Source organism: Salvia miltiorrhiza, chromosome 5 (assembly GCF_028751815.1).
Source record: "Salvia miltiorrhiza cultivar Shanhuang (shh) chromosome 5, IMPLAD_Smil_shh, whole genome shotgun sequence".
In the NCBI taxonomy this organism is placed as follows: domain Eukaryota; kingdom Viridiplantae; phylum Streptophyta; class Magnoliopsida; order Lamiales; family Lamiaceae; genus Salvia; species Salvia miltiorrhiza.
This window is the reverse complement of record NC_080391.1, coordinates 17,651,642-17,789,458: the sequence shown is the minus strand read 5'-3', so window position 1 is coordinate 17,789,458 and position 137,817 is coordinate 17,651,642. Positions and strand designations below refer to the sequence as shown.

At 37.4% G+C, this 137,817-nt stretch overlaps 8 protein-coding genes, 1 non-coding gene and 2 pseudogenes across 14 annotated transcripts; 4 read left to right on the top strand and 7 right to left on the bottom strand.

The window, feature by feature from the left end:
- Positions 1 to 40,257: 40,257 nt before the first annotated feature.
- Positions 40,258 to 44,528, top strand: LOC130986461 (uncharacterized). Its single transcript, XM_057909876.1, has 9 exons — positions 40,258 to 40,782; positions 41,380 to 41,561; positions 41,918 to 42,096; positions 42,705 to 42,989; positions 43,076 to 43,134; positions 43,226 to 43,262; positions 43,360 to 43,431; positions 43,518 to 43,842; positions 43,948 to 44,528. Exons 1-9 carry the CDS (start codon positions 40,671 to 40,673, stop codon positions 44,356 to 44,358), a joined length of 1,662 nt encoding a protein of 553 aa, XP_057765859.1. The 5' UTR covers positions 40,258 to 40,670; the 3' UTR covers positions 44,359 to 44,528.
- Positions 44,529 to 45,199: 671 nt separating this feature from the next.
- Positions 45,200 to 50,253, top strand: LOC130986462 (sulfhydryl oxidase 2-like). Of its 2 annotated transcripts, XM_057909878.1 has the most exons (12): positions 45,200 to 45,783; positions 46,949 to 46,973; positions 47,048 to 47,140; positions 47,332 to 47,513; positions 47,748 to 47,817; positions 47,918 to 47,986; positions 48,073 to 48,146; positions 48,238 to 48,376; positions 48,694 to 48,734; positions 49,127 to 49,273; positions 49,351 to 49,797; positions 49,932 to 50,253. In XM_057909878.1, exons 1-12 carry the CDS (start codon positions 45,536 to 45,538, stop codon positions 49,951 to 49,953), a joined length of 1,557 nt encoding a protein of 518 aa, XP_057765861.1. In that variant the 5' UTR covers positions 45,200 to 45,535; the 3' UTR covers positions 49,954 to 50,253. The 2 variants fall into 2 exon arrangements, with proteins under 2 accessions (XP_057765861.1, XP_057765860.1); XM_057909877.1 differs by having other exon boundaries at positions 45,251 to 45,783; positions 49,351 to 50,253.
- A 5,496-nt stretch (positions 50,254 to 55,749) lies between these two features.
- Positions 55,750 to 56,277, bottom strand: LOC131025593 (probable membrane-associated kinase regulator 2). Its single transcript, XM_057955392.1, has one exon. It carries the CDS (start codon positions 56,275 to 56,277, stop codon positions 55,750 to 55,752), a length of 528 nt encoding a protein of 175 aa, XP_057811375.1.
- Positions 56,278 to 69,813: 13,536 nt separating this feature from the next.
- Positions 69,814 to 73,756, top strand: LOC130986469 (uncharacterized). Of its 2 annotated transcripts, none has more exons than XM_057909900.1 (11): positions 69,814 to 70,096; positions 70,858 to 70,927; positions 71,062 to 71,132; positions 71,220 to 71,269; positions 71,594 to 71,667; positions 71,744 to 71,806; positions 72,151 to 72,238; positions 72,884 to 72,946; positions 73,056 to 73,138; positions 73,226 to 73,297; positions 73,383 to 73,756. In XM_057909900.1, the coding sequence occupies exons 2-11, from the start codon at positions 70,896 to 70,898 to the stop codon at positions 73,462 to 73,464; spliced, it is 678 nt and encodes a 225-aa protein (XP_057765883.1). In that variant the 5' UTR covers positions 69,814 to 70,096; positions 70,858 to 70,895; the 3' UTR covers positions 73,465 to 73,756. The 2 variants fall into 2 exon arrangements, with proteins under 2 accessions (XP_057765883.1, XP_057765884.1); XM_057909901.1 differs by having other exon boundaries at positions 69,824 to 70,096; positions 70,863 to 70,927.
- Positions 73,757 to 73,831: 75 nt separating this feature from the next.
- LOC130986455 (wall-associated receptor kinase-like 6) lies at positions 73,832 to 123,803 on the bottom strand. 3 transcript variants are annotated; one of them, XM_057909870.1, is made up of 2 exons: positions 123,691 to 123,803; positions 73,832 to 76,416 (listed from the first exon to the last, which is right to left on the bottom strand). In XM_057909870.1, exon 2 carries the CDS (start codon positions 76,389 to 76,391, stop codon positions 74,031 to 74,033), a length of 2,361 nt encoding a protein of 786 aa, XP_057765853.1. In that variant the 5' UTR covers positions 76,392 to 76,416; positions 123,691 to 123,803; the 3' UTR covers positions 73,832 to 74,030. The 3 variants fall into 3 exon arrangements, with proteins under 3 accessions (XP_057765853.1, XP_057765851.1, XP_057765852.1); XM_057909868.1 differs by lacking the exon at positions 123,691 to 123,803 and adding an exon at positions 123,179 to 123,654; XM_057909869.1 differs by lacking the exon at positions 123,691 to 123,803 and adding an exon at positions 76,680 to 76,819.
- Positions 74,186 to 79,595, bottom strand: LOC130986460 (wall-associated receptor kinase-like 10). 2 transcript variants are annotated; one of them, XM_057909873.1, is made up of 3 exons: positions 79,056 to 79,595; positions 76,855 to 78,682; positions 74,186 to 74,459 (listed from the first exon to the last, which is right to left on the bottom strand). In XM_057909873.1, exons 2-3 carry the CDS (start codon positions 78,663 to 78,665, stop codon positions 74,414 to 74,416), a joined length of 1,857 nt encoding a protein of 618 aa, XP_057765856.1. In that variant the 5' UTR covers positions 78,666 to 78,682; positions 79,056 to 79,595; the 3' UTR covers positions 74,186 to 74,413. The 2 variants fall into 2 exon arrangements, with proteins under 2 accessions (XP_057765856.1, XP_057765858.1); XM_057909875.1 differs by having other exon boundaries at positions 79,411 to 79,585.
- LOC130986456 (wall-associated receptor kinase-like 1) lies at positions 89,321 to 92,293 on the bottom strand. Its single transcript, XM_057909871.1, has 2 exons — positions 92,104 to 92,293; positions 89,321 to 91,811 (listed from the first exon to the last, which is right to left on the bottom strand). The coding sequence occupies exon 2, from the start codon at positions 91,807 to 91,809 to the stop codon at positions 89,620 to 89,622; it is 2,190 nt and encodes a 729-aa protein (XP_057765854.1). The 5' UTR covers positions 91,810 to 91,811; positions 92,104 to 92,293; the 3' UTR covers positions 89,321 to 89,619.
- LOC130986458 (wall-associated receptor kinase-like 2) lies at positions 96,216 to 98,585 on the bottom strand (annotated as a pseudogene).
- Positions 109,203 to 112,242, bottom strand: LOC130986470 (wall-associated receptor kinase-like 22; annotated as a pseudogene).
- Positions 123,804 to 129,547: 5,744 nt separating the features above from the next.
- Positions 129,548 to 129,886, bottom strand: LOC131025592 (uncharacterized). Its single transcript, XM_057955390.1, has one exon. It carries the CDS (start codon positions 129,884 to 129,886, stop codon positions 129,548 to 129,550), a length of 339 nt encoding a protein of 112 aa, XP_057811373.1.
- Positions 129,887 to 136,532: 6,646 nt separating this feature from the next.
- On the top strand, positions 136,533 to 136,639 carry LOC130987299 (small nucleolar RNA R71). The gene has a single exon (XR_009089688.1). It is a non-coding gene; the product is annotated as a small nucleolar RNA R71 (small nucleolar RNA).
- The last annotated feature ends 1,178 nt before the right edge of the window (positions 136,640 to 137,817 follow it).

Genomic DNA, 137,817 nt, shown 5'->3' with positions numbered 1-137,817 from the left:
GCCTTTTTCAAACGGTAGTTTATCAAGCAGTAGTTGAAACCGAGAGACGGTGACTGGTTTAGTTAGCATATCTGCAAGCTGATTGTGTGAAGAAATATGTTGTACGTCGAGTTCCTTTTTTATCACTTTATCCCTGACGAAGTGAACATCAATTTCGATGTGTTTCGTTCGAGCGTGAAAAACTGGATTAGAAGCCATAGCTGACGCACTTTTATTATCACACCAAATGGTAGGAGTCTGAGATAGAGATAATCCTAGCTCTTGAAGTAATGTCTTAATCCAGACAAGTTCCATCGAAGCATCAGCGAGCGAGCGATACTCAGCCTCAGTTGAACTACGAGATACAAGCCCTTGTTTCTTAGAGCTCCAAGATAAGAGGTTTGGTCCCAAAAAAACCATGTAACCACCTGTGGATTTGCGATCATCCAAAGAGCCTGCCCAATCCGCATCAGCAAAGGCATTAAGAGTAAGGTAAGGCGATGCAGAAAATCGAAGAGAGTGCTGGAGAGTTCCTTTCAAATACCGAAGAAGACGTTTGCATGCCTTCCATTGGAGTTCAGTCGGCTCTTGGAGGAACTGGCTGAGCTTATTCACCATAAATGAGATGTCGGGGCGTGTGATAGTGAGATATTGGAGCGCACCAATGGTGCTCCTATAGAGAGTAGGATTGGAGAAGAGCTCGCTATCATTCTTCTGAAGCTTAGATCCAGAATCATAAGGTGAAGGCTGTGATTTACTATTAAGAAGATTAGTCTTACTAAGAAGATCCCTGATATACTTTGTTTGAGATAGCTGAAAACCATGGCCTTTCCTGGATACCTCCACTCCAAGAAAAAACTTAACACTACCAAGAGTTTTAAGAGCAAACTCAAGAGATAGCGACTGAATAAACTGATGAACTAGTTGAGGATCTTCCCCAGTAATTAAAATATCATCCACATATACAAGAACCAAGAGCAAGCTGCCAGATTTTCTCATGTAGAAAAATGAATGATCAGATGTTGAGTGTTGAAAACCATACCTGAGCAGATAAGTTTTTAATCTCTCATACCAGGCTCGTGGTGCCTGCTTCAGGCCATACAGTGACTTTTTGAGTTTGCAGATCCAATTGGGATGAGATGGATCTTCAAACCCGGGGGGTTGCTTCATGTAAACAGGACGATCAAGATTGCCATTCAAAAAAGCATTATTAATGTCAATGTGTTGAATATCCCAATGGAATGAAGCAGCTAGAGAGAAGAGCAATCTCACTGAAACAGGCTTGATAACCGGGCTAAAGGTTTCAAGAAAGTCCAGACCTGCAAGTTGTTGAAAACCTTTGGCAACTAGTCTAGCTTTGAGCTTATCAAGACTGTCATCTGGATGTAGTTTAACCCTGTAAACCCACTTACAATCAATAGGTTTGAGACCAGGAGCAGGTGGAACAATATCCCAGGTTTCTTTTTGTTGAATAGCTTCAATCTCAGTCTCCATAGCCTTGTACCACAGTGGATCAGCAATAGCAGCCAAGTCAGAGGAAGGTTCAGTATATTTAACAGCTGTGGTGATGTGAGCCTCTGGAAAACCAGAAGAAGAGGAGAAAAGTATGGAGGGAGATAGGGAAGAAGTAGCTATGTATACTCGAGGTTTGAATATTCCACATTTTGATCTAGTTGCCATAGGGTGTTGATTTAAAAGAAGATGATCTAGGGAAGGAGCAGGTGGGGATGGAGGAGAATGTTGATTTGAGGACTGAGTGTTTTGTGGTGGAGATGGAGGATGATGAGGTGGACTATTATTTCTAGATTGAGTAGGGGAACTGCTGTTACTGGATGAAGATGCTGGAGTATCTGCTTCTGAACTGGATGTGGGAGCATTGTGTTGTAGGAGAGGAAGAGGAATTGGTAAAGGAAATGGTGGAGTAGTATTTAGAGACTGTGAACAAGAATTTGATTGAGTGGTGGAGTTTGAGGTGTTGGTAAATATGAGAGGATATGGATATTCTTTTTCATTAAACACAACAGTTCTTGCTATGTATAATCTTCCTGATGGGTGAAGACACCTATAACCTTTGTGTTCAGGGCTATAGCCTAGGAAAAGACACTTAGAAGACCTATATTGGAGTTTGGAAGTGTTGTAGGGTCTGAGATAGGGAAAACAACTACAACCAAAAACTTTGAGGAATGAGTAATCTGGTATTTTGTGGAATAGTGTTTGATAAGGTGATAAGTCTTGCAGAGATGGTGTGGGTAACCTATTTATGAGATAAACAGAAGTAGTAAATGCATCCCACCAAAAAGTTTGAGGTAGAGAAGCAGTAGCTAGTAAAGTAAGTCCAAGCTCAACAATGTGTCTATGCTTTCGTTCAGATTTTCCATTTTGAGGATGAGTGTGTGGACAAGGGTGCCTAAATTGAATTCCTAGGCTTTCAAGAAAAGGTTTTAGAGACCTGTATTCCCCTCCCCAATCGGACTGAACAGCCTTAAGTTTGAATTGAAAATGTCTTTCAAGAAAAGCATAAAACCTTTTAAAAACAGGTAAGACTTCAGATTTGGTAGTGAGTGGAAATATCCATGTGAAACGTGTAAAATCATCTATAAAGTGAACATAATACCTATAACCATCTCTAGAAATAGTGGGACTGGGCCCCCAGACATCAGTATGTAATAATTGCAGGGGAGCAGTTGTTTGAACAGAAACAGAGGGAAAGTGAATGGCATGAATTTTACCTAATGCACACGAGTCACAAAAGGTAGGTGATTTCATAGTAAAATTCATGGCCTTAAAGGCAGATTTTAGTACATTATTACATGGGTGTCCTAGTCTAGCATGCCACATGTTTACATCTAGAGAAGAAGAAACACTACATTGCAAAGACTTAGGTTTATTTACAGTAGAAAGTGAAATTGAGTCAGCAGTAGGTGATGAGTTGAAGACTGGAGCTGGATGAAGGTTTAGGTGATACAATCCATCTTTAAGAGTGCCCTCCAGTAAAGTGTGTTGTGTGGTTTTGTCCTTAACAAAACAGAAATCCGAGTGAAATTCAATAAACACATTGTTGTCAGCTGTGAACTTAGAAATACTCAGCAGGCTTTTAGTTATATGAGGAACAAACAAAATGTTACTAAGATGAAGCTTATGAGATGAAGTAGAGCTAGGTAAAGAAGCATAACCAATATGAGTTATAGGAATTTGAGAGCCATTACCTACTGTAAGAGATTCAGATCCATGATAGGGAGTTTGAGTTTGCATGTTTCCCACATCAGCAGTTACATGAGCAGACGCTCCAGAATCTAAGTACCGGTCAGAGGTTGATGATGGAGTAGATTTTGTGGTGTTGGTGTATGCTGCAGGAGGAAACTGAGAAGATGAATTAGTAGATGAAGCAGTGGTATTATAGGAATGAGAAGAGTTAGAGGAAGGATCAATATTTGTGAGATGAGCCTGAGCAGGTGATGTGGTTTCTGGACCGGTAAAACTGACATCGAACCGTTTGAAGCATTTGTATGCTACATGGTTTGTTTTGCCACAGAGTTGGCATATTGGTTTGTTACCATTGGGATACCTTCCTCCTCCTCGGCCACGATTGCTAGATCCTCTGCCATACCTGCCACCACGACCACGATTGTTGCTATTGTTTTGATTCTGTGTGTAAGCTGCATTGGCCTGAGGTTGAAAACTCAGATTTGCCATAGATGAAGTTACAGCAGCCTGATTTTGAAGTCGCAGCTCATGTGTTTGCAGAGCAAACTGAACCTCGTGGAGCGACATATCATCACACTTTGAGGATAGAAATACACTGATGCTTTCAAATTCAGCACCAAGACCTTGCAGAATATAGGAGATGAGATCTGACTCGGAGATCGGTTGCCCTATATTGAACAATTGATCTGAAATTTCACGAAATTTCAGTATGTAATCATCAATTGTCGTTTCACCTTTCTTCATAACTTGGAGTTGGCTGCGAAGCTGCATAGCTCGAGCTTTTGACTGAGAGTGGAAAAGAGTTTCAAATGCCGTCCAGATCTGTGCAGCTGTGGTGCACCGGCCGATGTATCCTAACATCTGAGGTGTAATCGATGCAAGGATCCAGCTAAAATTGAATTGATCTCTGCGCAGCCAGGTGAGATAATCTGGATTTGCGGAGGAGTTGCCGTCATCAGACGTGAGAGATTGGGCAGGAACATCAGTTTGAAGAAGAATATCTTCAAAGCCATAAGCTCGTGCAGTAGCATGAACTTGAACTTTCCAAAAATTGTAATTAGTGCGATCCAATTTCAGAGATATTGGATACATAGTAGGCAAATTTGTGAGATTAGGTGAAGTTTGAGATGATTCTGCAGCCATGGCTGCAGATCGGAAGCTAGAGTTTAGATGTGAGCGTAGAAGTGGAAGCACAGAAGAAAGAAAATAACCGTCGCGGATCAAAAATATGATAGGCTCGATACCATGTTAGATAGAACCCAAAGCTATAATATGGAGAAGAGATGCGAAGGAAAACTAACTTTATTCATTGTGTATCTTACAATATATATAAGCGTGAGATACAAAAGGAATAGATAAACCAACTAACAACTTTTCCTAACCTCACTTTACACGTCAGCTTTCTGTTTTAACTAAGTGCTATAATGCTAACTGCTGTTATTTCTAATAGCTTGTGTTGACTTGTCAAAATCAGACAAATGGTTATGAGTCATTCAAGTACAAGAAAATTGAGAGTATGTCTGCAAACGAGTTCTTTGATATCTCTAAATCAAATTATAGGTGTTGGTGTTTGGATTAGCTGCAAGTATGCAACTGATCACTAATTTTTTAGCAACAAAATACTGCAATTAACACGGTGCAATTGTAGCAAAATAACGAAATAACTTTATCTATTTCCTAAACAAAATAACACAATAGGCAGGCAATCGGAAAAAGGAGAGTATATTAAATTAAAACTAAAATTCCAAACAAAAGTAAATACAACGCAGGTAAATAAATCAGATAATAAAAACAACTGATCCTAGGGTTGTAAGTTCATCAACTAAATCCACATAATCAATCTATTAATCATAATTACCAATTTAATCCAGTTATGATGAGAGATCACAATTATAATCAATTACTCTCGTCAGAGCAGCAAAGATCGTAGATTAATAAATTATCTATCTCCGTCAGGTCTCAAGATAATCTACTAACTCCAAATAGCTCCTAAGAATAGCTCTCTATGATCCATCTATCTCCGTCAGGTCTCAAGGTTAAAATCATATCATACATTCCTAAATCCGCTAAACAGTTATCTCCGTCAGGTCTCAAACCGAATAGCTATACACGAAAACTATTGATCAGATAATTCACAAGAAATAACCCACCAAGAATTACGAATCATAAACTGGAAGGCAAAAATGTATTAACAAATTAAACACATGAATTTAGTAAACTATTTACAAACCCTAGAATCAGCTAAAGAAAACTAGCCAGACATAGCAAAATAAAACATAAACATAATTAAAAAGAATGCAATTGTAAAAACTGAATTATATAAAACCGTAACAAACGAATGTAACAGCTTGAATCTTTAATCTCGTAGAAATTCAATCCAAGCCTTAGAAACTGGAAAGCAATAAAAACTAAAGCTATAGAACTGAAAATTTAAAGTTGGGAATCCTAAATAGGTCACAATAGGACCTATATATAGGGTCAGGGTAAAATACAGAGTTTGAGCTCGAAAATAACACTGAAAACGCATAAAAATACGAAATCTCGGACATGCGGCGACCCAGCCGGCGGTCACTGCGTCCTTCACAAAATTCTTTCATGATGCGGCGGGCGAGCAACGGTCACCGCCAGGTCGCCGCCGTCGCCGAAATCTCGGCGGTTGCTGCCAGGTTGCTGCCGTCTTCACAAAATTTTCTCTACAGGCGGCGGTCCACTGGGGAGCCCCGAGGTCGCCGCCGTTTTGCTATTGTGCGCGACTTTCTTGTTATGATCATAACTTTCTCCTTCAAACTTCGATTTGTGATCTGTTTGCGCTCACGAACTCGTATTGAGACGAACTACAACTTCTATTTCAGACAAGTTTTCCAAAATCGAACTCAATAATCCTATAAATTCCTTTAAAGTTTGAGCAAGAATCATGTTTCACAAGATAAAGCAATATAAGCACCAAGCAATCATCAAACACTCAATTTCCTATAAAATTAACATCATATGAACATTAAAAACTATGGAAACATGAGTGTTATCAGCAACTCCGCCAAATGCGGTGATTAATCAGCCTATTTTGTATCTCATTTTGATTTCTTCGAATCGAAAAATTGAAAGGGATGTGCTGCGTTGGGAGATTTTGATTTTTATTGTGAAATTGGAACATTTTGATTAATGTTCTTGAATTCACGATTAGATCTATTAATTCACAACTTAATGTTCTTGAATTCACAACCAGGTGTATGAATTCACAATTAAAACTAGAATACATAACTGAATCGTTAGTGTTGATTGTGAATTCGAATTTAAAAATTTGAATTCACAACTAGTTGTTTTGGTTGTGAATTCGAGTTTTAAAATTAGTTATCACAACTAGATTGATGAATTTACAACTGAATTGCTAGTGCTAGTAGTTGTGAATTCGAGTTTTAAAGTTTGAATTCACAACCAACTCTATTGCTAGTTGTGAATTCAAATTTTAAAGTTTGAAATCACAACTAGAAATAGTAGTAGTCTTGAATTTGAGTTTTAAAGTTTGAATTCACTAGAAATAATGCTAGTCGTGAATTTGAGTTTTAAACCTTGAATTCACGACTAACAATGTTTCTAGTTGTGAATTCAAACTTTAAAACTCGAATTCACAAACAACACTAGCTATTCAATTGTGAATTCGAGTTTTAAAGCTTGAATTCATAACTAAAATTAGTGCTAGTTGTGAATTCGTGGATAATTTTTAAGTTTTTTTATGTAAGGGGTAAAATGGTAAGTATGACCAATTTTTAATTTTTTTTTATCTAAATGGACAATTTTTAAATTGACTATTCCAAAGTGGTTATTTTCAAAATTCAATCTAAAATTATTGTGTTTATGCTAAAATGAACAGAGTTATTTGCAATCCAAAGAGAAATTCGTCGTTTTTTCTTCTTTATTTTCACTTCAAATATCATCCCTCTAAAAATGGAGGGATGATATTATCCATCCTTGAATTGAAAATAAGGAAGAAAAAATGATGAATTTATCTTTTGTATAAAATGTGGAAAAAAAATGAGGCATTTAAAGACATAAATTTAAATTTTTATTATTCATCTTTTTACTATGATAAATTTATAAAGTAAATACACCTTTAATATAAGAGTAATTTTATTCATAGCCTCAGTTTTACTCAGTATAGCCTCCAATTAAAATAATATTAATATATAAATAATAAATTTACTATTTCAACCTATAGCCCATAATCCCCAAACTAAATATTTCTCCACCACCGGTTTCCTTACTAGTCTTCGAGTCTCCTTCCTTGAAAGGAAGCACTCCTCCCCGGTATCCTCAGCCAACAGGCTAAATATAGCCTTGGCCTCGTCGACACCCCCAAGATCATAAATTTCTCTCATTTCCTTGTACACGGAACATTTCGTCATTCCCCTCTTTTCCCACCCACGCGTGTCTCTCTAGTTGGAAACTTTATCACAATAATATATTCTATCAATATCACAAACTGGTAACTTAGCATAATAATCATACCCATTTGTAATTGGTCGCCTGTAACAAGACCATTGGATTAAAGAGGATTGCTTCAGTTCATATAAATTATACTCATAATTGGGGCAAATGGGCACTGTATCAGTATATGATGAAGTACAATATCAAGAATAACAAGGCTTCGGCGATGAATAGGCAAAAGGGCTTCGTCCATTTGAGAAATGTGAGTAGTCAGTCGTGGTGAATGCAAGGGATCCTCTATTTCTTAGTGAGATTGCTGAAGCTATACCAGTGTTGAGACTTGAGCGCACAAATTTGTAGAGAGAGAAGAAACTGAGAAAGAGAAAGAAGTACGGGGGCTATGGGTTATAGGGTGAAATAGTAAATTTATTTTTATTTTTAATTATTATTTTAACTAGGGGCGAGTAAAATCGGGGCTATAAATAAAATTACCCTTAATATAATCTCTATGTGGAAATTGCTATATTTGAAGGAGCAAATTAACAAGCCCAATCCAATATCATCCAACATCTCTTTCTTCTAAGGGAAGTTATCAGTTGATATTGGGCTTTTACATTCGCTTTTAACCCTCCACCCCCAAACCCAAAGAGAAATGCGAAAAATTAACAAAAAAAGTTGGGTTTTTGATGTGTTGTAAAAAAGGCAAACATATTAAACAAACAAGATTGACTTATTACACAACAATGTTGACTTTTACTCAACACCTTACCATCACCCTATCCTCGTCAGGCTTCAGTCGACATCAGTCTTCGATTAATTACTTTAATATGTGTGTGTGTGTGTGTGTGTGTGAGAAAAGGAATAGAAGGTAGCCGACCTAACTTTAATGAATCGAAGGCTAACATCTTAATTTGACAAAATTGAAGACGTAGAAGGAATCGAATGCATGTTCAATTAATGGTTGCGTAATGGATAGGGATCCATAAATTATGAACAACCAACCACCACTTCTTAGTTCTTACGCACAATTTTTATTTTTGGCCTAAATTCGGAAAAGTAAAAGTTAATTGGGTAAATATTGTAATTTCAATGAAACTCCGCTAATCTAATGCCTATATTTCCAACTTACAAATTAAAAGAGACGTATAAAAAAGATATATCTCTCTCGCCAACCAATTCAGGACAACAAATTAAATTTTGATTTAATTGTATACTCATTAAATGACACGAATAATACCTCTAATGAAAAAGGGCAAAAAAAGAAAAAAAGAAAAGGAGAATTGTCACCACGTATATTCTAATAATCTGTTATTTCATGTAATAATAATGCATCCGTTGAAGAAAAAATGAAATATCAATCTAAAATATACTAGGATTTAATCAAGAAAAAGGCGTATGCGTGTTAATCATATAAACTACTCCACTAATTTATGCCTTGGGTGATATGGAAGAAACGGACATAGATTATAAGCTTTTGATTCAATTATCTTTTGCATGTTCGTCCAATTTGTTCGTGTGCTTGTGCAAGTGACATACTTTTTCTTCCTCATAAATAAACATGCATTTTCCTTCGAAACAAACACAACATAAAAGGTAGAAAAATAAAGACGCATAAACCGAAATTAAAGGCGAAAGTAAAGTAAAAAAGTGGCATGAATAAATAAAGCAGGTAATTACTTTCGGACTTGACAAGACTGAAGGCACTGAAAGCGGCTTCAATCATTCCCTGTGTCTGTGTGACGAGTCTTTGAGTTTCTGTTGCATGTTAAAAAAACGCATTATTATTAATTTTTGTCACGTTCGTGGGGAAATTAATCAGGCTGTTCAATATTATTTGATGAACTTCACCGCGTCGTCTGATGATATAATGATTTGGAAATCAAATTTTCTAGCTTGATTTTCTAATTTGCTATTCACGATTTAATATAATCCTTCTGTTTTCCCCAATATATATATATATATATATATAGCGGCGCGCTCCATTGAGACCCTCTATTTTTCGTGTAACATGAGGACAATGAATAAAACATATAATACTAATGAACAAAACATATATTTAACGAACAAGATGTATATACTGATGAAAAATAAAATTTAAAAAATTGGTAATGAATAAGACATATATACTGATGAACAAGACATTATATACTGATGAACAATGCAGTATATACTGATGAATAACAAAAGTTAAAATATTCTGCTCCCTCCAGAATTCGAACCATGTGAAAAAAAATCTCACTCCAAATACAATATCAGCCATAGGATTGATAAAATAAACGCATCATATCGTGCCTCATATTACACGAAAATTAGGGGGTCTCATTGGAGCGGGCCCATATATATATAGAAAGAGAGAAAGGTTAAACAGAGAATGCTAAATATTTAGAGAATAGAGAATTCGTGAAAGAAAAACGAACAGATCTACAATTTTTACGAACAAATCAAAGTACCGCATGAACAGCAATTTGCCCCGGGTTCGAATCCTGCTGGTGGCGAGTTTTTCTATTTTTTTTACTAAATACGTCTGTTCGTTTGTTATGTTGATCTGTTCATAATATGTATAGACTTGTTCAAAATGAAATATATAATAATTCTCTATTTTAATTTGATTATTCTTTGAAATTAAAATAATAGGAATATTAATTATATGTATATCAAATTTATAAAAATACACACTTTTAAAATAACAATAAACGTTTTCATAATTAATATTAGTCTAAAGACTCTAAACCTAGTTTGTATCATGTTCATTCTATGCCAGTATAAGACAATGCTTCCTTCCCATTTTCGTTTATCTTATTGTGATCTTATCTTATGCGTGCAAATCGTAATCTAGTCTTATTTTTTATATTATCAGATAGTAATAATTTTAGAGTAAAAACATTACCTGGATTTGGACTTACGTAGGCCTGCTTACAAAAGTGAAAAACGAGTTTACGCATCGGATGTGACCTTAAAACAACTCCATCAATAGAAACGGTCAAGTTAAGTTTAATCATAAAAGAACAACAGTAACGTACGCATGGATTTCGCCGTCTTCTTCATCCCTTTAATACTTGAGCATATCTCAAATTTATATGATATGTCAATATAATTTATAATTTATAGGATTATTATCGCATAAATACAGGAACTTTGACTCATTTTATTTTTCTCCACGAATTTTAAAAGTTATCAAAAAATGCACGAATTGTGATTCAATTTTTTTATGAACTTTGAGAATTGTCAAAAAATACACAAACTTTGGCTCAATTTATTTTTTCCACGAAATATATTGTTATAAAAAAATGATCCAAATAATTCTTTTATAATTAACAATAAAATACCGTTTTATTTGAGATTAGGCATTGGAAAAAATTTCAATCAAATAATCATGTGATGAATATTTTACGCCATTAATTGGATCGAAAAATGCTAATCTCAAGTGAAGCGGTATTAATGACGTGAAATATTTATCACATTATGTGATTGAGAAACTTTCCAATGCCTAATCTCAAGTGAAGCGACATTTATTAATAATTATAAAAGAATTATTTTGATCATTTTTTATAATAATTTATTTTGTGGGGAAAAACAAAATGAGCTAAAGTTCGTGTATTTTTTGACAACTCTCAAACTTCGTGAAAAAAAATAAAACGAGTCAAAGTTCATGTATTTTTTTGACAATTTTCAGAGTTCGTGGAAAAAATCAAAATGAGCACAAAGTTCATGTATTTAGGCCCCAATAATCATAATTTATATATAAATGATCTTGAATAAATATACAAATTAAGTTTAATGTAATAATTTATTCATAAATTTATTAAAAATATAATATGAAATTAAGAATACACAAATTAAAATTTTAGAAAATATGAACGAAATAGTACATAAACTATCTTGAATAAATTCACAGATTACGTCTAATTTAATAATTTATTCATAAAATTATAAATAACGTAATATGGAATTAAGAAGACATAAATTTAGAATTTAAAAAAGAAATAAAGAAATATAATAAGGAATTAAAAGACATAAATTAAGAATTTAGAAAAAGAAAAAAGAATGATTAGTATAAAAAATATCCATAATGTTACATTGAAAATCAAATATATCCCTAACGTTTACAAATTGGGGCAAATAGGCCACTAGTGTTCACATTCGTTAGACAGACAAATTAATTTATTTACTCAAATTTGGAAACGTTTGGGACCTATTTGTCCCAAATTGTAAATGTTAGGAATCTAATTGTTTTTTTTTATAAGGGAAAAAGCTTTATTAAAAAGAAGGTACAGGAAGTACCAGAAACAGATCAGACAGCAGGAAACAAAAGGAGAAAAGGAGGAAAAAACATGGGAATCCAAGACACCACAGAACAAGTCTCAACCATGTAAACAGACCGCTGCATTCCATCTGCAGAAATCTGAGGTGTTCAGTTTCAGATTGAAAGCCAAGCTCCAACCCCAAATTCTTGTCTTGATTTCAGAAACCATTCTCTCCTTAATCCAAGAGCCTTGATTGAAAATGCATTCGTTTCTCTTCTTCCAAACGCACCAAACAACACAGATCCAAACAGCTGTTAAGAACATGACGTCTTCTTTGTGCCCGAGGTTAACAAAAACGTTGAAGTGGGGCTTCGCCTTATGATGAAAGACAGCTTGCTTGCCCATCCACTGTATCAACTCCTTCCAAACTTCCTCAGATTTCGAACAAGAGAAAAAAAGATGATCGATGGACTCTTCTTTCTCCTTACAGAGCACGCAAAAATTCGGAGGCTGGATAGGCACCTGCCGGCGAATGAGATTGTCGAAGGTTGGTAATCTACCTTTGAGTACCTTCCACGCCGTAAGAATGACTTTTGCAGGGGCTTTGGTTTTCCGGATCTGCGTCAGTTCACCTTCTTTTCTTTGCTCGTTCAGCTGTCGTCTCTCCCAGCTAATTGCCTCATAAGCCGACTTGACGGAGAAGGCTCCATTGGATGACGCTTTCCAACTCCAACCATCCCGCTTATTTGTCCTCAACACACAACAGTCAATGAAAGAGATAAGGGACTGGATTTGATCATGTTCTCGACCCCTCGGCTCTCGGCTCCACTCGAGGTTCCACCTCCATGCTCCTTCTTCCCAAAACCCCATACTCTTAATGTTACCGTCTTTGTTGTTGGAAATCCGAAAAAGTCTAGGAAATTTCTCAGCGAGTTTGCACTCCCCGATCCACCAATCATGCCAAAACCTCAAGGAATCTCCCTCTCCCAGCACCACCTCAATATTATCACGCAACCACTTGCCATCGTCCCCCCTACAAATTCCCAAAACTTTCTTCCACCATCCTGTTAGGAATCTAATTGTACAGAACATAACGTTAGAAACATATTTATTTTTCTGCTATAAATATTAAAAGTGTGTTTATTACTTAATCATAAACTACTGATTTTAATATAATTTTCGATACTAAAAAATAAGCAGGAAGGTTTTACATTAGCAATAAAAAACCGTTCCCATATCCATGATCAAGCTACCTGGGAATCCAAGAACCCTACTCAACTTTTAGATGCAAGATAATTTGTCAGAAAATATATTTGCTTAGTTTCTCGCATTTTATGTATTAGTTGATCAAATTGAATCTGTAATTTACAATAGAATTTTAAAATTGTGCTAATCTAAGATCTAATTGACTATTTAGCCTATATACACTTGCAAGTTGCAAGTAATGGCCGAATGTATATTCTTCGTTTAATGAAGACCAAACTTATTTGTGGAAGTCATGATTCATGAATCTTGATGGGATATATAATAAGACTATATTCGGGAAGAATTTAGCAATTCATGAAGGGGGCATTTTGGGAACAATAATATAGTATGGTTTCTCCATAAAATTGGGGCCACCATACATTTTGGCTTTTTACCGTAATGAGATAAAGTCCAATTTTTTATTCTTTTTAGAAAATGATAAAATCCAAATTAAGTGAATATGATGAGTCCATAAGATACGGTGATGATGACAACATAAACTAATATGACATCGACCAAAACTTTTATCTCTTTCTTTCATTTTTAACTTTTCTTTATTCGTCCTTTCATTATCACCCTTCCGATTAAAAAAAAAAAATTAAAATTATCACCCTTCATAATATTTCATTTGATTGGTATATTTACATAACATTTATTCTTAATAAGTTGATTAAAAGAACAAATTATTAACGTAATTTTCACATTATTTTATTTAATGAAATTTTAGACCTAAAATCTAAACATGTTAGAAGTGTAAAGTAGTAGGAACCGATAGGCCACAAGTCAAACTTTTAGTGCAAAAAGGTCAGCACTTACAGCTCTGATTTTGACCTTTAACATTTGCTCCTGTTTTGAGCCGGAATAAATAAATAAATACTCCCTCTATTCATGAAATAAACTCTCATTTGATGATGGACACGGAAAATAAAAAAACGGATAAAAATGTTGTGAATGAAATATAAGAATAGTTGACTAAAATGATAAAGGTATTGTGAGGTGGGCCCATGAGTGGTAAATGGTAGTAGTAAATATAGAATATAAAAATGATAAAAAAATAATAAATATGAATATAAAAATGATAAATGTGTTGTGGGGTGGGTCCATGAGTGGTAAATGATAATAAATATAGGAAATAAAGGATGGCATAATTGTTCAAAAAGCAGAATAGGAGTTTGTTTGGTGGACAAAAATTTAAGGGCAAATGAGAGTTTATTTCGTGGACGGAGGGAGTAGAATTTATAAATAATACTACTATTTAAAATTGAAAGTAGCACCGCCTATTATTAAATACAACTAATATACTCCCTCCGTCCCCAAAAAATAATCTTAAAATAGGACGGAAGGAATTTAAATAAAAATAATTAAATTTATTATGAACGAAGAAAAGGTCTTACTTAAAGGTAGTGTAAATAATGATAATTAATTATATTGTGAGTGGAGAAAATGATCTACCAGAGTAATAGATAGTTTTCAAAAATAGAAAGAGATATTTTTGTGGACATCCCAAAATGACAAAAAAGACTACTCCCTCCGTCCCCAAAATAAGTTCCTCTTTGGGGACGACACAGGTTTTAAGGAAAAATGGTAAAGTGTATTGATAGTGGAGAAAAATATGTTATAATTAGTATTGGGAGTGGTGAATATAACGCCCCAATTTTCATAAACTTTTCAAACTAAAATTTTTAAGAACTAATAGATAAAATAGAACTTCTTGACTATTAAAATTTAAACTAATTTAAAAAATCAATTTGCCAAGTAGTAACATAAATGAAATAAAAATAAAACGATAAACTAAGACTTAACAAGTTCAACTAAAAAGTTCAATGCAAAATCTCTATCCCTAGTCATTCTCCACTTCCATGGCCACCTCAACTCTAGAACTGCAAAACTGAAAAGATAAGGGGTGAACATATTGAAAATATACTCAGTGAGGAACATAACAAAATATTCATATATGTTACATATATAATCAAATCAAGTTATCATACTTGGAAACATACGCCAACACTACAAGAAAAGGCGGCGTTAACGACCGAATTTTCGGTCGTTAAGACCTGAAATTCGGTCGTTAAATTGGTTAACGACCGAATTTACGACCGTACAAGGACGTCGCAGCTTCGATCGTCGCGCGGCTTTTAACGACCGAAAGCAAACGGTCGTTGTTTCTAACGACCGAAATTTCGGTCTTAACGACCGGAAATTCGGTCGTAAATATCGTTGAGCATACGACCAAAGTTCGTAATTCAACGACCGTTTTTTCGGTCGTTGGTTAACGACCGAAAATTTCGGTCGTTGGTATTCCGGCAGTCTTACCGGTCTTTCCCCCACCGGCACTATTAACGACCGAAATTTCGGTCGTTAATCAACGACCGAAAAACGGTCGTTGAATACTGTTTATACAGTTATGAGACCTTGCTTTGACCCGACCGAAAGATTCTTTCTACGACCGAATTTCGGTCGTTATTTTATATATATATATATATATATTCAGATTATTAGTATACTATTATTATTATTTTCCATAACATAGCAATATATAAATGATTCATAATAATCGTAGTCCCAAATCATGAAAATACTAAAAACAAATAATCATCCCATAACAAAGTAGAAAATCCTAAAAAATATCAACAAAAATAGAAATTCAGTATTCAAAGCATAAAAAAGTACATCAAAACATAGTCAGCATAATCAAAGGTCTGGGTGAGTCTCATTAGAAGGGGTGGATGGTCGAAATCCTCGCATGAGCAACGCGATCTGGGACTGCATCTCCTGTATAGTCCTAGCCTGCTCCTCCTCTCTCTGTCTCCTGACCTCTATCTCCTGCACTGCTGTGGTCAGAGCCCTCGCTGTGGTGTCAAGATCCTCCCTCAAAGTGGTAAACTCAGCCTTTGAAGGAGCATCGAAGTGTGAGGTGCTGGTGGAGGTGCTCGACTCGCCGCCGCCTGAAGTAAGCGCCTTCGACATCATCATACCTAATCCCATGATGCGCCCCTTCGGATCAGGAGTGACTACCTCTCGGAAGATGCGATCCACGTCGGCGGGTGTGACCTCTCCCTGTATCTCACGCAGCTCTGCCACTCGTCTCTCGACCTCCAACTACAATATAAAAAATGTTAGAACAGTTGTAAAATAGATTATTATAACAAAACAAATTAAACATTTGCAATTAACGTCATACCCGTGCTGCGCAGGTCGTCCGGCGGTATACTGTCCATTCTTAAAATGGATACGTCGAAAGGTAGCCCAAGACGTCGCGTCAAAAGGGATATTGCTCTCCCGAGCCTTCAAAAATACGTTAAAGTAAAGTAACGATTTAATAGACATAAATCCATTGAAATAAAATTTAGAATGTAAAGTTACCAGATGCTCAGCATGATCCAGAGCGCTACGCGACCCCCCATGATGGATAGCCATCCCTGTACCAACACCGCAAGGCTCAGAACGGCGATTCTTAGACGCCTGTGCAGACCTTGCCTGAGTTTCAGGCAATGCCCAATAAGCCCTCCAAGCAGCCTCAACAATAGGATTGAGATAATCAATCTTCTTCTTGTGTAGTAGGAGGGTTTTCTTGCATGCAGAAATGTAATCCTTATATGCTACTCGAGCCTCTGAGATCCACGCCTTCTTAATTTGGTGTCTGGTATATTTATCTTGTTGCCAACAAAATGCTTTCTGTTGAAAGTTATTGAAAATAACAGTAAAATTAGTATTTGTGAGTGTTCATTTAGAATAAGACATAATTATATATATTACATGATTATACCACAAATTCATCGAAGTACACGTCCTTCATCTCCTCAGTCAAATTCTTCCAATTCGTGCCACTTGCATCTGGCATACCTTGGAAGCTATCAGTAGCCCTAGCCCGAATAGGTCCACTCGGCCTCAAAACACTTAGAAATTTGAAACTTAGATTAGAATTAATGTTTATTTACTTTGGAAGTAAATTGATATATATTATTAAACAGACCTGCCATGAAGATGCACCCATATGCGCCCATCAGTAGCAACACCAGTCGGTATAGCCCCCGTGGGCGGCGTCACGGACACATCCGCATCGTCGGTCGAATGCGTAGATCCGGATCGGCCAGAAGTAGACATCTATATGATAATTTGAAGTGATTAATTCATTAGTTCCAATAAGGATTGTAGACTACATTAAATACATAAGTTGACAAATATATTTACTCAATCAGAATCAGAATTTGAAGACTCGGGTGAGTCTAAAGGAATGTCTTCATTGTTAATTTCATCATCTTCATCGTCATCTATCTCCACCTCGCCTCCAAGTGGGTGAATAATTGTTGGGATGTCATCTATAGTCGTTGGAGATATTCTGCCTATGACTTCCTCTTGAAACGGCAAAGATGTTGTTGGAATTTCAGTTGTGGCAACTTCAACAACTGGCCTTGCTTTCACTTTACAAGCAGCCAACCAATTCCTTCTATTGTTATTTTTACTAGGAAAAGAGGAATAATAAACTTGTATAGCTTGATCGGCAAGGATAAAGGGTTCATATTTGGAATAAAGACGATTTTTGTTGACTGAAACCAAATTGAAGTTACGGTCAACTTCAGTTCCACTTCCAATCTCAGGGTCGAACCACTCACATTTGAACAATGTTGTTGTTTTCTTTGGCAGCCCATCATATTCTAAAACAACAACCTCTGACAAACGACCATAGTAATCCATTGATCCCTTAACGCACAATCCACTATTATCCGTTGATTTCTTAGAGCCATAAGCAACTGTATGAAATTTGAAGCCATTGACAAAATATCCTTGGTATGTAGAAACTCTTTGCAAAGGTCCCAATGACAAATGATGCAAAAAAGAATTGAGTATTCGATTTCTTGGATTCGAGGCCTATTATTGAGACAAAAAATTTAGTCAACAACAATTCAAGGAGGATTTTGAACCCTATTAACAAAGAGATAACTTACGTAAGATTTGAACCATGATGGAAATTCATTCTCAAGCATCATTTGAAATTGGTTGGATGAAAGATGTGGATAGTTGGCTTTCATTTCATCCTCGAACAACCTATATATTAAGAGTTTTCATATTAGTTAAAATTTAAGTTTAATGAGTATTTAAGTTTATGCAATAAAATAATAAGAATATACCCTATGTAGGTTTCTGTGACCTCTGGGCAATTATTTAGCACGTACAAATGAGCAGCAGTGTGCTCCTTAGGATCCAGAAATCTAGTTGTCATCTTTCCAAATGGTCTCCCACCATATTTGAAAACAGACAACATATCAGGATGCATAGCAACACCACTAGATGGCCCACTACCTTCAAAGTTTCGAGGTACATTTCGTTGCTTTGTCTTAACATGATCTTCAAAGTAATAAGAACAAAATGCTGTAGCTTCTTCCACAAGGTAAGCATTTGTAATTGATCCTTCAACTTTGGCTTTGTTTTTAACCGTTTTCTTCAACTTTCCCAAATACCTCTCAAATGGATACATCCATCTATACTGCACAGGGCCTGTCATCAATGCCTCATCGGCGAGATGAATTGGTAGATGTTCCATAGAGTCAAAGAAACTTGGAGGGAAGATTCTTTCTAACTTACAAAGAATAACAGAAATGTTTTGTTGCATCAGAAGAAGATTGTCCACTTGAATAGAAGGTGATGTCAAATCTTTGAAAAATAGACAAAGATCTGTGATTGCTTTCCACACATTGATTGGAAGAAGTTCTTTTAATGCGACCGGCAACACTCGTTGCATCATCACGTGGCAATCATGACTCTTCAAAATTTGATCGAAGCATCGCTCTGACATATTATTCTCAGATTTTAAACTCATCAATCGAGCTACAAGAGATAGTTGAGTATGAGTTTTACAGCCAGGCCACAACTCTCTATCTGTCGCCTTTAATATATCATATAAATGTTGGGCTGTTGGGTTTGGAGTTTCTTCAATTAAATCATCAACATTGTGAAATTGAGCAGTTGCTACATCCATTACCATCGTCTCATAACGATTTACTTCTGTATCTTGTTCATTGGTTACAAATCGCCTAGCAACATCAGGGACTTGCACTAATGCTTCACCGTGCATCGTCCATATATGATATCTAGGGATGAAGCCATTCTTTGCCAAATGAATCCTCACAGTATTTGGAGTATCAAATTTTTTGTTCTTACATTTCGTGCACGGGCATTTGATTTTATTTCCAAATCATTAATTCTGGTCGAGAAGATGCATAATGGATAAATACTTCTAATCCATCCATGAACTCCTCAGTAAGACTACCTTCAGCATAACGCCTATACATCCACCCCCGATCTAAACTCATAATTATACTTCCTGCATTCATATATTATTAAGAATTAAATTAGTTTAAACATAAGATTTCATTGTGATGTTCGAAGGATGGTTCAACATTAAGTTGATGAATTAATGATTTCGATTAAGATTAAGGTTAAGAATAAAATTTAGAATAAGAGTGAATATTAATATCCGATAAATGATGACAATTAAGAATTAATGAAAGATGATTGTAGTTTAGAATTAAAGAAGGATGACGATTATGATAATGGTGTTGAAGAAGGAATATTCGACTTTAGAATTAAAGAAGGATGACGATTATGATTTGAAGAGAAGAAGGATGATTGAGGATTGTATTTCAACACAACAAAACCAGGGCGGTAGTCATTGCTACCGCCTCCGCCTCTCCCCCACCGGCGGCCCAAACTCCAATAATCACAATCATAAATAATCAAAACAGGCTATTCGCCTCTCCCCCACCGGCGAAACAATCATGCAATAGTTATAATTAAAACATGCTCAACACAAATAATCATATAATCATAACACGTTATTCGCCTCTCCCCCACCGGCGACACAATAAACAAATTCAAATTTATAATTATAAATAAATTTATATACCTACCTATATATATACGATTAAGACCTAAAAGATGATATATTAACTAAGATTTTAACTAAGTTCATCACTAAGTTCTTCACTAAGTTCAAAGATGATATATTGTCACTACTAATTAAGAATATCACTAAATTATTGAAACTAACTTACTTCTATCCTAAGATAAATTTAACTAAGTTCTAAAAACAAAGAGCATCTAATTAACTAAGTTCTACTAATCAAGACCATACTACACTATCAAAAATAACAAAAATAAATCATTAACAATGCATAATCAATATAGTAATCCACATAAACTCATGCTTAACCTAAACTAATCATCTTAAATCATACCAAATTTCACATAAACTAACATAAATTCATATAAATTCACATAAACCTACAACAATTTCACATAAATTCATAAAGTATAATTATGAAAAACCTAACCTATATAAATTCACAATTTATTCAATAACATGCAAATATATTAACCAAAATTAAAATTTATAACCTACATTACATAAGTTAGCATTACTAACCGAAAATAGAGGATTCCGGTAAGGGAAAGGACGGTCCGGCGACAGAGAGAGGTTTCCGGCGAGGCAGCGGGGCGGTCCGGCGAGGGCAGTGGCTGGGATTCAAAATAAACAACAACCCAAACACACACCACAACCACTTACCTACGGCGGCGAGGGCGAAAAGCAGCGGCAGCGGCGAGGGCGACGCGATTCCGGCGACGGGCGAAAAGCAGCGGCAGCGGCAGGGGCGCACCGGGCGGACAGCAGCGGGCACGGCGTCGGGGTCGGTGGAGGTGGCCGTTCGTCGGACGGCAAGAATCGACGGCGACGGGGAAATCGGTGGGGAGGGAGGCGGAAATCGTAAAAAAAATCGGCTAAGGAAAAATTGGGGAAAGGAAAAGCAAACCCTAAGTAAATCCGTTCAGCAACGACCGATTTTAATATTAACGACCGAACTTCGGTCGTTGCCATATTTATTATTTTTTTTTAAATTCAGGTTACCAACGACCGAAAATCGGTCGTTGGAAATAATTTAAAAATATTTATAAACTGCCTACGACCGAATTTCGGTCGTTGAATCCAAGGCACCAATTTACGACCGATTATTTCGGTCGTTATATTGCAAAAATAAATTAAATAAAAAACAAAATTAATATCGGTCGTTGACATTAAAAATTCGGTCGTTAAGCCCGCTTTTTTAAAGACCGATTTTTTCGGTCGTTAAACTTGGTCGTTATACCCTTCTTTTCTTGTAGTGCAAGAGACCGGAGCCCCTTGACAAACATAATCATAATTTGAGTCGATGGCTTAAGTCCCATGACCAAACACATACATAGATCAATGGCTTAGGTCCCATGATCAACTTATCAACATAGATCAATGGCTTAGGTCCCATGATCGCACATAACATCATAGATCAATGGCTTAGGTCCTATGATCGCACATAACATCATAGATCAATGGCTTAGGTCCCATGATCACACATAACAACATAGATCAATGGCTTAGGTCCCATGATCACACATAACAACATAGTCATAAGATGCACGTAAACAAGTAATCAAACGCGATAATAAAAATATATATAACCATATGAATAAGCGTAAAATCCAGCACCTTAAAATCGAAGCTTATAATCAAAAATTGGAAAAGAGTCTTAGGGGGTGTATTCGTTCAGGATTTTTATAGATTTCTGCAGACTTTTAAAGTCTGGGTGTATTAGTTCAAGACTTTTAAAAGTCTTTTAAAGTCTGGGTGTATTCGTTCAATACTTTTAAAAGTCTATGAAAATCTGGGTGTATTCGTTAATCTATGGACTTTAAAGTTGGAATGACTTTCATTGATTTCGTTCAAAAAATAGGCATCAACAAATCCGACGACACACCACGAGAATTCACAAATCTGGCAAAATCACCGCGCTCGCTGGGTTCCAGCGCCCGCGGCCAAGAAGCCAGCGGCCGCTGAACCCAGCGCTCGAGTCTGATGAAGCCAGCGCTCGCTGTTCTGCCACGCTCGTTGGGCTTCTCTCAAGAAGCTGCAATGGCTGGCTTAGTCGGTGCTCATCGAGAAGAGCTTAAGGGTGACATAGATTTTAGGTTTGTTATTTTATGCTCAGGTTTTTGTGTTAATATGGGAAGATACGTAGAGGGATCAATCAACTGTCCATCACTTCATATTTTCGGCCACAAAGAGGGCAAGGACAGACAGATAGATTGCGAAGCCAGTATGCAGCTTGCTTCCTTGTTTGAGAATGGATGCTCGGTCATTATTGAACACGACTTTGGTCATATAATCCCCACAAAATCTCCTTACATTGGTGAGATCAAAGATTTTCTTAAACGCTTTCAGTAATGCTAGAATTGATTTGCAGAATCCTCTAATGTTTCTCGTATGCTTTTGCAATTGTGTATCACATTTCTTTATCATATTATCGTTTTTCAGTTTCTCGACTCTTTTGTTCCCTTCTTTCTTTTGGGCTTAGGTTGTGATCGTCTCGATAGCGTCAAGTGGAAGGATATTTGGGTTTGTCCTTGTACCATACTCCCTCAGCCCAGGCCACTCGCATATATATGTATATATGACATGTCCAGCGCTCGCTGGAACCTAGCGCTCGCTGGGTATCCAGCGATCATGGGCTCCCAGCGGGCGCTGGGTTCCTCTCTACCGCCCGTTGAATCCCAGCGCTCGCTGGATTTGTGGATTTCAAATCCGAAAAAATCACGTCAAATTCTTGGTAATTCATTAAAAATTCGGGCAGGAATTCATTTAAAATCATGAAGAATCTGTGAGAATTCTATAGACCTTTAAAATCCACGGACTTTTAAAATCTACATAAATCCTGAACGAATACACCCCCCTTAATCGCACCGCACCTAATTAAATAGATAAAATATTTCAATATGAATCCTAACTATAACTTAAACTAGAATCTTAAAAAAAAAATTATATAATCGTGTATCTATATATATATATATAAGCATGCGAAAAATACAAAAAAAATTGAAATTAAATAAACACGATCTGGAAACTTTTAAAGAATTAAACTGTCTTTTATAAAATAAAATAAAATAAACAGCTTATAGAGTTTAACATATTACTAAGAAAAAACAAAACTTAGTTAACTAAATAAAAATTAGCCGCCATTATTGATGTGATTTGGAAAAGTATATATATAAAAAAAAGTGAGAATTGACATTTGTAGCCTAAAGCACATAGTTTATGACTTTTTTAGCCACCCCTTTTAAAGAATGACTTTTCTAGCCAAAATCCTCTTAAAAGACAACTGCGCCCCTAGGTCAACTGTGCACGTTAATAATCAACTGTGTACAATCAATGGAAAAAGAGCTTAATTATAGTGCTGATCCCCCGCTTCTCAAAATGGTATCAGAGCGGGTTTTTATAGAGGAATTATGTAATTTTTAATTTATTTTTATGATTAACCCATGTGGGAGGAGACTCCATTTAAAGTTTATGGATCCGGACGAGTGTCCGAGATGTGTACACTACAGGAACTCTCTCCAAAATCTGGAGATAGAAACCAGTCGCCTATTAGGCGATCTCAAATGGAGATATCGAGCTTATTCGCGAAATTATTGCGAGTATCCAGTTCTACCACGAGAACCTCATGAGAATGGCCGCAGCAAGAGCGACCATTGAACAAAACATGGAGGAGGCCCATTGGTCACACGACTGATGGAACCAAAAGACAAGGCGGGAGTAGCTTTTCCAGGCTACCAAAAGATCGAGCCAAGCTTTTCCGACAACGTCAACTTGCGGGAGATCCAAAAGACGGTGGAATATTATGGCGTCAAGCTGTACGATCTACCGATAGAGCTGAGCAGAATATCACTCAAACAAGAGGAAATATTAACCCTCTTGCGTGATATCCAGAAAAGAATGGAGGAGATCGAAAGGCGAAAACCATGTTCCGGAAAAATTCGGAATCAATGGTCCAAAGACCCGACGTCTACCTCTCTATTTGATGCAGCACCCAAAGAGTTGCAGCCGGAGGACATAATCCGAATCATGAAAGGCAAATATCATGGATAGCCTCGATAGAATCGGATTAGAAGATCTACAAGAGTTAGCAGAATCTTTTGCTAACCTCAAAGTGGTTGATCTAAAGATGAACCAAGGAGATGAGGTTCCCAAAACTGAGCCTCATGAAGGAGAACCGTCGAAAAAGGGATCAGCTCAAGACGATGCGAGCCAGTTCCAACGAACCAGACGACGGAGGCCTCAGATGCAGGATACTCCTGTAGGAAAGGTCACTTTGGAACCAGTCCATCCATATGGATTGATTCTCAACCTTGACGAAGCCAGTTTCAAAGAATGGGAAGGTCTCATCGACGAATGGGCTTCATCATTAAAGGTCGTGATTGCCACAATCGATTACGACAAAACAGAATTTGCCAGAGTCTTTGAAGCTAGTTTGGCGGGCATGGCAAAACAATACTGGGATAAGATTGAGGTTCCAGAAAAGGAAAAAATGTTTAGCAGTACCTCCATGTATGATATCATTAAGGAGACTACTAAACAAATAAAAATCCATTTCTTGGGAATGGGTTTTTTCGAAGGATCCGCAGAGGAAAAACGCAAGAAATATCAACAAGCACTGCACAATTTGAGATTGATGGTGCTAGAGCCAAAAGCTCTCGATGAATTTCTGCGCCTGTACACCCTATATGTCCATATGGGGGAAGTTGATGATCAGAAAGCCATAGACCTCTTTTTCCCAAAGTTTCCGAGTCCATGGAGGGAAATGCTCATCAACGAGTATGTATCACCAGGAGGATATCCACTTGATAGTGCTTCAAGGAGGATGTCTTATGTCCACAAGAAGCTGTCCGAATGGTGCTAGAAGGCAGCGGACCAGAGGAATCTCAAAAGATTGAGAAGACTCAACAAGAAATCTCCATTGATGTGCAACAACCTTGATCTTCCAACAGAGATTGGAGCTGAGTTGCTGTATCAAAGGAGAAGCCGAAAAAAACATAGGTATCAACCCTATGAAAGGAAGTCCAGAAAGAATTCTGGAAGGCCAAGAACGACGTGGACCAGACAGAAGGCACGCTCCTATAAATCAGGCCAACGGAGCGGACCATCAAGAAACCGATTCTCTTCTCAAAAGAGAATCCCGGCGAGAAAAACTTTCAGGCGTACTCAAGCCAAAACAAATGAAAGTTTTAAAGATTGCAACTGCTGGACATGCGGTGCAAAAGGGCATATATCTACCAATTGCCCAGACAACGAGAAAAAGATGATAAGGAGATTCGAATCCACACCGGATATCGAAGACGCCATCTATCATCAGGAATTGATACCCGTGTATCAGTTCGAAGATATATCCTCTGATGAGAGTATATATGAACAGGAAGAAGTATTTAGTTCTGAGGATTCGGAGATGACCGATGGATCAACCGGAGACGAGTCAGACTAAAGAAGAGCACGAGGTTCATCACACCCAGAAGGAGGATCAGAATGGATTCACTAGCCATTTTCTGATTCCACAGGAAGAAGTGGTGAAAAAACTCGTGAAGAAACTCAATAGGGAAACTGGAGAGGTACAAACATACCAAGGGTTTTCCAATGGGAGATTGAATCGAGTTTTTAATAGCTTGATTCCATCCAAGAGGAAGCATCATGTCTATTTTGGTGTCACAAACCGAGAAATGGCGCTTCCAATGGAGATTACAAGTAATCAGGTGGAGATCCAGCTGGTTCCTGCTGAAGATATTAGGCAGGATCTTAAGAAAATGAAGCCAGAAGTCGCAAGCACGATGAAATGGATTCATATTGGAGCAATTCAGTTGGTAATCAAATCATCCCTCTCCCCAGGGACAGACCAACCAATTGATGTCGCACTTTGCGACAAAAGAATCAGAGATACTAGAGCATCAGTTCTGGGAGCCTTTTCGGGCAATCTCTATGCCAAGAGGATTATAACCGAGTTCTATCCACAGATCGCTTATAATCTACAGGATTCATCCTTCAGCCGAGCCCTGACCCTCTATCAGGACTACAAAAAGAAGGAGCTTATGACAGAAGGGAATAGGCCATACTCACTGACTTATCAAGTCTCGTATGCCTTATCAAATTCCCATCACACAGAATTATTTCTGGGAAAAGAGTTCATTGAAATTCCAGAAATATTCAAGGAGGTAGCCAAGGCAGTCAAACCAAACCGAGTGGAGATTCCCCAGATCGGAGAAATCGACATCGATATTGGAGACAAGACGGTGCTTAGCCATACTCAAAGTCTCAGACTTGGAGCACCGAGGCTATCATTCCAAGGAAATAGGCTAACTTCAGGGCCTATTACAAGGAGTTTCTCTCAATCATATGAGAGAATGGCGATCCAGGAAACACCAGCTCCAGACATGAGGGTTAAACTCAAATGTCCCGAAGGATGGAGACAAGTTTCCACAAGATTTGATACAACAAGCAGGGAGAACCAATTTCCTTGTAGTTCGTTGTATTATTTGGCAAATCCAGGAGACAACCGATACATCGGAACCCTGGAGGTTGGAGGTTTTGAAATCCAAACCGAAGGCCAAGCCGGACAGGAAGCAGATGTCCTGATCTTAGGACGAGATTTCCTTGACAAATATAAGCCATGGTCATGGAAATCAGGAAGAATGGAGATCACCATTGGACGCCAAAGAATAATGATCCAATGACAAGTCCATTCTCAATATACATCTCTGTGGGGATGTTATATGAGAAATACAAAGCAGAATATTTTGCTGCTTATGTGGATTCGGGAGCAGGAATCTGTACAGCAAAACGAGGAGTTTTTCCAGCAGAAGTGGAAGAAGATCTACCTCGAATTGCAGGAAGGGATTTCTCCAAAAAGATTTTGCTTCTATCAAAGGGAGTAAAACAAACGGAAATATTGATCGGCGGAGCAGGTCAGACACCTTGGTACAAGGTCAAGACTCCACCAATTTATTTCCATGATACCAGAGCAGATATATTATTCGGAAATAATTTTCTGCAAAGTTTCAAGAGGTACATACAGGACAATGAAGCCAGGAGGCTAGTGTTCACAACTAATTGTGATCACAAAATCATTGTGCAAAGGCTCAATGGAGCTTTTCATCGATCGATGCCAATCAAATTTCGCAGCAAGCGTGGTGATGATGGCAGACTCCGGAGACCTCAGATGAAGGATCAAAGGAGATTCGGAGAAGTTTTGCTCAAATGCAGAACTGAGGGATTCCCAAATCTCTCTGAGGAAGAAACTCAAATCCTCAAGGTATCCCTGATATCACACAAAGATATCAAGGAAAATGAACAGGTGTCCATTGCCGACGTCAAAAGGAGGATTCAGAAGTGTTACCATGAGAATCCTTTGGCATGGTGGGACAAGAACCAGCTCAGAGCAACCTTGAAAGTTAAAACTGGAAAGGAGCATGAGTTCGTAAGGTTCAGACCTATCCTGATGAACCCTCGAGATCAACAGGATATGATGAGTATAATCAAGGAACATCTTGATTTAAAGCTGATCGAAGAAGGAAGATCACCCTACAGCAGTCCAGGATTTCTAGTGAGAAATCATGGGGAGATCAAGCGAGGAAAACCAAGACTGGTCATTAATTACAAAGGGATTAATGATATTCTTGAGTTTGACGGATATTTCATCCCGAGCAGAGAACACCTCATCAACTGCATCAGAAGTGCAAGGGTATTCTCAAAGTTCGATTGCAAATCGGGTTTCTACCAGATTCGCATGGAGGAAGGGAGTAAGAAGTTCACAGCCTTCTCAACTCCACAAGGACATTATGTCTGGAATGTCATGCCAATGGGGTTAGCCAACGCGCCTCAGATATTCCAAAGGAAAATGGATAATCTCTTCAAAGATTATTCATCGTTTATGTTTGTTTATATTGATGACATTCTTATTGCATCAAAGAACATTCATGAACATGTCAGGCATCTGGAGATCTTTGCGGATGTTTGTCAACAAGAAGGACTTGTGCTGTCTGAAAAGAAGGCAGTCATAGCCACCCAGAAGATGGAGTTTCTGGGGATTGAGATCGATGAGTCTGGAATCATTCTACAAGATCATATTGTGGAGAAGGTCCAGAATTTTCCGGAGGATCTCAAGGAGAAGAAGCAGCTCCAAAGTTTTCTCGGGGTTGTCAATTTTGCAGGGATGTTCATCAAAAACCTTGCAGAACACAGAAAGGTCTTCAGTCCACTACTGAAGAAAAATGTTCCATTCATATGGAAGGAGGAACATCGAGAGGGTATGAAGAAGTTGAAAGAGATTTGCAAAAATCTCCCGAAACTTTTAATACCACAAGACGAGGATGATTTGGTCCTCTACACCGACGCGAGTGATTCATGGTGGGCAGCAGTACTCACAAAGATCACCCCTTATGGAGAAGAACCTTGCAGATACTGTAGCGGTCTTTTCTCCAACGACGAAGCTGTGCGATGGCACATCAACGAGAAAGAGTTTTTTGCAGTCAGGAAGGCGTTCAAAAAATGGCCGCTATTCTTACTTGCTAAAAAATTTGTTTTGAAAGTAGATAACACTAACGTTAAAGCTTTCTTAACTAAAAAGATTGAATCTAAACCTGAAAAGGCTAGATTGATTAGATGGCAAGCAGAATGCCAATATTATGATTATGATATTGTCGTTTTGAAATCTGATCAGAATGTTCTTGCAGATTTCCTGACAAGGGATGGAGCTCCCTGAAGTGGAGGCCATCGAGGCGATACAAGGGCAGCTCTTTGAAAGTTTAGAGCTGCTACAACAAGAGTGGCACAAGTGTGTGCTGCATACCAAACAAGCAGGAAAGATACAAGCGGCTGACGAAGCCAAAGTATCTAGCCAAATCGATGTCTGCTTTATGAAGATGTTCAATCTTCAGGAAGCAACCAACAAGCCGCTCTTGCGCGCTGTCCGTGAAAATCGGACTAAAGCAATGCTTTCCGTACAGGGCGGATTACCTGTAGCAGGGGATTCAAGTACCCCTAGCACAAGTCCTGAGACGACGGTTTTACAGCCAAACTCTCGAGGAAAAAATGTTGTTAAGGGGTCACACCCTGACTCAACATGTCAACCCTCCGCCTCTGGGGTAAAAGAGGAAGAGATCAATCTTAGGCCCATGACAGGCCAAGTTAAGATTGATACTGACTTTATTGAAATTTCTCCTTCTTGGCAGATGTACCAGGACAGGTGGGAGAAACTTCTCACGAGGAAGGGCATTAATCCGGGAAATTGCCGGGTTGATGTTGCCGGAAAATATCCAAGGGTTTGGACGACTCCAGGAGCCAATCCAAACGATGTCAAGGAATGGTATGAGTTTGGGGCTTTGGCCTCAGTTTATACCACCGCCCCAGCCTTCACCGAAATCAAGGGTCTACCAAAATGGATCCAGAAAACGGTGTTCGACACATGGGAGAACAACGAGTCCCTCAAAAGGGGAGATGTTCTGGAATTGTACTGTTTCAGTGCAGCGCCAGAGCCAGTTGGAAAAGGAATCCGGGAAGCTTTCCACTTCATTAAGCTTCGGAGACCTGATACGGGAGCCCTTAACAGGATCAAAGTTCCCGACTTCCAGGCCGCAATCGTCTCAACATTCACGGAGGATCAAATCTCCACTAGACGAGCATGGGGTCTATGGGTCTGTCTTACAGAGATGGACAAAATGAAGTCCAGATTCAAGTTCTATCAAAGCTCGGATCTGGGAACGTTCCTAGTTAATACAATGACAGGAACAACCACTCCTTTTGCCGAAGAATCCTTCGAGAAGAAACGGCAAATGATTTGGAAGAACAGGATTGCGGGGAGCCAGGAGACTCGTCGCAAGTTTTGCAATATGGCTCATCTGGGCCAATGGAGCGATAAAATCTGCGATCAATGCTCATCGTAGAAGGAGCCAGAGTTCGGCAAAGGATTCTTTCCAAAGCCGGATAAAAGGAGGTTCCGGTCTGATGAACATGATAAGCATCAGACTCCAAAGGGAAGGACACCTCGGGCACCAAAAAAGGAAGGTGGCCGACAAAGCTAAGTGAATCATGTGATTCACAACAAGGATCGCACCCACAAAAGAAACGACAAAAGTGGGTGGAAGAACAGGAGGACCACTCACCAAATACTCCAGGACAAAGGTGAGTGGAAAGAAAAGCAGCCGGCCCCTACCAGCATTATCACAAGAAGATAAAGCAAGGGTCCAGCACCATGTGATGCCACTAACCAGTGTCGGCAATCAAGGCCGACAAAAGAAGGTGGATGTCATATTCAAGCAAGCTGGCCACGAAGATGGAATCCGAGGCCAACAACCGAGCTATTATAGAGGGGTTCAAACCTCTATATAAACCCAAGTGCTGGAGAGAAGAAGGATCATCCGAAAATTCACAACATTTTTCACAACACCACTTCCTCTCTCTAGAATTATCTTTGTAATTTTTAATTCTTGTTTTCAAAGTTTTCCGTTTTTAGTTTTTGTTTCTTTTTTATGTACACAAGGATTAGCTACCAATGAGTAGCTAAACAAGTTAGTCTCCTCCCTTGGGGAGTATTTTATGAAATAAATTAATTATTATATAATTCCTCTATAAACACTTAGTTTTTGTCCAACTATTCCGGGTTGAGTAAAAATATTTTCTTTTCATTTTTCAACAAAAATATTTGACGTCGAAAACACAGTGAAAGAGAGAAACTAATTCCTGAAGGTGACCATTCGGCGAAAGCCGGAACACAGTGAAGGGAGAAGGTTGCAACCATCACTTGCGAGTGTGTGGTTGGACGAAGGCCGAGGAGGCAAGAAGTCCGTAAAACGCGATAAAAGCTCCTGAAGGTGACCAGTCGACGAAAGGTATACTGTTGATTTATGATTTGAATTATTTTGAAGTGTTACGGAAGCATGTTGGGCCTGATTAAATGTTAAACTGTTAAAATGATTTGCTAAATGAGCTTGAATGGTATATCGGCTGGAAACTTTCCTCGTGCCCGATAGATTACTTTGTGATCTGGGTCTGGACTGTGAGACAACGCCACGTACCTTTAAGCAAAAACAGTTTAATAAAATTTGGTTTAATCGTGGTTTGCATGTATTAATTAAGCATGATTGTAGACGAAGGGCGGTTTGGTCATTTGATTGGCTTTTTGCTACTAAAGTCTTACTTTAAACCTTGTGGCTATTTAAGTCTCTAACTATGTGAGTTTGGCTAAAAGTGTCTTTTCCTCTAAAAAAAACTAATGTTAACTAACCATTTAGATTACGTCATTTATTTAATACTCCTACAACTTTAAACACAATAAAACTTAAATAATTTTTAAACAAAAAAGTATTCTGTACTCATCATCATTAGCAATTGCGAAAAAATAAAACTAGGCTTTGTGACTCTTCTTATTTTGTTTGTTTATAGTAAAAGGAAATAAAATACTACAAGTTGTTAAAAGAAATTAAGGCTTACCGGCTTCTAGGATAGAAACGTTCTCTGACGACTAAGAGGAAAATATTTAGAGCTATGTATGCGTGTGTTTCTAGGGTAAATAATTGTGCCTCTATTTATACTAGTCTTGAAAGAATTTGATAAGTGTAAAGATGATATTCTATGTATATCTCCTAATAGTATAAGGAATAAAGATGATAAAAGAGTTCTAATATTAATAGGAATCGAAATAATAATAATAATAACAATAATAATAATAATAATAATAATAATAATAATAATCATCATAATCTAGATAAAATTAATGATGCATATTTGTATATAGATAATAGGATCCACACATCTTCACTGACATTTAAAGTGGGACACTCACTTCTTCTCTAACAATTTTTCTCATATTTTATTAAAACTCGTGTCATCCAAAATGTGACAAATATTTTGTGGACGAAAGAAGTAATATTTAGTGTGGTAGGTGAAAATGTAAAAAGTGAACAAAAAAAAAAAATTATCATATAAAGAAACGTAACAAGTTTCGTGGGACGGCCTAAAAAAATACGATTCATGTTTCGTGGGACGGAGGGAGTAATGTTATTTTAGTTGAACGTCTTTTTTTTGGAATTAAAAGAGGTATCTATTATTTAACTAAATACTTTGCATGCAGATGAGACCTCTACACCATATAAAGATAAAAAAATTATCCGCAAAGACTACTACCTACATAAAAGTGAAAAAATTATTCGTATCTAAAACTTTTCAAAACAAAGAGTATTTAGATATATCAGTATAATTAATTTAACTTATTAATTTGGGACAGAGAAAATAATACATATAATTGCATAGCACGAGGACTGCACATCAGTGTTAATGTATATGAGACTTATTAATCCTACGTGCTTTAGTTATATTTTCAAATTTATTGGTTGTTCGGCTGTAATCCATGAACCCCGCCACATACAACAAACGCAATAATACCCATAAGTCCGTGGTTGTTCGACTGAGCTCGTAAATTCTTTAAAATAGCTACAAGTATTCAAGAGTTCATAAATTTTATTTAAATATTTAACAAAATAAATTCATAAATTAGCTATAAATTATAAAAATAAGCTTCAAGAGCTTATAAGATCTCTAAAAAATAAATTTATCTTCCGAAACTTTTTTTTTTTTTTCATAATCTTATATGCAGCAATTATTTTTTTTATTATTAAATTATAATTTATTATTTTTATCATATACTATTTCAAGTTCATCTATATTCGATTTTGTCTCTCTAACAAATACTCCCTCCATCCACAAATAATATGTGGTGGAGTGGAAGGCACGAGTTTAAAATAAAATGGTTGAAATATGTGATTTTAGTATTGAAAGAGTTCCACAAAGGATAGTATTTAGGAGTTAGACCCACCAAATTGTAAAGTGAATATTTTGTAATTATTGAGTATGGATGGAGTTTAAAATATAAGGAGGAGTTTCTAAAAAACGAAAACATGCACTCTTTATAAACGGACGAAAATAGTAATAAATACACATTCTTTGTGAACAGAGGGAGTATTTTCTTTGCAAAAAATTCTCTCTCAAACATTTATTTTGTTTCCTTAGCAAAACAATATCTTTCTAGCTTATAAGCTCAATTATATCTAAACACTTTGACAATTTATAAGTTTTTGAAATATTTTATAAGCTCTTTAAAATAAGTTTAGTCAAACACCCTCTAAATTTTATTTGTGAATAATTTTATTTTTTACATTAATTAACAACTCGTAAAGTTAGGAATACACTATTGGAGAGTTTGATTCAACGAATGAGATAGATAAGATTGATAAAATTGAAGAATGATTAAATAATCAACTTAACTTTGAAGTGATAAATAATCATCCAATTACATGATTAAAGTATCGACCGAGTTATTAATCACATACTCAATCATACAAGTCAAACACTTTATTAAATTAAATTATTTTATTAATCACAATTTATCACTCAACCAAACAAACTAAAGACCCCATTAAATTATCGATATAACCTCTGAATCTCTGATTACCGGCCGCTCGTGTTGTCACTCAATTTCGAGCGGTGCCTACTCCAATTTCCTCTACTTCGAGAAGAAAGCCTAACTTATATTTTCGTTAAATTAAACCTAGAATACAACTCGTTATTTATAAGCATTAAAATACCTAGACGCACCCCTAATGGGTTCACATTCGACTACGAGCAATAAACATTGCAGTATTAAGCTACTTAATTGAAATACTAAAAATAACAATACTAATATAATACCAATATATGGTCGTATCAATTATCAATTTTCATTTAAAATTATTAGAAGAAATAAAAATGATTTTTATGTTAAACTTTCATTAGTTACGATATTGTTAAAATTTGCTAATTGAACTATGTTAATTTAAAATATTTTGTATTATTTTTATGGGGTAATTATCTGTGAATCCATAACGTTTACACGGAATTGGTTTTTGCTCATATTTTAAAAAATGTGGCTCTAAAATACATAACCTTTCATTTTGTCTCGTTTTTGTCCGGTCACCGATTTTTTCTTACGCCGGCGCTGAAAATTACACGGTGGCAGCCGGAATTGACACCTAAGCATATTCTTATGACATGTGGAATAAATTTTTTTTTTAAAAAAAAAAACAAAAAAACAAAAAACAAAATCCCCCCCCCCAACGCCATCGTCTTTTTCCCCCTTCCCCCTTTCCCCCCACTCGCCGCCTCCACCACATGCCGGCGAGGACGTGCCCGGCCGAGGGCGCCGCCCCTCTCGTTCGTTCTACTCTCTCGCGAGCTCCGTTGGCGAAGGGTATTTTTGAGTAGCATAGTAAGCGAAAGGGTACTTCGCTGTCAATTTGTGAAAATCAGTAGAGGGAGAGGCGGCTGCTCCTCGCTGGAACTCCAGCAGCGGTGGAAGACGTTGCCTTAGAAGGAAGGGTGTGTGAGACGAGGGTGGAGACCGGATTTGGGAATTTAGGGCTTCGAGTTGCAGCGGCCCTTTTTGCCTTTTCCCCTCCCATCGCAAGTACCCCAAAATCGAAGTCCTCGTCAAGTTCTCCTCCGCCCTGGGGAAGAGCTCCAGCGGCGATCCGCCGGGAGGAGGCAGCGTAATGTCCTTGTGCGGGATGTTATAGACGGAAACGACGGCACCGTATAATTTTCGATGCCAGCGTAAGAAAAAAATCGATGACCGGACAAAATCAAGACAAAAGAAAAGGTTATGTATTTTAGAGCCACATTTTTTAAAATAGAAACAAAAACCAATTCCGTGTAAACGTTATGGATTTACAGGCAATTCCCCTATTTTTATTTATGTATGAGTTCGGCCAACAAATTAACAAGTGGCACATAATTCTTAGATTAAATGTTATCCAATATGAAATTTATTGATACAATTTACCAATTAATTAAAAAAAAGGAGCTGGATTGAATTTTTTAGTTATGCTCCTGCCTACTTATTATTAAATGAGATTTTATTAAAAGAAAAAAGAAAAAACCCTTGAGAGCACAAAGAGCAAACTAAGGGTCGAGCCTCATTAAAACCCCTCTAAGGCAAACCCGCGAGGGAAAAATCCTTAAAGGAGAAAAAGAGTACTCGTTAAAGCGCAAACGTGAAAAAGGAAGCGGGGTTAAGACAACTTCAAAGGTTCCGGCCTAACCATCACCCCTAAGCTGCTCGGCTTCCCATCACAAAAACGACGAACAAAAGACACTAAGCAAACACAAAAACAAAGCAGAACGAATCTAAGAAAATCGACAAGACACTGCTTGTCAAACAAACAAAACGAAGAAGGAGATAAAACTCCGAGACTCAGCTCATCAATGACGGCATCGACTGAATCCCACCAAAACTCGACCCCGAGAAAGGGAGTCGAAAACCAAGGAAGTCCGACCAGCTTCGCCCCCGAGCCGAGCTCACCCGGACACGGAAAGGCTCCACTGCCACTCCAACCCCAACAATTCCAGCCCACATCCGACCCGCTACTATCAACATGCTGCGCACGTAGCCAACTCACGGCATCAAACCAGTCGACCTTATGTTATGCCGAACAAGATTATTGTTGTTATGCTCATGCCTATTTATGTTATGCCAAACAAGATTATATACACTATACAATATGATAAATATCATATGGAGTAGTGATTGCTCGATTGCATTTGGTTATGATAATGCACCCATCTACAATATAGCAATGCATACACTATTTGTAAATGAAAAAACAAAAAGACAAACAAGAAAAAATACCTAATCGCATGTGGTAGTGCATATGACATGATATGCTATAGATGTTAATGGCTTTATACAATCATATTGCCGTTCGATTGAATAATGATAATCTCAAAATTGTTTATTGAAGATTTCTAGCTCTTACGTACGAACATGTCACATGAATTACATGACATATTTTAATTATAATGTAACTATAAAGGGTTGGGATGGGTGTGCGTGTGTTGACCAGGCGGTAAGGCGTTAATGCCAGATCAAAGGTCTTGAGTTCGAATCCCTATAATACGGTCTTTAAATTTCTTTATTTTATATGATTAATTTATATATAAAAAAGGATTGGGATGGGTCAAAATGAAAATGAGTAAACCCCCCAAAAATTGATTTGTATTTATTTTGTAATTGATTTAGGTTCCAAAAGAAATCAAGAATATTCATCCGTAGCAGATAAATGTAGTATAAATTAACCAATATTGAAATATTATTAATGCATAGCATCTCCATCAATAAACTACGTGTTCTATCTCAACATTCACATTTTTTAAATGTGCAGTTGAGCGATCATTAGCGACTGAAATTTTAGGGGACATTAATCAAAACCAGATTCCATCAAAACCGTTACAAAACACTAAACGCATTTTATTAGGGTCCCACTAACGAGCTATCTTTGACCGTTATTGTGCACCTAATCTCAGTTGATTCCTTGCTCTCGCTAAGCTTAGCCTAATGCAGCTAATTAAATTAATGAAAGCTTAAATAATTAAATCTAATTTAGCATTTGTGATTCTAAACTATTTCAGTAGAACTAGGGCTGTCTAAATGGTTATCGGGTTTTGGGTATCCAATTAACCGAACCGAAATTCCCGGGTTTGGGTATCCAATAACCGAAAATTTCGGGTAATGGATCGGTTTCGGTTATTGATTTTTTGGAAATTTCGGTTATCGGTTAACCCGAAAAACCGATCGGGTTAACCGAATAACCGAAAATTATTTTATTAATTATTTAATATATATATTATCAATATATCATATATAATATATTATATATTTGTAAATTAATATATAAATATATTTGTAAATTATTTAATATATATATATATTGTAAATTATTATATATATATTACATCTATAATATATTTGTAAATTATATATGTAAATTTACATATATATTATTATATTTGTAAATTTACATCTATATTACTATATTTACAAATATATTATACTTTGTAACCTTTATAATATATTGGTCAATTTCCACACTATATTATATATATAATCTATATTATATATTTACAAATATATTATATATTCGTAAATATATATATATTTGTAAATATATATTATATATTTTTAAATTTACATATATATATTATATATTTGTAAATTATTTAATATATATATATATAATATATTTGTAATTTCTTTTAGAGTAGATAGAGCAAAAATTATTTGAATTTTATTTTTTAAATGGGTATTTCGGATACCCAAATAACCCAATTGGTTAACCGAAGCGGGTATTGGGTAACCGAACTTCTAAAACGGTTCGGGAACGGTTATTGAAATTTGGCAATTTCGGGTTCGGGTAACCGAAAATTCGGGTACGGGTAACCGAACCCGAACCGATCGACAGCCCTAAGTAGAACCATTACAGCATGCTTCTCTTTTCCCCCAGCATTGTGATTAAAGAAGCATTTCTTTTTTCTTTGTGGGGACCTTGAAAAAGTGTGAAATCCTAAAAGCCACCAATCGAATTTATTTATTGTGCTATTATGTCAAATCGGGTTTATACTAGCTAACATGATATGTAGTGTATGCGGATCTAAAATATCATATACGACTTAATAAATTTAAAGATAATTGCATGTAATATCACAAACTTTGAAGAAAATTCATTCTCCCCACAAATTTTAAAAAATTCATAAATTATCAAATACTTTTAAGATTATTTAAACTCCCCATATCAATTTTCATGATAATTACAAATCTACCCTGCATTCATACAAATTATAGAAAAACCCCCACATAAGTTCAAACTCCTTTTAAAAAAAACCCCAACATGATATCATTTAAGGCAAAATTACCCTTAATTATAAAGTAATTAAAAAATAAGGGCCCAACATGCTTCCGTATCACTTCAAAATTAATCTGAACATAAACCAACTTTATACCTTTAGTCGAATGGTCTTCTTCAAGAATCAATTCCTATTGCGTTTTACGGATCGTCTACCCCCAAGGCTCCGTCCAACCATGCGCTTGCAAAGGATGTTGCAACCTTCCTCCTTCACTAAGTTCCGATGTAAAATATTTGTTGGAAAATAAAAGAATTTTTTTTACTAAACCGGAAAGTGGAACAAAATAAAGCGTTTAAAGAGGAATTATAAAATATTTAATTTATTTCATAAAATCTCCCTAAGGGAGGAGTCAAACTTGTTTAGCTACTCATTAGTAGCTAATACTAATATACATAAAATAAAAGAAATTAAAACTAGAACTGAAAAACTTTGAAAACAGAAAATTAAAAAAATTACAAAGATAAATTCTAGAGAGAGAGTGTGTTGGGTGAAGGTGTTGTGAATTTTCGGATGCCTCTTCTCTCCAGAGCTTGGGGTTTTATAGAGGCCTGATGATAATTGCTTGGTAGTTGATCTCAGCGATTCCTACCGGTCGTTCTTGGTAGAACTGAATACTCGTGATAATATCACGAATAATTTCTCCATCTTCTCCTCGACGAATATTCGTTACGAGGGCTCGATTGTTCCAGTTGAGGTCGTCTAGTAGACTAGTAATTTCTCTCTCTAAATTTTGAAGCGAATGATCCTGTATACAATACATCTCGGACACTCGTCCGGATCCATAAATTTTTAATAGAGTCTCCTCCCACATAGGTTAATTACAAAATAAATTAAATATAATATAATTTCTCAATAAAAACCCGCTCTGATACCATTTTAGGCGAGGCGTGGGCATGCATATTTTATAATTAGGGAATTTTGATAAAAAGTTCAAAAGTTGGGGTTGTTGTGTAATTTATTTTGTGATGGGGTCAATTCTTAATATTCAAGATTAAATGGGGTATATTTTAAAATAATCAAAAATTAAATCATGTGCAATTTGAACATATATCAAAGTATTTGATATAATTTGAATTTTCTAAAGTTCTTGAAGAAAATAGATTATGAACAAAATTGATAATATTATATGCAATTAACCCATAAATTTAACATGCTAGTGAAGAGAAAGATATTTTTATACTCCCTCCGTCCCAATATTGTTGGCCACATTTGGTTTCGGCACGGGAATTAAGGAGTTGTAGATTAGTATTTTAAGTGTGTGGGTAATATAGTATAAAATGATAAAGTAGGAGAGAGAATGTGATAAAGTAGGAGAGAGAATGATAAAGTAGGAGAGAGAATGTGATAAAGTAGGAGAGAGAATGATAAAGTAGGAGAGAGAATGTAATAAAGTAAGAGATTGAATGTGATAAATATTTCCATTTTAGGAAAGTGGCCAACAATAGTGGGACAAACTAAAAAGGAAATGTGGCCAACAATATTGGGACGAAGGGAGTACCAAATATCGTGACATCTCAAATAAACTAAGATTCAAGATTAGGTATTTATGCCTTTTATTTTGTACATCAAGTTGTATGTATGAATGGTTTTCGTTAGGGGTGTAAACAAACCAAGTCGCTCGCGAACTATTCGGAGTTCTGCTCGAAAAAAGCTCGTTCAAGTTCGTTTAGAGAAGCTCGATAAATAAACAAATCAAACTTGAGCTTAGTAGTATTCGGCTCGTTAGCTCGTGAACATGTTCGTCAAGTGATTCAGCTTGAAAAATATAAATTATTAGTATATACAATTTATATTTATCCACTAAAATTAATAATAATTGTATTAAATCTCTAATTAATTTTATTTATCATAAGAAAATAATTAATATATTTATTTTTTTAAATAAAATAATTTATTTTTAAAATAAAATAATCAATATTTTGAATATAAATATAAATATAGAAAGTTCGCATAAGCTAGATTAGGCTCGTGAGCCGCTCGCGAGCCTCAAAGTATTCGGTAAGTAAAGTTCGGGATTCGATTCGATACTAAACAAACTAAACTTGAGCACATTACTATTCGGTTCGGTTCGGCTCGGTTCGATTACACCTCTAGTTTTCGCTCTTCTTTAGACAAAAAAGAAACAGAATATAGAAAGTTTCGTATTTCAAGGGGAAAATGGAAATATATTAAGTGACCATATTTTTGAGGTCGGTAACCATAATAATGCTTTAAATAACTTCACTGCCCATTTCATGAAGGCTCTTGAATTTATTTCCTCAAAAAAAAAAAAAAAAAGTTTATCTCTCCATTTTACGAAGGCTCTTGAATTTAGTACTCCTTCCGTCCATCAAAAATATGTCATAATTTTCTTTTTCGTTCGTCCACAAAAAATATGCCACATCTATTTTTAGTAATAGGGTCCACACTATTCCACTGAAATTTAAAATGGGACCCTTACTCCACTACCAAATTCACTCACATTTTATTAAAATCCGTGTCGAAAGTAAAGTGACATATCTTTGATGGACGGAGGAGAGTATTATATTTCAATTAAAAGAAAACTGAACAAGACAAGAAGCGTAAAGCAACTGGAGTGTGCAGTCATTCATATCATCCTCTTTCATTTGCATCTGCCCCCCATGTGACCCCCCACCCCCTCGTCCCGCCACCGCCTCCGACCCCCCCTCGGGGGGCTATATATACACATATATGTAGATTCATGATGCTGTCTCTGAGAGGAGATCTCTGATAATCCGGGCCTCACTAGCGACTAAGATTTTTTCACTTCCATTAATCAAGAACAGCTAAAAAAACAGAAAAAAGAAAAAACAACGATAATGAAATGGGCTTCTCATTTGTTTGTCATGAGCGAGAATAAAGAACTACGCGGATGATATGATCTTTGATCAGGATTATTGTCTCCTAATTCTGCAGTGGCTTTATCTGCAGTTCTTGCAGTGAGATTTGCTGCTGCGGAGAAGATGGGGAAGAGGGCTTCTTTGTATTTTGCTGTTTCTCTCGTTGCTGTCTCCATCTTGTTGAACTCAAGTTTTGTGCTTTGCCACCCCAGAGATCCTTTCAAGTCCATCTTAGGTTGGTTTTAATTGATCCGTTTGCATATTCTTGAGAATTTTAGTGTTGTGATGCCGTTTTCGCAGCTGACATTCTTGATGCTTTGCTTCAATTATTTTTCTTGGTGATTTAATTGCCTATTTTTTGATCAAATGTTTGGATTTTGGTGGTGGGCATTGATTCTGTTAATTTTTCTGATTGTTCCCTTTTAGGTTCTTATACCTGTCATTTTTAAAAACAATTTATATTACTTTATTCAGGCTAATCAGGTTTCTTGAAAATGGGACAGTGTAACAGATTTCTGAATATTGAAGTTCATCATTCTAAAATCTCGGTTCTTCATCAGATGGAATGTTTTTAGCATTTTTCTCTGTAAATAATAGAGATGTGACTTAATTATGTAATTTAACTATTGATTATTATGTCACCAAATGATCTTGCTTCTTGTCTTGAGAGTCTGAGGTTTCGTTTTACTGACTACGGTGATTATGTGGAACTTTTGGATCCTATTGGTTTCTGGTTTTATCATGTCGTGTCGTGTCGTGTCTTCTCTACTTGCAGCTTCTATTTGATGATTTCATCTTTGTTAGTATGACTCCAAGTATTGAATATATGTAGGTGAAGAAAATATGGGGTCATGGAAGGATCAAATGTTGAGTTCTAATGGCGAAGCTCCGGGGCCTGCCAATGATGTGAGCACACTTGTATTGGCGGCGAACAGGACAAAGAGGCCTGACATTCTGTCCAAGTTCCATAAATACAGAGGTGGATGGGATATTGCCAACAAACATTACTGGGCTGTAAGTTCTGTTTCTCACTATTTGCTGAATTTTGCCAACAAACATTATCCGTGAGGCGTTGCCAAAAAACACTTTATAGATGCAAGCGTTTGATTATCCTCTTTTGACGTGTTCTATATCAGAAAGAGACAACCGTATGTGATCTGCTAGTGGAAAAATCTGTTAATTGCAGGAAATATGTTAGTTTTGTTTGGTTTAACTTGGTTTTGTTGCTAGTGGTGAACAGAGTTTTACTTCTAAACAGATTCTACCAAAACTCTTCAACTATATCTTGTTATCTAATCTTGCACGTCTTAAGTTCATTTGACTGAGGATGTGACTTAAGTGTATCATGTTTTTGACCCTTGTTTCTTCAGTCTGTTGGATTTACAGGCGCAGCAGCTTTTAGTCTTGCTATTTTATGGTTTATTTCTTTCGGAGTGGCTCTTCTGGTGCACTACTCGTGCGGATGGAAGATAAACATCACCGGCAATGAAGCAAGCTGGTCTCTGAGGATATGCCTTTTACTTCTTATTCTCTTTACCTCTGCTGCAGCGTAATATTCTTAACTTGAACCTTCGGTTATTGATCATCTTTAGATTTCCATTATCTATCAATGTTTTATTGGATGTATAGATACTATAAAGGGGGCGTTTACTTTGCATGATTGATAAGATGCATGATTGAGTATTTTTATCCTCAAGGGATTAGCCTTACTATTTTTATCTATCAAGGCTAATCCTCCAAAGTAAACGTTCCCTCACAGTTTATTTCACCCCAGTCCCTCTTTTTTCCGTGAGACGTGTTCTTTATTCAGTTGCTTGCTCTGCTGGTTCCACTCTCTCTATTTTGTTGATTAGAGATGTGAAAGTAAAGCAAATTATAATGTCAGTAGTAGTTGATTATTTGATAAAACTTGGTTTTTGGCCTTTTACAATCAGCTTAGCATAATTAACTACCACTCGTCTTTCTAAATACTTTTCAGTTAACCATTGTTTTACATAATTCCAGTAATCTTCTTCTCTCCAATCTTCTTCTTTGTCAAGTAATGTGAGATTATAGTTAACTGTATAACGTCATAGACTCATAGGGTCGTTCTTCTCGATCGACTTGGATTAAACGGTTGGTTCCTTTACTCACTTGATCTACATTCTCTCTTACCAGCATTGGGTGTATTCTGCTTTCTGTGGGGCAAGTTGACTTTCATGGGGAAGCAATGCGTACTCTTAATTACGTTGTAAATCAATCAGAGTACACCGTGGAGACACTTAGAAACGTCACTGAATACTTATCACTGGCAAAAACTGTCAGTGTGGCCCAGATATTCCTTCCATCAGATGTCGAGAGTGATATTGATCGATTGAATGTAGACTTAAATTCTGCAGCAAATACATTGGAGCTGAAGACTAATGAAAACTCAAGCAAAATACGTTCAGTCTTCAGCAAAGTGTATGTTTTCTGCTACAATAGTAATTTGGGTTGTAATAAAATTTTCCTGCATACTTTAGTATTAATTATCCTATTGCTTATTGTAGGAAGTCTGCGCTGATCACCATTGCGGCAGTGATGCTTATTGTATCTATTTTAGGTCTTGGTATGTATTGGTGGAAGGAACACTTTGTGCTCATTCTTTCGACTTCTTGCCCTCATTATTTATCTAATTGCCACATTTTCTCATGCTGCAGTATTGTCTATCTTCGGCCATCAGCACGTGATACACATGTGCGTCTCGTTTCTTTTTTCAGATGGTGGATGAATTTTCATCTTTAATCTGTTTCTGCAGTGGATGATTATTTTTGTTACAACTATAATTGTGCAGATTCATTATCAGTGGATGGCTACTTGTTGCTGTTACTTTCATCCTCTGTGGGGTTTTCATTATTCTGGACAAGTAAGACAACCTAGTTCATCCTCCTTTCTTTGTTGCATACACTTGCATAGTTATTGTTGCCTTAAATCTGCGTTTGTGCTCTTCAGCGCGATTGCTGACACGTGTTTGGCCATGGGAGAATGGGTCGAGAATCCTCATGCAGAAACTGCCCTCAGCAACATCTTGCCTTGCGTGGACCAGAGAACCACAAATCAAACCCTTTACAAGAGCAAACAAGTTATCAATGATATTTCAAATATGGTGAATGGATTCGTGGGCTCGGTTGCCAACTCGAACCCTTCTCCCCAGGCTGGTTCGAGTTACTACAACCAATCTGGTCCAGTCATACCTCCTCTGTGCTACCCCTACGACGCCCAGCTACAGGAACGGATATGTTCAGCCGGAGAACTCTCCGTGGAAAATGCTTCCTTGGTAAGCAGGCCTCGTTTACTTTGCCAAACTCCTATCTAAGATATCACCCAAGTAAACACAAGGGCATATCCATATTCATAGCTTCGTGCTTCTTGATGTTTGTAGGTCTGGCAGAACTACACTTGCACGGTATCTTCGTTCGGCCTCTGCACCAGTGTCGGGAGGCTGACTCCAGCCATGTACACGGAGGTGGTGGCCGCAGTGAACGTGAGCTACGCCCTTGAGCACTATGCTCCGCTTCTGCTGAATCTTCAAAACTGCAACTTTGTGCGCGACGCCTTTCGCAACATCACCTCGAGCTACTGCCCCCCTCTCGAGCACTATCTCCGTGTTGTGAATGCGGGGCTGGGGCTGATCTCAGTCGGCGTGATGCTCAGCCTCGCTCTGTGGATACTCTACGCGAACCGCCCCCAAAGGGAGGAGGTGTTTGCCAAGTTATCTTCACGAATACGGCGTGGCTGCAGAAGCGGGAATGGCGTAAATTCTGCCGGCACGACGCCGCGGCGTGGAGTTTAAATATTTTATAGTAAAAGTTGGGATATAGAACTAGTGTTGTTGTGTTAGGCCGAATTTGGAATGGGGCGAAGCGCCATTTCAGGATTTCGTGCTGATAGCTGTGTTGTACCACTACATATGTGAATTTTATTCATTTACTGAAATCAATACATATATATATTTTTATACTAGTATGTTTTAATAACGAGACTCGGTTTAGAATGTGTTGATATGATTTATACATAATTTATGTACTAGCCCTTTTGTTTCAAAGATGTAGTTGCTGCTTATACACACGATGATGCTTTAACGAGTAAATTTCAGTAAGATTTTCCCACCACTCTGATATATTCACTCAAAGAGAAGGATTGTTAATTAGAAAATATACATTAACTATGTGTGTAGCAATGAAAATGAAATCTTTAATGCACATATTGAAAGGAATAAGGGACTACAGTTTTGAGAGGAGAGAAGAGTAAAAACGGAACATTGAATAGAGTTGTTGACAATAATACCTTTTAACTTACCTAAATAAGAATACAAGTAACAAACCGGCATAAAATAAGGCAATTAGATTCTGAAAATCTTATTCAGTTAAGGCAAATAACCAATTTCAACGGTTACATACTATTTCGTGCTAATAAATATCATGCCTGGGCAAAATTTTCTAAATAAAATAATTCAAAAAATAAAATTGTAGTAATATAATATTTTGATTATTGTACTAATCCATAAACAAGGAAGTCCACTATTTGATTAAAAAAAACTAATTTAAGATAATCACTTGTAGAAAATAGTAAAAATTGGTCGCACCGAGCAGTTATCAAGGCGATTAAATAAAAAAGTCCACTAATAACGAAACAGTATTGTTTTTAAAGCCATAATTAATTGTGTGAAATAACTAATACTAGCATTAATTGTCATATATCTAATTAAACGTACAACCATTAAAGCCCAGGGCACCACGAGAAACATCATAAAGCAGAAAGCTGGTGTACCAATGGAGTCAGTGACGTTCCTCTTTGAAGTCCCAAAATTTTCAACTCGGTAGGTGCAGTGCGCACCCTTCCCTTCGCCTTCGCCATCGCCAAAGCGGCGATCGCCGGCTATCCAAACGGCACCGTAACGCCCCCAATCTCGTGAACCTCTGCGAAATATATACATACACATTTGTATCTATATACATCGGCATTGATCCATGTCTTCTGTAGCCACTATCACTCTGTTAATCCAAACGCTGTTTTTATATACCAACGTAGCGTCTCTGCCGCCGGCGATTTCGGTTCCAGCGCCGTTTGCAGCTGGATCTCGTTCGCTGCTGCGATCTATCGACGGCGATAAATCTGAAAAACCTGATTACGCGGTGGAATTGAACGCCACGAACTTCGATTCCGTGCTCAGCGAAACCCCCGCTACTTATGCTATTGTAGAATTTTTCGCTCACTGGTTCGTTGCTCAATTACTTTTCTTTTCTACAAGTTTCGGTCTTTCTCTTCTTCTTTTCGGTTTTCGCGGAAAGATGCTTTCTTTATTGTGTGAATTACTTTTGTGTTTATTGGGATTGAATGTTTAAGTTGACGATTGGGTTCGGTGAAGTTTATGGCGATTGAGATAACTGTGATTTGTGGAGGGAAATAAATTTAATTTTGAAGTGTCACTGTGCTGACAGAATCAAACAAGGGTAATCAATTTTGAAGGTTTAGGTGGAGAACAAAGATGTTTTTTTTTCAGCTAAATAGTTACTGACATGGTTGGATCACACGTATTTATGAATATAAATACAGCTAAGAAACCAGAGAACACCGGAGCATCGATATTGCTAGAAATTCTGCCTTCATATGCTTAACAAATTTGAAAAGATTTTTTGCTTTCCTTTGCTTTTAACTTATAACAGCTTTGGGTACGGAACTGTTTTAGGGAGTTGGATTTTGCTTATTTTTCATAACGACCAACTGTCTGAATAGCAAGTCAGCAGTACAGGCCAGTTGATAGAATGCCATTTTTGTATGGTCATTGAAGTTTCTATCTCATTATAGTGCTCCCAGGTGATGCAATGCTTCCTGCGAAAATTAAGTTCTAGTTATTCCGAAAAGGCCTGTTTTTCAAGCTGCTAAATAAGAAAATAGTACTTGCAGTTTATAGAATGTCATTTTTGTACGGACAATGAAGTTTGTGCCTCATTTACAGTAATATTCTTCTAGTTATCTTGAAAAACCTGTTTTCAAGTTGTGAGAGAGGCATTGCTCTAGTTAACTCTAAAGTTTAGTATGGAAGACGTTTTTGCTGTATTTGTCTGATGGAGCTTGTAATATTCATCAGGTTATAAATCTATAAGTTTAAAGAAAGAAAAATGCACATGGCTGCCTTTTCTTGTTCTTCTTGTGAAGCTGTGCTTGACTGAGAATACTGATTACCAAATTTGAATTTGTGAAATTTCTGTTGTGAATAATAAAGAAGTATGGTGTGTTTATGTTTGTTTTTACGAACACATGTATCTGCTGCATGGTGTGTGTGTGGTACATGTTTGTGAAGGTATTCATTTAAATCATTGAAAAGAAGAGTTTACATAAGTTTACAATCATAATGTGCTTACTGCCTATCTGTTTTGCAGGTGCCCAGCTTGTAGAAATTACAAGGTATGTTGGGCTTTGGATGTGTTGTTCTTTAACATGCTAGTAGTGGTTGGTAACATAATTTAGAATTTGTGCAGCCCCAGTATGAGAAGGTTGCAAAGATTTTTAATGGAGCAGATGCTGCCCACCCGGGAATCATATTGTTGACCCGAGTCGATTGTGCCCAAAAGGTTCTAATGCTGTGCTTCTCAACGTTTTCATGAATTAAGAGCTCAGATGTTTGTGAAACAGTTTAGAAATAAAGAAATAGGTTTAGCTTTTGATTTTGTTTGGTTGACACTCGACACACTAATGTTGAGCAGATATTTGTCAGATTATATGTTCTTGATTGTTTCTCCAATTTACTTGCTTGGCAGTACAGATAAATACCAATCTTTGTGATAAGTTCTCTGTTGCGCACTACCCTACACTTCTTTGGGGACCACCTTCTAAGTTTGTGCATGGAAGCTTTGACCCAAACCAAGGGAAGGGTGAAATTCTCTCTATTTTAGATGGACGAACAGCTGAGCGCCTGCTAAGTTGGATTAATAAGCAATTGAGCAGGTATAAAACCTCTCTTCATGTTAACGAGTAACTTTTTGAATCGAGTGGTACCCATTTATTTGTTTGTTAAGTACTGGTGTTTGAAACTTTGGATCATGAAATATGCTTGGGTAGTCAAACAATGCACATATGTTGAATCTGGTTCCTTTTCACTGCTAGAAAGACTTGTATGAACTTTCCTGTATTTGACAATAAGGGCATCTATTAGGGGCCTAATATATGTTTACGTTACAGCTTATATCAATTGGATGACCAGAAATATGAGAATGATCAACTTCAGAAAAATTCTTCAGACACTGGACAGGTGCTTTTAGAACATCTCCTGAACGCTTAACTATATTGATAAAAAGTTATTTCCAACTTTATGGTTGTTTCTGACTTACTTTATGTTCTTTTGGAGAAAGATTGCACGTGCTATTTATGATATTGAGGAGGCAACGTCAACTGCTTTTAACATCATTTTAGACCACAAGGTGATAACCTATGGTGTGCATTCATTTTATCTTATCATTTTATTTTTTATTTTCAGTTCTAGTGTTTAACAAAAATCATGTATTAGATGATCAAGTCAGAGAATCGAGTATCGCTTGTGATGTTCTTTCAACTTTTGGTGGTCCATCACCCATCTAGAAGGTCAGCATCTATCCCTTTGTTTTCTTATGTCTTTACCTTTGTTGATAATGTGCTTCTTTGTTTCTAACATAGTGTTGAATATTCTTGCTAGATGCCGGAAGGGAACTGCCGAAATACTTGTTGATTTTGATAATATATCGGTCCACAAGAAGGAAACAGAAAGTGGTGTCAATAAGGGAGAACCCAGGCGTTATGACATATGTGGAAAAGATGTACCTCGTGGATACTGGGTAGGTTTTGTTTTGAAAAAAATGTTGTTCATTAGCTATCTGGTCTTAAGCTGAACATAGATTTTTAACATTTTCACCCTGCTTTGAAGCAAAAATCACTTCCGATGTTTGGTTTAAGCATAGTTAAGTAGGCGGATTCCAACTTAAGTATTATTGATGTCTTGGGAAGGCATTTATAAACCTACACGAAGGATGCCATATTCCGAGATATTGTAGTCCAGAACTCCATTTTGGTTCTCTGTAAAACATAAATTTCCTTATCATCTTTCCATTTATCATTTAGTAATTTTCTGAATGTGGCAATTAATTATCTGTAGATGTTTTGTCGGGGAAGCAAGAATGAGACCAGAGGTTTTAGGTAAGCCCATTCATTATTCCGATTATGTATACTACAAATTGCACATCCATGTATTTAAGATCCCAAAGTGGTGACAACAGTGCCATTCAATTGGCAACCATTATTTAAACTTTTTTTTTTCTTTTTTCCTTTTTATCCCACAATGGTATAGAGAGATTTTTATATTATTTGATGATTGGAGTCTGGAGATGCTGATGATTCTATCTTTTTAACTGCTAAATATGACCAGAACAGAGATTTTAAAGCTGCAACGCATCCAGCAACTGGATGTTAACTACATTCTTTAATTTATTGAGCCATATTTGCTTAAAGTCCTAGGAAACATAGTTAAAATCTCTAACCCGCTTCCGATACATATATGATAATCTACTGATTCTTTGTTTTTTTTGCAGTTGTGGGTTGTGGGTTTTATTGCACTCACTCTCTGTAAGAGTTGATGATGGAGAAAGCGAGTTGGCATTCTCTTCCATTTGTGATTTCGTACATAATTTCTTCGTCTGTGAGGAGTGTAGGCAACATTTTTACAGCATGTGTTCAAGGTAATCAATCTAATTTGTTTACCTTACAATATCTTTAACAAAAAGTCATTCAACTAAAATATCTATCAAACCTGTAGTGTTTCTAGCCCTTTCAAGAAATCCCGTGACTTCGCCCTCTGGCTATGGAGTACACACAACAAAGTTAACGAGCGACTCATGAAGGAAGAGGCCTCTCTTGGAACTGGTGATCCTGAATTTCCGAAAATCATGTGGCCTCCAAGACAGCTCTGCCCCTCTTGCTATGCAAGTAAGAGTGGAAAAGACAGTAATAAGGTCGAGTGGGATCACGATGAGGTGTACAAGTTTTTAAAAGGCTATTATGGGAAGGCACTCGTAACTTTATACAAGGAAAAGGAACTTCTTGTGGAGAAGCGGTCAGATGGGTTGCTAGCCGAGGATTTGACAGCTTCGACCTCAGTGAACGCCCTCGTTGTTCCTCTCGGGGCTGCATTGGCCATCGCTGTTGCCAGCTGTGCATTCGGAGCTCTCGCCTGCTACTGGCGTCAACATCAGAAGAGTCGGAAGTATAAATACCTACACTCTTTAAAGAATATATGACTGAATATGATAAAAATCTAAAGAAAAAAGAGGGGAAAAGGGTGTTTGTAACTGTGGGGAGTTTGGTGTTCTCACCTATTCTTTTACACAAATGTTTCAGGCCAAGGAGAAGCTGGAACTGATATACCTAACTGAATCTATACACTGATGAGAAATGGATACAGTTTATACACGATTATCAAGGCGCAGCGACGAAGACAGAGAGAGCTTGCCTTTCTTCTTCTCAGGCTTAGTTTCCTGATTGGAGTGTGCAGATTTTGCTTGTATCAATATGGAGATTGGAGAGATTTGTAGGGAATTAGTATATACTGCTATAATGTTTAAGCATATTGCAAAGAACGTTTCAATGTTTACAGTGTAATATTTTGGTATCTAACTTTTAGATACTCTTGGAAATTATACTTGATTTGGCTTTTCTACCACTTGTTATGGCCGTACTTCTTTTGATTTGGGGAAGTGAAATGATAGAGGTGCCCACGGTCCGGTTTCCGATTTGAACCGAAATAAACCGCCGATTCCACGGTTTCAGAATCCAGAATCGGAACCGAACCAGTAGGAACGTTGACGAACCGTGAACCAGCGGTTCCGGTTTCGATTTTGAATCGACGGTCATGATTCGAACCGTCCGATTTATTTATTTAATTCTTTATTTTTTTAATTTTTATTTTAATTGTTTGTATTGTTTTATGTATTTTTGTATAAAATTTAATGAAATATATAATAATAAAATAAAAGATACAATAAGTTAAATATAAATTGCATAATTATTTTATTTCAAAGTTACAATCCTTACAAATACAATTTACAACTTAAGGATGCTAAAATAAAATTGAGGCAGCTTATATTACAACTTGTAATTGGGGGAAAAAAAAAGAGGAAATAGATTGAGCTTAATTATAACATTTAAGTTATAATTAAGTTGCCAACGTATCCCGAAGGAATCAAAGCTCACGTAGTTCTCTTACTTTCGTCTTACCTTAGATGACACCGCATAATCTTGAATTCTTCTACATGTCGAAGTCTGTGGCGTTTGAGCAATTCTTCCACGCCCAATGCATACAATCAAGACTCCCGAGCATCCCCGAAAATTCGTGCCGCTCCTTGTGCATCTGAAGCGGCCGTTGGACGTTCGCCGGTGTAGGGCGTCGAAGATACTCAGCACCGTATGCTCAAATGACAACTTTGCAAAACTTTTTCAGGCATAACTGCCCCGTCGTGTCAGCAATCTTCAGATACTCATCAAAAGTATGTGCAGAAGCTCCGGTGTCTAGTTGTAGGATAGCCACCGTGCACTTCTGCAACGGCGTGACGGAATCCCGGCCCGCAGCATCATGGGCCATCCAGGAGTAACCATGTACACCTTGCACACCATCGACGATGCGCAAGAACAGCTCATTCTGCATCCGATCACGATAAACAAAGGCCCTAGATGAGATAACTCGTCGTTGGGGTTGGGGAGTGACACATTGAGCCAACATTTCTTCTCACGATTGGATGATGATTGTGACGCCCGGGGACGAAGTGCGGAGTGATCGTCAGTGCAAAAGAGACACAGATAAGGAGTGGCTCCGATTAAGACTTCCAAGTGGAGGGGCGCAATGATGAACTGGAATACACTCGAACGAGAGGGATTATGAGAATATGTAGGTATGAGACTGCATATTCGAAGAGACCTTAAAGGATTTGATTAGGTTACTCATATGGACAAGGTGCATATTCTTTTCTGGTGCTCACATGGAAGAAACTTCAAGGTTAAGCGTGCTTGGCTTGGAGCAATTCTAGGATGGGTGACCCCTTGGGAAATTTATCAGGAAGTGTGCGAGTGAGGATAAAACACGCTAGAAAAGACTCTATTGGTCTGTGGGGACAGCCGCCAAGCTATGATGCACGGATTCTTCAAAAATTAGCATGTACGGTGAATCGGATTTTTTTAGGGTGCGATTCTCTCGGATTCTTGTCGGATTCGCCACGTGGCGTATCTTTTAAAACAATTTATAAAAATAAAACGGATTTGCAAATTCCATAGGCGAAATTCACGTATCTTGTGCACGAAAGGCCAACACAAGGTTATTTTGATAATTTTATTTTCAGTTATGACTTATATATTGGACTAATAATATTTGAATTGTTATATTGTTGCTCAATTAACTTATATAATTGAAAATGCTTAACTTTTGGGTAAAATAAAATGTAAATTACATATAATTAATTTAAGAAAATTTAAATTGTATATATTTTATAAGCATTACATATCATAAAATTTTAATAATTAGATGTATCATTGCCGAATCGCACCCTATAATTTTTAAAAACATGTATCCTCGTACTCGTATCATATCGCCCCCGCATGTGCACCTCCGTACCTATGCAACATAGCCGTCAAGTCTGGAGCCGGGCTGTTACAATGATGTCCACGATTTTTTTCGTCTCCCTGTCGGACGAAGAAAACGAAGTATCATCGAACCACGAAGTCATCTTGTGATAGAGAAAAAATGAAGAAGAAATAGTGAATTGGATGAATGAATGGTGAAAAATGAAGAAGAAATGAGTGTATAAATCTGTACTAATAGAAAAAGAGCCTAAGGCAATCTAAGGCACAACTTGTAGATTGCCTATTTTACCCCTGTAATATATTTATTATTATATTTATAAAATATAAATCTATTTTGATATACATTTATTTTTCACCCAAATCTATAAAAAAAAATACTTTATATCCATAGCTATTGATAAGGCTTATGAAAAATTATATCCATCCAATAAATTATCTAATAAAAATAATGAATTAATAGATTTTTTTAAATAATAGATTATCAATTAAAATAACATTAATTACACGTACAACATACGTTCTTTCTGCTAGTAAAAGAAAAAAAAGGAAAAAAAAGATTTTTTTGAAAAACTAGCCGTTTTCGGCTGTTTACACATTAAAATTCGATTTTTTTTATTCTGTTGCACACGCCCTACATTTCCACCCGATGAACCGAGTTTATCAAGATGAGTCGAACTCGAGTCGCCTGTCACCTACATCGGTCTACTCATCGTAAAAACGACTCGAGCCCCCTTCTCCCCGATGAGTCGACCGGTGTGGGTGCTCTAAGAATTCATATATGCAATTTCGTGTTTAACATTGTGTATTTTTGTGTTGAGAGTTATGCATCGATAAGGGAATCTGCAATATCATGAGAGGACTAGGATATACTTGATCCTGACCTTATATTTAAATTATATTTAATCGTGTGAATTTGAGAACGTCGTACCAAATGCATAAAGCTACTGCATTCACAGTAAAATTGATTGCACTCGGAAAAAAATTATCCCTCATGAGATTGAACTCGGGTGCTGCAATTTTCAATCAAGGTGAAGCATCAACCGTAGATCTTGACAATTTAAGCGCTAAAAATAATTTTCATATGCACACTAAGCTCTAATTTCGCTGAAAGTCAAACTTAGGTGAAAATTGCAATAAAAATATAAATTCATATATTTTTTAACTTGATTGAAAGTCACGTGAAAATTATAATTTTTTTCCAAAATTTGTATACTTTTTTGCCATAACCACTAAAATCAAATCAAAACTCACCATCTCCTGAAATAATCAAATTAAAAATAGTCTAAAGTATAAGTTATAACAATAAATACATCAACTAAAAACAATCTAAAGTATAACCATAAACCTAAATAGAGAAACAAAAAATTAATGTTTTTGTATTAAAATTACAAATAAATTGAATGTAAATTGAAATTTGGAAATGTGAGTTGAGATGCAGCGCATGTGCTGAATCATGAAGTAATATTGAGAGCAATGATAGGCTATGCTTTTAGAATAATACATATAATAAAAAATATTAATTATTAAACAAAAGAAATTTCGGTCTGTTTGTTGGGAACTTAATGAAATATCCTAACCCTAGTTTTGATGATACCAAAACTCTTAGAATTTCTTTTAATAGACTAGAAATTTTCGAACTCAAGTGTTAGAGTTTATGCTTTTTCTAGTTAAGACTGTTGTCCTGAAGACTGAAGACCGAAGAACTGAAAACTGAAGTTTACTCGACTGAAGATAACATGTGAAAAGACCAAGTCAAATAATGATGTATTGACTGGACGAGGATCTCACTGAAGAATCAATTATGACTGATTAACTAATGTTGGCCACGTGAATTTAGCGGACTGATACTCAAGTCAAGTATCAGTTGACATTCTTCCTCGGACGGAATGTTTTAAGTTAAATGGAAGTCACGTACACTCAAGTACAGCCGCATTAAATGCAGAGATTTTGAAGATCGTCATTCTCTGCAGATCATTCATTTTTGGTGCAAACTTTTCAGAGGTGTCTTACTTCTGTACCTGAGATGCCGCTCTTCACCAAATTAGGAACCTCGAAGATTGAAGCCTCAGCAAATTCAAATTTCTCTAGCAACGGACGAATTCTTGAAGACCATCTTGCCAACGGATCTATTCAAGACTTCGCCTATATATAGAGCTCGAGGAACATCACAATCTTCACCGATTCAAATGTACAAAGTTGAACCTCTGCCGAAATTGCAACTCAGCCTTTCACTGCATTCAAAGTTTGAATCGAAGAAGAGAATACTCAAAGCCCAAATCAGTTCATTGATTATAAACATTCTCTTAGTTTCTTAGGCACCTTCTTTGTAATATCCAAAGCCTAAGTTCCCGATTACAGAGAGCCTATTATCTGTAATCTAGTTGGTAATTCGAACTCTTTTTCAACTGAGCGAAAAGAGAGTTTGAGAGAGTTCAAGACAGTGGTTTGAACTCAAGAGTTCTTAGCCCCCGCACGCAAGACGAAGTGTAGTCATTGCAAATGCGAGTTAAGAAGGAGACGAGAAGTCCAATCTAGTGTATTGGCACTGAAACCTTGTTTCAGTTGAAGGTTGGATGTGCACCCGTAAGTGCAAGCCCAGAGTGATTGTCAGCGTGTTTAACTGACCGTGGACGTAGGAACTTGTTCCGAACTACGTAAAAATTCTTTGTTGTTTATCGCTTTCAGTGTTTACATTCTTGTCTGTGCACAAACGTTTTCTTAACTAAAACTGATTAATTGCAAAGTGAAACTTTATTTGACAGCGTGTTAATTGCAAAGGCTATTTCCTAAGTTTAATTTTCTGCAGCTTGTGTTATTAGTCTAACTGATAAATTTTCGGATAATCAGTAAGATTTATAACACTTCTCTGTTTTCAAATCTAGACTGAAGCCTTACGTGGATATCAGTTAAAGCCACAAGCATAACTGAAATCAAAATACTGAAGTTACTTCAGTATCAGTCTACAACCTCCTTTTTAACTGAAGATTTCTTTAACTGTTGACTTTAGTCAATCTCTTTCAGTATCAGTTGATACTTCTTTAGTTATTTACAAAAGGATTTTGAAAAATAGTCTACAGGTGTATTCTCCCCCCTATACACCTGTTCAGTGATCCTCCGGGACCCAACACTATTTCATTTCTTCCGATTGTTTTAAATACAAAACAGAACCGACTATTTTTTTTTATTTTTTTCTAAAATAAAAATCGATCTCAATTCAAAATCAACTCAAAATTGATCAAATACCAATAGTTCGGTTCGATTTGATTATTCGGTTCCGAACCAATTTTGCTCACCCCTAGTTAGAGCAATTATATTGTTGAATAACAGATTAACTAAAGGGTTAAGGTACAGATCCACCACTGAAGTGGAGGCCCCTAAAACGTATACCCCCCATTCTCGACCTTGGCCCAAATACACCCCCAGAGTCCATAAAAATAGTGTATTTAAACTCAGCATGAAAACGGTCGTTTCTCGCCATTAACTTAATTTTTTTTATTTTTTTTAAATTCTGGATTTCGCCTCTTTCATCTTTTCTTGCTGATTCTCGATCTTCGAAGGCGATCTAGTCGCCAAACTGAATGGCGCCTTAGATTCCATCGTTCTGTTCCAGCAAGGAATCGTCTCTCCGGCGTATCGACAACGACACAACCCCTACCGTCGCCACTGACGATGCGGAACGACTCTTACCCAAATTCCGTGTCACAATCTTAAAGCTTCCGATCCTGCTCCCCTTGAAAAATTTCCTCAGAGATAAGTTCACTGGCGCGGTCACCGGAGAGGACGCCGGAGTTACGGAATCGGTCGATTTCACCGTATTCGAGACTTTCACGTAGAACAGCTTAATCAATTTCAGATACTTGGGTACGAATTTCTCCGTCGACCTGACGTCGGAAGTGGTCTCATAATCGAAGTTTTCTTTCATCATTTTGCTTTTCAGATTGTTATCTCTGGTGAAAACCGGCACAGGCGGCGCGTCCGCCACTCTGCAATTGACGGAAAAACGGTTGCTCCGGTCGAGTTTCGACGATTTGGAGAGCTGATTCAACGGACTCGCCTTCGTCTCAGCTCGGGCAGCAACACTTCTCCAGAATTTCAGAAGACCAAGCGCTTCCATGGAATTGGGGAAAGAGAATCAGAAATTTTGAAAGAGAAGAGAGCTATGGAGTGGTGGCCGCAAAAGGTGAAAGGGGCGAAATCTAGAATTAAAAAAAAGAGGTTAACGGCGAGAAACGGCCGTTTTCTCGCTGGGTTTAAATGCACCCCTTTTATGGACTTTGGGGATATATTTATGTCAAGGTCGAGAATGAAGGGTATACGCTCTAGGGGCCTCCACTTCAGGGGTGGACATATTTATAATTAGTCTATTTATAATATAAATCATGACGAGTAATGCAATATTAATTTTTTAATAAAATAAATTAATCTTAGTTGATTTAATTTAAATTAGATTCAAATTAAGATAAGTAAAATTCATTAGGAGATTCGTTCCTAATTTTTCTAAGAATTCTTAAATTAGCTTTTTTCAAAAAAAGAAGAAGAAGAGTTCTTAATTGAGCTCACCAAGCCTAAAAATAGAAGAGTTCTTAAATAAGTCATTGAATGGATCCTTGATTGTAGACAGCATTTTCCTCAGGATCCTGAATCCGTTTCACCATCCGTTGAGGTGAGTTTTCTCTGTTGATGACTGGTCTTCTATTTGAAGATGAGGGTTCTTCAATTTGTAGATGTTCTTCTTGACCCAACTTCTGTCTTCGTCCCCATCGGAGAAAATTGGAGGTGTTGATGGACTGCAAGGGTCAGTATCCATAATAGGAGAAGAAAAAGACAGATAAGAAGCACTTAGCACGTTGGAGAAAGAAAAATTTGAAAATTTCAAAAATCCTCTTTAAAAGGATCTAGTTCAGTAGAACCGGGTCAAAGCAGTTTGTTCTTGCGAACAACCTGCTCTGATACTAATTGTTGGGTCCCGGAGGGTTGATTGATTAGTGTATGAGGGTGGGAGAATACACCTGTAGGCTATTTTTGCGGATCGAGAAAACTCACAAACCAAACTTCAGTTGTAAAGCGGTTGTAGACTGATACTGAGGTAACTTCAGTATTTTGATCTCAGTCAAGCACAGAGCTTTAACTGATATCCACGTAAGGCTTCAGTTTAGAATTACAGAGTAGAGTTACTAATCTTACTGATTGTCAAATGATTGACCAGTTAGACTAATAACTCAGCAGCGAAAATTTAAACTTAATCCAAATAGTCTTTAGAAAGAGTTTGTCACTTAACGAAATCCTTAGTTACACTTTTCAGTTAAGCCAGTTTAGTTGTAAAACAAGTTTAGCGCAGATAAGGAATAACGGAAAGCAGATAAATAACACAAGGATTTTTACGTGGTTCGAAAAATAGATTCCTACGTCCACGGCCAGATGATTAGTCTAACAAACACTCCGGGCTAATGCTTACAGGTGCACAACAAACCTTACAATTGAAAATCAAATTTTCAGTACCAACACACTGGGTTGGATTTCTCGCTCGCTCTTAGCACGCTAAGACACACAAATGCCTTTGTAGTGCTTGGCTAAGATCTTTGGAGTCAGAACCCTGGTTTGAACTCCTCTCTACTCAAACACTCTTTTTGCTCGGTTGAAAAGGGGTTCGAAATCTACCAACTAAGATTACTGAGAACAGACTCTCAAGTAATCGATTCTAGGCTTAGGATAAGACAGGGGTTGCCTAGATTTCTAAGAGAGTTTAGGTAATCAGTTAAAACTAATTTTACAACGTTTGAGTACTCTCTTCTTCGATTCAAAATTTTGTCTAAGTTAAGGCTAGCTTGTAATTTTGACAGAGCTTCAGCGTATGTCTTTGAATCGGTGAAGATTGAAGGTGATCATCGAGCTCTATTTATAGGTGAAGTCCCGAATATATCCGTTGGAGAGAGATGGTCTTCAGGATTTCAGCCGTTGTGAGACATTCTGTGCTTTGGGCTGAGGCTTCAATCTTCTTAGCTCCTGATTGGTTGAAGGTTTGAATCATTTTTGTCCTTGGAGCATGGTGCTTACTTTAGCACGAAAAAGGAAAGTTGGTGTACTGGAAAGGACGATCTTCATATCTGGTACATTTAATGTTGTTGCAGGAGCATTTAATGCGGGCGCCAGCATTTCAGTCTGATGAAGAATGTTGACTGATAAATTCAAGTCAAAGCTTCGTTGTTTACACGTGTTCGTAAGTGAGATCTTAAGTTTAACTGAAGAATCAGTTAGAGCTTTTGTCCTTCGCTTGAGCAGTCGTTGTCTTCAGTTAAATTGTCTTCCAATTTAACTGAACATCTCAGTTCACGATGTCTTTCGTATCACCAGTGACTTCCTTCAGTTGTTCTATCTTCAGTCAGGCTTTGATCTTGTAAGTCTTCAGTTTCTTCGGTCTTCGACAAGGAGAAGCTTCAGTTACCTGTAACCTTCAGTCTAGCTAAAAGATTGAACTCTAACAGTTGAGTTCAAATACATAGGCTAGTCTAGGAAAAGAAAACTAAGGGTTTTGCGATCATCAAAACTGGGATATGATATTTCTTCTATTTCCCAACACATCCCACTGTGGACTCCTTACTCATATGTGATCCCGCACTCTATTGAGTAAGGAGCTTACTCAACTACTGTGAATACTTTAACTCTCACCCAAGTGAGCTACAAATTTTTCGCCCCTTCCTACAAGTGGATCGAAAATTGCTCATGTTTTAGTGAGTTTGTTCCGCGTTGCCTCCGCTATTAAATTTGCTAGTTCATTGTCCATATCAAAATGATCAAAATCTATATAAAAATATAAAAAAAGAGTTTTTTCCCTCCATTTTTTTCTCTCTCTTCTTCCACTATTTTTCTCTTATTTTTTAGCATAATTTTAATTCTATTCTAAAAATAATCAAATTTTATTTATGAAAAAAATATTCAATTTGCATCTTAAATTTAAATTTGTGACAAGATCTTTAATATGGTAAAAAAAAATTCATCAACAATAAATATAAAACGAATAAGTTATGAAATTTTTAAAATATTTTATTTTCTCTCGCTTCGTTAAAATTTTACAACTTTTTTAATTTATATTTGTGTATGAAGATACTTATTTATTTACTATGACGTGTAATACTCTATAATAATAATATGCAATGTTAATTTTTATTATAAAATAATTTAAAGTTATTCAATAACTATAATTATCATTACACTTTATACAAAGTTGAAAATTTACGTTTTTATTTAGTAATTGATGTTGATTATTTTATTTTATTTTTAAAATATAGTTTGCATTTATTTATATTTTAATTTTATTTAATATTTAAATTTATTTATTTAAACATGTCATTAATTTCGATGTTTGTCGTGCATCGCACGGATGGTTTTGGGGGTTTCGAGGCTTTAGAGAAGGCCTCGAATCTTAAGCCTTCAGGGCAACGACACTTGCTCCTCATCTTTTCCATCACCGCGAAGCTAAGGCGAGATTCGGGAACAGGTTTTGGGGGCTGGGGCGTTTTTTTAGTTCTCTTCTTAGGCCCAGAGGGACTCGGAGTAGCCTGAGAACCATGCGAGACGGAGGGGGAATGAAGGTTTTCAAGACCCTGAAGCTGGGGGAGGAAGACCAAGAATCTCGGGGAGAGGGCGAGCGCGAGGGCTGGAGAGCGGAAGTGGAGGCCATTATCAGTCGTACTAGTGTACATTAAAAGGCAAAAATATTGCCGCCTCGTCAGTTCGTTGTCTATATCGAAGCTATCAAAATCTATATTCAAAAGCATGAATATTGCATGTTAATATTTTAAATTATTATTCGTGTGAGATCCAAGCATTAAACTCCTCTCCGAATTCCATAATCTATAATGAGCAATAAATATAGTATAACACTTATACAAACCGTAGTATGTTATTATATGATTAATGCATCGTATTATTATAGAATACGAAATTTAACTATTGAAGTATATCACAAGACTAATATATTATATTAATATATTACTCTCTTCTTCCACAAGAACTGTGTATTTATTATTATTTTCGTCCGTACATAAAGATTATGTGTTTTCTTTTTTAGGAACTTCTTTTATACTTTAAACCTCATTCACACTCAATATTTATAAAATACACACCCTTTATTTTTACAATTTGGTGGGCCCAATACTATCATTTAACACTAAAATCATACTCCCTCCATCCCGGCCAAGATGCTACATTTGCTTTTCGGCACGGGATTTAAGGAGTTGTAGATTAATGTTTTAAGTGTGTAATAATAAAGTGATAAAGTAAGAGAGATAATGTAATAAAGTGATAAAGTAGGAGAGAGAAGGTAATAAAGAAATACATAATTAATGTTAATTAAGTGTTTAAAATTTTTTATTTTTGCCAAATATAGAAATGTAGCATCTTCGTTGGGACGGCCCGAAAAGGAATATGTAGCATCTTGGGCGGGACGGAGGGAGTATCTTTTAACTTTTTTATTAAAACTCGTGTCGATCCACTCCACCACACACTCTTTGTGCACGGATGAAATTATAATATATTAATATATTTAAAGGGTTAATGGCCGCAAAATACACGAACTTTGCCCGAATTTGCTTTTTGCACATAACCTTTAAAATTAGTTCCATAATACATGAACTTTTGGTTAATTGAAATTTGCACACGGCGAGAACTCCAATTATAATGAATGCTGATCGACAATGACGTGGACTATTATTAAAATTATGTGGCAGTACGCCTGGCATTTTTAACATAGCGGCGAAAGCTCAAATAAATGACCCAAAAACGTTGGCCCAACCCGCGCCTCTTGTCTGACCCGCTAGGATTTTTACAACACAAGTGCGGCGCCGAGGGTTTAGCTAGCGTTGCACCACCGTCTTTGAACTCCGCCGCGCCCGCACTGACCTCCGCCATACCCGCGCAGCCACCTCCTAACATCCCCAGCGATCACCTTCGTCGACCTCTGGCGAACCGCCTCCACAATGAAAACATCGCTGGACAAAAGTGAGATGAAAACAACCGCGACCTCTAATTTCGCTGCAAATCTCCTCCGTCGACCTTTAATATTAGAGCCCCGCCGCCATGAACTTCCTTTTCCGACCATCGAGCATCCGAGGCCACCGAAGCAGCCCCGCTCTGACGCCGTGAGAAAATCGCCGCCGACAACGTCTGCAACACCGGACAGCCCTGTGTATGCAGCAGCCCGACGACGCTGCTTGAGATCCGACGACGCCCGAGCCCTTGCTGGTCTGTCTTAGCGAAGAAGGCGACAAAGGAGATCAATGGGGTGTCCGGCACGAAACGATAATGTTTTTTTTTTAATTAATAAAATTCTTGACAAAACGACGTCGTTTTACATGACCGTCGGTGCGTCGACGTCTGCAAATTCCGGGAGACACGTCACCTAGAATTTATGTAATGGTCATTGGTCAATGCATGTGCACATTTCAATTTAAATCAAAATATAATGTATTATGGAGCTATTTTTTAAGATTATGTGTAAAATGCAAATTCGATGAAAATTCGTATATTTTCCGGCAATTAACCCTATTTATAAATAACTAGCTATGAGCAATAAAGGGCAAATGGTTTTTAATACCCACTTTTATAATACATCTATCAAATCTACCCACCTATATAAAACATCTATGAAAAATACCCACTTCATAGTGAAATACCATTTCTACCCTTATACTTAATTTCTCTTTATCTCCCATCTTTTGCCTAATTAAGCTTGACTAGTATATCGGCTGGAAACTTTCCTCGTGCCCGATAGGTTACTTCGGTAAACTGGGTCTGGATTGTGAGACAACGCCACGTACTGTTAAGCAAAAAATGATTAAAATTGGTAATTGTTCAAATTGATCCCGCGCTTCTCAAAATGGTATCAGAGCGGGTTTTTATAGAGGAATTATATTATTTTTAATTTATTTTATGATTAACCCATGTGTGGGAGGAGACTCCATTAAAAGTTTATGGATCCGGACGAGTGTCCGAGATGTGTACCATACAGGAACACTCTCCAACATTTGGAGAGCGAAATTACCCGTCTACTAGACGGACTCAACTGGAACAATCGAGCCCTCGTTACCAACGTATGATGAGGAGAAGATGTCGAGATTATTCGTGATATCATCACGAGTATCCAATTCTACCATGAGAACCTCATGGGACTCGCCGCCACCAGAACGGCGATTGAACGAACCAGAGACGAGGCCCATCAGTCACACGATTGATGGAACCAAAAGACAAGGCGAGTGTAGCTTTTCCAGGCTACCAGAAGATCGAGCCAAGCTCTTCCGACAACGTCAACTTGCGGGAGATCCAAAAGACGGTGGAATATTATGGCGTTAAGCTGTACGATCTACCGATGGAGCTGAGCAGAATATCACTTAAACAAGAGGAAATATTAACCCTCTTGCGTGATATCCAGGAAAGGATGAAGGAAATCGAAAGGCGAAAACCATGTTCCGGGAAAATTCGGAAGCAATGGTCCAACGACCCGACGAATTCCCCTATATTTGATGCAACACCCAAGGAGTTGCAGCCGAAGGATATAATCCGAATCATGAAAGGCAAATATCATGAATAGCCTTGACAGAATCGGATTAGAAGATCTACAGGAGTTAGCAGAATCCTTTGCTAACCTCAACATGGTTGATCTAAAGATGAACCAAGGAGATGAGGTGCCCAAACCCGAGCACCAAGAGGAAAGTTCGTCAAAAAGGGGTGGGGCTTCAGATGATGCAAGCCACTTCCAACGAACCAGAAGACGCAGGCCACAGATGCGGGATACTCCTGTAGGAAAGGCCACACTTGAACCAATCCATCCCTATGGATTGATTCTCAACATCGACGAAGCCAGCTTCAAAGATTGGGAGGATCTGATCGACGAATGGGCTTCATCATTGAATATCGTAGTCACCACAATCGAGTACGATAAAAAGGAGTTTGCCAAAATCTTCGAAGCAAGTCTGGCAGGAATGGCAAAACAATACTGGGATAAAATCGACATCTCAGCAAGGGAAGAACTGTTTACTAGTACAAAACCTTATGACATCATTAAGGAGGCTACTAAACAGATTAAGATCCATTTCTTGGGAATGGGTTTTTTCGAAGGATCCGCAGAGGAAAAGCGCAAGAAATATCATCAGGCACTCTACAATCTAAGATTAATGGTGCTAGAGCCAAAAGCTCTTGATGAATTTCTACGTCTTTATACCCTATATGTTCATATGGGGGTAGTGGATGCTCAAACCGCCAAGGACCTCTTTTTCACAAAGTTCCCGAGTCCATGGAGGGAGATGCTCATCAACGAGTACGTGTCACCAGGAGAATATCCACTTGATAGTGCATCAAGAAGGATGTCATACGTGCACAAGAAGCTGTCCGAATGGTGCCAGAAGGCAGCAGACCTGAGAAATCTCAAGAAATTGAGGAGACTCAACAAGAAATCTCCATTGATGTGCGACAACATTGATCTTCCAACAGAGATCGGTGCTGAGTTGCTGTATCAAAAGAGGAGCCGAAAGAAACATAGGTACCAACCCTATGAAAGAAAGTCCAGAAGAAGTTCTTGGAAGCCAAGAACTATGTGGACCAGACAGAAGGCACGCTCCTACAAGTCAGGCCAACGGAGCGGACCATCAAGAAACCGATTCTTAAATCAAAAGAGAATCCCGGCGAGGAAAACTTTCAGGCGCACTCAGGCCAAAGCAAATGAAAGCTTCAAGGATTGCAACTGCTGGACGTGTGGTGCAAAGGGGCATATTTCAACCAATTGCCCAGACAACGAGAAAAGGGAGATGAGAAGATTCGAATCCACACCGAATATCGAAGACGCTATCTTCTACCAGAAATTGATACCCGTGTATCAGTTTGAAGATATATCCTCTGATGAGAGTATATATGAGCAAGAAGAGATCTTTAGTTCTGAGGATTCGGAGATAACCGATGGATCAACCGGAGACGAGTCAGACTAAAGAAGAGCACGAGGTCCACCACACCCAGAAGGAGGATCAGAATGGATTTACCAGCCATTTCCTGATTCCACAAAAAGAAGTGGTGAAGCAGCTCGTGAAAAAACTCAAGAAGGAAACCGAAGAGGTTCAAACCTACCAAGGGTTTTCTAATGGAAGATTGAATCGAGTTATTAATAGCTTGATTCCAACCAAGAGGAAGCATCATGTCTATTTTGGCGTCACCAGCCAAGAAACGGCGCTTCCAATTGAGATCACAAGCAACCAGGTGGAAATCCAGCTGGTTCCGGCCGAAGATATTAGGAAGGATCTCAAGAAAATGAAGCCAGAAGTCGCAAGTACGATGAAATGGATTCATATTGGAGCAATTCAATTGGTACTCAAATCTTCCCTTTTCCCAGGGACAGACCAACCAATTGATGTCGCACTCTGCGATAAAAGGGTCAGAGATGCCAGAGAATCAGTTATTGGAGCCTTTTCGGGCAATCTCTATGCCAAAAAGATTATAACCGAATTCTACCCACAGATCGCTTATAATCTACAGGATTCATCCTTCAGCCGAGCCCTGACTCTCTATCAGGACTACAAAAAGAAGGAGTACATGACAGATGGAAATAGGCCATACTCACTGACTTATCAAGTCTCGTATGCCTTATCAAATTCCCATCATACGGAGTTATTTCTGGGAAAAGAATTTATTGAAATTCCAGAAATATTCAAGGAAGTTGCCAAAGCAGCCCCCCCAAACCGAGTGGAAATTCCCCAAGTCAGGGAAATCGACATCGATGTGGGAGACAAACCAGTGCTGAGCCATACTCAGAGTCTCAGACTGGGAGCACCAAGGCTATCATTCCAAGGAAATAGGCTAACTTCAGGGCCTATTACAAGGAGTTTCTCGCATTCCTATGAGAGAAGGGCGATCCAGGAAACACCAGTCTCAGACATAAGGGTCAAATTCAAATGCCCCGAAGGATGGAGACAGGTTTCCACAAGAATAGATACAACAAGCATGGAAAACCAGTTTCCTTGCAGTATGTTGTATTATCTGGCGAATCCAGGCGACAACCGATACATCGGAACTCTAGAGGTTGGAAGTTTTGAAATTCAGACCGAAGGCCAAGCCGGACAAGAAGCGGATGTCCTGATCTTAGGACGAAATTTCCTTGACAAATATAAACCATGGTCATGGAAATCAGGAGGAATGGAGATCACCATTGGACGCCAAAGAGTGATGATCCAATGACCAGTCCATTCTCGATATACATCTCTGTAGGGATGTTATATGAGAAATACAAAGCAGAATATTTTGCTGCTTATGTGGATTCAGGAGCAGGAATCTGTACAGCAAAACGAGGAGTCTTTCCAGCAGAAGTGGAAGAAGATCTACCTCGAATTGCGGGAAGGGATTTCTCTAAAAAGATTTTACTTCTATCAAAGGGAGTAAAACAAACGGAAATATTGATCGGCGGAGCAGGACAGACACCTTGGTACAAGGTCAAGACTCCACCAATTTATTTCCATGATACCGGAGCAGATATATTATTCGGAAATAATTTTCTGCAAAACTTCAAGAGGTACATACAGGACAATGAAGCCAGGAGGCTAGTGTTCACAACAAATTGTGATCACAAAATCATTGTGCAAAGGCTCAATGGAGCTTTTCATCGTTCAATGCCAATCAAATTCCGCAGCAAGCGTGGTGATGATGGCAGACTCCGGCGACCCCAGATGAAGGATCAAAGGAGATTCGGAGAAGTTTTGCTCAAATGCAGAACTGAGGGATTCCCAAATCTCTCTGAGGAAGAAACTCAAATCCTCAAAGTGTCCCTGATATCACATAAGGATATCAAGGAAGAAGAACAGGTGTCCATTGCCGACGTCAAAAGAAGGATTCAGAAGTGTTACCATGAGAATCCTTTGGCATGGTGGGACAAGAACCAGCTCAAAGCGACCTTGAAAGTTAAAACTGGAAAGGAGTATGAGTTCGTAAGGTGCAGACCTATCCTGATGAACCCTCGTGATCAACAGGATATGATGAGTATAATCAAGGAACACCTTGATTTGAAATTGATCGAAGAAGGAAGATCACCCTATAGCAGTCCCGGATTTCTGGTTCGGAATCATGGGGAGATCAAGCGAGGAAAGCCAAGATTGGTCATTAATTATAAAGGGATTAATGACATTCTTGAGTTTGACGGATACTTTATCCCAAGCAGAGAACACCTTATCAACTGCATCAGAAGTGCAAGGGTATTCTCAAAGTTCGACTGCAAATCAGGTTTCTACCAGATTCGCATGGAGGAAGGGAGTAAGAAGTTCACAGCCTTCTCAACTCCACAGGGACATTATGTCTGGAATGTCATGCCAATGGGGTTAGCCAACGCGCCTCAGATATTCCAAAGAAAGATGGATAATCTTTTCAAAGATTATTCTTCGTTTATGTTTGTTTACATTGATGACATCCTTATTGCATCAAAAAACATTCATGAACATGTCAGGCATCTGGAGATCTTTGCGGATGTTTGTCAGCAAGAAGGACTAGTACTGTCAGAAAAGAAGGCAGTCATAGCCACCCAGAAAATGGAGTTTTTGGGGATCGAGATCGATGAATCTGGGATAATTCTGCAAGAGCATATTGTGGAAAAAGTCCAGGGATTTCCAGAGGATCTCAAAGAAAAGAAGCAGCTCCAAAGCTTTCTCGGAGTTGTTAACTTTGCAGGAATGTTTATCAAAAATCTTGCAGAGTACCGGAGAATCTTCAGTCCATTACTGAAGAAAGATGTCCCGTTCATATGGAAAGAGGAGCATCGGGAGGGTATGAAGAAGCTAAAAGAGATTTGTAAAAATCTCCCGAAACTTTCAATACCACAAGACGAGGATGACTTGGTCCTCTACACCGACGCGAGTGATTTCTGGTGGGCAGCAGTGCTTACAAAGATCACCCCTTATGGAGAAGAACCTTGCAGATACTGTAGCGGTCTTTTCTCCAACGACGAAGCTGTGCGATGGCACATCAACGAAAAGGAATTCTTTGCAGTGCGAAAAGCGTTTAAAAAATGGCCGCTTTTCTTACTTGCTAAGAAATTTGTTTTGAAAGTAGATAACACTAACGTTAAAGCTTTCCTAACAAAAAAGATGGAATCTAAGCCTGAAAAATCTAGATTGCTTAGATGGCAAGCCGAATGTCAATATTATGATTATGATATTGTCGTTTTGAAATCTGATCAGAATGTTCTTGCAGATTTCCTTACAAGGGATGGAGCTCCCTGAAGCGGAGGCCATCGAGGCAATACAGGGGCAGCTCTTTGAAAGCCTAGAGCTGCTACAACAAGAATGGCAGAAGTGTGTACTACACACTAAACAAGCAGGAAAGATACAGGCGGCTGATGAAGCCAAAGTATCTAGCCAAATTGATGTCTGTTTCATGAAGATGTTCAATCTTCAGGAAGCAACTGAAAAGCCGCTTTTGCGCGCAGTCCGTGAAAATCGGGCTAAAGCAATGCTTTCCGTACAGGGCGGATTACCTGTAGCAGGGGATTCAAATACCCCTAGCCCAAGTCCTGAGAGAATGGCTTCACAGCCGGACGCTCGAGGAAAAGATGTTGTTAAGGGGTCACTCCCTGAATCAACATGTCAACCCTCCACCTCTGGGGTAAAAGAGGGAGAGATCAATCTTAGGCCGATGACTGGCCAAATTAAGGTTGATACTAATTTTATTGATATTTCTCCTTCTTGGCAGATTTATCAAAACAGATGGGAGAAACTCATCACGAGAAAGGGCATTAATCCGGGAAATTGCCGGGTTGATGTTGCAGGGAAATACCCTAGGATCTGGACAACTCCGGGAGCTAATCCAGACCACATCAAGGAATGGTATGAGTTTGGGGCTTTGGCCTCAGTTTATACCACTGCTCCAGCCTTCAACGAAATCAAGGGTCTACCCAAGTGGATCCAAAAGACGGTGTTTGAAGCCTGGGAGAACAACGAGTCCCTTAAACGGGGAGACGTTCTGGAACTGTACTTCTTCAGCGCAGCACCAGAACCTGTCGGAAAAGGAGTCTATGAAGCTTTCCATTTCATCAAGCTTCGGAGACCAGATACAGGAGCATTGAATCGAATCAAAGTTCCTGATTTTCAAGTCCCAATCGCCTCAACATTCATGGAGGATCAAATCTCCACGAGACGAGCATGGGGTCTTTGGGTCTGTCTCACAGAGATGGACAAAATAAAATCCAGGTTTAAGTTCTTTCAAAGTTCTGATCTGGGAGTGTTCCTGGTTAACACTATGACAGGAACAACAACCGAGTTTGCCGAAAAATCTTTCGAGAAAAAGAGGCAAACGATATGGGACAACAAGATTGCGGGGAGCAAAGAGACTCGTCGCAAATTCTGCAACATGGCTCATTCGGGCCAGTGGATCGAGAAAATCTGCGACCAATGTTCGTCGCAGAAGGAACTAGAATTCGGCAAAGGTTTCTTCCCGAAACCAGACAGAAGGAGGTTCCGGTCTGATGAACACGACAAGCATCAGACTCCAAAGGGGAGGACCCCTCGGGCACCAAAAAAGTAAGGTGGCCGACAGAGCAGAGTGAATCATGTGATTCACAGCAAAGATCGCACCCACAAAAGAAACGACAAAAGTGGGTGGAATGACAGGAGGACCACTCAGCGCTCTAGGACAAAGGTGAGTGGAAAGAAAGCAGTCGGCCCCTACCAGCATTATCACAAAGCGATAAAGCAAGGGCCCAGCACATGTGACAACACCAACAAGTGTCGGCAATAATGGCCAACAAAAGAAGGTGGCTGTCAATTTCAAGCAAGCTGGCCACGAAGATAGCATCCGAGGCCAACCACCAAGCAATAATAGAGGGTATCAGACCTCTATAAAACCACAAGTGCTGGAGAGAAGAAGATCATCCGAAAATTCACAACATTTTCACACACCACTTCCTCTCTCTAGAAATTATCTTTTGTATTTGTTTTCAAAGTTTTTCGTTTTTAGTTTTAGTTCCTTTTTATTTTTATGTACACAAGGATTAGCTACTATGTGTAGCTAAAACAAGTTAGTCTCCTCCCTTGGGGAGTTTTATGAAATAAAATTAATTATTATATAATTCCTCTATAAACACTTAGTTTTTGTCCAACTATTCCGGTTTAGTAAAAATATTTTCTTTTCATTTTTCAACAAAAATATTTGGAGTCGACACACAGTGAAGGAGGGAAACTGATTCCTGAAGGTGACCATTCGGCGAAAGCCGGAACACAGTGAAGGGAGAAGGTTGCAACCATCACTTGCGAGTGTGTGGTTGGACGAAGGCCGAGGAGGCAAGAAGTCCGTAAAACGCGATAAAAGCTCCGGAAGGTGACCAGTCGACGAAAGGTATAATGTTGATTTATGATTTGAATTATTTAGAAGTTGTACGGAAGCATGTTGGGCCTGATTATGTCTTAATCGAATTATGATAATTTGAACATAAAATGGTTTTAAGATGGATTTGTTGAGGATTGGTTGAAGGGTAGTTTTGTCATTAATTATGAGTTGGGTATGGTTGATATGTGTTTTGTGAAAGTGGGTATTTTTGATAGATAAGTTATGAAGGTGGGTATTTTAAATTTTGACCCAGCAATAAATTCGTATTAGATCATAAATTTATATTAGTGCGCTATTTACTTGAGCAACTTTAGCTTTGTTAAGACCTCGACTTTATTTCAGATTTAGCGCTTTCAAACATCGAAGACCTGCCAGATTTATCCACCTACCAAACCAATCTCATCCAAAACTCAACATTTTAGAGCACAATTTTTGTAATAAATTTCCATCCAATCATATCTCCATTTCCTCATATTCCAACTTCGGATTCCTCCGCCAAACAATTAGCCGTCGCCTCTGAAAATTTCGCACTAGTTTTTTCGAAAGCCGCAGTTTATATATCTTCAATTTCTGGCGTTTCGTCGAATAAGGTATGCTTTTCTTTCCTTCCGTTTAATTTGTAGGATTCAGCTGAAAAATCCGTGCGTTTGTTATGCTGATATTTTATCCGTTGTCTTATCTGTTATAGAAAGCGTTTTCATTTGTAGATCTGCTTAAATTATTACTATTAGACTGTTTTTCTTGAATCTTAATTTAATCTTGAATGAGGATGAAGCCAGCTCAATTAGTAAGAATGATTCCCCTCTGATTAGTAGGCCGGTGTCGAGTCACAGAGAGGTGTTAGTGTGTGTGAGTGTGAGTGTGAGTATGTTGAGTCATTTTCTTTAAATAGGAATTTAAAAAATAAAGAAAATTGAGTCCGTTGAATTAGTAGGTTTTATTATGTATTTGCTTTCATGCTTAATTTTGTGTTTGATGAGGAATTATTTAATTTACTTTTGTTGCTTTTGATTTTAAATTTTACGTGAGTTAAAAATTTCCGAGCCGCACAGCAAGTTAGGAAAAATGATTTCTACCATGGGTAGTGATAGGAGTTGATCTATTGGATATTCAATGAATGAAACACATAAAAGTGTATACCTTGATAGCGAAGTCGAAACAGGATGGGCTGACATAGATGATGAAAAACTGTTTATGGTATCATTTGCTGTACTTTATTTCTTCAATCGCTAAATTAGTTGGGGATTTGATGTTGCTGAGAATTTTAATATGATACTGTAGCGTTTCAATTGGAACTGCGCTTCTTAACTTTTTTGCCATGACGAGCTTTGGTTTTTTGCTGCATTATCAGTGCAGACATTGAGATTGTGATCAAAGCCTGGATACATCATGAAGTACTTGGAATACACTCCTCTTGACAGGTATGTTTTAAATATTTGATTGAACTATTTTCCCTATGTTTTCCAGTGGCTTGTTCATGATTGACAAATTTGTTCCTTCGTTGAATGTGTGTCCAGAACTTGTCACTAATCAATTTGACGTTATTTGCATCCAGAATAAATGATTTCTTGAGTCGTGTAACTCTTGGACAACGTACTATTGAAGGATGCCTGGAAGCTTACTCGTGTAAGTATGACAACCAATAAGAGAGAATACACTAACTTTGTTGGTGGTAAAGATAATGTAAAATTTCTTGGATGTTTTCTTTTCTAGGCAAACATACCGGAACAGATAAGAAGCTCTCTCTTAGCTTGGAGAATGAGGTGAGCACTGTTGCTGCAGTTGACATATGACTTTTAGTTATTGAAATTGTCCTTCACAGATCTTTGTCAAATTTTCTTCTTAAGTGATGTCTGATTTATACTAGTTCTGACACATACTCTGACTATCATTAGAGATGTTTTATTTATGAAGTTATCTGCTAAGCTGTAGTTTGTTCTCTGTAAAGTTGGCTTGTGTGGCTATGTCATATCTTGCAAACTTTTGACTTGTTAGCCTGTAGCCACTTCAACCTAAATCGAATGTCTTATCTCACAATTTTCTAAAATTGATTAGTCTTGATTCACCCATTATTGTTTGAAATCCAGATTCTTGATCATCTTGGAAAGTCTTCGGATACTGACTCTTCTTCACCTGTGGAATATCTATTTAGTAGATCCAGGTTGGCTAATCAATCTCAAAAGCCATTTAGTTTTCGTATATTCTATGTATATGACTCATCCTTTTTTACTTGGCAGTCGGAAGACATTGATTTATCTACTTCTTATTCTTCATCACATGTATCCAGACTTCGACTTCAGGTAACTCTGTATCTTACGTTTGATATATTTTTGTTATTGATGTGTACTCAACAAGGAGGATTATGGGTAATGCCACTGTCAGCTTTCTTTGCGACGTGGCATCCCACTATATAGTCCTTTCTTAACGGCTTTGGGAGTGTTGTCAGAAGGTTTGACAGACAGTTTAGATTACTGTTGCTCATAAGGAGCTGAGAGTTCAAGTCTCTCCATTTCCCAACACTAATTGCCAGTTATATGTTCCTCTTAGTTTGTTTCATGCAAATGTGCATCTGGTGCTGCTTCAAAATATTTATTTTTGTGATTTCTCTTTTATGCTACAATCTGCAAAATTTTTGGTTCAACAGTGCAGTCAGAGTTCACGAGTTTTTCACTGAAGAAAGCTGGGACAGTTTTAAGCAGATATTTGATGTTTACATGCTTGAAGCGTCAAAGGTATTTCCACAACTCTGTGAATAATCTCACATGGTAGTGACGAGCACACAGCCTCCAAAAAATGAGTACCTCAAAACAGTAATCGAATTTTACTGTTGTATGGTTTACTTGTAGTGTGCTTACCATATCACAAACCTAAAACTGACCTTTGGAAACATCTACGAAGAATATTATTTTTCTTGGAAATAGCTTGCTTCTTGGTTATTACCTTGAATGCGGATGGCATGATGAACCACCCCACTCTAACATGTAATATTACTGTGAGGCTTTGTAGTACGTTCCTGATATTAGATAATTCAAAACATCAACCAACATTATATCAACTGCTGGATAAGTGTTAAACATGCCATGTTGAAATTGTAGTTTGAGGCCCGTAAGACTGTCTCTCCATCTTGATGATTTAGCTGGTAGATTTGTGTGTTAGCAACTTCCGTTTGTCAATATCATTTTAAGGACTATTTCCACTTGTCACTTTTGAATTAACTATCAGTAAATATTAGCACGAAAGTATCAGTAAATATTAATTTGATTATTTTATCATTCCTCCTTAACAAATCATGGATTCGAAGCTCCTTGATTTTTTAGGTTTTCTTTGCGTTTCTTGTAATACTCGAGTATGCTCAATTTCGTTCACATACTATGCAGGAGTGGCTCCAGGAGAATGAAGGAGGTTCCTTGCTCGAGACCTTGTACAAGGCTTTAGATGAGGTACCCTCAACCTTACCAAGGAAGAACTCGAAGGAGATGGGGATAATACGAATTGTCAAGGATAAGAGCTATAAAATCAAGCAGCTCATCTACATTTTTGTTGTTGTAGGTTGTAAAATTGTCAGAATGTGAAATCTACAGCTACAACAACCCGGATGCTGATGCAGATCCACTACTGGAGAAAGGAGCCATGTGAGCCTTACTACATCTAAAGTAACAGCTCGTTATGCTTTAGTAGATTTTTAACACGTACTATTTTTCAATTTTTGTACCTTCCAGATGGTCATATCATTTCTTCTTCTACAATAGAAAGCTCAAGCGTGTTGTAAGCTTCCGTTTTAGCTGTTTAAGGTAATTTATGTCTCATTCATCCATCTGTCATTTAGAACTCTATGCTATAGTTCACACAGCTTAATCAACCTGCTCTCCTTTGCAGCACCTTGGTTAGTGAAGGGTTTCATCTTGATGAGTCGAGTCTAGAGGAAGATGGAGAAATATTCGACGGCATGGACATGTGATGAAGCAATCTCCGTAATCCTGTGATTGTATAATCTTGAAAAAATTCCTGTATCAAACCTCTTGATCGATGTATGTAGCTTGGGCATGTAGGGTATGCATTCTTTTGTTTCTGGTAGTGTATATGCCATTCCCTTATGTAAATACTGGTTACACCGTAAGGCTGCAGATGCGCCTCTGCTTTCTGCTTTAGAACTTGCAGACTATAGCTTACTTCATAAGATGTCGAGATTTATCATATAAATCCCAAAATGTCCTTTTTTTTGTGCTTAATGTAGATCTTTTGTTGGAATCTGGAGCAATGTTTTTTTTTTTTTTTTTTTTTTTTTTTTTTTTTTTTTGTATGAGGCCATAATAAGATCTTACTTCCACTCAATTTTAAGAGGCATTCAACACATCTAATCCCAACAGTACATACACACTGAATACCAGACATAACTCTTGCAACAATCTAAGATCAATACAAACACTTGATGCGAAAACAGAAAAGGATGTTATAAAAACAAACTCTAAGCAAAGCAGATGAAAAAGAAAGTAGTCCTTCATCTTTCCTAGTATTTCTTAGGGTTCACTCACCATGTAATGGATACTCAGCCTCCAGTGAAAACGGGGCGATGGAAGAGAAGCTGTGAGACTCAGCAAAAACCTCTATAGAATGAGTCTCTCTGGTTCCACCACCACCATCCCGCTGAGCATAAGACCATTCTTCCACCTCTGTGATTGCTTCCAATTCTGCTGCAACTGCCTTCATTGTTGGCCTTCTCTTCCCATTCAAATGCAGACACCTTCTAGCAAGATGAGCAACAGCCATGATTTCTTCCATCTTGCCTTCTCTGAGGACCCTTGCATCAAGAATCTCAAACAACTGATTTTCCTCCATTGAATGCAAGAAATGTGTAGCTAAACTCCTTCCTGCTTCAGCTCTGATGGATGATATTGCTTTCTCACCTGTTAGAAGCTCAACCATAACCACACCGAAACTGTAGACATCACTCTTCTCCGTGAACCGATTTGACTGGAAGTACTCGGGATCCAAGTAGCCGAAGGTGCCCAGGACCCGCGTGGTGCAGTGAGTTTGATCAAGAGCCACTGACCGTGATGTCCCGAAATCTGAGACTTTGGGACGGTATTTATCATCCAAGAGTATGTTTGTTGACTTGATATCTCGATGATAAATAGGAGCAGATGCAGCAGAGTGCAAGTAAGCAAGTGAACCTGCTACTTCTCTTGCAATTCTCACTCTCATTTCCCATGTTAAGGGGAATTCCTCATTTGGCTCATGAATGTGTTGGAAAAGGGTTCCATTTGGGATGAACTCATAGACGAGAAGAGGAACTTCAGTCTCTAGACAACATCCGAGTAACTTAACCACATTCCTGTGGTTCACTTGCGATAGAATAACCACTTCATTAATGAAGACATCAAGGTCACCTTCCTCTACCTCCTGCGATTTCTTGACTGCCACGATCTTACCATCCTTTAACATTCCTTTGTAGACGGTACCTTGGCCTCCACGGCCAAGTATGCGGTTTTCATTATAGCGATCAGTAGCTAGTGTCAATTCTTTTGAGCTATACAACCTGGTCTTATCAAGGCCATTATCAGTTGCAGTCAGTTGTTGTTCCAGCAACAATCCTCCATTTCGCTTGAAAAACTTGCGTCTACGGTTGGCCTTGATTCTTCTTCTAATGGCTTTTGTCGACCTCCAGGCTATGAGGAGTAGAACTAGAGCGCCAAGACCGCTGCCAATACTGATGAATGCTATTTTTAGACGAGTTCTATTTTTGGCATTTCGATCTTTACATGTGTAATCCCCTTTTACATTGATACAAGACCATGATGGTCCACAGGGATTCTGTGTTGCGTTGCTGCATTCGTTTATATCAATGCATTTTTCTGGTAGATACGGGTTACCTTCATACCCCCGAGGGCAAGAGCAGTATTTGGTTGAAGATACATAATCATATCCATCGTAATAAACTGAAAAGGCATCTTCATAGTAATATATATCAAATGAATATATATTACCAATACTATGAGATACAGTAGGGTCAGATAGTGATTTGCAGGCACGATAATTAGTAGGATATAGGTCACATTCCTTCTCAAGATGTTTGAGCATACAAGCTTGACCTCTATTAGTAACTTCCCTGCGGCCCAATTCATTAGGATATGAGAGGCAATAATCATCAGAATATTTGCAAACACTATTACTATAACCTGTCACTTCACCAAATTCCCAGTCAAGTACTAGAGGAGCAAATCCAAATTTTCCACCTTTGAAGCTTTTATAATCATTACTTAACCATATCTTCTCAATTGGGATAACATATCCACAAGAGCTATCATTCATGTTGCTAGCTTCGATGGTTTTGTAATTATACTGGAGCTCCTTGAGCTGTGGTGGAAGCGTTGTTTGGCAGCAGTTGACGCCATTGCAACTAGTTTCTGTGGAGTTAGCATCACACATGGAAGTACATCCTCCCACAGTAGTCGTCTCATTAGCGAGCAACCAGACTGAATTCTTGCAGCCTGACACAGCCAATGTGTTGTAGCGTGCTGAGATAGTAAACGGAGTTCCTTTGAGGGATATTGGCAGATGACCTGTACTAAGCTTAGCAGAGCAGTTCATAGCTGACACGGGCTGCTTTACTACGACTGTACCTAAGATCGAGATATTGAGTGCTTCCATGTTGATGCTGCTCAGGAATGGAGTTGTGGAATTCCTGCAAATAACAGTGAAGGAGGCATTTGCACTACACTTGGAACTTATCCCAAAAGGAAAGGGAATGGTAATATCTCCACACTTTTCTTGACAATTAGGCCTCGACAGAGATATTCCCAGACTCAAAGTTATGCCACAGCTTAGCAAGGAAAACACATGGACTATTATGGACCACTTCATTCTTCCTCCCAATATTCTCAACATGCTACCTTAGATGATTGCAGATGATCTAAGCAAGAAATGGAATATATGAATATTGAAAAAACTATATGGATATATATACCATATCAAATGTGAAGCAAGAACGATCAGGATGGATATTGAAAAATCCGGAAGAGGAAAATGAGCAACATGTAACCATTTTCAAGAATCTTGAATTTATATAGAATAGGGCAGTACAATATTTACATGCATATATATCCAAAAACCCATGCATCAATCTCATATTCTCAAAAGCATAAATTTAGTTTCTATCAACAGATTCCAACGTACCTTTAATGAATCAGAGCGTTTGAAGAGATAATTAGGTAATCGAATCATGTTGCATATATGATTTGATCAGCTTAGTTTTTCTAACTGAGATGAATGAAAATTGTTTAGAGTTCAACGCTCATAATAAAGATGTGCCCATTTTGTGTTCTTTCCTGGTAATTGGTGAGTGTCCTACTTTGACAGGATTGTGAACTGGCTCGACTGGAAATACTCAGGATCCAAATAGCCAAAGGTTCCTAGCACACGCGTGGTCAGGTGAGTTTGATCAACAGCAACTGATCTAGATATCCCAAAATCTGAGACTTTGGCGCAGTATTTACCATCCAAAAGTATGTTTGTCGACTTGATGTCGCGGTGATAGATAGGTGCAGACGCAGCAGAGTGCAAGTAAGCAAGTGCTCCTGCTGTCTCTCTTGCAATCCTCACTCTCAACTCCCATGATAATGGGAATTCCTCATTAGGATCATGGATGTGTTGGTAAAGTGTGCCGTTTTGGATGAACTCGTAGACAAGGAGAGGAACTTCAGTCTCCAGACAACATCCCAACAATTTAACCACATTCCTGTGATTGATCTGTGAGAGAATGACAACCTCGTTGATGAAGGCTTCAAGATCACTTTCATCTATCTTCATCGACTTCTTGACTGCTACAATCCTTCCACTAGTCAGCATTCCTTTGTAGACAGTGCCTTGCCCACCACGACCAAGTATTCGATTCTCATTGTAACCATCAGTAGCTGTTGACAGCTCTTTCGAACTGAACAACCTAGTTTTCTCGAGGCCATTATCAACTGAAGACAACTGCTGTTCCAATAATAAGGCTAAACACTTGAGTTTGTGTTTGTCCTTGATTCTTTTCCTGATAGTTCTGGTGGCAAAGAATGCCCCGAGTAACAAAGCCAGAGCTCCAACCGTGCTGCCAACAATGATGAATGCTATTTTGACAGCAGATCTTTTTCGACAAATGAAGCCTCCTATAGTATTGATGCAAGTCCCATTACCAGCGCATATGTTCAATGTTGAGTTGCTACATTCGTTTATATCAGTGCATCCCTCACGGCCTAGATACGGATTCCCTTCAAAACCATCGCGACAAGAGCAGTACCTAACTGATGATACATAGTTGTTTCCAGTAGGATCATAACGCGGTGTATAGTAGTTATCATAGTACTCATCACTACGATAGGAAGGCAGCATTCTGCAAATAGTATTATAGTGGAAGTCCTCAAAGCCAACATATTCCCAATCAATCACCACTTGTGCAAATCTGAATCCCACGTCATATGGATTCAAAAGATCCTGCATTAGGCCGCTATGCAATGTGTAAGCATTCTGTATCCATTTCCTGTCAGCAGGAAAAGCATAGCCACAAAATCTACTGTCATTACTTGCTTCAATACTTCGATAAGTATACTGCAGCCCCTGTCCTCGTTCCGGTATTGTTGTTTGGCAGCAGTTAACACCAGTGCAGCTCGTGTCTGTGGAATTCGCATCACAGATAGCCGTGCACCCTCCAACTGTCTGCATCGTCTCAGAACGCAGCCAGACTGAACTCTTGCAACCTAATACAAACAATGAATTGTAGTGTGCTGATATTGTAAAAGGGCTGCCGTCAAGTGAAATAGGCACAGCGAGTGTTGTCTGCATATCTGAGCAATTCATAGGCGACACGGGCAGCTTTACAATCAATGTTCCATACAGAGAAATCTTCACTACTTCCATTTGGATGATGCTCAAGAATGGAGTCGACGAATTTTGGCAGATGATTGTGTAAGGGGATTCTTTGCATTTGGAACGATCCGTAAAAGGGTTATCGCATTCTAAAATCGGTGCACTGCATTTGAAACCAACCCCAAAAGGATACGGAATGGTGACATTCCCACACTTATGGGGGCAACCGGGCTTCGACAAAGTTACCGCAATACTCACAGTTATGGTGAGGCATAGCCAGCATAAGACACAGTGTGTAATAAAGTGAAACCTCATCCTTTGTTTTTATCAGCCTGCAGAGTTTCCAATCATAATCGGTGTTCAAACAGAAATACAGTTTTTTAGCACTGTTTCAACTGCAGTTATTGCAATAAATAGATGATTCTATATATATAAGAGAAATATCAACAACATATCTTTTACTTGTGGTTTTGATTACAAGTGGACTCACTTCTGATAGGATGAACATTGATTGATGTGAATGTAGATATTCAAAGCAGACAGTTTAACTAATCAAAGACTAATTTGACTTATTATTTTCAAGTGATGGGATTAGATTACGATTTCTATCATAATTGACCCATCCACTCTGAAAATAAAGACTTTCAGTGCACCAAATAGATTAAAAAAAAAAAAACTTGACTCAATGTGAGCGGAAGAAGTTACCTATTTTTTTTTTTCTTTAATTATCCGATTGCTCGACATTAAAGACAGTGGGAGAAATTGGTACTCTCTTTTCGTTGCCACTTTCTCCAACAAAATATTCTTTGATAATCAGGCGAAGCTAAAGCTCAAGACAATTAATGTGAGAAAACTTCAACAAACTAAAGTTTTTATGCATACATGAGTTCATCTGAGGTCATTTTAAGTAGCTATGAAGCAATAAAGAGCAATATGGCAATCTTGATTCATCTAAAAATCAGCAATAATATTTAAAAAACAAGCAAGTAAAGTTGGATAACAAAGAAATACTAAATCATCCTCATAGAGTAAAATACGTAACGGTTTGACGGCAAGGTACTTCACCAGAAATGGAACTCCAGTGCTACTGCAAGTAAAATAACTGATTTGATATGGTTGAACTGTATTAATTTCTGATACGAGACTGATTTTGACATAGATGATATAGATATTTACAGTGTCTCTAATAACTGAGGTCAACTGAAAGAAACTATTCGGAATCAACGCTTTGAGTGGAAGAAATATGTTCACGGCCCCCTCCATTTTAATAGTATAAACCAAGACGTTCAAGTCAACTGAAAAGACTAGCAAGCAGCGACAGCAATGCGTCGGATCTGGATCGAATCCTATAAGTACCATATCTAGATCTATTATCCGTTCCAGATTCGGTGGATCTAAAAATTTGTCAATCCATCAAATTCGTGGGTCTACGGATCTAGATCCGCAGATCTACTGTTGTTTGTTTTTTCATATTTATTTATGTTTTATATATTTGTATTTAATATTTATATTTATGTTTAATATTTATATTGTGTAAAGTATTAATATTGTGTATTGATTTTTAAAGTATTAGTATTGTGTATTGATTTTTAATATTTATGTTTATGTTTTATATTATTAGAAAAATAAATATAAAATATAAATAATATAAATTAAAAAAATGGGTCCACCGGTCGGATTTGGGGCTGATTCGGATCTAAAAATTCAAGATCCAAATCCGAATCCATTTTATAAATTGGGATCCAGATCCGGCTCAAATCCATCAGGTCCAAAATTTTGAGATCAAAACCCTGAAAAACGGATTTGAATCTACGAATTTGGACCGGGTCCAATATCTATTGTCATCTCTGTCACTAGCTAAATGTCATATGTTCTCATTATGTTTGTGACGATGAATTCTTGATTGAAATTCATTTTGAAATATTTTCGAATTTGGAGAGCTATTATATATGAAAATGATGTTCACTCCGTCACATTACAAATATTTCATTGTTTTTGGACACAAAGATTAAAAAATGTGTAATTAGTAGATAAAGTAAATTGGTGGAGACTGGAAAGAGATATATAAATTAAAATTTGTAAAAGTAAGTACATAGAGAATAGGTGGTGGACTCATTAGTTAATTAGTCTCTTAATTAACACTTCATTCGTCCCACTCTAATAGGCCCACTTCTTTTAGGTACAGAGATTAAGAAAGTTACTTTTTAGGAGGACAATGGTGTGGGCCACATCAATTAAATAACAGTCTCTTCGTCCACGAAATAAATATCCACTTGCCCCTAAATTTTGTCCATGAAATAAATACCTATTTTGCTTTATGGAAAATGAGCCTATTCTAGTGTGACGTCCCAAAACGGAAAACGAGTCTATTAGAGTGAGACAAAAGGAGTATTTGCTGAAAAAGGAATGAGACATTTGTAATGGAACATTCCATTATGAAAATTGAGACATTTGTAATGGGACGGAGGGAGTAAAACACAAGACAAAATATGGAGGAAATTTGTAGATTCTATAAAATTTGTGGAGTTGTTGTACATCATCTTCTTTAATCCAAATGACATTTATAGACTTCAAGACCTTTGTGGTATAAGAAAGGAAAATGCTTCATTTATCACTTTATACCTTGTTCGCTTTGATGTAATAAAAAATTATGGCAAATAGTGTAAATTGCGGGCATCACATTTTTCCTTAGAAAATGGGTAATTTTATACCTAAGGGAGGGTGATATAATTTTATATCATCTTATGAGGAGTAGATAAATATATTATCATTCAAATCAAACAAGATACAAAAAAGTTGTGGTCCCACTTGAAGTGATAAATTTATACCTCATTATATTATCTATCTATTCAATTAGAAACACTGAAATTCTCCTAATCTCCAAACCATTACTTCTTCATATTCTTCTTTTTTATAGTGATTCTTCTTCATCACAACAATTCTCGATTTTCCTAAATTTCTGTATCCTCAAAGACACTAAATAATTATATTTAATGAATGCACATTTTACCTAATTCACCACAAAATTCCCCTCTGCTGCCAGAGCGGTAGTCGTTCCAACTTCTCCGATGTGGGAAAAATCTATCGATTTATCCCTCGATTCAACGATGTCGAGGTGACGCTGTCGTCAGCAGCGAGAAGACAGATGTTGGGTCCCCTGAGGGTTGAAAGGACAAGTGTATGAGGGGGGCATACACCTGTAGGCTATTTTTTCCGAGGTTACTTAAAATCAACACCTTTGTACTGAAAGACAATTTTACTGCTTTGAAAATGCGTGCTTCAGTTAACAAGAGGTGGGCGACTGATACTGAAACAGAGGTTCAGTCGGTGACTTCGGTTAATCGAACTGGTCAATTAACTTTAGTCCAAGTAAAGCTTCAGTCGTAAGTAAAACAGAGTAGAGTTACTTATCTAACTGATTATCGAAAGATTGATCAGTTAAATCTATAACTCTAACAGCGGAATATTAAACTTAGTGAAATAGCATTGAAAGATTTTCTTCACAGAGAATCCCTTAGTTACTCTTTTCAGTTAGTCAGTATTATAGAAACATAGATATGCGCAGATACTGAAAATAAAAGCAAGTAAGAACACAAATAATTTTTACGTGGTTCGAAAAACAACATTCCTACATCCATAGCCAAAAAATGATCTGACAATCACTCACTTGTGCTTGCGGGTGCACATCAAACCTGACTGCAATGCTTACGGGTGCAAAGCAAACCTGAACAACTGAAACAACCGTTTCAGCTGAGTTGGATTTCTCTTTATCCTCTTAGTGCGATAACACACACTAAGAACTCTGAGTCAGAACACTGGTCTGAACTCGCTCTAACTTCAAACACTTAACTCTAAACGAAGAAGGGTTTGACCTTATCTTCCAACTAGGATTACTTGAGAACAGGCTCTTGCGTAATCTAATTCTAGGCTTAGGATGTGTATGAAAATTATGCCTAGAACTCTCTTCTTCGATTCAATCTTTTTATGAATGGTTGAGTTTGAGTAGCAATTTCTGTAGAGCTTTGGCTATGTAATTGAATCAGCGAAGATTTGTGGTTGATCCTCGGTGCTATTTATAGGAGGAGTTCCGAATAGTTCCGTTGGAGAGAAGGTCTTCAAAATTCCTGCAGTTGTGAGATGTTGTCACTTCATGGGCTGAGGTGGCAATCTTCGCAAGCTCATCCATACTTGAATTTGAATCAAAGTAGTCTCGGAGCTTGTTACTTCTGCAGCTTTACACGAAAAGAGAAAGTTTGGTCCTTGCAAGGGCGATCAACAAATCCTCTGCATTTAATGCTCCGTACATAGCATTTAATGTTGTGTGTCTGATACTCCTTGATTCAGTCGAGAGTAGAAAGATTGTTAGCACTTCCACTTCGTTTCAGTTCTTCGATGAAATGAATCCTTTGAGTAGCTTCTGACTGGTACTTGCATTCGATCTTCAGTCAGGGAATGTCTCATGATGCTTCAGTTGGAATGGCATCAGTTGCGCTATCTTTGTTCATCAGTCCACAAGTCAGAGTCCTATTCTAAGCACTTTGAACTCTAACACTTGAGTTCAATGAAAAAGACTAATGCTATTAGAAAGAACCTAAGAGATTTTGGTATCATCAAAACAAGGGCAATGATATTTCATTCATTTCCCTACATTACAGGAGATTCGATGATTTTTTACTTCTTTACTGTTAATGTTCTTGAATTCACAACTGAATCACTAGTGTTGGTTATAATTTTCGAGTTTTAAAGCTTAAATTCACAACTCGAATAGTCTTGATTGTGAATTCAAGTTTTAAAGTTAGAATCACAACTCAGAATAGTCTTGATCGTGAATTTAAATTTATAGTCTTGATTTGAACTCAAACTCACAACTAAAAAATTAGTGAATAATTTTTAAGTTTTTTAATCTTAAAAGTAAAATGATAAATGTAGTTAAATTTGAGACATCAAGATCAGTTTCTATTGATCAAACTTACGTGACCACACCACACGAGTAGTAGACACCTTTGGGTACTTGAATCCAGAATACTTCCAATCAAACCAGTTCACAGAAAAGAGCAACGTATATAGTTTTGGAGCGGTGCTAGTGGAGCTTCTAACGGGAGAGAAAGCAATATCTGCAGCTAGAGTTGAAGAAAGAAGGGGTCTGGCCATGCACTTCTTGCATTCAATGGAGGAAAATCAACTATATGAGATTGTTGATGCAAGCTAGGGTGCTCAAAGAGGGTTAAAAGGAAGAAATCGAGGCTATGGAAGAAATTGTGGCTTATTAGTTATTAGGGAATAAACTTTTATTTGCTGATACTTTTATATTGTGTTCGATTATAATTCTATTGATTGTATGACTGAAAATTAAATGCTTGCTGTCAAGTTCCGTTTATGTTTTGTCTTATTATGCAATTTTCAAAGACATTTAAGTACCAAATTGATAATGACAAACAATTAATTTCCCCAATTTCACAATTTTGAATTTCGAAACCCTAGTTCGAACTATTCCGAAAACTAATTGTCTAAATATAGGTAGATAGGTAGCATAGTTCGTTGTAATGGTTTCAAGGCAAGGTCTCTGTGGAAAGTTGGCCCAATTATCATTAACCCCTCTAGCCCAAATCTGCTACCCGGCCCATTTCCCAAACCCTAAGCCCACTGCCCTTCAGTTTTACTCCCCTCATCCTCACTTACCTGCGCTGCTTCATCTTTTTCCGCCGCCCGTCTCCTCGATTCCCACCTCCGACTTCAATGCTCACCGGATTCCTGTCCATCGGTTTCCTGGTTGGTGATACTTTGTGAGTGTGCAAGCCATCGGAATCCTGTCCATCAGATTCCTGCTGCTGGTGGCTGTGCAATTGAGATTGGGGTGCTAATCTGTTTCTCCTGTTCCCCTTGAGCCGTGATCATTGAGCTGCCAGAAGAGCCGAGCCTACTGTGGGAAAATTTGAGCCAAAGTGTCCCGAGGACACATTTTCCCACTACGAATCTACTCTGAACTTTCCTGCTTTCATTCTTTTCTTCATTTTGTATCCATTTACTTGTTGCTTTTCTTGGTGTTCTGCAGGGACAGAGCAGAGAAGCCGAGTCCGACAGAGCAGAGAAGTGAAGAAGGTGCAGAGCAGCGAAGTCGTGGATTCTCTGACGCCAGCGGAGTCGAAGGCCAGCGGAGTCGAAGGTCAGCGAAGTCGTGAATCCTCTGCCGAGCAGAGAAGTCGCTTCCCCGCTGACAGAGAAGTCGCTTCCCCGTTGACAGAGAAGTCGAAAGAGCAGAGCAGAGGGATCAAAGCTTCAGTACATAGGGATCGATACTTCATAGCAGAGGAAGATCAAGTGCTTGAGCACGAGTGGGGGAGATAGGAGGTTCGGGAACCAAGTGGTGTAACCCTGGCTAGGCGAAGATACCCAACAGTCTCTACCACTACCAAACTGGCATACTGCATTGTATGGTCGAGCTTAGGGCTAGTAAAAATAGGTTCGATTTTTTGATTATAAACGTGATCAAATCGAAATTTTGGTTAATCGATCAACCGATCCGAAATCGAAATTTCGGTTAATCGATTAACCAGCTACGGTTCGGTTCAAATATCGGTTATAGCAAAGCATGCAATTCGGTTAATCGGTGTAACAGATAACTGATCGGTTAAAACTGATTAATTGAATAATTTCAAAATCCATAAAAATATTAATATATTTTAATTTTATTTTAAAACAAATTAATTACCTATTCTATGCAGCTATGCCTGAACACAGAATACCTCCACAGCCATCTCAAACTAACTGCACTAATTAAACGGTATAATACGAGTCTAATTTAGAATTTAAGCTTTCTTATTCATACAAAATTACAAATGCATAGTCTGTGAAAGCCTTCCTCAATCATTTTCTCTTAATCAAAAAGCAAAACTATTAATAACCAATAGATGCTTAATTCTGAAATTTAATTATGCAGCTAATTTTTGTTTTGTTTGAAATTCGATTAATTTGAGATTGCCGATTAACCATATCGGTTATTCTTATTGATTATTCGAATCACTATTCGGTTCCAATTATAGTTATTGAATTTGGAGAATCTTAGTTACAATTAATTAAAATTTCGATTCATTTAAATTATAATCGAATCGATTACCACCCTTAGTTGAGTTGTATTTCACTCATAATTGGGGTCAACTGAAACTATTCGAAATCAACGCATTGAATTGGAAGAAATATTTACCCGACACTCCAAAGTTGGCCTCCTTAATACTCCATCTGTCCATAAAAAATAGGACATAATCAGGGGGCGGATCCAGGATTTGAGGTTAGGAGGGGCTGAATTTATTGATCTATAACGTCCGAAGACATTTACATGGGGGTTCAAGGGCTCCCGCCCCCGAAGCAAATTTTTTTGAGCATTTCGTACACTTCATTTTTATACATTTTTTTAACAATCACTTAATATAATAGATAATTTTTTGCAATTTAATTAATTCAACATCAAGTAGATTGACATTAAAGCATACAAAAATATACTTTTATGCATTCTTTTTAAAAATATATATTTCATTTTCTAAACAAATAAACTACCTTTCATTGTTAATAATTTGTAATTTTACTTTTAACTTTAGAATGGACTCAGATTCAACATTAAAAATTAAATAATAATAAAAAATAGGATAAAAATAACATAAATGTAACAAATCAATGTACAATGTCAAATAATTAATATGGATAATTGGATATATTATAAATAATGTATTATATTTTTTCTTCTATGTATTATTTATATATTTATATACACATATACATATATATAGCTATATAAAATAATATATATATATATATATATATATATATATATATATCAATATTTAAAAATTTTAAGTTTTTTTTAAAAACTCGAAAATTGGGAGGGGGCTTCAGCCCCCCCTGAATCCGCCACTGAGCACAATTACTATATTTGACGTCCATAAAAAAAATTGGGCATTTTCCCTTTTGAGGACATGAGTCCACCTCTTTTTCTTATATTTTATTCTTATAAATACTCCTTATTTACAAAAAACTCAACTTGAATTCAATTTCAATCACTTATTTCAAATAATGGTAGGACCCTTTTTCCACTTATCACCATTTTATTAAAACTCAATGTGCCATTTTTGGTAAACGGATGGATTACTATAAACCAAGACTTTGAAAAGTCTTTGAAGTCAAATTGAAAGATTAGATAATGCCACGTTTAATCTTCCCATTTGTCAATTCTTGATTGAAATTCATTCTTCAGTGAGTGATGCTAACTAAACAAATAGGAATATTTCTTATTTGTTTAATTTCTTTTTTAACAGGTTAATTATTTTACTGTATTATTCATATTGTAATTATTTTTTAAATAAAATAAAAATAATACTTTAAAACAAAAGTAGATACACTATAGACACTACAGTAAAATAATTAAATCCTATTTTTATTTAAAAAATAAATGAAATAACTTAAATTTTTTTTCTATTAAACTAGTTTGTGGATAGCCACAATGTGGCTCCATAGATTTATTGTTATTCAATAAGCTATGTTAGCTGCCACTTGAGATCCAATATATCACGCTTGATGTCTCATTTTATGTTATACTACTTTCAATTTTGATTTTTTTCATATTTTTTCTCTAATTTCAATTATGTATGCTTTAATCTATTTTTGTGATTATTAACTAGAGTTTATTTCATTAAATTAAGGTTTATAATTATTTTTATCATTTAATTTCACTTTTATAGCTAATAATAGGTTACTGAATTCAAATTAGGGTCGATAATTTTTAAAAATTAATTTTGATTTCTTGAAATTAAAATTAAGTATAATTTATAATATCATAATAAATTTTAATTTTATAAAAAATCTTATTAAAATAATAGATATAATAATGAGATATGATGACATACACAATTGTATATGTTTTAAATAATTAAATTAAAAAAAAACGATAGAAAATTATTCTTCAATTGCTCCGTAAATATGGGAACGGAAGTAATTTATGAGCTTTTAAGTTATTTAATACTTCAGTCAGAAACAAAACGAAAACTATCTGTATTGCTTTAGTTCCCAAATTAATGCAGCCAAATTCAACACTCAAAACACAAACAACTAATTCTAAACGAAGATAATTAATTAGCTACAAAAATTTCGACTCAAAACCAATGCCAATTGACAAGTTACTACACCATTGTGCAATTCATCAACTCCACAAGCAATCACGTTTAGCCTTAAAAGAAAAATCAAATAAAAGCCTAAGAAGAGAAAGGCAATGGGCTTTTGTTTTGGCACCACGTTTGGGTGGGGGGAAAAAAGTCTCAAAAGAGTTGTTTTCAAGGCTGTTTAGGATCAGTACAAAACAGGGGGAGAGATTAGGGACATGGGAGAGAGGGTCGAGGGAGTTTGAGTGTGGAATCTTGAGTGGGGTAGACCATTGAGGAGGAGGGAGTTGAATTTTTTATCTAACCTTTTGTCTTTGATCCAAAATGTTGAAGTCATGGCAGGTACTACAATTGGCTGGAGATGGAAGGCAGATCCAGAAGGAGTGTTTTCGGTGAAATCGGCATACAAGATGATCAGCCAAAAAATGGCTACGGCCACGGTGGTACAAAACGTACCGGAGTTCTCAATCATCTGGAAAGCGTCGATGCCAATGAAGGTGAAAACGACGATATGGAGGGTGTTCAAAGGAAGGATGGCTACTTGTGAAAACCTTCTTAAAAGAAATGTGTTTTACTCGCCTGTTGAAGCCGAATGTGTGTTGTGCAAGAATGAAATTGAATCAGCTGAGCATCTTCCCCACATCCTCAGAAATTTGGTACGCTCTCCTCTCTTGGATCCAGAAAACATCGGTACTCCCATCCAGTGCAAAGAATCACCTCCATCTTTTTAGAAACTTGGGAAGGAAAGAAGACACTACTTTTTATACTTGCATTTGGTTTTGTTGTGTTTGGAGTTTGTGGAAATGGAGAAACGATTGCAAGTTTAATCAAGCAGCTTGGATTACTCATAAAGTGGTGGCGGAAGTTAAGTCTAGAGTGTGAGGGTGGATAATTGCGTACAAGATCCGGCAAGCACCATCTGGGTTCAGCTCCTGGTTTCTAGATGCAAACTGCTAGACTTTTTCCTGTTGTTCGGGCTTGAGCAGGGGGGTCGTTTTTTTTCTTCTGTCCCCACCCGTTTCTTCTTTTGGTTCTCTTTTTTGATATCTGTAACTGACTTCTTGGTACTTCTTGTACCAATGTTTCCTGTTTTCTCTCTTTTTAATTTTAGCTCTTTTCCGATAAAAAAAAAAAGCCTAAGAAGAAAAAAATATTTTGTGAAATGAGTCTTTTATAAATATTGTGTGTGAATATGGTAAAGTATAAGGGTACATGTCCTAAAGTGGAAAGACATAAACGAACGAAAATGACAAAAAAACCATGCTTATCGTGGACGAAGAAAGTACATCCTAAAAAGAAAAAATCAATAAGAATATATTCTATTTAATTGATAAATTTATCATTAGAAATGAAGGATAAAAAAAAGTTACCACTTTAAATTTTTTGTTTTTCTTTTTCTCATTTTCTACAAAATAGAATTTCATCTTTTTTCAATATTAATTTTTTTTAAAGAGGATAATATTATCACAAAAAAATGAAGAAATAATATGATCAATTCTTGAAGTGAAAAGAAGGGACGAGAAAGAATACAATTTTCTTTTGTATATAATGAGGAAATAGAAAAAATGAATTTAAAATGAGAAATTTGTATTATTCATTATATTCTCATGATAAATTTAGCGTGTTTAATCAATATTGAAAATTCGGAAAAAAATAGTGATGTAAAATTTGATAAAAGAAAAATAAAAATATTAGGGGTGGCGTTTGTGTGAAAAGGTCCCGGGCACAACGACGAGGGCGAAGCTGGGTGAATGCTCAATTAGTGGCAGTGCAACCGGGAACGATAGACAATAATTCAAGTTTTAATTGGAACTCAGACTAGGGTTTTCCGAAATTCGAAACCTTGGTATAATGGTATTTGCAATTTCATCATCACTGAACTTTTTGGAAATTACAAACTGACCCCTCCAAGTTTTTCAAAGTTACAGAAAAGGACAAAACAGAGAAAAATAGAGCAAACAAAAGAATATACTACGTACGAAAACTTCAATTCCATAAGAAGCAACATTCAACACTAATATTACAAAAACAAACACACGGAATGCAAACAGCTGGAAGATTAAGAAAATGAAGCTATGGAGACACTTACTACTTTAACTTCTCAAACCAATATTTGTCAAGACTCATTGTTCTGAGATGGAAGAGAAGCCATCAGAATCAGAGTCAGAATTGCCGCCACTGCTTTCCATCTGATTTTCTGCTCCGTCTTTCTCTACTTGGATTGCTTCCAAGTCACGTGAAACTTCCTTCATTGTTGGCCTGCCCTTGCCATTCAAATGCAGGCATCTTTTAGCAATTCCGGCCATAGCCATGATTGCTTCCCTTTCACCCTCTCTCACTACCCTCGCATCAACAATCTCAAATAATTTATTTTGTTCCATTGAATGCAGGAAGTGCATCGCCAGACCCCTTCCTTCTTCAACTCTAACAGCAGATATTGCTTTCTCCCCTGTTAGAAGCTCAACCAACACCACGCCAAAACTGTACACATCGCTCTTTTCTGTGAACTGGCTTGATTGGAAGTACTCCGGATCCAAGTACCCAAATGTGCCTACGACTCGTGTGGTCACATGAGTTTGATCAAGAGAAATTGATCTTGATGTACCAAAATCTGATATTTTAGCACGGTATTTTTCATCCAAAAGTATGTTGGTTGACTTGATATCGCGGTGATAGATGGGAACAGATGCAGCTGAGTGCAAGTAGGCTAATGCTCCGGCTACTTGCTTGGCAATTCTGACCCGCATTTCCCAAAATAAGGGGAAATCGTCATGTGGATGATGGATGTGAGAGAAAAGTGTGCCGTTGGGGATGAACTCGTACACAAGACGAGGAACTTCACTTTCCAGACAGCACCCCAACAACTTCACCACATTCCTATGGTTTATTTGTGATACAATCACAACTTCATTAATGAAGTCTTCCACATCACCTTGGTTTACTCTCTCCGACTTCTTCACTGCCACTATTCTTCCATCTTCCAACATTCCTTTGTAGACGACACCTTCACCACCACGACCAACTATTCGATTCTCATTATAATCATCAGTGGCTTTTGCCAACTCAACGGAACTAAACAATCTGGTTTTCTCAATGCCATTCTCAATTGCAACCAACTGTTGCTCCAACAAAATGCCTCCATTTCGCTTAAAAAACATGTATTTGCGGCTAGCCTTGATAGCCTTAATTGTCTCTGTAATAGCTTTTCCAAACTTCCAAGCCACAGTGAGCAAAATCAGCGCACCAACCACACTACCAATAACAATAGATGTTATTTTAATGATGGCTAGAGATCTATTACTGTTATGGCGATCACCTCTATTACTGTTATAGTAGTCATCTGTTTTTGGGTACTCTCCAAACTCTCCAACATATCTACATCCGTCAACTATATATGGATTTCCTTCCCATCCTGTATAGCATGCGCAATATCTTCTTGAAGATACATACTCATATTGACTATAATAACGAAAATAATCTGACAAAGACCTGCTGCATCGAAAATAATCAGCATAACCGCTGTTGCTGTCTCCGTATGGATCAGTATTTCTCAGGCAACTAGTAATGTCACGAAAGAAAATATCTCTATTTGTATGACAATGACCGTAAGTTTCATTACCAAGTTCCCACTCAAGTACCAAAGGTACAAATCCAAATTCGTGATCGAATGGATTGGACAGATCACTCACAAGGCCTTTATACATTTTGTAATCCCCATTCCGCAACCATTTCTTGTCAACTGGAAAAGCATACCCACAGGAACTGCTATTGCTGGCTTGGTAAGTAAACTCAAACTCTTGGACTCGTCTTGGAATTGATGTTTCGCAGCAATTTACACCGTTACAACTGACGTCTGTCGAATTAGCATCACACAGAGCCATGCATCCTCCAACTCTGGTTTCATTATCATGCAACCACACTGAAATCTTGCAGCCTAGAACAACAAACGTGTTGTAGTATGCTGAGATTGTAAGTGGACTTCCTGTGAGTGATATAGGTAATAAAGATCGTGTTGTCTGCCCTCCGGAGCAGTTCATAGGCGACACAGGCAGATTCACTATAACCACACCGTACATGGAAATATTTACTATTTCCAAGTTTATGTTGCTCAAGAATGGTGTTGTGGAGTTTTTGCAAATGACTGTGAATAAGGAGTTTGCACTGCAGTTGGAACCAATTCCGAAAGGATAGGGAATGACGACAGTTCCACACTTTTCTTCACAACCAGGCCTCGACATGGATACAGCCGCAAAAGTTGGCGTTATGGCAAAGCATAGGGTGGAAAGGACCAGAATTACCAAGGCTACCTTCATTGCTGGAAAGAGTGTTGAATATGCAATCATAGAAATTAATTGTGATGGATACATAATCATGGTCTCTGGAATCGTATAATCAAATTAAGAATATGATTTTAAATACAAGATATGCAGGAAGCAAAGGGACCAAATAATTAGAAGAAAATCATCCAAATCCCAACACTTAATGCTAACGGAAATGAAAACTACACAAAAAGCTGCAGCAAGTAATGAAATCTAAGGATCAATTGTTAGATTTCATTACTATTGTTTACGCTTTCAAAAAAAAAAAGGGATCAATTGTTTACATACCTTCGTCTCCCACACCGACGCAGACCTCTCCGTGTACCTGCTGAATAATATTCAAGCTTCAAGTTTACAAAGGCAGATTTTAAATTTTAATGAATGCTCGACTTGAAGCTCTTGCGTCTTGCCGTATTAAATGAGCTTGTCTACTGAAACGTTGAATGGAGCTATCATGTTACATTGGCTCGTTTACTTTTCCTTTTAAAATATGAAAAGTCTTGGAAAGATAGCACTAAAGAGACGAATAATCTCTTAGTCTATGGGTGAAACTCTAAATTCAAAAGGATTCAAAGATTATTTAATAATCTATCTATATTATTATTATTATTATATTAAAGCAAAATAAATCCTATCTTACGTGGTATTATATAATCACTCCATTCTAATTTTCCTCAATTCTCATTCATTCTTATTTTTTTTTAAATAATCAATTTCTATATCTAAAAATCATTAAAAATCTAAAAGTCGTGATATATTTAAAAACTAAATATGTAAAAAAATCATTATATAAATATTTCAACAAAATAAATTATATCCTACGTGGCGTCGTATAATCACTCCATTCTAATTTTCTTCAATTCTCATTCATTCTTATTTTTTTAATTTTTAATCAATTTTCATATCCAAACTATTAAATATCTAAAAAACATTATACTAATATTCCACTGATCAATAAAATTTTATTTATATCCTTACACGAAAAATAAAAAATACATAAGTATTTGTAATTTTGAGATTGTAATGATTATTGTAATATTATACTTTATCATATCCAACTTTGCAATTTCAATTTAAAACGTACTTTAATATATATGACTTTGATAACAAAATAAATTCTATCCTATGCGACGTCGTATAATCACTTCATTCTAATTCTCATTCATTCTTTTTCTTTTTCTAAATTTTAATCAGTTTCCATATACAAAAACCATTAAATATCTAAAAACTATGAAATGGCTAAAAATCATTATATTAATATTCCAAAAATCAAGAAAAATTTATTTATATTCATAACGTAATTAATAATGCATTTGATACATAAATGTTTAAGAATAGAGCTATCTTGGCCCCCACTAATTAATGAGATGATTGATACGATAAATTACGTCATGTCTCTAATGTTTATCAAAGAAAGGGTTTATCTAAGTTCAGACAGCATTTGCAAAGAAGATGGATAAATTGAGCTCGATGAATAGGTATTCTCGGTTGAATATCTCGACACGATCAAGTGTTCAGGATTGCCAAATCGTGAGATTAAATTGAAAGAGGAATGCATAATCACGCTTCTAAAAAATATGATCAATCTAATGAGCTTTGCAATGGCATCAGGCCGATAGTAACTCAACTTGGGGAACACGTAAGTGAAGGGAAACTCATTTCAGGAAAAAATGCGCGCATGCAATAAGTTTTCTATAGCTAGAATGATTACGATTTCATCGCATTTCACTAAATTTTCAATTCGGTTCCAGAGAAGACAATTCCCTATGAGTGTTTGTTTTGCTATATCGACAATAAATAAAACTCATAGACAATCTCTATCAAATGTAGGATTATACCTGCATAAACCTATTTTTAATTATGGACAATTCTATGTGGTAATCTCAAAAGTCACTAGAAAAAGAGGTCATATATATGCAATAAAATTTTCGATAGATTATGAGGTAATTGCAAATTTAATAATTTATTCAAACTTTTAAAGTTTAAGTCATTAATGATATTATTTAATTTATTTATTTTTTCTTATTTTTTAATTATTGGTTCCAACTATAGACATCTAATATAGATACGTTTCAAATAATTGTTCCAATTTCTCTTTTAATATTTTTTGGATTGAAACTCCGCTTGCATATAAATTTTATAAGACATTTAAATTAGGTCAATTTCAAATAAATATTACAGTATAACTTTTTAATTTAAAATAATTTTATTAAATTCTCTAATTTGGTGAAAAATAATTCATGAAACAAAAAATACATTAATAATTTTATAAATTTATATTTTAATAGACCCGTCGAATTTCGATGGGTCACTTACTAGTATATTATCTATACTAATATAAAAAGTGCCTTACTATTGTATCTCCATAACATATTTTATTCTAACTTTGTAAATTATATGCTCCCTTCGTCCTCATAAAAAGTATCAAATTTACTATTTTCGTTCGTCCTCATAAAATGTATTCAGTCTATTTTTGATAAATTTGTCATTCACAATACAGTGAGACTCATACTTCACTCACAACACATTCAAATACTTTATTAAAATCTATATCATTTAAAAATTGATACGTTTTATAAGGACGGAAGCGATATTATAAATTTATAAGAATATATTAATTCGTTAGATATTACACTAAATCTATTTGATATATATCTAAATCTTATGCTATCATTAAGAAACATGAATTTATTAACTATAACTAAACTAAACTTCCATCACTACATTAAAAAAATATATTTATGGTTTCGCTTCACTTTTCTACTTAAAGAAGAATAATTAGATTACAAAAATACTATAACAAATATATTAATTCATAAAATATACATTAAAAACCTATCTTCGATTTTATATTAACCATGAAAAGAATATATTTTTTTATTTTTTTTTATATTAATTAATTACTATATATTGTGAAATTTAATACAATTAGTAAAAATTTTCAGTAAATATTTTTATTTTTCATTCGTCATTCTCGTTTATCACGAAAATTGTCATTCTCACTATAATCTAATTCTATATATAATATATATAGTGTGAGTTCAATAAAAAATTTATTTTTCGTAAGAAATAAGAATAATGTATAAATTAATAAAATCTACGAATAAATTATTACTATAACTTATTAATACTATATTCAGTTAATATAATAAAAATTTTGCACCCTCCAATATTTAAATCCAGCCCATTAGTTCAGAACTCGTCAAGGGGGCAGTGAGCTTGTATGGTCCCACAAGGAAACCATATTTGACCAACGCTTAAAACTCGTCAAGGTGGGCAGTGAGCTTGCATGGTCCCACAAGGAAACCATATTTGACCAACGCTTGTCCTGAGTTATATACGCTGCAATTATTGTATGAAGGGTGATACTCATCCTGATCAGGATGTTTGCAATTGCAAATTAATACTAACAGCACCCACAGTGGGATCCGATAGGGGGACTCAAGTCACCCTCGAGATCGGATCACCCACTACACTACAGCCTCGTCTGTTTTGAGGCTGACCTGATTTATCAGGTTTGGCCTGATTGCCATTGGAGAGCGTGCGTGCTGAGCACGCGCCTATTTAAAAAAAATCGAAATTTTGAAAAAAACGACCGTTGCCGATTAATTTTTTTTTAATTCGGTCATTTGACCGTTGTTCCTTTTCCTTTTTGTTTTTTATTTTATTTTATTTTTTTCTTTCTCTTTTCTTTAAACACTCCTATCTTCTTCTTCTTCATCTTCTCCTATCTTCTCCAATTTTCTTCTATCCACTCTATCAAATTCTCTCAAAAAAAAAAAAATGGATCCACACAATCCCAATTGGTACGATCCAAATTGGGTTCCTGACCTCTCCGACGGAGACGATTATCATTCCGATTTGGCGGGTATCAACTTGGAAGAGGAACCTCGTCCAAGCGGCGATGAGGAAATGTCGGCCGCCCATTCCGCATCGAAGCCTAAGAAAGGAGGGCGGCGGAAGGCTATGACCTTCAAAGAGAAGGTGCCGGCTCCTATGCCGGAGGAAGCAACAGGTGGAGACTAGATAGGTTTTAATCATGTAATTTTTAATTATATTTTTAGGTTTTAATTAAGTAATTTTAAATTATGTCTTTAGTTTTTTTTTAATGTAATTTTTAGGATTTTTAAAATTAATGAAGTTTAATTTTAAGTAAATTGTGTTATTTAATAACTATTTTATTAAAACTCGTGTCATCTACCTTAAGGACTATTTTTGGTGGACGGATGAAGTATTTGTTACTTCCTCCCTCCATAAAAAATTATTATATTATAGACGACACGAATTTTAATAAAATGTGAGTGAAATTCTTAGTGGAGTAAATGTGAGTAGAATTACGTGAACCTAGTTACGAAATGAAAGTGACAATTTTTTTTGTAAACAGACAAAAAAAAAAAAAATTTGTGGACGGATGAAGTATTTCCAATTCGACAAACAAACTTTTTGAGTATTCAAAATAGACCCCTGAAGGTTTTCGAACTTACAGAACATTGATGAAGACAAAACTCAAGGGGTTAAACAAGCAATAAAAATCACAGTCCAATGTAATAGAGCTTAATTTCAACACAATAAATCGAGAATAGTTGATTAGGAAAGTGTTCAGCGTGCTGAGATGGAGGAGAAATCAGCAGAGTCAGCAATTTCATTGGAGTGGCTCTCTCTGCCATACTCGTAATTTTGAGGAGACGCTGAGGTTTGCTTGAGTCCTTCCAACTCGACTGCAACTTCCTTCATCGTCGGCCTCTGCCTACCGTCCAAATGGAGACATCTTCTAGCGATTCCTGCCATTGCCACAACCTCTTCCTGCTCTCCCTCTTGGAGGACTCTCGCATCGAGAATCTCCAATAGCTGACCCCCCTCCATCGAGTGCAAGAAGTGCGTGGCTAAACTCCTCCCCATCTCAGCTCTAATGGATGACACCGCTTTCTCCCCAGTTAGAAGCTCCACCATTACCACGCCAAAACTGTATACGTCGCTCTTTTCTGTGAACTTATTCGATTGGAAATACACTGGATCCAAGTACCCGAAGGTGCCTACTACTCGTGTAGTGAGGTGAGTTTGGTCGATATCAAGTGTCTTGGATGTTCCAAAATCCGAGATTTTAGCCCTGTATTTGTCGTCCAAGAGAATGTTTGTGGACTTGATGTCGCGGTGGTAGATAGGGGTGGATGCAGCGGAGTGCAAGTAAGCAAGCGCTCCGGCTGCTTCTCTAGCAATTCGCAGCCGCATTTCCCAGGTTAATGGGAAGCCCTCACTCGGATCATGGACGTGTTGGCAAAGTGTGCCGTTGGGAACGAACTCGTAGACGAGGAGGGGAACTTGAGTCTCCAAACAGCATCCCAACAGTTTAACCACATTCCGATGGTTTATCTGTGACATAATGACAACTTCGTTGATGAAGGCTTGGATGTCACGTTCGTCTACCTTCTTGGACTTCTTGATGGCCACAATGCTTCCATCTGTTAACATTCCTTTGTAGACAGTGCCTTGCCCTCCCCGACCAATTACTCGATTTTCGTTGTAATCATCGGTGGCTCGTGCCAGCTCTTGAGCAGAGAACACCTTTGTTCTCTGCAAGCCACTTTGAGTAGAAGATAACTGCTGCTCCAACAGCAAACCTCCATTTCTCTTGAAATAATTCTGCCTCCGGTTTTGATAGATTCTCCTACTAAAGAATTTGGCGCCCTTCCACGCTCCAAGAAGCAGAGCCACTGCCCCCACTGCGCTGCCAATACTGATTAGTGCTATTTTCACGCGATATTTGTTGCTTTTCGGAAACACGCACTTATAGTACCCTGGCATGTTGATGCAGGTAGCATAGCTCATGCAGTAATTCAACGTTGCGTTGCTGCATTCATCTATGTCGCTGCATCCTTCAGGTAGATAAGGGCTCCCTTCAAATCCATGGGGGCAGTAGCAGTAGCTTGTTGAAGATGCATATTCATCTTCACTAAAATAAGGAAACCAGAAAAGGTCATTGCTGGAAAGGTCATAATTATTGTCTGATGCACTTCTGCAATTGGCATATCCGAAGCCATCATTTTGAGGTTCCCAGTCAATCACCAATGGCGCAGATACAAATTCTTGATCAAATGCATTTGAGAGATTACTCACAAGTCCCTTGTACGTTTTGTAGTCATTTTGCAACCAGTTGGCATCAACGGGGAGAGTATATCCACAATAGCTGTGGTTGCCAGCTTTCTTGCTTTGGTAAGTGTAGCTGAGCTCTTGGGTTCCTTGTGGGATTGTCGTCTGGCAGCAATTGATGCCACTACAGCTGGTCTCCGGTGCATACTCCTTTTGATGTTTGATTACCAAGCAACCAGACTGAATTCTTGCAGCCTAATATAAGCAGCGTGTTGTAGTGCGTTGAGAGGGTGAACGGGCTTCCCTGGAGTGACGCAAGGAGAGATTGCGTCTTTGGCGTATCAGTGCAGCTCATAGGCGACACGTGCTGCTTTACTATGACCGTACCATACAGTGATATATTTAGCACTCGCATGTTGATGCTGCTCAACAGTGGGGAAGTAGAGTTTTGGCAGACAATGTTGTACCACGAATCTTGACTGCATTCGAGGCCAATCCCAAAAGGGTAGGGAATGGTGACATTTCCACATTTTTCTTGACAGCCAGGCTTCGATAAAGATATTGCTAGAGTAGTAGTTATGCACAAGTTTAGCAAGGGAAACATATAAACTAATAAGTTGCGCAACCTCATTATTAATTTCTTCTTTTTGGCCGATTGTCTGAAGATCAGCCAATTAACACCAATTAACACCAACACTGCACAAAATTATACGAAACAGAATCACATTGAGTAGTGATTATAGACTTGTAATTGACAAGTATTTGCAACTGGTAACAGATGTATGAAGCACAAATCGTAGAAAAATATAACTACTTTAAGAGCTATTTGATCTCATATTCAACTAATTGGTGCAACAATTTTTATTGCTTGTAACTCGGTGTACCTTCCTTTCGTAGTTTTATCAGCGAGCCTGGGAGATAGACTTTCACGAATGCTTGCTGAATAATTCGATTATGATGGATGATTAAGCTTAATTACAGTTTCAAAACTTTGAGATAAATGTTGAGCATATAATATTTTTTTGGATATATGTTCTTATTTCAACTATTCTGTAACTGCCCGCGCGAGGTGTTGAAGAAGACTTGGAAAAACTGTCATTAATGAGAGGAACAGTTGACCCAAGTCAACTGAGGTGGTCCCTAAAGACTTAGATGCAAAACATGGATATCTACCAATTTATCATTTGGCTTATCTACTCGCTCATTTATTGATGTCAATATTGCTCGACCTTTTATGTAATCTGTCAAATATGCGTTCTTTGCGAAACTGACAAACATGCATATTCCCATATTTTTAAGGGGTTTTTGAGATCAACTAATAAAAAGAGCTTACATTATATGTATAGTCAATATTAATTTATTAGATAAAACAAAAAAATAGATGTAATATTTATTATACTCCTTCCGTTTCCTTATAAATGACTCATAACTTTTCGCCACGAAAATTAAGAAAAATGTGTAAATTGGTTAAAAATGGTAGGACCTACGCCTTTTTTAAGGGTTAAATTTTTTTCCATTTACGAAAATGTGTCAATGGGACGACCCAAAATGAAATACATGTCATTTTTATTGGGACATAGGGAGTATTTAATTTTTCAATTGATAATTTTATCTATTAGATTCGATAACTATAATAAACCTTATTTAAAAGGGTAAATATCATGAAAACCCCTGAACTATACCCACTTTATCAAAAATACCCTGAAACTTTTGAAATATTTTTTAAACCCTCAAATTATCAGGTTTTTATCAAATATGTTCTGCATCTATTTTTCGGTTATCAGAAACGTGATGTGGCTCGCCGGATGCCACAATGTAATTTATATTCTATTTTTTTAAATGACATGAAAAAAAAACTTCGTTTCATACCATATTCTACCGTATTTATCCCTAATTCTAGGTTATTAGCGTGAATTTCAAACACGATAGGAGTGAGTTTTAAATTTTAGAGTGAATTTTTTTTAAATGATATGGTATGAAACGACGTCGTTTTCGCCATTGCATTTTTAAAAAATAGAATATAAATTACATTGTGGCATTCGACAAGCCACATCACGTATTTGGTGACCGAAAAATAGATGCGAGATATATTTGATAAAAAAAACTCATAGTTTGAGGGTTTAGAGAACATTTTGAAAGTTTCAGGGTATTTTTGATAAAGTGGGTATACTTCACGGATTTTCATGATATTTACCCTATTTAAAATGATACTTAATAATTAAAATAAGGTTTTATTAAAAAAGAGAAAGAGAAAAAAAGCCTAAAAGGAACCCTTGAAAGCACAAAAGGAAGCAGACTAAGGGCCGAGCCTCATTAAAACCTTCATAGAGAAAACCCGCAAGGGAAAACCTCTAAGGAGGAAAAAGAGTACTCGTCTAAAACCAACAATAAAAACGACCCAGAGGAGTTGAAGAGCGGGAAGGACTGCCTCAGAAACTCCGGCCGAACCATCGTCCCTAGGCAGTCCGGCTCAGCAACCCCAAAACAAGCACTACAACCAAAGAAAAACAAACGACCAAAAACCACAACCAACCCAAAAAAGAGCAGTAAAAAGCCAAAAAACAAACGAAGCGTGCAGAGAAAACCACACCTCCAAACTCTCAACGCCGACAGCCAGCCGCCATCGCGGAGCAACCAATAGGACCCGACTCCCCAAACCCCAGCGCCGAGCATACCCAGCAACTGTAAAAAGGCTAGGAAACGCCCTAACCAACCCACACAGCCATCAACCACGAACACGAACAAAACTGTGAGTGGCCATATCCAAAGCAACGGCCTTCTTGACATCATCAATCGCATGTGGCCACCATCCTTCCGACCTATCAGGATTAGCCATAATATCAGCCGCAGTATTACCTTCCCGGTAAATATGAGAAACCATCATCTGCATATTCGTAAGAATATGCAGCGTGCGATTCCAAGACGTCACAAATCTCCAAGGAACATCCCGGGCACGAGAGCTTAACAAATTCACCACGTACATCGAATCCGCCTCAATCCAAAGAAACATCCAACCCCGAGCATAAGCAATCGCAATCGCAGCAATAACAACATATAATTCAGCCTCGAACGCATAACCACGACCACATTTCATGTGGAAGCAACCACGAACCCAACCAAACTTATCCCGAAAAACCCCACCAGCTGCAATATCACCCGGCGCACCCGAAGCCGAACCATCAGTATTGACCTTGATCCACTGGCCCGCAGGAGGCCACCAATACACCTCAATCATTAACGGAGGCGGAGACGCACGAGAAACAACACCAATACTACGGGTGATCAAATAATCCTGCCAAGAATTAGAAACCGAACCGATTTTAAACGAAGACGCATCAAGCTCCTTAAACGCCACTTTAACAAAGCTCATCACAGCCCTTGGATCGAAGCTATCATCATTGAAAACAACTCGATTCCTCCCCTCCCAGATACGCCAAAGAAGCGAAAGAACACCCAACTTCCAAAAGGAATTCACCTGAGAACTGAACTTAGCATTCCAAGCCGAAACAAGGAAGCTATGAATATCCGGGCAATGCCCAAAATCATCCTGATGAAACCAACCAAGAAAATCCCTCCAGATCGGTCGCACAACCGAGCACTCCCAAAACAAGTGAGATATAGTCTCCTCCGCAGCACCGCATATAGAACACCGATTGGGCCCCAAGATTCCCTGACGAATGAGAACATCCAGAGTCGGCAAACGGTTCTGAATAATACGCCAACAAACGATCGAGCGCCTCACAGGAATATAATTCTCCCAAATCCAATCTCCCCAACGGACTTTGGGAAAGCTATGGCAAGCATGAGAATAGGCCAGAGCAGCCGTAACATCACCTCTAACAGAATGCTTCCAAAACCTCAAGTCCTCACTCTCCCCAATAGGCAAAAGTAAAATATCACAGACCGTGTCAGGAAACTGAACAAAGAAATCCTCAGAGAAATGCCAGACTCCCTCAAAATAATAATCCGCCACTGATTGATGGAGAAACTCATGCATGAAGTACGGAACCTGAAGCTTATCCACCAACTTATAACCAAGCCAATCATCAAGCCAGAAATAAGTTGAAGAGCCATCCCCAATAAAGGAATAAGAGTTCTCCACCAACTCACTCACGTTCTCACGAATACTAGTCCATATCGGCGAAGAAAGCAGCGACGACTTAGCATGACCAAAACTAGTCAGGTACCTCGTGCGAAGAATGGAATACGCGAAGTCAGTCCCTTTAATACACTTCCAGGCCAGCTTCATCATAAAGCTCTTGTTCATGAGACCGAAAGCTCTTAGCCCCAAACCACCCTCCTGGCGAATAGCACAAACCCGAGACCAGCCAACAGGACAGGAAGGCCGTTGGTCGATCCTGCCAGTCCATAAGAAATTCTGGCACTTTTTATCTAAGCTGTGGAGAAGAGATTTTGGCCACCGATAAACCATCATCGAATGGATAACAGAACTCTGAATAACCGAACGAATCAGACAGAGCCTTCCAGCGATAGAGAGGTGCAACCCTTTCCAGCGAGAGAACTTCTGAACAATTCTGTCAAAAATGCCGGTAAAATAAGAAGAACGAGAGCAACCTGTAAAGATTGGAACACCCAGATAAATAACAGGAAGGCATCCCACAGCAAACCCCAACTCCCGGGTAATATTACGACGCATGACAGCAGCAACCCCCGAACCAAAGAAGACATGAGACTTCTCGACACTGCAAACTTGACCAGACAAACGCCCATAGTAATCCAAAATCTCCTTGATTTTACGCGCATTCTTCTGAGAAGCCTTACAGAAAATAAGGATATCATCCGCATAAAGCAAGTGAGTAGGGAAGTTCCTCACCCTACTGAAGCTCATCGGCTGAAGATGACGAGAATTCACACAATTGATGAAGAGATGACTGAGAACATCTTCCGCAATGCCAAACAGAATGGGGGATAAAGGATCCCCTTGTCTAACACCCCGCGAGCAAGCAAAGTATCCGCTAAGATTCCCATTATACAGAATAGAAATTCTAGCCGAAGTGAAGATAATAGAAATCCAGCTAATAAAATTCTCATGGAAGTTATTAGCACGAAGAACCTGCAAAATAAACTCCCAACTCATCGTATCAAAAGCTTTGCGAATATCCACCTTGCAAGCAATGTTCGAGCCACGACCCGATCTATTCATACAATTAAAACCCTCAGAACCCAGCACAATACAATCATGAATTGATCTGCCTTTGATGAACCCGAACTGGTTCTGAGAGACCCCCTCCGCAGCCACCAAACTGAGACGAGTCGCCAAAATCTTTGAAATAATTTTGAAAAAGAAATTGGACAAGATAATAGGCCGAAGGTCAGCCACCGTCTCCACAGCATCTTTTTTAGGAATCAAAATCAAAGTACTCGCATTGCAACCAGCCGGAAGGTAGGAATTCAAAAAGAAAGCTCTAACCGCAGCAATAATATCCACTTTAATCGTCGACCAGCAGCTCTGAAAGAAGCAACCAGAAAAACCGTCCGGACCCGGAGAACTGTTAGCATCCATACTGAAAACCGAAGCAGAAATCTCATCCTCAAGGGGGATACTCGTGAGATGGTTGTTCTGCAGTTCAGAAACCCAAGGATCAATATTCGCCTCCAACTCAGCTAGATCGACCGTAGTCTGTCTATCTTCAGTGAACAAAGACGAGAAAAAATCCGTAACATGCGCCTCAATAACCGCCGGATCATGCACAACCACCCCATCAATTTTCAGGTGGCCAATCGAAAACCCTCGATTTCGGAACTTAATCATATTATGAAAAAAAGTCGTGTTTCGATCCCCATCAACAAGCCAATTCAAATGACTTTTCTGCTGAAGCATACTATTCTTTCTAGAAAGGAGCACATTAATCTTAGCCTGAGCCGACACCTCCTCATCAAACAAATCGTCCGTATATCCCGACTCAGCAATATGAGCTTGAATATCTAAAAGATCCTGCTGATTATCCTGAATAGCAGTGTCGACGTTGCCAAAAACCGTCTTATTCCAAGATCGAATCACCCCACGAAGACGGCGCAGTTTAAACATAACCCAAAAAATAGGGCAATGAGCATCAACATGATCATTCCACGACGCAGCAACCATGTTTTGAAACTCCGGGTGGAGAACCCACATATTTAGAAACTTGAAATGACGCTTACCAGTAGGCATGGCAAGCTTACATTGTAAAACCAACGGAGAGTGATCAGAAGAAATCCTAGGAAGAGCATGAGAGTTAATGGAATCCCACATATCCGCAAACCCATCAGAAATCAAAGCTCTATCAAGCACCGATTCCACATGCCTAGGCAAAAACCGACGACCCGACCAAGTGAAGTGCAGACCAGAAGTAGTGGGCTCACCAAAACCAGAATTTTCAATGAAATCACAGAAATCCTGACAAGCGCGTCTGGACGGACTAACCGAACTAATTCTCTCATTAGCACCTTTCACCGCATTAAAATCCCCAATAAACACCGTATTCCTGGTAATAATCGAGATTAAATCAGCCCACAAAAAACGACGCTCTCCAGCATCATTCGAACCATGAACGACGGCCACACGAAAATTACGGTTCTGCCAATAACAGTCCACCACCACAGCTTGAGAAGAAGATAAGACAACGCTAGTCTGGACCGAAGGGTGCGTCAGAAACCAAATATTAGAACGACGAGGAAGCCTGCAATTTTGGTGACAAGGAACCATATTCAAAGATAACCAAAAATTCTGCTGGACTTTCTGAAATTTAGATTTCGGCTCAATAATACCCAGCACTATAGGAGCAAAAGAATGACAATACTCCTTCATCAAACGCTTAGACTCGTCCGTAAGACCACGGACGTTCCAAACGAGCATATTCATCAAAACGTGGAAGAGTGCATGGACTGGTTCTCAGCCAGTTCCACTTCGTCCGCCCAACATTTATTAGCAACAGAATCCATCACCCGCAAACTCTCGCGATTGCTGCGATCAACCACATAAGGATTTGGCTTGTGCCCCGATTCCGCCGACTTCCTAAGTCGCTGCTTGATACTTTCTTCCTGTTGTTTCAGCGAAATGTTATGATTTCGCGCCACCTGAACCTGCTCATGCTTCGGAGGTCTTCCACGACCTCGTTTCCCCGTGGTTTCGGTGCTAGTCTGCCCCAAAGTTTTGTGCAAGCGGTCAGTTTTTACTTGATTCTCCAAGGCCGCCACCTTTTTAGCACTAACCTCCGCTGTCGTAGGCTTAATCATCGGCACTCCATCGGATCCCAGCAACATCTGTCTTCCAGCGGAGTCCTGCTGTCCCTCCGAGTGAACCATCGTCTGCTCCGATCTCGCACCTCCCAACGAATGCTACCTATTCAACACCGGTGAACCAATCTGCCCAGAATCAGCCTTCAACCTTCCATCGAACACTTGGTGTGCGTGTTCAGCATTCAAATTCAGATTCCGGTCTTGCTCAATCTGCTGCTCAAGCTCAGGAATAAGGTCACTAGTCTGCGGTTGCTGCTCAGCCGAGGATGAGCGCAGCATGCTCGAATCCGGCTGTGGCTGTCTAGCAGTCTCCGGACTGTCCCCAACCACCTGGCGTGTCGGACTGCATTGCTGTTGTTGCCCAGTTAAAGGTCTCTCATCCACATCCACAATCACGTTATCGGCTGGCGCATGGGCAATTTCTTCCTCATCCGAATCAACATCCTCCACCACACCTTCCCTGCAAGCTTCTTCAGTCAAACCAATCTCAGAGTCATTGCGAAACGTAGCATTCTGCGGCTTGTTCTCCGACACTGGCCGAGTAAATTTGTCCAACATATCCGGGCCAGGCAAATGTTCAGATTGTTCAACAGACTCTAACACCTGAAACGAGTTTTGAGACCGTCTACCACTAACAATTTGCCAATCCTTATTAGCAAGAGATTGTTTCTTGTCAGGAAGCTTCTGTTCCTTATTTTCCATCAGCTGATTTGGAGCTTTATTACCAGAACTCCCCTTCAAAACTTTACGGCATTTATCAACAGAATGTCCCACCATTTTGCAACGAGGACAAAACAACGGAAAGTTTTCAAAACTGAACTCCACCGAAAAGGAGCAGTCACCACCGTCCACAATCAACGTTTCTGGAATATGTTGCGATAAATCCATTTCAACCAACACACGCACAAAGTGACCAACCTCACCGCTTAAAGAAGCAGCATCAGTTCGGAGAGGCTGGCCCAAAATTCCAGCGATTCCCGCAATAATTTCCGGATGCCAATACTCAACCGGTAAGTAGTATATTCGAACCCAAATCTGGGCGAACGAAGAAGACGCTTTATAAGGATTAAAATTCCGCACCCACTCCCGAATCAGCAACTGCCCCGAAGCAAGATCCCAGACCGATCTATTCATGGCTAGAATTTTATCCTCGTTCGTCTGAAATTTGATAGTGTAGAAACCTTTACCCATAGGCATAAGGGTCCACGGCTCTTTCGGCTTCCAGATTCTTTGCAATTCAGCCTTGAGTTCCAGAGAAGTTCGAGGCTTGTCTCCCTTATTAAGCAGGTGCCTACCAATAAGAGAAAATTTGAAGTTGGATACCTGTTGCATGTAAAGATCACGAGGGATAGCGATCGACGCCGACTCCCCATGTTTGACAGCTTTCAAGGCATGGAATATGTGGAGAGGAATATCCGGTTTGCGCGCAGGCCTAGGAGCGACCTTATCAGCATAAGAAGCCTTCGGCATCGCCATGACGTTGGTGTCATGCAGATCATCAGAACATGCCTCCTCCGTCGAGGACTTCTGCCCCATTAACCCTTGATTTTCCATGTTACGAATCTGGTTCTCAAGCCTACCTGACGGCTTAGTAGGGGCTATCTGATGTGAAGGAATATTAAGTTGAATTAATACTCGATTGCCCGATGATCGTTTCTTGGATTATTATTAATTCATCATACAACGATTAATTCCTAACATGCTCCTATGAATTTAACAGCTGCACACAGGTGTTAGGAAAACTTACTTGAGAATCGGATGCACAGATGGTTGATGATCGCGTCGAATGATTCAGACTCCAGCTCTGATCTTCTCGACTGTATCCCGCTCAATTTCCAACGTTGGATGGACAACGAGCTATGGAAATTCCCAAGACAGAATGCCTCTCACGTTTCCTGCGCCCCCTCTGCTCTCAAAAACCCTAATTTTATCAGTGTATTTTCCTGAGAGCTGACAGCTGTATTTAATAGATAATTAAATACGTATGGGGCGCTCCTTTTCTTGTGAGGGACGATTTCTGCCCTACTTGGGCTAGGAGACATTGGGCCAGCCCAGGGACCAGATACAAGGAATAAAGATGAGCCTCAAATAAATTAATTTATCTATGGTCAGCCCAGACCATAATTAATTTATAAATATCAGTTCATTCCACTAGAGAACCGATACTGACTTACCCCTTTATTGCCGGTGATGAGTCGGGGCTTGTATTTAGACTTATTAAATCTCCGTATTTAAAATGTCCGACATCCATTAATTAATTAGAGCTCTGACAGCTTAAATTAATTAATCTCTTAATAATTCCTTAAGCAGTACCACTCAAACTTTATTATTACGCCTGAACTTAATCAACCTGCAGGGTTTAGCGTAATAAACCTTATTGAGCTCCTTAAGGGGATGTCATTATCCTATACCGGATACGGGTACTAATACAGATAATCAAATATCATATATTAACCGCTATCACCCAAGATACAGAGTACTCGAGTTAGCATTTAACTCTCGCCCATAGTAAGTCAAAGTGATATACGAGTTAACATATATATCTGAATACTTATTAGTATTAAGATTTATAAGTCACCGAGATCTTGATTCTTCACTTAAGTCAGATAGAAGAATACATCTCAAACTGTGGTCCTATCAATACGTAATGACGTACCAGTATAGACAAGTAGCCAAGACAAACTACTTCCATCTATACTGCAGCCTAAACCAATAACTTGTCCTAGAGTTATTTCGGCTGTGATCATATTATATCTCTTAAGGTTATTCCAATTATATGGTCTTCTGTGATCTACAACACACCATATAATCTACTTATACAGAGATAAAGAACATACATATGCAATCATGAACACAATCAGATAGGAGATAAGAATAGTGAATAACAGGAATCATTGTATACAAGCATAAAGTTCTTGCTTTCAGTATACAAATCCAACATGATGCTCCACCATCTTCCCAAAAGAATTAGTTACAGACGACGTCGGCTTCGTAATATTAGCAGCCCCAGAACCAGGAGAGCTTATGTTGCCATCAAAATTGGAGGAGACCGGTGGAAGATTGAGCCCACCCCTATCTGGAACACGGTGAGGGCCGCCGGAATCCATCGCCGGCGAAAGCAAAGGCGGCGCAGAAACTAGGGTTTTTCGGAAACGGTATTAGCTAGGGTTTTCGTCATCTCCCAGTCCAAAATTACTTAAAATGATACTTAATAAATTAATAAAGCCTATTAACTAATATTTTTTTTTACTCAAGTTCTTAACTTGGTTAATTCAAAAAATCATCAACTTTAATAAAATAATAATTTTTTAGAGAGTCTCTTTATAAAGATATAGGTCATGTTAATATTATAAATTAATAATTATTAAAATATTATAATTATGAATACTATGTAACTTGTTAAAATATGAAGCTATTTGTTGAATCATCTTGAAATTGGCCAGCCTTAGAATCTTCAGTAATATCAGTCACAATTAATTGATAGATACATGCATTTATTTAATTCAAATATTGTCTCTCATTTGTCCTTACATGTTATAAATTAATTAAAAAGTTATTAATTTATTGATAAATTATTAAATAAATAATTTTTAGATAAAAATTCTAGGTCCCAAAATTATTAATTTATAATTTTTAAACACACGTATTTCAATGTATGATAACATTATATATACAATTTAGTTAATATGTGATACCTAGCTTATTTATTTATATAATAGTTAGTTATTGTTATATTCATTTATCTAATAAAGTAAATAGGTTTTATAAGATATTTATCTTTTTCAAGATTCCAAAAAGACTTTCAGATATATATTAAATAAGTTTTGGATAATATAATGTAATTAATTAATATATATTTTAAATTAGGATAAATATTATGGTTTGAACCCTAGATTTCACCGTTCGCAGATAGAAGTTGGCACTGCTTGGTGTCCCCTGGGGACAAGTTAATTTAATTTGTATTTTGAAGTACCACTGGTTGGTGTTTTAGTTGAATTTGCATCAATCATAGTTCAACACAATATTCATTCATGAACAGATAGAGCCTAATTTCAACTCAATACAAATGAGAAAATTTTCAGCAAACAAAGCATTATAAAACTCTTAATTCTATCTAATAATAATCAACAATAACATTTGAAAAATAAACATTACAACCAAAGCGAAATACGTGGATGATAAAGAAACTTATTGGTTTACTTGCTCTGCTGCAGATGGAGAAATGGAAACAACAGTCTTCAAGACTCATCATTAGACATCGGAAGCTCAATAATTTCTGAGATGGAAGAGAAGCTATCAGACCCAACAGAATTGTTTTCCATCTGGTTTTCTGGTAAATCTGATTCTTGTTTCTCTACTTGAATGGCCTCCAAGTCACGTGCAACTTCCTTCATTGTTGGCCTGCCTTTACCATTCAAATGCAGACATTTTCTAGCAATCTCTCCCATAGCCTCGATTTCTTCCTTTTTACCCTCTTTGAGCACCCTTGCATCAACAATATCATATAGTTGATTTTCCTCCATTGAATGCAAGAAGTGCATGGCCAGACCCCTTCCTTCTTCAACTCTAGCTGCAGATATTGCTTTCTCTCCCGTTAGAAGCTCCACCAGCACCACTCCAAAGCTATATACATCGCTCTTTTCTGTGAACTGATTCGATTGGAAGTACTCTGGATCCAAGTAACCAAAGGTGCCTACTACTCGTGTGGTCACATGAGTTTGATCAATAGAGATTGATCTTGATGTCCCAAAATCTGATATTTTCGCGTGATATTTTTCATCCAAGAGTATGTTTGTCGACTTGATATCACGGTGATAAATGGGAACACATGCAGAAGAGTGCAAGTAGGCAAGTGCTCCGGCTACTTGTTTGGCAATTTTGACCCGCATTTCCCAAAATAATGGGAAGTCCTGGTGTGGATGATGGATGTGAGAGAAAAGTGTGCCATTGGGGATGAACTCGTAGACAAGACGAGGAACTTCACTTTCCAAACAACACCCCAACAACTTCACCACATTCCTATGGTTTATTTGTGATACAATCACAACCTCATTAATGAAGGATTCCACATCGCCTTGGTTCACCCTCTCCGATTTCTTCACTGCCACAATTCTTCCATCTTCCAGCATTCCTTTGTAGACGACGCCTTCACCACCACGACCAACTATTCGATTCTCATTATAGTCATCGGTAGCTTTAGCCAAGTCAACAGAACTAAACAATCTGGTTTTCTCAATGCCATTCTCAACTGTTGCTCCAACAAAATGCCCCCATTTCGCTTATAAAACATGTACTTGCGGCTGGCCATGAGAGCCTTAAAGGTTTCTTTAATAGCTTTTCCGGACTTCCAAGCCGCAGTGAGCAAAATCAGCCCTCCAACTACACTGCCAATAACAATGGATGCTTTTTTGATGAATCCATCATTAATGTCATCTTCAAAGTACCCAGATGATGTTTCACCGGTATCAATTTTACTACATCCAATATATGGATTTCCTTCATCTGGATAGAAGCATCTACAGTATCTGGTCGATGACATATAACTCGATATACTAGCATAATATAATGAATGATCTAACAAAGGTTTGCAGATATCAGGAGATGCGTAAAAAATATAATTCATCTACTGGATATCTGTTAACATAGACAAATTCATCAGGGCTTCTGCAAAAAGTGTTAGAAAAATCTTGGTCAATACCGAATTCCCACTCAAGTACCAGAGGCACAAATCCAAATTCTGTATCAAATGGATTCGACAGATCACTCACAAGGCCTTTATACATTTTGTAATCCTTATTATGCAACCATTTCTTCTTAACAGGAAAAACATACCCACAAAAGCTACTATTGCTTGGTTGAATGCTTTGGTAAGTATAGTGAAGCTGTTGGAGTCGTCTTGGAATTGATGTCTGACAACAGTTAGAGCCATTGCAGCTGGTGCTTGTGGAATTAGCATTGCAGGTGGCAGTGCATCCTCCAACTGTTGTCAACACCAAATTCTTGCAGCCCATTACAACCAACGAGTTGTAGTGTGCTGAGATGGTGAAGGGACTTCCCTTGAGTGATATAGGCAGAGATTCTATTCTCGGCTCATCAGAGCAGTTCATAGGCGATACAGGCAGATTTACTATCACTACACCATACAAAGAAATATTTAATATCTCCAAATTGATGCTGCTCAAGAACGGCCTTGGAGGAATTGTTGAATTTTGACAGATGACAGTGAAAAAGGGATTTGCACTGCATTTGGAACCAATTCCAAAAGGATAGGGAATGGTTACTTTTCCACACTTTTCTTGACAATTAGTCTTCGAAAAAGATACTACAAGAGCTGACGTTATGGCAAAGCATATGGCTGAAAAGACTCGGATTATCGAGGCTAGCCTCATTGCTGTTAACATGTGTTGATCCAATTATATATAGATCGAGGAAAGTTTGATTCATATATGAAAAACTATCAAGTACATATTTCCTACATAATCAAATTTAAAGTATCATTATGCAGTAAACAAAGGGCCAAAAACAAAGAGTTAGGAGAAAGAAGAAATCATCCAGATTACCCTAAACTCTTATTTAAGTTTAATCCAGTATGATCATGCACGAAGAAGCTAACCATGATAGGAAAAAAAATATATTTTATTATATCAAAATTTTAATTGGAATTGAGGAAAAAATAAAACAGCACAAATAAAGAGATAACATGGTTAGAGCATCAATCTGTCAAATAAGTATATTAATTGTTGTGTCAATAATCATAGTCGTATCCAAGTATGTATTCATACCTTCTTTCGTGGTTCAATAGTTGTATCTTCCAGACACGAAGTTGGGCTTAAGACCTTATCCGGAATACCAACCGAATAACTTATGTAAGCTTATATTTCTAGAGAGGGAGAGAGGGAGAGAGGGTGAGAGCTAGAGATCGTGAATATAAAATAGTAATGAATGAATGGTCGAATGGTAGCTCTTATTCTTACTGAATGTGTCTACTCTGTTACCGTGTTACATGGGCTCGTTTACTTTATATAATAGAAAGACTTGGGAAATGGCACAAAAGAGACGGAAAGACTTTGAAGTAAACTCAGGACTGAAAAAGACTCGATTAATAGAGTAATCTGTTGGAATATAAGTATATATAATGGAGAATTTATTTAATTGGTAGGAGGAAATTTGGAGAAATTGGTTGTGGACGTGTGTGTGCTTAGGAATTTGAGTGGGAGGATTGGAGTTTGCTAACACAATCTTTCTTTAATTCACTTCCTTCTCACTTTCTTTTCAATCCCAAAACATGGTTACATATTTATAGTGGTACATGGTAGTAGCTAGATGATTCTAGAGTTCTCTCACATATTGTTTTCCTAACACTTCTCTAGAATTTTCTATACACTCTAGAATGATCTAGTTTTAGCTATTTCTTCTTAATTATAACTCATTCTTAATTATTCTAGATCTTTCTCTTTTCTCTATCTCATTCTCAACTAATCTAGAATAATCTTTACAAAATATCTATACAAATCAAGTTTATATTCCAACACTCCCCCTTAAACTTGATTTGTCATTCTGAGCAAAACTCCGAACTTGGCGAAATCCTTTCCCGACGAGCCTTCCTTTATATTTTTCAACTTCACCTTTGAAATTCTTTTTAACCTTATGCACCCACTTGACTCCAATAGCCTTGTGCCTTTCCGGTAGTGTCACGAGCTCCCACGTATCATTCTTCTTTATGGATTTGATCTCGTCATCCCTTACGACTTGCCAATTTTCACTTTTTGCTGCTTTTTCAAAACTAACAGGTTCATAATAAGCAGATAAGCAGAATAAGGTGAGATCTTCTAACCTTTCAGTGTCTTCATATATCTCATCCAAATTCCTTGCTCGTGGTGTGGCTCTTTCATTTAAGAAAGATGGTGGCGAGTCTTCAATGACTGGCACTGGTGAAGTTGGCTGAGTTACTGGCTCTTGTTGGACTTCTCCAACTTGCTCTTCTGCTCTTTGTTCTTCTAACTGTGGGATGTAGGTGAAGTCACTGTTGGAGCTGAAATCCCAGACTCCTTCTTCGTCGAACTCCACGTCTCGACTTATCACTGTTTTCTTAGTATTTGGATTATATAACTTATAGCCTTTAGAGTTAGAATCGTACCCGATAAAGATGAATGCTTCGCTTTTATCGTCGAGCTTCTTCCTTCTCTCATCTGGTACATGCACGTAGGCTTTGCTCCCAAATACCTTTAGGTGGGAAATTCCTGGCTTTCTCCCGCTCCAGGCTTCTTGTGGAGTCATTCCCCACACGCTCCTTGTCGGCGATCGGTTGGATAGGTACACCGCGCACGCCACTACTTCGGCCCAAAACTCTTTAGGCAGATTCTTCGTCTTTAGCATGCTCCTCGCCATCTCCATGATTGTTCTATTTTTTCTTTCTGTCACTCCATTTTGTTGGGGGGATCTCGGAACTGTCAGGGGCCGTCGAATTCCATTTGCTTCGCAAAATTCTAGAAACTCCCTTGATGTGAATTCTCCACCTCGATCGGACCTCAGGGCCTTGATTTGTCGTCCGCTCTCCTTCTCGACGGCAACTTTGAATTTCTTGAATGCATCAAATACTTCTGACTTCTGCTTTAAGAAATATACCCACGTTTTTCTAGAAAAATCATCAATGAATAGCAGAAAATAATTATTTTTACCCAGGGAGCTTGGATTTATTGGCCCACACACATCAGCATGAATCAACTCCAGTGGCTTTTGAGCTCTTGAGCTTGACTCCTTTGGGAATGGCTTTCTGAACTGCTTCCCGAGTAGACAATCTTCGCAGAGTTGATCGGGATGCTTGATGGATGGTAGTCCTCTCACCATCTCCTTCTTTGACAACAACTCCAATCCACCAAAGTTCAAGTGCCCAAACCGAAGATGCCACAACCAAGACTTATCTTGGTAACACGCTTTCAGGCATTTTGCCACGTCATTTCGAATATTCAATAAGAACATTCTATTTTTAGACATTGGCACCTTGGCAATAAGATTATTTTTGTCATCTCTTATTGAAAGGTTATAATCTCTCATGTGAATATCATAACCTTTCTCTAAGAGTTGTCCCAAACTCAAGATATTATTTTTCATATTGGGCACGTAATAAACGTTGGAAATAAATTCATGATTTCCATTCTTCAAGCGAATTAAAATTTTCCCTTTTCCTTTAACTGGGACTTTAGATTCATCACCAAAGGAGACATTGCCGCTTACCGATTCATCGAGCTCCACGAACATGTTTCTCTTCCCGCACATGTGATTGCTAGCACCGGTGTCGAGGTACCACGTGTCATCTCTTCCAGCTTCTCCTTTATATGCCAGAAGCACACTACCAATATCTTGATTTGTGCTTTCGGCGTAATTGGCCTTCTCTTCAATCCTTACTTTTTCACTTCTGCACTCGGAAGCATAGTGCCCAAATTTATGGCAATTATAACACTTTATCGAAGATTTATCATACCTCGACTGCGGGTTGCTCCTCCCCCGACCACTTGTAAACTCATTTCTTTCACCATTGTTGACGAAGCCTCCTCGTCCTCGACCACGTCCACGTGCTCGGCCTCTGCCTCGATCTTGCCCTTGGCCACGTCCTCTCCCGGACTGTCCATAGCCATTGCTCGGTCCTTCTTCTTTCTCTTTTGGGCTTACGTGCAACTTTAAAAGTTGCTCTGAAATTTCTTGCTTCTTCTTTTGCTTCTCCTCGTATGCTTGCAACGACCCCAACAAGAGATCAATTGTCATCTCCTCCAAATTTTTAGTTTCTTCGATCGTCACCACAATGTGCTCAAACTTTGGGGTTAGTGAGCGCAATATTTTCTCCATAATTCTAACATCCTCCAATTTTTCACCATTTCTTTTCATTTGATTAGACACCGCCAAGACTCTTGAAAAATAATCCGAAATTGATTCGGACTCTTTCATATGCAAAGACTCAAACTCTCCTCTTAAAGTTTGAAGTCGTACCTTTTTTACTTGCTCCGCTCCTTTGCACGCGTTCTGGAGCTTCTCCCACGCTTCCTTGGCGGTACTCGCGTTCGAGATTTTCTCGAAATCATCGTCCCCTAGCGCTTGATAAATGAGATAGAGAGCCTTCTTGTCTCTCTTTCTTGCGTCTCGCAATCTATCCTTTTGTTGTTGGGATAGTGCGGCCTCGTCCTGCGGCTCCTCGTAGCCGTTCTCCACGATCTCCCAAACGTCGTGGGCTCCCAATAGCGCCTTCATCTTGATGCTCCAATTGTCGAAGTTGCTCTTGTTGAGCATGGGGACTTGAAACGATTGTAGGTTGGCCATTCCACAGGTAGGATTTTATGGCTCGGATACCACTTTGTTGGAATATAAGTATATATAATGGAGAATTTATTTAATTGGTAGGAGGAAATTTGGAGAAATTGGTTGTGGACGTGTGTGTGCTTAGGAATTTGAGTGGGAGGATTGGAGTTTGCTAACACAATCTTTCTTTAATTCACTTCCTTCTCACTTTCTTTTCAATCCCAAAACATGGTTACATATTTATAGTGGTACATGGTAGTAGCTAGATGATTCTAGAGTTCTCTCACATATTGTTTTCCTAACACTTCTCTAGAATTTTCTATACACTCTAGAATGATCTAGTTTTAGCTATTTCTTCTTAATTATAACTTATTCTTAATTATTCTAGATCTTTCTCTTTTCTCTATCTCATTCTCAACTAATCTAGAATAATCTTTACAAAATATCTATACAAATCAAGTTTATATTCCAACATAATCTATTTATACTAATACTAACGATTTAAATAATTTATATTATTTTATATAATATAATGAATGGATTTTTAAAATGGCAACTTTCATATTGTAAAAATAAAAAATGTCCACTAAAATAAAAAACTTAAAAAATGTCCAATGTTACCAAAATATCCTTCACATTAAAAATTAAAAAAAATGTCCACTTTACATCAATCCTTTAAAAAATCTCGCAATTCACAACCAAAAGTTTTTATTGATCTCCGTGCCCAAAAATCTCTATTAAAACATATAACACTCAATTTATTAATCTCCGTGCCCAAAAAAAAGTGGCCACTTTTATTGGGACGGAGGGAGTATAAAATAGTAATGAATGGTCGAATGGGAATAGCTCTTATTCTTACTGAATGTGTCTAGTCTGTTACCGTGTTACATGGGCTCGTTTACTTTATATAATATAACTAGCAGAGTTTATGTGTGTTGCACGTATTACCTCTTGTTTAACATAATTTATTTATTAAAAATAATTATAATGATAATATAATTAAGTAAGATTAGACGAAGAAAATGCACATATTATATTTTTCTAATTACAAGACAAAAAAAAGTTGTTTTGCTATCATCTTATATAGTCGCGCTAATCCAATTACATATTTCTAAATCATAAAACTAATTGTTATTATGGCTAGCTATAATTACTATAGTTACATGACATACAAAAAGAGAGTTCACTATATGTTACTCATACTTGAAATTTGAAGATCAGTAATAAGGAATGTTCCATTTTTCTTTTGTGTCAATTAGGGTTGTAAATGAATCGAATATTTTTGTTCGATTCGAGATTCGATTCGAAATTGCCCTATTCGTAAATATTCGATTCGATTCGTATTCGATAACAAATATTCGATTCGATTATTATTCAAATACGAATATGAAATTATGATATTCGATTCGATATAATATAATATAATATAATATAATATAATATAATATTTTAATTATAATTTTATAATATCTAACATCTAATTGTAACACTCCTTTAAAAAAAATCTAATTCTAACCCTAATTGTATATAAATACACTATATATAGGATATTATATTTTAATTATAATTTTTGTAATATCTAACATTTTAACCCTTCTTAAAAAAAAAGTAAAAAGAATTCTAACCCTAATTCTAATTTCTAACTAAGAGGGTGTTTGGCTAAGCTTATTTTAAAGAGCTTATTAGCTCTTGGAGCTTATAAGATGTTTAAAGAGCTTATAAGATGTAATTTTTAAGAGCTTATAAGTTGTTAAAGTGTTTGGATAATTGAGCTTATAAGCTAGAGAGAGAGAAAATCTAAGAGAAATGAACTTAAATGATTAATGATGAAAATAATAAATTATAGTTAAAAAATATTTGTAAAATGATTGTTGCATATGAGATTATAAAAAAATAAGTTGGGGTAGAGGAACTTATTTTTTGAAGAGCTTATAAGCTCTTGGGGCTTATTTTTGGAGCTTATAATCTGTTTAGGAGCTTATTTTGTCAAACACTTTGAAGGAGCTTATAAGTTCTTAAACAACTTATAAGTTGTTTTGAGGAGCTTATAAGCTCAGCCAAACACCCTCTAAGGCGCCTCGCCGCTCCTTCATTTTGAAATCTGAAAAAAAAAAAAAACCTCACTTTCTTCTCCACGGACGCTGCGCCTGCAGGCTGCATCGATCCGTCTTCTCCGTTGCGGCGCTGCCCGTCGCCACTCGTCAGCTGCTAACGTCGCTCGTCCCCAGTCGCCAGTACCCCGCCGCGGTGTCGCCTCTCCTCCATCTGTCGTCTGCTAGCAGGTTAGTATGTGATGTCTGTTTAAGAAATCTCCCCTTCCCTCTCCTCTGCGGCGCCGCTACTTCATTTTTTGAGTTATTGCAAGAACGCAGATGTTACATATTGCTGAATGTGATGTTTGTTTAAGAAATCTACTATTTGCTGAATGTGATGTCTGTTGTAGTATACTTTTAATTCTTGGTAGCATATTTGACAGATGCCTTGCTATAGTTATTGGGCAGATCCATATTTCCGCCACGTATTAAGATGAGCTCTAAATGAAAATACTAGAAATATGATATGTTTGTGAACTATACGAATATCTTAGCAATAATAATTGGATATCCTAATTTGATTCTCAATCTTGCAACTTTGCTATATATTTAATTAATATTTTATTCTGCATAAAACAAAAGTAGGACAATAGTTGCAACATAAAACAAATGAGAAATGCACATGTTAGTTGTCAAATATCTAGTGAGATATATTATAAGTGGTCAGTTCTTCGACTTAGATTTAATTTTCTTTACTGTTATTATGAATTTAGATGGTTGGAAATGTGAAATTAGATTTACTGTTATTGTGAGAAGTCTTCGGCTTATTTAATATTTTTGCACGAATATGGATGATTCAAATTTAATAGAGCATACATATCAAGAAAATGAGATTAGAGAGAAAGAGCATGAAGTGGAGAAAGAAGTGATCAATATAAATGATAATAAAGGTGATGATACAAGAGATGGCGGTGATGAGGAAAAAGATATGGAGGAAGGTGATAATGGTGATGAGGAGAAAGATAAGGAGGAAGGTGATAATGGTGAAGATGATAAAGATGGAGATAAGCAAGAAGATAAAGGCGTTTTTGATAGGAAAAAGAGAAAAAGGTGCTCGAAAGCTTATGCCGATTTCATTGAAGTGATGGGAGATGATGGAACTTTGAAGTTCCAATGCATACATTGCAAAGCTTTTCTTTGTAAGATGACTAGTGGCACCACATCTCATCTTTGGAATCACTTGAAGAGGTGTTTACAAAAGAAACTTAATAGTGAAAAGCAAAAGACATTGCAATTTCAACCTGTCAAATCCAAGTTTGAGATTAGTCCTTTATCAGATGGTAGATATGACCATATGAAGCTGAGAAAAGCAGTTGCTCATTGGATTTTGATGAGTGAGCAACCATTTAATGTTGTGGAAAATGATGGCTATACTTTCATGATGAGTATCAATCAACATCAATTTCAGAAGATTTCTCGTACCACGACGAAGAAAAATGTCATCAATGTGTATAATTTGGAGAAGAAAAAATTGATGTTGGCATTGAAAGACATCAACAAGATTTCATTAACCATTGATATTTGGAAGTCAAAGGTGCAAAAGATTTCTTATGTGTGTGTGACTGACCACTTTGTTGATTCACATTGGCAACTTCAGAAGAGACTTCTCAACTTCATACCTCTTCCTCCTCCACATGGAGGTAATATTATTTGTTTATTTGTTTAATATTGTCTTTCATCATATTTGTTGATAATAATTTACTTTATTTTTTTTCAGGTGTTGATATTTATGATGGGCTTACAAAGTGTACAAAGAATTGGGGAATAGAGCATAGAGATTTTACCATCTCTGTGGATAATGCCTCGAACAATGATGTGGCAATTTGAATTGCTAAGGGTGCCTCCAACGGCAGTTTCTTCCAGTTTTTAACTTTGGAAACTAGCATTGGACAAAATAATTAAAACTGGTTTCTAAAATTTGAGCAAAAAACTGGTTGCGAACTGGAAGCTGGTTTATACTGACAAAGTGGGGCCCTATTTCACCTTTATTGCTATGGTTTCAGCCGAAATTCAAGTGATTCAGCCGAAATTCAATTTGTGTGGGTCCTATTTTTTTGTTTGCACCATTTCTCACTTCCTATTTCAATTTAAAGTATGGAAAGAGTATTTCAATTTGATGGAACGGCTATTTTAATTACTGAAACAACGGCTATTTTTTTATCATTGTAACGGAAATATTTTTCTAACGTATTAATTCTTAAAATTTTCTATATATACTCATTTCATTCTTTCATTTCCATACAACTCTCCAATACTTCATTTTTTTTGTTATCTTGTTCACTTCATTTTCACAAGTAAAATGGCGGATTCTAGCTCCCAAAATTCCGATTCTAGTAATTCAAGCTCCCAAAATATTCAAGGTTCCTATTTTCCAACTTCACAATACCATCACATGTCCTACCCTCAACAACAATTTCCATACAACTACCAAATGTCTTCGAATTTTCCCCAACAATTTCCATTCAACTCTCCTGGTGGTTCAAAATTTCCTCAACAATTTCCATTCAACTCTCCTACTGGACCAAGCTTTCATCCACAATTTTCATCCAATTTTCCATCTACTTATTTCATGCCTCCACCAAATCAGTTTCAGGAAAATAGCTCACAGTTTCCTCAGCATTCTTCACAAATTCCAGTTGTTGTTGATGATGACGTCGAGGAAGTTGGAAAATCCACTGCAACAACCAAGGAGACAAAGGCGGCTTGGAGTCCTGAAGAAGACATCCTTCTTGTTAAAGCTTGGTACAAATCAATGCCGCAGATGGCTAGAATTAAGTAATATTTTAGTTTGAATTATTATGTTTATGTAGTTTCAATTAATGTAATTTTAATTTATGCAATGTAATTTTAATTTTAGCAATGTAATATGAATTTTATTAATGTAATTTTAATTATTATTTAGAATTTTAAATTTAATTTATTTTATTAAATTAGATAATTAATATATATAAATTAATTTAAAATTAAAATATATAAATAATAATGCTTTCCTAAATTAATTGGGATATATATATATATATAAAGGGAGTGTGTATAATGGTGGGACCCTGAAAAAGTAAGAAACTGGTTTATTGTTGGAGGAGATGTGAGAGAAAAAAGTAGGTGGGTTTCTAAAGTTGATGTGGCACTGATGTGGCAATTTTAAAAACTAAAAACTGGCTTATGGTTGGAGGCACCCTAAAGAAACATTCTCCAGGAGCCGTAAATTGTCATTGGAAGGTCAGTTGTTTCATGTTCGGTGTACTGCACATATATTGAATCTAGTTGTTCAAGATGGTCTTTTGGAGATTAAAAAAACCATTGAAGATGTCAAAAATAGTGTGCGGTTTATTAATCAATCAGAGTCTAGGTTGAACAAATTCCCTGATGTTGTGCATCACTTAGGAATTCCTCTGAAAAGGTTGATCATTGATTGTCCAACTCGTTGGAATTCTACATATGAGATGCTACTTGAGGAATATAGAGTTAAAGATGCATTTCCTATATTTCAACAAAGAGAGCCTTCATATCATTGTTGTCCTAGCCTTGATGACTGGATGAAAGTGAAGTATGTTCTTGACATTTTAGAAGTTTTTTTATGAAGCCACTCATGTGATTTTTGGAGTTGATTATGCTATCTCTAATGTCTATCTTGCTGTCATTTGGAGAGTTAAGCATATATTGAATGAAAAGGAAAATCATGTTGATGAGTTTATTAGAGTGATAATTAAAAAGATGATGGAGAAATTTGATAAATATTGGGGAAATTGCAATCTTTTTATGGCTATTGGAGCAATACTTGACCCTAGGTTCAAAATGAGGTTGGTTGATTTTGCTTTCAATAAGGTATATAATGAGGTTGAAGCTCGCACGAATATTATGAAGGTTTGAGATGCATTGTATAGCTTGTACTTTGAGTATGTTCAAGTTGACAATGTAAGGTCTCGAAAGATTACTACACCTGAAAGATGTTCTTCTACATGTGCAAACTCCTCATCTCAAGAAAAATTAGTGCCTAGTGGTTTGTCTATGTTTGATGAGTATCTAGACACTGTTGAGGTGAATGGTCCTTTGAAGTCGGAGTTGGACATTTACTTGGATGAGGGGGTTGTTAGAAGTCAAGATGGGGATGGAGCTGTAGCTTCTGAGTTTGATGCTTTAGCTTGGTGAAAATCTCAAGAATTGAAGTTTAAGATTTTATTCACATTGGCTCGTGATGTTTTGGCTATTCCCATTAGTACTGTGGCATCGGAGGCCACATTCAGTGCAGGAAGTCGAGTGTTAGATCCTTACCGTTCTAGGTTAGATTCTGATGTCGTAGAAGTTTTAATTTGTGGAGCAGATTGGGTTCGTCATCTTCATGGAGTCAAGAAGCCTATTATGTCTCATGTAAGTCCAATTTATTTGAAATATTTGTTTGTTTTCATAAAATTGTGTTCTAATTATTTTATTACTTTTTGTAGGAGAAAGAATAACCTTTCCATGTGATGTTGAAGTCCACTTAGTTTACAAACTTGGTGGAAGATTGGATGTTTGTTTTATTGAAGTGTTGTTTTGATTAATTTGAAACCTATCTTTATTTTATGTATTTTATGAATTGCAAAATTTTGAATGTTATGATGTGTATTGAGAATTTAAATGATGGAATCATCAAATGAGCTTTTTTTGATGCGTGTCTTTATTAGGTAAATGTATTGAAATATATATATCATTATATTTTTTAGAATATTATTTCACATTTTTTTCTCTAAAATTTCAATTGAATCGAATAGAAGGGAAAACGAATCAAATATTCAATTTTTTTTTTAATTTAGAGTAATTTCATAAAATGAATCGAATACACGAATCAAAGCAAGAAATGGTGAAAAAACTCTATGGATATATACCATATCAAATGTGAAGCAAGAACGAATAGGATGTATATTGAAAAATCCGGAAGAGGAAAATGAGCAACATGTAACCATTTTCAAGAATCTTGAATCTATACTATATTAAAAAGTGAGTTTCCAATTTGAAATCAATTTCAAATTGATTTCAAAATTGAGTGGAAATTTTGTAGTTATAATAAAATTGAAGGTTTATGTTTAAACTATATATTTTTATTTTTATTTTTATTTTCTTTAACTTCTTATTTGTTGTTACATTTCTTTCCAAAATTGTGAAATTCGATTAATTATAAAATATTTAATATGCATATCAAATTAAAGATCACGATAAGAGTTTTAATATGATCTATTTTATGAAAATATTTGATTTAAAATGTAAAAATTAAATTTGTTTAAATATTAAAGTTTTATAAATTTCTCTCTCCTCTCCCATCTTTTTTGAATAAATATATTTTAAATTTCTTTTTAATTTTTTAACTTATTTTTTTGTTTTTGTTTTTCATAATATCACATTTTATAATTGTGAATTCTTTTTTATTTTTTCAATCTTCAGTTAAAATTAATTTTTTATTATATTTATAAGTATAATAATTGAATTAGTATTAATTTTATATAAATATAAAAATTAAAAATATTTTCCCGTGCATTGCACGGGATACAAATGCTAGTTTATATAGAATAGGGCAGTACAATATTCACATGCATATATATCCAAAAACTCATGCATCAATCTCATATTCTCAAAAGCATAATTAAATTTAGTTTCTATCAACAGATTCCAACGTATACCTTTACTGAATCAGAGCGTTTGAAGAGATAATTAGGTAATCGAATCATGTTGCATATATGATTTGATCAGCTTAGTTTTTCTAATTGAGATGAATGAAAATTGTTTAGAGTTCAACGCTCATAATAAAGATGTGCTCTTTCCTGGTAAAGAACATGTCAACTAACTTTAAAAGTCTTCCAAGTAAACTCACTGACTTTTCTAAAACTTTGGGTGTCAAATTTTCTACCACAAAACAATAGCTACAAATCCGGTTGGGATAGACACTAGAACAAAAGACTATACGTGGTTTCAGTCTTCATCACTCTCAGAAATATACTTATAATTGCAAATGAAGCATGCCATGACCTTTAATCGTATACTATGAGTTATATACAAGAACAATATAGATTAGCATCATTAACTGTAAGTATCAACTAAAAGAGCAAATATGCATGCTATTTCTCGTGTTTGTAAGCATGTCCAAACATATATCAACTATATATTCATTATTAACTGGAATGTTTTCCCATACCTGGCTTCTTCTGCAGTTATGCCACTCATCAAGAACGAAAGCCTTTTCCAATCTGGATTAGTTCTAAGCGAGAATGATTGAGATACCTAGAGCACAAACATGCTCCATTAAATGGGAAATAATATTGTTAAGTAGCTAACAAGGTCTTGAGATGGGATTATTTATTTATTTAACTAGCAGAGTTTACATGTGTTGCACATATTACCTCTTGTTTAACACAATTTATTTATTAAAAATTATTATAATGATAATATATTATACTCCCTCCGTCTCACAAAAACATGAACAAAGAGAAATGCACGGGTTTTAAGAAATGTTAGTTGAGAGTTAAAGTAAGTGGAAAATGGGTCCCACTTTAAAAAGTGTTGTGAGAGTAATGAATTAATTAAGAAAAAGTAGTGGTGGGCCATGATGTACTAAAATGGAAAGGTTCATGTTTTTGTGAGACGCCCCAAAATAGAAAAACGTTCATGTTTTTGTGAGACGGAGGGAGTAATATAATTAAGTAAGATGACACGAAGAAAATGCACATATTATATTTTTCTAATTACAAGACAAAAAAAAGTTGTTTTGCTATCATCTTACATAGTCGCACTAATCCAATTAAATATTTCTAAATCATAAAACTAATTGTTATTGTGGCTAGCTATAATTACTATAGTTACATGGCATACAAAAAGAGAGTTCACTATACGTTACTCATACTTGAAATTTTGAAGATCAGTAATAAGGGATGTCCTATATATTTTTCTTTTGTGTCAATACATTTAAATAATCATTTTGGTTAACACTTCAAACAAAATTGTCCATAGAGTAAATGTGAACAAAGTTGTATCGATACTATCCAAATTTTGTACGTTTCACACCATTAACAGTACTTGATTAAACGTGGTGGAAGTTTTTTTTTTGTTTTTACAAATATAACTTTGTAAAAACTAATTTTATAAAATCTATCAAATTTTCAAATTTTTTTTTGTAAAAGTTCAAAAATATATATTTATAAAAGAGCATTTTGGGTAGTAGTGGTTAGCATTATTATATTTTTATTTTTGTTATTAGAATCAATATTTGCTGAAGTAAAATGGTTATTTTAATATTTGTAGATAATTTAAGATGCATTTACTCTTCATGATTTAAAATATACATAATTGAGAATTTTTATCCTTATTAATGGGATTTCTCCAATCCCCTTTCAATTGGATAAGACTCAAGCCGGTTATCTTAAATTATAGAAATTATCAAGGGCCTTGAGATATCTTAAAATTGGAATTCATCTTAATAAATAATGAGTTAACCTATGCTATCTTTCTCTATTAAGTTAACCCTCAATAGTAAACACCCCCTTACACTATCAAAATTATATGTCTCGTGCATAATATTTCTACGAAGTCTCATTCCTAACTAATGCCATTCATATTTTTATAATTTGATGGATCTATAAGGTAGCAAGGGCCTCCTAAGAGTAATATTTATAGAAGCTCTTAATTATTTTGAAAGAATTAGGTATGTAGGCTATAAATGAATACATAACTCCACATAAAAGATTGTCAAACTAATGAATTAATTTAATTTGAAAATTGAAAGTTGAAAGTTGAAAGTTGAACAAAAAAAAAATAGTACGATTACTTGATGAATTAATGTAATTTTATGTCAAACTAATGCATTATTTTTCATATCTTTTTCCAATGGTAATTACTAATTAGCATCTACATCAAAATTAGAAAAATATCACATAAAGTTGTGTGTTATAATATTTATCCATAATAATTTTTTAAGTGCACATTCTGAAGATATGTTATCCTATAATAATCATATCCTTAAGTATTTACAATTTAAAAAAAAATTATTTTGAGGGTTTAAATTATTTTTTTCTTTTAATATATAGTAATGTGATCATATTCAAAACTTTTAATATATACTAATGTATTAAATTAAAATAATATCTATAGTAATAATAATATAATTTTTAATCTTAAACCCACCATGTTCCTATTGTTGGCATATGTTATTGGTGCAGGAAGGATTGGGGTTCAAGCATGCATTGCCTGATCTTCTGCGACTCTGTCAACCTGGCGTGGAAGAGTACTTGCTGGTGGACGTGGCTGAAACTGAGGAAACACGGTTCTTTGCTCTCCCTTTGCCGTGATTTTTTCGATAAGTTTGGCACGGGGGACTTTGAGTTTTTCTGCGTGGGGTTATGGTGGAGCTGGAAGTGGCTATGTGATAGAAAGCATGATAATCCTTGCCATGGGGATCTGGAGATCTGGAGATCTTGGCCAGCTGCGAGCTCTTCCTTTCTAATTTTCGGGAAGCGCGTGTTAACACCGCTGCACAGCAGCAGCTTCTGCCGCGGGCGTTTTGAAAATTAAAATTTGAAAGTTGACCAAAAAAATAGTACGATTACTTGATGAATTAATGTAAAAATGTTGCTTAAAGTATATTTTTGAATATATCATAATAGTCGTGCATTATTTTATGTCAAACTAATGCATTATTTTTCATATCTTCTTCCATTAATGGTAATTACTAATTAGCATCTACGTCAAAATGAGAATTTGCTCATCAACCCATTGTGAAATCGAGGATTGCAAAAAAGTTGCAGGGTAAAAGGGCGCAGATGCTCATCAACCCATGGAGCATATGATGTAAACAATAGGACTTGTTTCCTTCTTTCATTTTCTTTCTTTTTAGGAAGACACTTCGAATGATATGTTTATCAATGTATCTATCATTGTATGCGATACATGAAAAGATTGTATTTCATAATTCATTATATTTGATTCATATAATGTATGATATGCTATTTTATATTTTTATAAAAATTGTGATAAAAAATATTGTTCACGCATAATAACATTTATCCACACTTATTTTATATATTTAAAAAATAATAATATTTCTTCTAAAATTAATATTAAAAAATAATTACCTATACACAATTTATAAGATTTAGCTACACATATATGTGTCACAAAAGGTATGTGTAAAAACTACGTAATTTCCACGTCATCATTGCATTATTTCAAAAATATATTTTCCCACACAAAAAATAAATTATTCGTGACATATATATGTGTGGGTAAATGATCACTATTTTTATAGCAACAAAAACTGCAACTAAACAGTGTAATTGTAGTATGAAAACAGCAAGCAGAGTATCGTATCCACAGAGACTGTAAAACGAAATTACTATATCTATTTCCTAAACAGACTCTAACAGTATGCAGGTAAAACAATTATGAAGGTGAATTACGAACTAAGATTAACTAAATAAAAACTGAAGAGCATATAAATAACGATACTAACTCAAATGTAAGGAAAACTCTGACCCTAGGGATGTACTTTTACTAATCAACTACATGCATTCAACCTATTGATTCAATTACCAATTTTAATCCAACCCTGATGAAAGATCACTATATAATTCACAAGCTTCTCTAACGAACACCTATGAACGTAGATTAATTAACCCCTTTTCGCATTCAAGACTCCAAGGAATAAATTAACTCCAAATAGCACATAAAGAATAGCTTCCTATAGCTTCACCTATCGCATTCAAGACTCAAGGCTAACACTATATCATGCATTCCTGAATCGGCTGAACAATTATCGCATTCAAGACTCAAACTGAACAGCTAAACATGTAAATCATTGATCAGATAAATCACAAGAAAATAAGCACCAGGAATCATGAATCACAAGTTGGAGGGCAAATTGATATCAATAAATCAAAAACACATACTTAATCAGCTATGTACAAACCCTAGGTTCAGAATAAAAGAACTAGCCAGACATGATAAAATCAAACATAAACATAATTAAATTGAACGCAATTGTAAAAACAAATTGTATAAAAACCGAATGAAAACGATAGTAGCGGCTTGAATCTTCAATCTTGATCCAAGCCTTGAAAACTGGAACGCTAAAATATTCTAAAGCTATAAAACTGAAATATGAATGCTGGGGGGCCCTGAATAGGTCAAAAGAGGACCTATTTATAGTTTTCAGATTTCCTTCGATCACCATGGAAGTTACCATACAAGTAGAATTCTAATGGTAATAGAATCGTGTAAAATAAGGCAACTCTCCAGCTGGATGCGCGCTCTGGAAAATACTCCCACTCTTGCCGAATTCGCAGCTCTCGCCAGAGGAACGTCTATCGTCAGAGAAACGGGTCGCCAGAGAAATGGCTATCGCCAGAGGAATGGGTCGCGCCAGAGAAATGGGTCGCGCCAGAGAAATGGCTGATTTCTCTGCTCTGACTTATTTCTCTGCTCTGTCTTAATTCTCTGCTCTGGCTTTCTTGATTTCTCTGCTCTGGCTTCTTGATTTCTCTGCTCTACATCCTTCTCCTCTGCTCTGACTATTGACTCCTCTGGTGCTGGCGCTTCTCTGCTCTGGAGATGTCGGTTTCTCTGCTCTGGAGACCAGAACACCTAGAAAACGCCAAATTCATCCAAAATTTTCCAAAATTGCATTCTTCCATCTCGAAAGCCTAAATCTTCTGCAAAGCATAAAATACACCATAAAACGCACTAATTTCCAGAAGATTATCTTAAAACACGCACAAACAAACCCTTAAAAATAGAGTAATTTAAGCATAAATCAACTCCCCCACACTTAGCCTTTTGCTTGTCCTCAAGCAAAATCTATATGAATCATAGGAAGAGATTGATTTCAACAATGTTAACTTCCATCCAAACATTCACAAAGTCAATTCAAAACTTTACAATCAACACACATCTCTCGATCATGCAAGTAACTCAAAGTTTAAGAAGCAACAAAAGAGTAATGCAAGTAATTCGATCAGACCCAATTCTCCGCTAGAAGTGAATTCCCTAATGTGATCGCCTTTATAACCCATATCACCATTTTTCACACTTTGTGTGCTTAGAATTTTCGACAGTTGAGCCATAATTCATGAAATAAAACCATTTGGATGTAATCCAAAGTCTTTTCACGTGGTTTCCCATGCTCATAGTTAGACTAGAGGAGAAGAGACTCAGAGTTGTCACTTTTTCAGAACAGGCCAGATGTTTCAGAGCTGGCAATTTCAGAGTTGGCAATTCGTCCAACTTTTTCATTTTTCACAGATAAGATATGATCGTAGGCAATCACAATGACAACACTCCTTCTAGCATCTACTGGACAAATCACGTTTTACTAACTTACAGAAGTGTTGCAACAAAACTCATAATTCTTTGCACAATCAAGAAACATATATTAAAAGTAAAATAAGAATAACCACCAAACAAACACAAACCCGAAATGCACATCGAAAACCATCTTCTCTTCCACAAATTCATAAAAATTAGCAAGATTCGAGACCAAAAACTAAGCGTAGAAAGATTGATCTCACCCAATTTTTGAAAAATATAAGCAACAAAACACCCCCCACACTTAAAGCATGCCATGTCCTCAGGGCATAAAAGAAATACGAAGAGTGTAGAAAACGTCCCTGATTATCGGCAATGAAAAGCTGAACCATCGTGAGAGGCGGTGAAGAGGGAGGTTTGTGACCTTGAGCAGAGTAGAGAGTGGCGGCGCTGGACAGGGCAGCGAAGAGTGTGACTGCGCTGGACAGGGCAGCGAAGAGTAGAAAAGGGGCAGCGCGGAATCATGAAGACCTCCAGAAATCTGGCAGAGAGACACATGCCCATGGCGGTGGCATGAACAAAGCACAAGTTCTCGCAACTTCCAAGCTCAACACCGCACTAAAAAAAAACCCAAACAAAACAAAGAAACAAAGAGAAACAAAACGAAACTGAAAGAAAGGAAAACAAAACAAAGAAAAAACAGTTGGGTTACCTCCCAACAAGTGCTAAAATTAACGTCTATAGCTTGACGATACCTTCAATCACGGATCAACGAAGTTGACCACTTCCACGTCACGGTCCAACTCTGCTTTGAAATACGGTTTGAGGCGATGGCCATTAACAGTGAAAGTAGACCTATTCGATGCAAGCAACTCATAGGTCCCATTCCAATTGCTCTTGTGAACCACGTAAGGACCTATCCATCTAGACTGCAGCTTGCCAGAAAATAGTCGAAGCTTAGAATCATACAAGAGTACCTCATGTCCCGGCTTGAATTTCTTTGTGCGGATGCTCAAATCATGGAACTTCTTCGCCCTTTCCTTGTAGATACGAGAACTCTCGTAAGCTTCATTCCTCCACTCATCCAACTCCGTCAACATATCTCGCCTTGTATGACCGGCCTCCTTGAACTCCAAATTGATTCTCATCGTCGCCCAATATGCATTGTGCTCAATCTCAACAGGTAAATGACAGGATTTGCCAAAAACAAGTTGATAGGGAGACATACCAATTGGAGTCTTGTAGGCAGTGCGATACGCCCAAAGAGCATCATCTAAGTACTTTGCCCAATCTTTCTTGTTGGCGACACTCTTCTCCAAAATCTGCTTGATTTCTCGATTTGCCAACTCTGTCTGCCCATTAGCTTGAGGATGATATGGAGTCGTCACCTTGTGCTTTACTCAATACTTCGCCAACACGCTTGCTAGTAACTTGTTGTTGAAGTGCGACCCCCCATCACTAAGCAACGCTCTCGGTGCTCCGAACCGAGTCAAATAAGAACGGAACTTATCAAAGGCATACACCACAGCTAGCAGCTCCTTCTCCATGGTAGTGTAGTTCATCTGCGCAGAATCCAAGGTTTTACTAGTGTAGTAAATTACCTTGAACAACTTATCTCTCTTTTATCCCAACACAGCTCCCACGGCCCAATCGCTAGCATCGCACATCAACTCAAACGGAGCACTCCAATCCGGCGTGATCAACACTGGTGTAGAAGTCAGTGCAGCTTTCAACTTCTCAAAGGAGACGAGGCCCTCATCGGTGAAGACAAACTTCACATCCTTCTCTAGCAAAGCACATAGTGGCTTGGACAGCTTGGAGAAATCTTTGATGAAGCGTATATAAAATCCTGCATGCCCAAGAAAACTCCGCACAGACTTCACAGATGTAGGAGGAGGTAGCTTCTCAATGGCCACGATCTTAGCACGATCCACCTCCAAACCTTGGGCAAAAACTTTATGTCCTAAAACAATGCCCTCACGAACCATGAAGTGGCACTTCTCCCAATTGAGCACGAGTGCCGTCTCCTCACAACGCTGCAACACTTGAGCAAGATTGTCCAAACAATTATCAAAGGAGGAGCCAAAAACAGAAAAGTCATCCATAAAAACCTCCATAATGTTCTCAATCAAACCATGGAAAATCGCCATCATGCAGCGTTGGAAAGTGGCAGGAGCATTGCAAAGACCAAAAGAAATCCTCCTAAAAGAAAAGATGCCGTAGGGACAAGTAAAAGCGGTCTTATGCTGATCCTCCGGGGCTATCATAATCTGATTGTAGCCCGAGTACCCATCCAAGAAACAGTAGTACTCATATCCTGCCAAACGGTCAAGCATCTGATCAATAAACGGCAAAGGAAAGTGATCCTTACGTGTGGCTGCATTCAAAGCTCGGTAATCAATGCACACGCGCCATCCTGTGACTAGCCTTGTAGCTATGAGCTCATCTCTTTCATCTTTTACCATAGTCATGCCTCCCTTCTTAGAGACAACTTGCGTTGGGCTCACCCACTCACTATCAGAGATAGCATAAATGATTCCTGCATCCAACCACTTGAGCACCCCCTTTCTCACAACTTCTTGCATCGCCGGATTCAAACGTCGCTGCAGCTGCACCTTAGGCTTGTATTCCTGCTCCAATAAAATACGATGCATGCAAATAGAAGGACTAATTCATTTGATGTCAGAAATAGACCATCCTATAGCAGACTTGTATTTCCTTAAAACTTGCATCAACTTCTCCAACTCCAACGGAGATAAATAGGCAGATACAATAACAGGAAAAGTTTCATTGTCGTTGTTCGCTAATATTTTCACCACGCCGCAAGTATACGGGTAGTTGTAATATATGGAAGCAAGGTCGTATCCCACATGGATTAGTAGTTCAATCTAGTGATTATCCTAATTCATTATGCTAGAGCTATTTAGACTAAACAAGGAGGTGAGTGGTTTGATTAACTAACAAATTCAAAGACAAAATAAGAACAATCAAACAAAGTGGATTAATTAAGTGATGAAGGTGGTTTAGGGATTAGGCATCGATGGATTAGCAATGGACTTCAAATTAGCTCAATATTAGTCTTGATATTCCTATTTATCTAGAGTGATCTCCCCACTAGTTCTAGCCCCCTCCCGGACGACTAAAACGGTAGATTACGGGTCATAGTTGCCGTCCCCGGTCAACTTCTAACCTATAACTCCCAAAAGCACAAAGGATCGGTAAACTCTCACCCAACTCTCAACCTCCCGGTTTATTGAGTCAATATGTTTCAAGCTCCTAATCTATTATGATTATCCTCTCCCAATTCAAATCACAAATTAGAAATGCATAGAAAGTGACCAACAATCCATACAAGAATTAAAGCTAGGGCTTGAAAAGATAATAACAAGGAAATAATCAAGACATATATTAAGCATAATAATCAATCCATCACATAATCAACTAGCCTAATCCCCAAACCAATGGGGGATTTTATCCAAACATGTTCACAAACAACAAACCTAAATCAAAGAAATACATAAATGAAAGAGAGAGTAAGAAGTGACAAATCCTATTAATGAGCTTTCTCCAATCTTCTCTCCTCTTCAATGCATTCAATCTTGGTAAAAAGATGTGGTAATGGAGGCTAGGGTTTGGTGTGGAGGAATTGGGGAAGATGGAAAATGGGTGTGTTTGAGGTTGGGGAAGATGAATAATGTGAGGAAAAGGGGAAAAATGGGGGTTAAGGGCTGAAAAACGCGACTGGGGCCCACTTGGGGAGGCTCCGCTCTTTTCCCGCGGTCCTGGCCCGCGCCCGCGGCCGGCAAACGTGGGGGAGAGTCAGGGGACCCGCGGTCCCGCCCCGCGGCCGCGGGTGGTGACCGCGGGTGTCTCCTGAGTCGGGGGCAGCTGACCCGCGGTCCCACCCCGCGGCCGCGGGTGGTGACCGCGGGCTACTGGGCGTTATGCGCAGTCCGCTCGTTTTGCTCCGTTCTCCCTCGTCCGGACTCGGATTTGATCGCCGTTTGCGCTCACGGATTCCTCTCGAGACGTACTTCAATATAATATCTTCAAAATCCTCCAATTAATCCTTGATTTTTCCTGAAATTACTCCAAAACTACACCAAGACATCAAATCTTCATAAAACTCAACATTATGGTACAAACACGCATTGGCAAGCAAAATATGAAGGGAAATGACAACAAATCATGTGGAATTGAGGTACGAAAACCATGTTTGTCAACCCCCCCAAACTTAAAGCGTTGTTTGTCCCCAAACAACAAAGAGAAGAGAAATAAAAGATAACAAACATGTGAGAATGAATTGGTGTCATTTCAAGGGCTTCAACAATTTCAAAAATCTTTCAAAAGTGTATCACAAGTAGAAATGCATTCCAAAAAATCACAAGTGATGAAGAGTTCAATATTATGGCCTCCAAGCTTGAATCCTCACAAATGTGGATGTTTCAATGATGCACTCAACTCTCAAGTGTTTAGATTGGACGTGTTTGCACTCAAATTGAAACAATGTATACCATCTACCATAAGCTTGCCATTTATCCTAACTCTCTATACTTCAATGTGTTATAAATAATGATCAACAAGGGCTTTCATTGGGTTGTAATGAGGGCTCTTTGGTGAGGTGAGGTGTTTTTTTAGGCAAAGTGACTCATCCCACAATCTAACAATGAACAAATCAACTCTTCACCATTTCTCTTATCAATCAAAAACCAAAATCCCTACATTTCATCTTTTCATCTTTAGTGATATCTATCATGGCTATGATTCAAAAGGCAAATCACTCCCCTTTATGCTCTTTTATTCACATTCATTTTCATTTCTTTTTCTTTTTGAGCTCATAGGGGATTAGTGATTTTCACACAATCAAAGCTTGATAAGCAATTTCAATCATTTCCCAAACTTTTTTCTTCATCAAAGCAACCACTAACACTCTAAGTTCTACCCCTTTATCATTGGTTCATTCAAAGAAAGGCTACAAGGCACAAAAGGGGTAAACTAGGATCATATGAGAATTTGGCACAATTGGGGTCAAGTGGCTAACAAGGATGGCCTTAAATCACTTCAATATTAACAACACATCTACTTTTATTTTCAAGAAAGGACTCATGGCAAGTTCTAGAGATCAACACACATGCTCAAATGATTTACACTCAAGAACAAAATGAGATTGTAAATGTATGACAATCAAAGGCTCAATTCTTACAAGCTCATTTTCAAGTTCTTGGAGGCAAAACATTTAACTCACTTGTCACAAGTTCAAACTTTTCATGCATAATCCACAAGTGATACACACAATTTTTCCAAGAAACAATTCATATCATAAGCCCAATGACATTCAATCAACATCACAAAGTTTGATACAATTATCCCAAGCAAAACAAAAACAAAAATATCAACCCAACTAACTCTCAAGCTTTCATTTATTCAACAATAACAAAAACAAGACAACAATACTAAAACAAACAAAAACAAGTAAAGCTTAAGATAGATGAGACAACTAATCCATCTCTCCCCTCCCCCCAAACTTATTTCACACAAAGTGAAAATGAGTTTGGAAGAAAAGAGAAGGAGAAGTTGTCTCGGACTCACAAAAAAAACTAACATATAAAAAAAAAATAAACCATACAAAAATTAAAGGGTACCTTGTTGGGGTGCCTCCCAACTAGCGCTTAGTTTAACGTCATGAGCTAGACGTCTCCATGATGGTGTTATGGCTCGGGGGTGGTTCCAACGAACACTTCAACTTTCACAAATGCCTTGATTCTTTCCTTCTCAACCACAAAGGTTCTTTCATCCTTCTTTCTCAATTCAATTGCTCCATTGTTGAAAACCTTGTTGATTTTGAAAGGACCCGTCCATTTTGATCTTGGCTTTTCCGGAGGTAGTGATTGACGGAAGGTGAGGAGAAGGACTTCATCATCGGGTGCAAACTCCCGTTTGTGCATCATCTCGTCATTAGCACTTGTTGTCCTCTCTTTGTAGAGGCTTGACTTCTCAAATGCGTGATACTCATCTAACTCTTTGAGTTGGAGTACACGGTCTTGCCCCATTGGATGTATCTCATTCTCACCAAAGAATGCATACTTCAAGTGTGTGGGGAGAAGCTTCAACTCCAAGCCTTGGGCTTCCTCCTCTTTTCTTTCTCCCTTCAATTTTTCTTTCATGTTGATGCAAGGTTCAATCACTTGCATCAATTTGCATTCCTCCACTCTCATTCTTTCTTCCACATCTTTGTGCTTGGGAGCTTTGTGGATTGAGAAGGTAACATTCTCATCATTCACTCTCAATGTGAGCTTGCCCTTTGCAACATCAATTAGGGCCCTCCCCGTCGCCAAGAATGGACGTCCAAGGATCAAAGGTACATCCTTGTCCTCAACCATATCCAACACCACAAAATCCACCGGAAAAATGAATTTGTCAACCCTCACCAAGACATCCTCCACTATCCCTTTTGGATATGAAACGGAACGGTCCGCCATTTGCAAAGCAATCGTGGTTGGCTTAATGGTTCCTATTTCAAGCTTGTTGAAGATGGAGAGAGGCATCAAATTTATGCTTGCTCCCAAATCACACAAGGCCTTTCCAAAACGACCATTTCCAACATCACATGGGATAGTAAAGCTCCCGGGATCCTTGATCTTGATGGGTAGCTTCTTTTGAAGAATGGCACAACATTCTTCGGTGAGGTTGACCGTCTCAAATTCTTCTAATTTCTTCTTCTTGGATAGAACTTCCTTGAGAAATTTTGCATACTTGGGCATTTGTTGCAAAGCTTCAACAAGGGGGATGTTGATGTGTACCTTCCGAAAGATCTCAAGGAATTTAGAGAACTCACTCTCCACATTTTTCTTTTGAAGTCTTTGAGGGAATGGAATTGGTGGGCAATAAGGTAGTGGTGCCTTGTACACATCTTTCTCCTTCTCCTTATCGCCTTGCATTTTTGAGGAAATGTTCTCATCATTGTTCTTGACTTCCGGAGGTATCTTGGACTCTTCAAGTATCTTCCCACTTCTTATAGTGATAGCCTTGCAATGTTCTTTTGGATTCACAACGGTGTTACTCGGAAATTGCCCCTTTTGATGTTGGTTGCTTAAGGATTCGGCAATTTGTCCCACTTTCATCTCAAGCATTTTCAATTGGGTTGCTTGAGCCTCTAACCTTTCATCGGTTCTCGTCATGTGGGCTTGAGTGGCCGTTATGAATTTCATTAAGATCTCTTCAAGGTTGAGCTTCTTCTCTTCCTTGATCATGCCATCACTCACCGCAAATCCGGGCGGTGGTTGCAAGAAGTTATTAGGATTACCATAGGAAAGATTCGGGTGACGATTTGCTTGAAACCCTTGATTGTATTGCCCTTGTCCTTGATAGCCACCTTGTTGTTGGGGCCGGAAGTTCCCATAGCCTCGGTTGTTGTTGTTGTTGATGTAGTTCACATCCTCAAAGCTAGTTTGTTCTTCAACCACGGGTTCTACTCTTGATATTGACATAGCATCAATCTTGCTATTCATAGCGGTCAATTGAGCCGTCAAAAGAGCTATTGGATCCGAGCTTGTTGTAGCCGCCACCTTCTTCAAAATAGTCCTCTCCCCCGGAAATTGGTAGCTATTTGCGGCTAAATTTTCAATGATGTGGGCGGCCTCCTCGTGGCTCTTCTCCAACAATGCTCCATTGGCCGATGCATTCATGTCTCTTTGCATCTCACCACTACACCCGGTATAGAATGAGCAAATAATGGTGTTTTGATCCAAACCATGGTTGGGACACTTCCTTATCATCTCTTTGAATCTCTCCCAAGCTTCATAGAAGGTCTCTCCATCGAATTGATGAAATTGGACAATGTCCTTCTTCATCTTCATTGTCTTACTTGGAGGGAAGAACTTGATAAGGAACTTTTGAGCCATTTTCTCCCATGTAGTGATGGAACCAATCTCCAAAGATTGATACCACGTCTTGGCTATGCCCCTTAGTGAGAAGGGAAAGAGTCGGAGTCGAATGGCATCCTCCGGGACTCCATTTATCTTGATAGTATCGCATATCTCCAAGAAATTGCCGAGATGTCCATTCGGGTCATCTTGAGAAAGACCGGCAAATTGATTTTGTTGCACCATGTTGATGAGACTCGCCTTGAGTTCAAAATTGTTGGCATTGATTCTTGGGGCATGCACTCCCCCTTGTTGGACCACGGGTTGGAACATATTGCTAATAGGTGGTGGTGGTGGTGCATTCCTTCGAGCCTCTTGCTCATTGATACGCCCTTGCATAGCCTCCAATTGTCTTTGGAGTTGGAGGATCAATTCTTGATTTTCCATCATGTTTCCCTCCATTTCTTTCTCTCTTCTTGCTCTTGCTTTGTTGTGTCGGCAAAATGCTTCAACCTCAAGGTTAATGGGTATAAGAGGTGCACCCTTAGACCTTGTGTTCATACACTACCTACCAACCAAAAAGAAACAAAGAGTCAAGACACAATCTTAAAATTGAAAATAAAAATAAAGCAAGTAAAATGTCCAAAGTAGTTAAGCACAATGATTCAAAATATCACAAGTAATCAAACTAAACTAATCCCCGGCAACGGCGCCAAAAACTTGTTCGCTAATATTTTCACCACGCCGCAAGTATACGGGTAGTTGTAATATATGGAAGCAAGGTCGTATCCCACATGGATTAGTAGTTCAATCTAGTGATTATCCTAATTCATTATGCTAGAGCTATTTAGACTAAACAAGGAGGTGAGTGGTTTGATTAACTAACAAATTCAAAGACAAAATAAGAACAATCAAACAAAGTGGATTAATTAAGTGATGAAGGTGGTTTAGGGATTAGGCATCGATGGATTAGCAATGGACTTCAAATTAGCTCAATATTAGTCTTGATATTCCTATTTATCTAGAGTGATCTCCCCACTAGTTCTAGCCCCCTCCCGGACGACTAAACGGTAGATTACGGGTCATAGTTGCCGTCCCCGGTCAACTTCTAACCTATAACTCCCAAAAGCACAAAGGATCGGTAAACTCTCACCCAACTCTCAACCTCC

Coding starts and splice junctions, on each gene's coding strand:
- LOC130986469 (XM_057909900.1), top strand. CDS start 70,896: ATGAAGTACTTGGAATACACTCCTCTTGACAG. Junction 70,928..71,061: donor GAATACACTCCTCTTGACAG/GTATGTTTTAAA, acceptor ATTTGCATCCAG/AATAAATGATTTCTTGAGTC. Junction 71,133..71,219: donor ATGCCTGGAAGCTTACTCGT/GTAAGTATGACA, acceptor TTTCTTTTCTAG/GCAAACATACCGGAACAGAT.
- LOC131025593 (XM_057955392.1), bottom strand. CDS start 56,277: ATGGAAGCGCTTGGTCTTCTGAAATTCTGGAGAAGTGTTGCTGCCCGA.
- LOC130986456 (XM_057909871.1), bottom strand. CDS start 91,809: ATGAAGGTAGCCTTGGTAATTCTGGTCCTTTCCACCCTATGCTTTGCC.
- LOC130986462 (XM_057909877.1), top strand. CDS start 45,536: ATGTCTTCTGTAGCCACTATCACTCTGTTAATCCAAACGCTGTTTTTA. Junction 47,514..47,747: donor ATTAATAAGCAATTGAGCAG/GTATAAAACCTC, acceptor TTTACGTTACAG/CTTATATCAATTGGATGACC. Junction 48,147..48,237: donor GTCCATCACCCATCTAGAAG/GTCAGCATCTAT, acceptor TATTCTTGCTAG/ATGCCGGAAGGGAACTGCCG.
- LOC131025592 (XM_057955390.1), bottom strand. CDS start 129,886: ATGTTGACGGAGTTGGATGAGTGGAGGAATGAAGCTTACGAGAGTTCT.
- LOC130986455 (XM_057909870.1), bottom strand. CDS start 76,391: ATGTTGAGAATATTGGGAGGAAGAATGAAGTGGTCCATAATAGTCCAT.
- LOC130986461 (XM_057909876.1), top strand. CDS start 40,671: ATGGGGAAGAGGGCTTCTTTGTATTTTGCTGTTTCTCTCGTTGCTGTC. Junction 42,097..42,704: donor CTCTTTACCTCTGCTGCAGC/GTAATATTCTTA, acceptor CTCTCTTACCAG/CATTGGGTGTATTCTGCTTT. Junction 43,135..43,225: donor TGTATCTATTTTAGGTCTTG/GTATGTATTGGT, acceptor CTCATGCTGCAG/TATTGTCTATCTTCGGCCAT.
- LOC130986460 (XM_057909873.1), bottom strand. CDS start 78,665: ATGAGGTTTCACTTTATTACACACTGTGTCTTATGCTGGCTATGCCTC. Junction 74,460..76,854: donor CAGTTCACAATCCTGTCAAA/GTAGGACACTCA, acceptor CGGTTCACGGAG/AAGAGTGATGTCTACAGTTT.